The 144,179-nt window shown below is 34.4% G+C and overlaps 6 protein-coding genes and 3 long non-coding RNA genes across 21 annotated transcripts; 2 read left to right on the plus strand and 7 right to left on the minus strand.

Moving 5' to 3' along the window:
- The first annotated feature begins 209 nt into the window (after positions 1–209).
- LOC128163769 (carboxylesterase 1C-like) lies at positions 210–4,631 on the plus strand. 4 transcript variants are annotated; one of them, XM_052827423.1, is made up of 4 exons: positions 233–335; positions 590–680; positions 2,463–4,042; positions 4,307–4,631. In XM_052827423.1, exons 3-4 carry the CDS (start codon positions 2,496–2,498, stop codon positions 4,479–4,481), a joined length of 1,722 nt encoding a protein of 573 aa, XP_052683383.1. In that variant the 5' UTR covers positions 233–335; positions 590–680; positions 2,463–2,495; the 3' UTR covers positions 4,482–4,631. The 4 variants fall into 4 exon arrangements, with proteins under 4 accessions (XP_052683384.1, XP_052683383.1, XP_052683385.1 ...); XM_052827425.1 differs by having other exon boundaries at positions 590–676; XM_052827424.1 differs by lacking the exon at positions 590–680 and having other exon boundaries at positions 210–335.
- A 551-nt stretch (positions 4,632–5,182) lies between these two features.
- On the minus strand, positions 5,183–7,397 carry LOC128163770 (uncharacterized). The gene is made up of 2 exons (XR_008240860.1): positions 7,181–7,397; positions 5,183–5,741 (listed from the first exon to the last, which is right to left on the minus strand). It is a non-coding gene; the product is annotated as an uncharacterized LOC128163770 (long non-coding RNA).
- Positions 7,398–9,145: 1,748 nt separating this feature from the next.
- On the minus strand, positions 9,146–87,507 carry LOC128163727 (RNA-binding motif, single-stranded-interacting protein 3-like). 9 transcript variants are annotated; one of them, XM_052827371.1, is made up of 13 exons: positions 87,383–87,507; positions 84,640–84,819; positions 35,329–35,489; positions 30,046–30,104; positions 28,526–28,617; positions 24,736–24,955; positions 23,173–23,252; positions 22,284–22,352; positions 21,521–21,570; positions 19,826–19,994; positions 13,568–13,654; positions 12,913–12,980; positions 9,146–12,699 (listed from the first exon to the last, which is right to left on the minus strand). In XM_052827371.1, the coding sequence occupies exons 1-13, from the start codon at positions 87,479–87,481 to the stop codon at positions 12,690–12,692; spliced, it is 1,344 nt and encodes a 447-aa protein (XP_052683331.1). In that variant the 5' UTR covers positions 87,482–87,507; the 3' UTR covers positions 9,146–12,689. The 9 variants fall into 9 exon arrangements, with proteins under 9 accessions (XP_052683331.1, XP_052683338.1, XP_052683339.1 ...); XM_052827378.1 differs by lacking the exons at positions 84,640–84,819; positions 87,383–87,507 and adding exons at positions 54,482–54,504; positions 63,770–64,061; XM_052827379.1 differs by lacking the exons at positions 84,640–84,819; positions 87,383–87,507 and adding exons at positions 54,482–54,504; positions 62,566–62,845.
- Positions 87,508–94,297: 6,790 nt separating this feature from the next.
- LOC128163960 (uncharacterized) lies at positions 94,298–99,973 on the minus strand. Its single transcript, XM_052827658.1, has 2 exons — positions 99,837–99,973; positions 94,298–95,579 (listed from the first exon to the last, which is right to left on the minus strand). Exons 1-2 carry the CDS (start codon positions 99,873–99,875, stop codon positions 94,608–94,610), a joined length of 1,011 nt encoding a protein of 336 aa, XP_052683618.1. The 5' UTR covers positions 99,876–99,973; the 3' UTR covers positions 94,298–94,607.
- Positions 99,974–103,567: 3,594 nt separating this feature from the next.
- Positions 103,568–107,034, minus strand: LOC128163674 (uncharacterized). The gene is made up of 3 exons (XM_052827303.1): positions 105,096–107,034; positions 104,057–104,980; positions 103,568–103,830 (listed from the first exon to the last, which is right to left on the minus strand). Exons 2-3 carry the CDS (start codon positions 104,944–104,946, stop codon positions 103,674–103,676), a joined length of 1,047 nt encoding a protein of 348 aa, XP_052683263.1. The 5' UTR covers positions 104,947–104,980; positions 105,096–107,034; the 3' UTR covers positions 103,568–103,673.
- A 1,630-nt stretch (positions 107,035–108,664) lies between these two features.
- Positions 108,665–113,278, plus strand: LOC128164300 (uncharacterized). The gene is made up of 5 exons (XM_052828078.1): positions 108,665–108,871; positions 109,540–110,047; positions 110,463–110,559; positions 110,773–110,915; positions 112,435–113,278. Exons 2-5 carry the CDS (start codon positions 109,568–109,570, stop codon positions 112,552–112,554), a joined length of 840 nt encoding a protein of 279 aa, XP_052684038.1. The 5' UTR covers positions 108,665–108,871; positions 109,540–109,567; the 3' UTR covers positions 112,555–113,278.
- A 2,599-nt stretch (positions 113,279–115,877) lies between these two features.
- Positions 115,878–126,004, minus strand: LOC128163505 (calcitonin gene-related peptide type 1 receptor-like). Its single transcript, XM_052827120.1, has 11 exons — positions 125,600–126,004; positions 122,213–122,678; positions 120,832–120,908; positions 119,153–119,244; positions 118,866–119,019; positions 118,010–118,221; positions 117,620–117,686; positions 117,435–117,517; positions 117,178–117,313; positions 116,646–116,687; positions 115,878–116,505 (listed from the first exon to the last, which is right to left on the minus strand). Exons 1-11 carry the CDS (start codon positions 125,654–125,656, stop codon positions 116,260–116,262), a joined length of 1,632 nt encoding a protein of 543 aa, XP_052683080.1. The 5' UTR covers positions 125,657–126,004; the 3' UTR covers positions 115,878–116,259.
- A 3,646-nt stretch (positions 126,005–129,650) lies between these two features.
- LOC128163342 (uncharacterized) lies at positions 129,651–131,963 on the minus strand. 2 transcript variants are annotated; one of them, XR_008240779.1, is made up of 4 exons: positions 131,890–131,963; positions 130,419–130,510; positions 130,181–130,304; positions 129,651–129,860 (listed from the first exon to the last, which is right to left on the minus strand). It is a non-coding gene; the product is annotated as an uncharacterized LOC128163342 (long non-coding RNA). The 2 variants fall into 2 exon arrangements; XR_008240778.1 differs by having other exon boundaries at positions 129,651–130,304.
- A 734-nt stretch (positions 131,964–132,697) lies between these two features.
- On the minus strand, positions 132,698–134,359 carry LOC128163343 (uncharacterized). Its single transcript, XR_008240780.1, has 2 exons — positions 134,235–134,359; positions 132,698–133,568 (listed from the first exon to the last, which is right to left on the minus strand). It is a non-coding gene; the product is annotated as an uncharacterized LOC128163343 (long non-coding RNA).
- Positions 134,360–144,179: the final 9,820 nt, after the last annotated feature.

The raw sequence follows: 144,179 nt of genomic DNA on the forward strand, positions 1-144,179 counted from the left end.
ATAATTGAATTATTTAATATAATATTATTTCAAATTTTCAATATTCAAGCACAATTAAATCAAACGATTCATAAACAACGGAATTATGCAAATTATGGACAGTCATTGATGTGCAGGTATCAGTTGATTGACATTATTTATAAGGATGCAATATAGGTTCTATCAGTGTTAACAGGAAGGAAAAGCTAAAACTAAAAGTGCATGTTGAACACGTGTGATAATGGTTCAATATTTAGATCGCACTATGAAAGTTTGAACAGTGCTTTGTAAATACGGGTGAAGCGGCGTCCTACAATCACAACTTGTATTTCTTGTTTCACACAGGTAAATTCAAGGTAAGATCTGCTTTACTTTTGCTGACATAGAAGGGTATGATAAAAATGAATATAGTTTATAAGAACACAAATGTATTGTTTAATATCTAAAGCTCTGATTAATCTGATGCAGAAAATTATAGATCGCTGAAAATGCATTCAACAAAAAACAAAAAAAAATTGAACTTTGAACCCACATACTCAAAGATGATATGTACAAGATGATTCATATTTTCATAAATAGATATGTCTCAAAATTGTTTAATTGCATATAGATTGGTATATAAGGCAGACACGGTTTCAGAGTCTTTATTACATGTAGCTGCGTCGAGAAGGATTGAAGGATATATGTTCATATAATTGTAGGTACGAGTTTATACATGTTTTACATTTCTCATGTTGTTTGCATCTCAGTGCGCTCTATATATGAAAGACTGTACTTGCACTCAGCGTTTGTAAGGTGAACGTGGTTTAACAAAAATACTGTATACTGTAATTTTTTTTAATAATCAAATCATCGTAGCACTTTGTGTTGGCTCCTTCAAAAAACAGGATTTAATGAGACCTTAATTTTACGTGAAAAATATCATGGCAATGGGAAGGTCTTGTACCGCACATAAATGACTTAATTTAAAGCTTTTAACAGAAACCATAAGTTTGAAATGTTGACCAATAAATAATTTTATCTGTTGTTCAGTATTTGTTTACGGTGGACACATGGACTATTTATTATCTGGGTGCAAATTACTATAGACAAAAATGAATGTTACACCGTTTTATGTTTGGAAAGATGACAGTAAGTCAGTGTAAACAATTCCTTAATAGTATTAGTCAGCTCGATAAGATCATACAAACCGTCAAACTAAATTTTGTTTTTCTAGGGTTATTTCCGGTTATATATTTGTACAATCAAAAATGTAACATACGAGGCGACGGACCGGTAAAATGCTGTTAAAATTCATAGATCTTCACGGTGTCGGTGGTGTTGAAGGCTCACTGCAGCTTAGTCATGTATCAAATTTTGTGTACGCTTTTTAACGATGGTTATGTTAAGAATGTGTTAAATAATTATAAACATTGCATTTGTTTATCCGGTCAATTAAGCCAAAAATTTCAGTGCAAATTAATAATGTAAACATTATAAAGAGTATCACGTTAATTCGCCTCATGCTAAAATTCGCCCCTGGCTTGGACACCTGTATGCTTGTACTAACGACTTGCACATCGCTTTAAATAAAGTTCATTGATAATGTTCAGACGAATTGAAACTAAACCTGTGGACATTTTGTTTGCTGATTTTTAAGTTTACTTTGTTTACAATTGATGTATAAAATGCGGGGTGAATAAATTCAATCATTCGGGGACGACACCAAACGGTTTTCCCATTTTTAAACAATCATAAATGTAACATAAATGGCGAGGGAACGTTTTGTAGTTGTTAAAATTCATAGATCTACTTCACTGTGTCGGTGGTGTTGAAGGCTGCTTAGTACGTTTTTAAACGATGGTTATGCTAAGTGCATGTACGTGTTTAATATAATAATTATGCTAAAATTCCTGAAATTCCTAAATTCATGAAGCATTTTCGTTGGTATTTTCGTTGGCCCATAAAGGAATTATTTTTATTTACTTTGAGTATATCTAATTTTGAAATGATACTGATTCTGCTGATGTAAATAGTCCATAACTTTTGTCTTTTACTAATTAACAATTTTTTATTGTCAATGAGTCCATGACTCATTGACAATTAAAAAAATCGTTAATTAGTAAAAGACACTTTCTCAGATAATTAGTTTGTATGGAAATTATTTGAGACTGCCATAACCAAAAATTCGGACCGAGCAACTGTGAACAAAAATTGTTTTTATGCTTCATAAAGATTAGTTTTTTAAAACATAAATTTGCCGATGTTTTTCAATCAGGATGGACGACGAGAAGGGGAGGAGGCTACCTTGAAATATCTTGACAAATTATTATAAAAACCAAATAATTATGATTTTTACTGAGGCGATCAGGAAGCCTTTTAAATATTTAAGGCATCTCATTCTACCTGCCATGACTAAACAATTTTTGTCGAACCCTGTTAACATGCCGATTGGACTCTTTAGGTCTTTAATGTTCATAATTCTTGTTCTTCTTTTATTTCAGGTTCAGAAAAGTGTCTACCTTTGCAATAAAAATATGATAAAGTTCTACATTTTTACGATAATTTTGGTAGTATCTTTGGTGAAAGGAGATGACGTGGTTAATGCCGTTGAAGTCAAAACAACGTCAGGTTGGGTTAGAGGTTATGAGGAAAACTTTGACGATGGAAAAGTATTTAGATTTGTAAAAATACCGTTTGCCAAACCTCCAATCGGAGAGCTCCGTTTCAGGCCACCTCAGCCTATTGGAGAATGGGAAAAAGTTCAAGGAATTTCTGGAGCGAAATCACCGAGTTGTCCTCAGTGGTACTTTCCTTTTCCTGGATTTAATAGTTCACAGACAGAGGAAGATTGTCTGTATCTCAATATCTATGTTCCTGGTCAAATTTCGACAGCACGAAACCTTTCAGTGATGGTATGGATCCATGGGGGCGGCTTCATTTTTGGAGCTGCTAATCAGTACAAGCCACAACCAATGGTTTTAAAAGGGGACGTCATAGTCGTTACCATCAACTACAGACTTGGACTCTTAGGCTTCTTTACAATGCATGATCCTCTGTTGTCGGGAAATTACGGAATAATGGACCAAATCGAGGCTCTCCGTTGGATTCATAACAACATTGCTTCTTTCGGTGGAAATCCGAACTCAGTGACCATCTTTGGGGAGTCAGCAGGTGGTATGGCTGTTAGTTTGCTAACTCTGATTCCATCCAACGAAGGTTTGTTTCAACGAGCTATATCTCAAAGTGGGGTAGTGTCCACCGTTGCCGTTGCAAAGAAGGAATGGGAAATAAGAACAAAAGATCTTTTTTTAGAAAGAACACATTGCAACGACAAAGGAGATGTGGCAGAAACTCTACATTGTTTACAAGAACTACCCGTTGAAAATATAACAAATGCTATGACAATGCTCGATATAACGGATTCCCAAAATGCGACTTTTCAAGCTGGGGGACTATATCCAGCTGCAGATGGCAAGCTAATAGATGAACAGATGGCTTATCCGAAATCTCCTGAAGATAAAAGCTATACATTTTTCCGCTCCCTGGATTTTATGTCCGGTACTCTAGACGGTGAAGGCAATATGCTGTACATGGGCTTGTCACCTGAAGTTCAAGAAAAATATAACTTTAATGTCACAGAAAAAATACCAAAAAGTGTTTTATGTGAGATGACAGCTCCTGTCTTTATCAATAACGCAGTGGGAAATGTTCCAGAATTAGTTCAAGAAATCTGTGATTTCTACACCACCACTGAAAGTATAGATGCCCAAAGTAATAAAGTCTGCGAGTTTTCTGGCGATTCGACCTTCGTCGTGCCAAGCAACATAATGCTGTCAATTCACGCCAGAGACAATACACTGTCAAACACCTATCAATTTCTTGTAACCAAACCGAGTCCCTTGCCTTTTGGAGGAAATCCGCCATCTTGGTTTAAAGGAGCCGGACATGGAGATGACATACGTTTTTTCTTCGACTTTTCGGACATTCTGGAAATTCTGGAGGAAAAAAGGAAAGTAGTTGAGGAAGATCAAATCTTATCTGAAAAAATCATCCAATACTGGACTAACTTTGCAAAGTTTGGGTAAGATTTGTCTTCGTTTTAGATCTTTCAGATCCAAAAATTATTTTGCTTGTAGACCTTCGTTAACGAACATGGTTTACACATTTTTTTTCCATGTATCTATAATATTTTACCATAAAATATAAGATTTCTAATTCAGTCGGTAAAGATGAATGATAGAGGTTGACTTGCTTTTTTGGACGACCTTTAATTGTATCTAACTTTTAATTTATTATAGATATATTAGATTTATTATAGATTATTATTTTTTTCTCACTTTTTAAGTAATCCAAATGGAGAGAGCATTCCAAAGTGGCCATCATATGACGCCAATAGCAAGCAATACATTATCCTCGATGAACCAATTAGAACAGGGGAAAATCTAAAGTCCGGAGCAACTGCTCTTCTTAGTAGAATATTGGAAAATGGCCGTCGTCGCTTAATTCGGGATGAGTTATAAAAGTTGGATGGAGTAGTTATGGAGTGACCAACATGCAGTTCTAAAGAATTGCAGATATACATACAGTGCTTATTTTATGTTAGATTTGAATATAGATCAAAATTCTGTCCAATTTTTTTTTACTTTATAAATAAAATATAATTGTAACAACGCTGTTTTAGACCTCTCTTTTCTCAGTATTTTGTTTGCTAATACATCTAGTATGACATTTAACCCTTGAAGTATAGTGTATATTGTCAGTAACTGAGAAAAAATGGGTATACATTAAGGTGGTATGGGACACTTCCATGTTGTGACGTATTGTTTATCGAAATAAACAATAAAATTAAGTGCAGTTATATAAGAAGTTTCTTTCCCAATATTGTCATCTAACAGCGTAGTGCAATGAGTTAGAGGGTTTACTACGAATCTGTAAGTCATGAGTTCGAATCCCACTGTGGGTTTTACAATTTTTACCTTTCAAAATATTTTTAAAAGCAATTTTTTTTTTTTGGTTAGATATTTTTAAATTTGAAAATTCTAAACCGATGAAAGTATTTCAATTATAATGTACTTTAATCCACATTAATATCGACAGATGTCCCATACCACCTTTTTACAAAATAATCTAAGTGTAAAGAATAGCAAAGTGGTCAATACGAATAACTAAGTGTTTTATAACTAACATGTAGTTATTATTCATGTGGGTTTTTTAAATTCTATTTATTCTATGAATCTCTCTTTACTTGCTGTGTACTAAAGAACAAAAGATTTCTCCAAAACGTTTGACAATATTCAATCGTTCGTGTCGCATTTAAGTGAGATAAGTTAAAGTATCATATCGGAAGATGATTTATTTCACAAGACCAAATAAACACTCTTAATTTTTTTAAAAAATGATTTGTCTTTTTGCTGTTTACCTTTTTTGTGAATAAAAGTATAATTTAATTTAAGTTTACTTAGGTTATTATAGCTACTTTATATTATTATACACAAATTTTGTTTTAAAAGCAATTTTAATGCAAAATTCGTATAGTTTTATAAACATAGACTAAGTACCGATATCCGAACTCTAGGTAAATCCGATCACTGGTCCTGAACCTGCAGAACAGTCCTTCTAGTTTTACCGGTACAGGATCATTAATAAGACTCAATAACTACATTATCGGATGCTATCAATATCTTGTCAATCTTTATTCAATAAGTCTTTTTTCATACAGTTGAAGGCTTTTCTTTACAGGCGTACTTTGTCAGCTATAGAGCGTTTTTCGACATCTATGTCTACAACACAGTAAAACAAATATTAAAAAAAATATCATTAGCAAATGAAAATGAAAGATACTCAACATCAACATACATACAATGTACATATCAACAAAAGTGATGATAATTATACATATTTATCTTTCTATTTATCTATATTGTTGATTTTTTATCACTTCTAGGTTTGGTGATAATGGCTATTTTTAGATTACATGAACCTCCTAAAAAACAAAAAGCTCTCTATAAAGAAATAGTATTAAATACAAATGTCTAATCAAAATACTTTTATCTGAGGGGTTTACTGAATAGAAGTTTTATTCTAATGTACATCTAAGGGATAAATTGCTGTTTAAAATCATTTTTATATAAACCATATACCACTTTCAGTAACTCTCACGACAATCGTTTAATATTTGAACGAAATAAAGAAAGAAGATGGGGGAATAAGATGGCGCAAATGCCCATTCGGTTTAGTGGTGAAATACAATTTTGTATTTATTTTTCCCCAATTGAATCTAATCAAGTAAATTATAATACAACTTTGCAAAAGCAAAATTTCTAACTATAATCAGTTTTTAATATATTTAACCAATAAAAAGTAAAAAAAAATATTGTCGGAAATTTTGGTGGTATCGATCCCGTAACATAAAAACCCTAGATATATAAGGTTAGCTTATGCCAGGGACTCTAACCACCGAGCCATTTCAGACGTGTGACTAAAGCCACGAACTACCGGACTTGTATTATTTTTTCAAAACGTTCAATTGTTCGGATACAAAATGGTATTTTTAATGTATAGTGGGTCATCTCTCCACGTTTTTGTTGATTGAAATCGGTTTGTTTTCCAATAGACCTTAATTAGATTATAAGAAAAATATGGAGCACCGAACCACTCTATAAAAGAAAATGTCTTGAAGTTCTAAAAAATGACAGTATTTGCAGGTTTTGATACGTATACGCCTATTTGAGTCAACATATTCCAAGTATTGAACGTAATTGCAGGTTAAAAATCAATGATTCGTTAAATATATATTGTTTTAAATGATTTAAAAAAAAAAACCATCAGATTTATTGATAATTTAATTTTTCAGTAGCCTGTCGACCGCGTATGGGCATTTTACACGCCTTATCCACCCATCTTCTTTATTAAATGTCATATTAATGCAAAAAGTGTGTAATATATATATATATATATATATATATATATATATATATATATATATATATATATATATATATATATATATATATATATATATATATAATCGAAACAGAAAATTAACAGTTCCAAAGTTTCTACTAGCGCTTTCTAGATTATAACATCCTTCATCAGGTGAACGTACATATGTTATCTTATTATATGTATGTATGTATGTATGTATGTATGTATGTATGTATGTATGTATGTATGTATGTATGTATGTATGTATGTATGTATGTATGTATGCTAAACGTACCTTTGACTTTCTTTACAAAGTCCTTGGCTTCGTCCTTCATCTTCGAGCCCAGATCTTTGGCCATGTCTTTCACTTTCTTCACATTCTCATTGCTGAACAGCTTGGCTGCTGATGTGGTCATACACAGCTGACATAGCACCAATACAATCAGTAAGCATGTAATCGGTTTCATGGTTAGTAATGTAAAGAAGCTTCGAACTCGATCCGCTCTCTTTAAGATTTTCTTGATCCTATTTATACACATAGAGCAACTGCTGGTACAATATACATGTAGATTGCGATCATTCGCGTATAGATAAAATTCTTATTTCTGTCAACAGCTTTTGTTTTTGGCGCGCCCAAAAAAATGAGAAAAAAAATTCCATTGACTGAAGATTAATATCTATCCGTCCAGAATTCGGCACTTTAACATTTTCATTCTGACGTTTTCAAGGGTTTGGCTATATTTGAAATATATGATTTTTTTTCACAAAAATATATAATATATTGCCGAATCGCTACTATTACATGTACTTATTGGCTAGGTTTGTAACTGACCGTTTACGGAATATGTCGGGAGGTTAAATTTAGTCCAAACCTTCTATAAACACTAACGAACATACATATTTCCATTTATATAGACAGTCAAAAATAAACCTACACCGTAATACAGTGTAATTGTTTGAACAAGGTTTCCTTTGTATCAAAACACAGAAGGATTGGGTAGGTACTTTGCCTATCCAATTCCCCCTCTTCCATTTGAAATATCTGTGGCGTAGATTTCCATTCGCTAACCGTAGTTTTTTTACCATATGCATCTTTTAATATATATTATAAGTTTATACGTGTACACAGAATGTCAATGAACCTACACTGTATTAGTTGTAAAACATGTATAGTTGGGAGGTATCTTATAAGAAATACATTAAATTTGCTTAAAATAAATCTTTAAAAAAAAACATTTTGTGTTTTTTTTTTTACTCTTTTATTGCACCTTATTCTAATCAAATACTGTGGTTTCATTAATATTCAAGGGTATCAATTTTTGTGGATAAAGTGAAAATCACAGTTTCAAGGATAGGAAAATTCGTGGCCAATGACCTTATCAATACAAAATGTTAATAGAAATTGCACTTCGATGAACATTTAATTTCGTGGATCAACTAAACAACGAAATCCACGAAAATTGGTATTCAACGAATATTGATGAAACCACAGTAGTTTTCTAAATCTGTACTGAAAATAGTTGAAAGATGTTCATACAAAATAAACTTGTTTTACAAAATCAAATATACGAAAATTCAAAACATATTTAGGCTCACTGAAATCAATTAGTTTTTTTTTCATTTTTTTTAACCAACCTGCTGCCATTTAAGTCCTTAATATCTAACGGAGGATTTCATGCATTCGTTTTTGTTTCATATTAAAGATACCTACTGTGGAATCATCATTATTCGGGCGGGTCAATATCCGTTGGTAGCTAAAATTTTCTTGGTTCGTGGAGACGAAGTCTCGTTGGTAGCAAGTGAATATGAGACATATGCTTGCTTATACCTTCGTGGGGATGTAAATTCGTCGGCAAGGGTTATCAAATGAAAGAATGGTCCACCACGAACAATGATGATTCCGCAATTTAACTGGGAGGACCCAATCTAGTTTCTAAGGTGCCATGCTGTTATCAGGCGAGGATAAAAACCACCGTGAATGGAACTTCGCGTTAAGGTCCAATCATAATTAGATAATCATGGGATATAATGGTGTCTTTGTTCTCGTTAAAACAGTATATAGCTGGGTTAAATTTAAAAAAAAATTATCTTATATTTTTAAAATCATTGAACATTATTCATATTATCCCGAATTTTCCTTGTGGTTTTTTACCGATCCTTTGTGACTTTCTGTAAATTTTGACGGTAAATGTAGTTCTGAGATAAGGCAGCAAATTACTTTCCCCATGTTGTCTTCCCAAAGAAAATAAAAAACAATTGATTTAATCAACCAAGTGATTTTTTTTTATTTTCTAATGAATGATGACATGATTCGACATGAAATTAAAATTCTACCAATGAATGCAAATTAAAAAAAAAAAAAGACAAAAAATTTTGTGTATCAATACAAAAAACAGATTAATGACATTCTATATGATCACATGATCTCACAAGACTTTTCAAACTCCATACAAACACTAACGCTGCACTATGATCTACAAATCTACCTGTACATTAATTGATTTACTTCAGCCAATTTTTACTTCAGGTCAATTTTCAGATCTTTTTTTTTTTCGTTTATGAAATAATTCAATTCTGGTCCCAACCAATTTGAAAACCCATGATTTGACCTCTATTACAGTTAGCATGCACGCGAGTACTATGACCTTCAGTAAGAATTGACCCAAAACACGAAACACTTTTTTCCCTCTAGTGACAATAACCTTCATTAAAACAAGAATTATAAAAGACATACATATGAAACCATGATGAATTTTCTACACTCAAGTCCGTAACAACATATGTATGGACTGTAACAAAAAGCATTTGCATGGTTGTTGCACATATACAGTCTTGTACAAAAACAAAATGGAAGACTGTTGTTTTTTGGACCTTTTAATCGCGTTCTCCTCTCCACACAAACAGTGCTACTTCAGTGATGTGATTAAATATACAGACTTTTGTTGTAGTTATTGTTTGTTTGCTTTCTATTCCCTGAGAGTGGTTTTCAGTAACAATTTCTAATGGGTAAGCAGTCTAAATCATTGATGTTTTTCTGTTTACTACTGTTAAGTTATAAAACACTAGCCATTGCTAAAAATTAAAAATTCCTCAACATGTTAATATCATTAATGTACATATATCTTATCTTCCACTTATTTCAAGTGCCTTTCATATAGTATAGGTCTAAAAGATACGCATAACAAAATTAAAAAAAAAAACTAAGTCAAACTACAATATATCAATTACTTAATCATATGCTGTAATATTTTAAAATTCCTCAATACATGTAACAAGTTTATAAACAAAGTGATAAAATCTTTAATGCTCTTAGAACATTTGTAAATATTTTAAAAGGGATAAAAATGGATATTATAGATATATTTGTGTTTATAACAACAAGAAATGGCAAATTCAAATAAAAAAAATTGCTATGCATGTACAAAAAAAAATTTAAGGTGTAGTTTTAAAAGATTAAATGTAGATCAAAGTTTAAAAAAATACAATTAAAATTAATTGTGAAATATATACATATACTAAATGCCATTCAATGGAGGATTTTATGAAAATATTACACTTAATTGAATTTGTTCAACAAATCTATACACCTAAAATCCTTGCTTTTACAGTTAACAAACAACTCTATCTTAGTCCACTCTTTTTCCAGCAACTTTTCATTTATGGTTAATCTTTATTTAAACTTCATAAACGATCGTCCTTACTTACATCTATGGCAAATCTCCTACTAATGATTCAGTTATTGTAAAATGAAAAAATGCCTCCTTGAAAATGCACAATCTAAACAAAAAATGTGAATCCCATTCGAAAATACAAAAAGAATTATGTACAATTAAAATTCATGGTAACTAATGGGCAACTACATGAGCTAAAATGAACTAAAGCTTGCGGACATATATTTACAAAGCTACAGCACTAGTACAAAAAGGTCATCCATCACAGGTCTGGGAAATTCCCAAAAAGAAGCATCTAAAATGTTGCTTACCATAAGAAAAGGCCACATATATAACAAGTTTTTCGGCTGTGATCCAACTAACATACTCTGAAGTTTAACTTTTGCAAGGGAGAAAATGTACTTGTACATCCAATTCTTTTATCTCAGTCTACTGACTTTTCGTTTTCGATTCCCCTCCCCCTCCCCCAACCCTGACTTAATTAACAACACAAACAAAAATATCATTTCATATACATAATTTCCAAATTTCATTAATGTACAATAAACACTAGCATCTGTAAATTGCCTCCAAATTATATCCTTTAGAGAAGTGGACAGGCATAGCCTTCATCACATTGACATAATGAAGGTTATGCCTTCCACATCCAAAAAATGAGTAAAATCTTGCAACATATTCATACAATTTCTCCACTGTGCATAAATATGATAGTTGTTCTCCTTATTATATTACTAAATTTAATGATGCTACCAAAAGAATCAAAGAATAAAGCAACCATAGAACAAAAAAAAATACCAATTGATTGAAAATCACAAGTATTTCTTCTTTCACTCTCAAATGATTCAAGGCTCATTCCACATTAATGTTCGAAGAAATCATTTTTTTTTAAAAGTGTGTACAACTTCAAATGGAACAGAAATGAGATGGATGAAATTATCAATGATCAGAGAGAGAAATGGTGTGACAGGTTGTAACCAGTGTGATATATTATATACACATATCATGTATATGATAAACACTGTCCTTATGAATGAGTGGATCAGTCAGACAGAGTTCAAAACAAAAATGCAGTAAAATGTACGCTGTTAACTCTCCTAAATTCAGCTAGTATTCTCTTATCTGTCCTTATTTGTTCCACCATGCACATACTAAAATGAGCAATTATAGATGACCTGATTTTGTAGAGTTATTCATCAACAAAAAAAACTATTCTAGAAAAATTATTGTGTATATAAATCTAATCCATTCATTCCCTTATATTTTTTGTTCTTAAGCCTATCAATGTGGTTTTTCTTCCATAAACTTTAGCACGTGACATTCAATAAAAAATAAAACGTTAGCATCAATGACAACCATTGTAGTACAGAAATAGGTCTTAAATTTTATTTTTATTTTTTATTTTTTTTTTAAATCAATTTTTTTTTCTGGAACAAACTACCCATTCCCAGAGTTCATAAAATAAAAGGATGCTTCCAAGAAACGACCACATTGTCAGAGCACTCCATATATTACAAAAATAATCTCATTTCATCAACAACTATTCGGGACAAGGAAACAATAATCAACTACTAGGTAATAGCTATATTGTCAATCAGCGATTGTACTTCTAGGCGGTACATTTTGATTTGAACTGTTGAACTATACATATTCTTTACACAGTTAACAAACGGTCGAGGTAGAAATAACAGAATGAACTTTCAACACACACAGGAAAAAAAAAATTGGACATCATTGAGGAAGAGTTACCTATTGCATAACGTTAACAGTTTCAACATGATCCTTAACCTCATAGGCCGGTTATATTGATCATCATTTCCACAGCAATGTTCTTACAACTTGAAAATAAGATAAGTATTTAAAAAAATTCTTTTGGTTACAAGGAAAAAAAATGCTGCCGTAGGAAAAAAAAAGGAGCTACATTCTAAAGTCTCACTACACAGTGTTTGTGTAATGAAATTTTATACATTGTAAAAATTTTCCAAGGATTAAGAAGAAGCAGTGTTTTGAAATGATGAAAACTTGATCCATTCTGACGACAGCTGTACAGTAAGGGCATTGATGGCAATGGATACAAAACATAGCACCAATCAGTTGTCTTCTGAATCTAGCAGTCTGGTGCATGGCCGCCATGATTTAAGTGAAGCTAAAACAGGAAAAAATGGTATTTTTTAAATTCTGATTCAGTCATTTCAACTTTGAAGTGTATAAAACAAAATCCATATTTAGACCAAAATTTAAAACTGTAGCAAGTATGTAATTTACAATTAATACCTGGTTAAGGAATTACCAAGTTAATTATAGACAAGATTTTCAACAGATTAATACTTTAAGAAGTGAGTTCATTACATGGTGTTACCTGGACTGGGATGCATAAGCAGCTTGCAGGTTAGCCTGTAACTGTTCATCTCCACCAGCCTGGTCAGGCTATCAAAACAAGACGGATGGTAGACATGAAGACAGTAATTAACATACACAATATTTCTGTACAAGTGCTTGTTCATGATCAATTTGGCATTTAAAACCAGCATTTGAACAATTTTTTTCTCTTGAATTGTGAAAGAAAGCCTAAATGTAATTGACTAATCTTGCTTTTAAAAAAGTATTTTCTATAGGTTTCAGAGGTTACCAGGATCATTAGATGCAATTTGTTGACAAAAAGAAGCACGGACAAACACTACAAGTTTCAATTTTAAGTATAAAAATGTTTTCATCCTAACAAAAGTATCTCTATTTAAACAGCTGTCATTTCAAGACTTTTATTTCCAAACCTTATCATTATGAAAATACAAGGTCGAGCTTTGAACACACTTGTGAAAAATTGTGCAAAAATCCATACATTGGCAATAGCTGTCTCTTAAAACACAATTACGTTGACATTTCAATATACCCAGAAGAGTGAGATAACTGTATGATTGGGATAGAAACACCTTTAGTTACTGGGTAGGTGCACTAGAGCACAATTCATTAACAGCTATAAGACATAGAAATATTTATAACTGATCTGAACTCACATCAATCTGTAGGCCCTGAAACATAGCACCACCTTGGTATGGGATCTGTGAGTATGCTGTCTGGCCAAGTTGGGAGGATGCAAGGTACTGAAACAGAAAACAAACACATCAATCATAAAGCCTACCACAGAGTGTTTTAATATACAGTGTATTGACAATTATTTTGTTTAAAGGTCAAATCAATAATCTTTCATAATCACTTTTCTAAAACTTTTTCTTGTTTAAGTTAAACTTCAGTTAAATCAGTCTGACATGCCGAACTAGATATTTGGATTGGCTATATATTTAAATGATGTTACATCTTGGTGCATTTGGGCAGAAAGTGAAATCAGATATAATAAAAGCATCGACTATTGTCTGTTTCACCGGTGGTCTTGATTGTTTGTTGGGAATCTATTTACGTAAAAAAAAATGTTATCCAAAAAAAAATTTAATGATAAATAAAAGGGTTGCCAAGGTTATAGTTTTGAGAACACATCTATAGGGTCTATATATATGTAAAATCACACTGATTAATACCTCCTAAATGACACATTAGTCAAGCTTCACAGATTCACAATAGATATATATATATATATATCAAATCTAATATTCTAACACAACTACAAAGTATTGTTCTAATTACATGATAAATATGCAGAATTCTTACACATAGCTAAAGTTGTTGAAAAGTTTGGTTTGTTTTTCTTACTACAAGTGGAAAATGAAGTGGTAAAATACAAAGTTCCAACAAAACTGACCAGCCCTTCACAACTATCCTGTCTGACCAGTGGTTACCATGGTAACAGGGTTACTGTTGTTGTAACCTTAGGGGTCAACCAAGATCACCAGGAGGGTGAGAGACAGGTTACAAAGGTGCAAGCCGTGATCACCAATTATCACACTCGGTTTAATATCAAATTGAATGAGATTAAAACATTACAGTAAACTGGCCCTGATGATAATTGATGACTGCACAAGCTTATAGTCTGGTGAGGGCTTGACAGAGGTTACACAATCTGTGCGAATGTTATAAGCATTAGTTATGATTGAAGAGACTTGCTAAGTGAAACTGACCTTTGACCCTTTCCATTTACTTTATAATTCACAAAAGATTTGAAAGAGAGTATAGATGCAGTCTTAGTGAGCAAGTCTCTTCCATTTGACATCCAGATATATATATATTTAGAAATATATTAAAAAGACAGTTCTGGCTACGATAAAAACCATACATCTATGTATATATATGTAAAACAAAACAAATCAAGCCTCTGTGTAAAGGGAGGTAAATCATTGTATGGTTCACGTACAATATTGATCGCTACATGTTCTGATACTTGAACAATTATCAAAGGATGGTCGGTAGGCTAGAATTAATGTCAGAATAACAATGTTATCTAAAAACGGGAGATATTTTTAAAATTAAAATTTTAATTTTAATTCAAAATGAAAAAATGAAGACATTGTTACATTACAAGAAGATTATGGTTACTATGAATTCTATCAAAAAGATTAAGCAAATTTATCAGATACCATCCAATGATTTTATCCCCAAGCATCAAAACTCACAGGTTTAGAGTATAAATATATATATGTATATGAGTGTGTCATCTACATTTCATACAGAATACAGAAAATGAGTGTACAAATATTGATATATATATGTATATATATGGAAATTAAACACTGGAGCAATACAAAGAGAGACATGGTGTTTTAATGGCTATGAACTTTGTAACAGAGGATAATGTAAGAAGAATTTTAAACAGCCACTATAAACACAAAGTCTGCTCTTTTCAAGCATATATTTCACAACATGCACAAAAATAACTGGAGAATTAAATAAAAAGAAAGTGTTACAGGAAAAAAGCCTAGATATCATAAAAAAAAACCAACACCACACATTTACCCGCAGCAGTCATCTTCTGAGCTAATTTGCGCCTGGGCCTAGTCCGATAGAGCAATTGTTTCCTTTTGCTCTGGTGGTTCCAAGTAAAAAATCCTTCTAAAGCTTGATAATTGTCCACTTATGTCATATTTCTCTTCATTTGATTGTCTGCATTCCCTCTTGTGCTTAGTGTTTAGTTTCTCCACATATATTGTAAACCACGATAGTTTATATTTTAATTTGATTTATCCAGAAGTATATATACCCTGCTCTTTGAAAAGAGGCATTTAAAACTCTTTAGGCAGTTAATCCAGTATTCGTTATCGAATATTAAAAGAACAGAACTCACTTTATCAGTAACAAATGACTTTTATTGCAAGATTCCAGATGTGTTCCTTATATTGTCATTTGTTACAAATGAAGTACCAATCTTTTCCATCGTAACCCACAGTCAAAAGAAAAAGATAATCTTCATGCATCCAAAAAAATATTGACAAAAGACCAGGAAACTGCATGTTGCATAACTGCATCACAGCATAATGAGTAAAACAAAAAAAAATCATGTTAAACATCAATAAACTGTATCATGAAAAACCATTTCTCTATGAATTGCTAAAAAATAAAGGCTCTAAAAAAACAATCAATCTTAACAAAAGATACATGTACATTTTAACGTTATTTCACTTACATACAGATTAAAATTTGAATTTTGGTAATAAAGAATTTGTTAAGCCATAAAATAATTGCTATCTCATATTTACAGGCAGCAAAAAACCATCACCCTTTACAGAATGTTTGTTCATATTTTTTTCTCAGTTTTTCTACTAATCTAACATCTATGTACACAGCATGTTATTGCTTTTATCAAAACACTAAAACATGACGACTCCCTAATATGGTGAATTCGTGGATCTTTAAATGGTGATGAATGCAATTTTTTGGGGGTGAAATGAATGTTTTAGCACATATGTAAAAAAAAAAAATTTAAATGAAAAAACCTTAAATTGAAGTATCTGATTTTTACTTAATTTTAGAGGTAATCAGCCCCTCATCTGTTAATATAACCCATTACTATAGTTGAGATGCTTAATTGCTTAGGAGAAATTATAGATATGATATAAAGTCTTTTCTCTTATCTGGATTAAAGAGTTCAAGGGAACTTACTCTTTAGCTATGACCCAAAGTAGTTATCCCCCTTGTCTATGTTCTTAACTTATAGCACCAATATTTAATGCTCTAAGATTTCATCTGTATAACATGATTCCAAAATGTTTAATAATGTGATATATTTATATAATAGAATATTAATGATACTTAAATACAATTATTTCACTGGCAAGTCCATTTAATGGATTCTGGATTAAAAAAAATTAAATATATTAGAAAGATTTGACAAGAAAAACTTAATTCATCATATCATACACCCAAAAAGTCCTTAAAATGTAGGGCCTTAAAGGTTACACAAAAAAATACAATTGAGGTTTCAAAAAAAGGAAATAAAAAAGCTTAAAAACAATAAAAAGCTTTGATCACCTGACTTTTAATAGAATGTGGCTATAAACCCATCAGCTATTCATATTATGCCTTTGTAAGTTTGATAGGTCTCAGAATACAAGTTAATTTATACAAGGTGAATTTAGGCGGTGTATATGGTAGACTTCAACAACAGTTCCCTAAGAGGTAGTAGCACTTGTTTCTTAAACTCGTATCAACATTTATTTCTTTGTTTATATAATGCGTAATAAAAAAATGTTGGCAATAATAGGCACTGATATTGTGATCATATATTAGAGTTATCTCTCTTAGAATATATTTTTTTCTACAGAATACATATATATAAATGTTTAAAGCTTGGATAAAAGGCAAAATAACTGTATATACCACTAAGAAACAAGATTTTTTTTGGTGAATGAAACATAATTCCAATTTGAATTAAGTTCCACTACTTTTCTCCATCAAAAGTACTGATAATCATTCATTATATTGAGAATATTAAATTATTTTTTTCTTACAAAACATAACAAAAACTGGATTGAAGTTATAGGGCTACACATTAAACAATTGAATGTTATAGTTGTATATACAAACTGATATAACATGTACTACATGTTGACGAAACATCACAAATGTATATAGAGGGGAAATTGCGTAACAAGTTTTTGATGCTGCCCTGAGAAAACTTTTTTAAAAAAAATACAATTTTCACATGGTCCCACATAGGTATACTTTAACTGATAAACAAACCTTGTGCTAAAACACTCAATACTTCTGTGTGATGGATATATATAGTCATAGGGTTGTTCCAGATTGAGAGAAAATACTAACTTAGGATCCCAAAAAACTACAGTAACAAAAAAAATCTAAATAAGTTTTCAAGTGTACTTGTGTATAAAATCTATCATATTTTGATCTGAATAATCTGCCAAATATTCATTTATGAAGCAAAATATAAAGTCCTCTAGCTGGTATAGGAGCACCTCTTTTCTAAAAAAAAGTTCTAGAGTCAAAGGGTATTAAAAAAAAATTATGAATGACAATGATTATAAGAACTATTTACATATTTACATCACTTGCATAGAATACCTTTTCAATGTTCTTTTTGTAAGATTGACACGGACTTCACTTATATATATATATATATATATAGCCTCCCAATATCAAACCACTGTACACCTACTTTGCATCTGAATTCCCAACAATTACTCCTACATGGTTAACTTATATAATCAAAGATTATATTTCACCTAATTACAATGTCTCTTCTGCATGTAGCTCTTTTTAAAGTAGACATTCATCAGCTTTTAGAGCCTTATACCAAGAGGCTGGGTGGTACCAAAAAACATACCACTTAACTCTCAAACACATGTTGCTATATTTGGGTGGGCTGGTATATTAAACAGTAAATGCAGGCTTTAAAAAATGATACAAATTATACAGAATAAAAAATGTAAAAAAAAAAAAAAAAAAAAAAATTGTCAGAAAATTACTGGTTGTCAAGACGAAAACATGGTTACCATAACAACTGTCATGACAACATATTGATTAATGCCATTCACAAAAGAGTGAGTGGAGCACATGACAGGAGGTAAAATAGTCATGATGTACACAAAAGTAAGTAGGTTATTGTCGATTGAGTATTTTGGGTGGAAATTGAAGTTATCGTTACAGTCTCTGTATAAAAACATGGACTCCATATTTACATGATGAGGGCCCTATTTGTACCTATCCTCATTGCGCCAATAGGTTAAAACCTCAAAAACGTAAATTACTTCGTGTCATGTGACTATACTAGTAAAAGAATCAGGTGACTTATAAGTCCATCCAATCAGGTTTATTATAAAGTATCCTAGAATATTTAGCTCATTGTTGTTGCCAGAGGCCTACTGATCCATCAGAGAGAATGGTCGGGTAGGCGGCGGATATTGGGGTAAGAAGAGAGTTAGGGGTTGGTGAGGAGCTCTGGGGCAAAACGGGGGAGGTAGATAACACCTGCAAGAAAAATAATACAAGTAGTATATAAACTGGGTCTCCACTGAGTGAGTATTCTCAAGTCCCACCCACCCTCACTGTGTCTTCTCTCTCCCCTCCATCCTCCATCACAAAACAACTCCGTTTATAAAACACTTCACTTTCTTTACAGGGAACTATAGGGTCAAAAAGATGGGCTTGTCAATTAATTCTGCTTAACCATGTTTTTAATATAATTTACCTAGTATGTTGATGTGCATCTTTACAAAAAACTATGTTATAGAATTACTATCATGTACAAATACTGTACAATCTAAAAGATACAGTTGTTAAGGCATACTGGACTGGTACATGTTGTATCATTCTATTTAGTTTGCTACAGTTATATTATCTTTAAAGAGATTGTTGGCACATTTGAAATAGATTAGATGTTGTTTTGCAACCATGTTGTCCCTTATTTTGTACTAAGTTCACATTCAATCGTAAAAAAAAAAATAATCCTCATCACATGAAAACGATGACAACACCCTCAGTTAAATGTCTCGTAACACTACGTCTATACCCACAAAAATCTACCTCTTCTACAGTAAAATAGATTTCATTGACATGTAAAAACAATAATCACACGCAAGCAAAACATCATATAAAACACTATAAAAGATGAAAAAAAATGTTCAAAATGAGAAATAACTTTTCTAAATGGAGTTAAAGAAATCAATGTCATATTTAACATCTATGTGAGAAATCTTAAAAAAAAAGAAAATGAAAAATAGAGAGAAACCCATAACAGAGCGGATGTTTCCCCCTATTTTTATCTAAAACATTCTGCACATGGAATTGGCAATGTTTGTTTTAAAGAGTTAGGTCTCTTAGTTCTGATCAACTAAACCAGACTGTCCATGAAAGTAGGAATACGGACTCACATGGGCCATTGTTGGTGGCTGCATGATGTACCCGGGGTGGACCCAGCCTGTGGCGGCGGCAGCAGCGGCTGGGTTAGCCTGGGCCACTTGGTAGGTGTGGGGAGTGGTGGCCACTGTGTATCGGGGCAGGGTCAGACCAGCGGGGGTCATTAAGGCAGGGGTCCCAACACTGCAACAAAAACAATGTATAAGTATCAGATTATATACTTTAAACTACTAACAGTACATAAATAATGTTGTAAACAATGACAAATAATCTTACAGGATGTTGTTCACACACAAAATGAATAGGCAATTTTAATATTAACAAAGTTAATACAGTCCAACCTGATTACTTTGAGATAGACCAGGATCAGTGATAGTAAAGTAAAAAGTACATAGAGAAGAAGGAGTTGGGACGTTAAACTCACTGCGATATATGTATAATTTATATATTCATTGTTTTCAATTTACTGATGTTTGTTTAACAGTTTAACAGAACATTCTACTTTAAATCAAATAGAATCTACAAACAACTGCATTAAAATCAATTTAAGTCTAAACATTCTTGCACAATTTTGTTTTCACAATGCTTCAAAAACCTCATTTTTCTTGCTCTTTTGAAAAATTATCAAAAGCTAAAATTTTAGTAAAATTATTCCAAATACAGAGCTCTTTTCTACGCATGGTATATCTAATTAGGTCTGTATAAGACTGACTTTTAAAATTAATCCAATACCATTGGGCCAAAAGCTGCTGGAAAATGCCAGAGCGGAAAAGAAAAAAAAAGTAATTTGGTCTGATAGCATCAGCTAAGGAAGCTACTTCTCCTTAGGGAAGATTAATGGCAGGAGCATTATGTAGGAAAATGCATCAATAGCTGAAAGTTCCTCAGGATTATACTTTATTAAAACAATGAAGAAATATACTGTATCATATTGCTATGACCACAACTATTCAAGGATGTTGATAAAAGATGAACGAATAATATCTCTTTTAAATCATATGCAACATGTGCAAAAAGGTTCTGCAAGTTTTTTGTTATATACATGTAAATTAACTGTTTGAGTGAGCTTTCAACTGAAGTTGGGATTTGAACTTTTAAAAAAATTTACACCCTAAGAGACTTCTCCTAAACATGACTGTACAGAGGGCACCCAAGTCACAAGGACTATTGATTGGAGGATAAAAAGAAGTCTATCTGTTCACATTAAAAAAACAACCCAGCAGACAGAAAACTATAAAATATGTCAACTTTACAACAGTAATTAATCAGAAACTCAGCGGAGATTAACAGTCACGTGAGGGGACAGCGTGCCACACAGCTTCACTGAACACTATTTCACTGTCTAACTGTACTGCACATGGCATGTGACTTAAACAAATAGGTTTTTTCTTTCAGAGTGACTTCAGACAAATGCCAATTAGAGTCGTTTGTTACTAGAAAATACACTTTTAAGACCATCAAGATTGTAAACAAAAATTTATCAATTAATTATATTACTGATATTTTGAGAAATATTTAAGGTACAGCAGCTAATTACCGTACCTAATTTATTGGTTTATTTTTGTCTCCTTGTCCAACTGATCTGTCCTAAACTTTTAATCATCATCCCCGTTCGCCCCCTCCCCCCTCTCCCCACCCCCCCCCCCCCAAAATAAAACATTGACATGCATATTTTGCAAATAAACGTTTGTGTTTGTTGTGAAACTTACCCATTTGTTGCAAGAGCTTGGTCAGCATAGGCAGCTAAAGCTAAACTGGGCTGTAATGAAGAAATACATCAATCAAACTTAGGACTTTCTTGATTTATACATACACAAAAAATGAATATTTCACTCTTAGATTACTCAGATGTAACTTTAAACACAGCAATAAAATAGTTATATGCATAAAAACGTGAAATAAACAGAAAAAAAATCAACAGTTCCATGATAATAAGAATTCTGCTTTAATCATAAACATGGCATATTAATATATTATATCTGTACAAATACTCATAATCATGCTTATAATCTCAACCATATGCAAGGTTGATTCTAAAAGATATAAATTTACAGATTAAGACACTATTTTGTTAGTAAAACAATTAGCAAACAGACAGTCTAATAACAAAGGACAAAATACAGGTGTTAATTCACACAGACGGAAAACCAAACCACCGAGGAATGCATGCATGCAGCTCCATAAGAGAATAAATACCAAATTGCCCCCTTTTATTCTTATATAAAGCGGTTTTTGCATTGTATATACCCCTCCCCCATTTCCCTTTTAAGAATGAAGAATGATATGTTTTTTTTTCCTAAATATTTAAAACAAATATCTTCTAGAAGTACAATATCAGAAGCATGCCAAATATGAGCTGATTTCACATAAATGAAGAGAGCTAGCTGGGAGAAAAATTAAAGAAATTTGAAAAAAAAAAAATGAAATAGAGGGGGACAGTTATTAAGAGAACAAATTGAAAATGTTCATTACATCGCCCATTTGTTGGAAGTAGGCTTGGAGGGATCCGCTTTTGTCAAGACCGACCAAACTCTGGGCCAACTAAAGAAAAATCCGAAAAAAAAGTGCAGGTCAGTGAAAAGCCAGGATAATTAAATATGGCCTGGTTCCCAGTCCTTTGCAGGAAGGAGAACCAGTAAAAGATTAGTGGAAACCCAACTACATGACGTAATAACTCTTTATAATTTTTCCATTTAATTTTAATTGTGGTACTCAAGTTACAATTTCTGGGTCAGTGCATGCATAAATATATGTATTCTGTCATGATTCACATTTGTGTCAATTAATTTTTCTTTATGAATTATAAAATTCATTTACAATCCCTACAAATTCATCATGCTTAAAATCATATTCACTTGTACATATTGAGGCCATGCGGACATTATAAACAGGGTCTTAATACGTAACTTTTACAATTTCAATTTTTGTGCATTTTAATTGAATGTGAAATAGTTATGATCATGCTTAAAATATTGCTCTAGCTTTGCCTCATTTGAAAGTGCAAACTTTATATTTGATTTTCATTGGATTCTATGAAATCTGAATATAAATATAGAGTTAAGCTATCTAGTGAAAGTTCATTCAAGAACATGATACAATTTGATATGTTCCTTCTGAGTAAGATTAATGAATTTGAAAAAAAAAACTATCAAACAAAAATCTATGAGCTAGCTAATAAACTCATGTATGTATATAATCAAGTATATAATCCTAGGTAACGATACTGCAGATAACTGTCTAATATGCAGGTTAAATAAATTCAAATAAACACATTAGTTTTAATTTAGCAGGGTCCCATAAAACTCAAAACAGTGATAAATAGCTATCACCATGGCAACAGTTACCAGGGCTAATTGTTTACCTCGTTCCTGATCTGTGGTATGGCGGTCTTCTTCTTGTTTCCACCATCAGCAAACTTTACCAGGAGGGGCTCAGTGCAGCCTACATCAAATAATCACATCAACATATATAGCAATCAGGCTTTAATATCAAATGCAGAATTTTTTTTAAAAAATGCTTTTATTCTTACAACAAATTTCAAATATATGTAAAATACAGTGATTTTCAAGGTGAAGGATTTCTGAATGAATTTAAAGCATGAACCACATAAGTAAAATCATAATGACTGTAAATGTTCGTCTTTCAAAAGATCCTTGATATGATGCGAGGAACATATAAGGTTAAAGGTAAAGGATTGTGTTGATACCAGTAAAACAGTGGTTCATTTGCAATGTACTTATAATTTGTCAGAGGGAGCTGCCAGCCAGCATGACTCTTCTTCCTATTAACCTTCATACTGCCCATAAACAATAGGTCAATACCATATAAACTGCCATAAATGCAAAATAACCCGGACAGTCGAATGTCCATAACACAAAAATAGTATGGGTCCCACAGGTAGTAGTCCAAAGAACAAGTCCCCATGAATGGGGACGCTATGTCTGACTACGTGATGAGACCCCACAGTTAAACTATTAAGTGGAAGCATGAGGTGCCTTTTAAGAATGTACTAACTTTTCCATTCAGGGCCGTTCTTTCTATTCGATCTGTCTCCATTGTGGAGATCTAATTAACCGAATTAATATCTCTTTCATGACTTTTGACACTAGAAGATTTCTAACACAGGGAACTTTCTTCCAAGAACTTTACCAATGTGCACAGCATTGGCAGAGCTTTCTTTCAGTTGAATAATCATGCAACAGTTTGACAGTTCCACTACAGAGACTCACAAAGACCTAGAATTACTGTTCATAGTGTGCTCATAATTACTGCAAACAACAAGGCACCATTCATTCCTTACATGGGGAGTTGACATATTCCAACCAATCTCTAATCTAATACTGCCTGCATTCAAATATTGACTCTTTGTTCCTGAGCAAACTAAGTGCAACAAAAGATTTCTCCTTTTTAATGACATTTTCCTTACTTTTCATTCTCAACAAGGCCTTGTAAGAAAGACCTCATTTAATCAACTAGGTTCAAAAATGTTTTAAACCCCTTGCAATTAATGCTATCAAATTTCAATTACACACATTCGGTTCATGGAAGGTAAACATTCAGCTTCAATGGCCTGCCAAACACAATCAGAATTGAGACTTATAAATATCCAATCTCTTCATGCCAGTCCTTGTTAAATTCAACACAAATTTTCAATGATTTGAAAAAATTGTTCTATGGTCTGATACAATTGATACTTAACTACCGGTAATTGACATAATTAATGCATGTTTCAAAATCCAAGAACCACATGACCTATCTAGTTCAACTTAATTTTCATAAGAGAATGTCTAAGCGGTTTTGAATGGGAATTTGAGTGAGAATATCTGGGAGGGCTGCATGCTTGCAGTGCAATGCTTGTAAAAAACAAACACACAGATTGATCTAATTAAGACTCTCTGGCACCTATCTTTGAGTGGATTGTTACCTGGAAGAATTTTCCCATTGAACTGGTCAATGATCCGCTCACACTTTTCCTTGGATTCCATTCGGCTGAATCCAACTCCCCGGCTAATTCCATCCGGTTTTCGTAAAATTCTTGTAGAAATCACAGTCCCATAGTCTTTAAACATGTTCTCTAAATTGGTCTCAGCAAAGTAAATTGGGAGATTGGCAATGTACAAGTTTGTAGGGTCCTGCTCTTGTTGCTGAAATTAAACAAAAAATATGAATTCAAAAATTCCATAAGTTTTCTATACATCTGACTTTTAATTCATTCAATGTATGCATGTTGGAATGGGTATTGGGGAAAGGGGTTGGGGAAATAGCTGGTATTTTGAAATTCATTATAAATTCCATTTAGAAGCCATGTTATATTATCCATAATGAATCATTAATTACTTGAATCATTTTCAACATGAAATATATGTGACATCTGAGAGGTACTTGATCAATATCATCATAAAATGCATGATGTATACCCATGTTTATATAATGAAATTCATATTCATTTACTCCTATAAATACTCATGATTCATACACAAGTATCTACTTTATCAGTTTTACTCATTAATTAGATACTAGCTGCTTACATAGTACTCAACTCCAAGGCAACGACATGATACATATCATTACTGAGAGTGTTTGTAAAATATTTTAAGAAGCCCATCACATTTCTGTTGCCAAATATCCCTACTTTACATATTGCATAAATGATGTAGTGACTTAGATGTCAATGTTCTGGGTTATTTCATTTTTGTTTTTTTTTGCTATAAAACAGCTTGACTGAACATCCACTGGGCAAGAAGCACCAGGCATGTGGTTCCAGACCCTAGGCTTTAAATGGAGTACCCTGAAGCATAAAATCAGTGCACAAAAATGCTAATTTTATTCATGAGCTGAATACAAGAGATTTTCCCTCAAATGCCTCATCTCATTCACATGATGATACCATTAGAGATTTAAGGTCAACGAAAGAGGGGTCATACATCGCTGGCCCTTCGGTCATTATCTCTTAACCCTCTTAAAGTCACACATGTTGAAAGATAATTTTTACAGAAATCTTTCTCTAAAATTTTACCACATGTCAATTTATCACCCAACTTTATACATATGAGCGTTTATCCTCAGAATGATTTTTTTCATCTAATTTAAATAATGCAATTTTCATTCAGGTGTAAATGACAGGAAAAAGAATCATTACAGAGGCAAAATGAAATCAGATGCATGCTATATTGTAATATCTGGGACTGCATGACAGATGATTTAAAATGAAGTGGTTTGCACTAGCTCTGTTCTAACAGGTAAAGTGCCAAAAGTATGTAACAATAATTCCGCCCCTCCCCTCATTCTTCTGAGTGTAAACACTAAACACACACTGAAGAAAGGAATTTCTGGTGATAGTTTGACACTTAATATACAACTCATAAATATGTCGTGTTCATTCAGGTGTGGGCTACACTGAACAGTCAGGTAAAATATGTCAAAACATTGTGTGTTCCAACACACCTACATACATGCTTGTTTGTACATACACATTACATAAATATTTTTTTTTTTTCATATGCCATCTGCGCAGTATGAAATGAGCATTGCAAAAAAGGGTCCTTATCATATCCCCTGGAATGAATTCCCTGATAGCAGTGAAAATTAAAAATTTTTTGTGGTAATTTGCTTGGCATGAAATTACACTGATCCCACATTTTTACATCATTGCCTTATACAACAGAGCCAGGCTCAGAATTTTGTTATAAATTGTCCCAGTAGTTGGGACTGGCATTTTCACTGGAGAATGTCACACAAGTGTGATGTATTGTTCCATCTAATAGTGATTCATCAGGAAAATTGGAATCCATTTGTTGCTATGGAAATGAAAATACTGGAAGGACAACAGGTCAAAATAACATTATACACAACTACTAAATAAGCTGATAGTTAATGCATCTTATGAATAAAATTGTTGTGGCAGGTTGTATAATGACCTTGAATACTAAAAATACAATAAAGAAACTCTAGCCAAGACAACAGCTGTTGCATTGTTGGGTTTAGCCTCTTTAAATTTTCCAAATTGTGGAGAGAGAGAGAGAGAGAGAGAGAGAGACTAAATCAAAACTCTGAGTAATTAGCTACTGTCATGAACAATTTAGAGATAAGTTGCTAAATCAGTAGATTGCATGACATCTGCCGAACATTCTAAATTGACAAATCATTTCAGTCATGGACTCTATGCAAATAGTCATCTGATACCAGCAGCTTGTTAATCAATAGGACAGCTAGTAATCCTAAAACAAATGTCTGTTCCCAGTCCCTTTCATGTTCCATCTCCCTGACACATCACAAAAGGGAATATTAGGAAGTGCCATTAAGATAGAAAATGAATGGGAAATAAAGGTGACTTAATACCTACATATCAACCAAAAGCCATGCTTTTTTTTTAATTTGACCTTGACCTGCAAAGTTGACCATGACCACTTAAGCAAAAAATAAAAATGAAATTGGTAACACCTTGTGCTGTTTGAAATTTAACTTGGTGACTTCAAGATTTTCACCTCATTTTCCATTAAATGGAGGGGGGGGGGGGGGGGGATAGGAACTGTATGACATAGCATTAGCATAACACAGAATTATTTCCAAAGGGAACCTACTTAAGGATGATCTTTTCCTTTGGGATTATAATTTCCACTTTTTAGAGGGGTTGACATGAATCCCACAACAATCAGATTCAGATTAAAACCCTACTTCCATTAGAGAAATGGACTATGAACTTTTTAATGGTTCCTTACAAATATCGTTTTCAGCTTCTGTTGTGCAATCTAATAGCATCGTCAGCAGAAACAATACCAATTTCTTTGCTAAGTACCAACCAACCGAATTCCCTTGGCATCTGATGCTACAGCAAGATACAAGCTGTGTTTTAGGATCAGTGGGAAAAACAATCTTCCTAATCGTACATTGTTGAATTATTTGTGCTGTTTTGTTTTTTATTTCATTCGTGTCTCCAGGATGAGCTGTTTCTGATGACTGAGAACACATTTCTGTATCATCCCTGATCAGACAGTGCTGGAATCTTTTTTTTTTTTGATGCAAGCAATAAATGTATAAATATCTGATTTGGGAGAATGGAGAAGTACATTACTTACACAAAAAAAAAATCAACACATTTTTTTAATTCATCATGTTTATGGCAATCCAATCATCTCACAAAACTTCCTACATGGCATATAAAAGTAGTGTAACTACTTATGAGAGTTGATTTTTGTGAGATTAAGATGCTTTAGATGTGCATCACACTTCCTTATTGTATGGCTGCCATCCATCATTGCATGGTGCTCTGTACAATATCAGGACAAGTACCTCACAGAGGAATTAATCTTAGAGACAGGCAGATAAAATTCAGTGCAGATTAGAAATTTCATCTTGCAACTTCTAACAATCACCCTGATCATTACAGGATAATAGGAATGAAGGCACAGTTTTGAATCTCTTTGTGTACATCCCCTCCCAGTAACCACATAGAGAATATTGTTCCTGCAGTCCAATCCCAGAAACAAGCGAGGCCATCAAGATCTGCTACCAATAATTTTCTACCATTTTGTTATCAAGATTAACTACAAAATACATTTACTGGTACATGTATTTCATTGTTTATGAAATACATGTTTTCATGTACTTGTATTTTGTTTTGCTCTATGACTATATTACTTTACATTTAATTGTTACTGATTCTGGGACATGAATAAGGGTGGGAGAATGCATGTTGATGTGTTACTTTGACCTACTTTGGCCATCTGTGCCTGAATGCCCTGTGACTGTAAGGCTTGCACTGCAACCTCTGCAGCCGAAGGTGATTCAAAGTCCACAAATCCATATCCTGCAAACATACAAAAAAAAAAAATGTTTACAAATGCAATATGTTTGGTACTCAAAACCAAACATCAAAATACAAAGGGAAAGAGTCTTATCTTACAAAAGATTCACAAGATATTGATGTACTAAATGCAATAATATTTTCCAACAACTAGATAAATGCTGTTAGGATTCCATTAATGGGACCCCTATGTCTAAAGCTGAAGAGTTTAATGGACCACTGATATTTCATTATGGAATTATATACGGTCTCTCGAGGGACTGTGTATATAGATACACATCAGCTACTGCTGCTACTGCTGGAGATGATTATAACACTTCCAATATGTTGCTTCTGTGTACCAATATAATTCATGTGGGTATCCATTTTATAATAGGGATGAATTTTGACCTTTGAGTCCTGGAGACCAATTTAAAACCAAAAAATTGAAATCTGACTCTATACAAGTAAGCAATAGACGAATGGTCTGAAAAAGCAGTCCACTTCTCTATGTTTCAACTTTGACAATCATTTGTCATTTTCATTTGTTCACCATGTTTACATCATATAATGAAATCTAATCATCTTACACAATGACCTGAACTAATGAACTATTTTCAGTTACAGTACATGAAGTTAATCAGACTTTCACTTGTTGCTGAAACTACATTAAAAATTAAAGACTACAATTTCAATTTCAAATATAAAAATTTCTGAATAAACAGGGCTCTTCATTATGAGAGAAAAATCATATCTGCATGATTGTCCCTATTGATCTTCAGTACTGTCTGATCGTTATCATACTTCGCCCATAGACAGTATGGCGCAGCTCCCCAATCACATTTTTACTCCTAACTACGCGTAATAATAGCAGTTCTGATTGGTGCTTTTTACAATAATTGGTAATTTGGTGAATGCTAGTCATTTTCTATAGCCAACAAAATGCCAAGGCTGTGGTTCATCTAATACCAGGTTAAGTGAGGTCAACTTCGTTTCAGAGAATTTTGGGAGGGAGTTCACAGATCCGGATCTCCTTCACGCAAACATAAGACACATTTCTCTATGATTATGTATTTCTTATTTTTTTTTTGTAAATTTGATCAACATTCTGCCACCAATGATTCAACCTCTGATAAAATATCGCTCCTATGCCTCACTGGCTGGTGGTGGTGTGAACAATTTGTCAGACATGATGTATCATTAACTTCAAACCCGAGAAGCAATTCAACTGGAAATTAGAACACTTCAGATTCCATTGAATTTGTTAATATATGCATGTTTATAAAAATCAAGCCAGGATTTCACATTCAGTATTTTCAGCTTCATATTTTCAAATAATTTCTGAAGAGAACACTTGCATGTCTCTTTCCAACACTGCATGTCTGGAGTTGAGTTTTTGAGTAACACAGGTCAGACCTGAGGATGTAATTTATAGAGGTGACCTTTACTGACCTTTGCATTTATTTGTCTGTTGGTCTATGATTGCTTTGGTGGAAATGATTTTGCCATATCTACAAAAGTAAAAAAAAATACATTCAAACAAACAATTCCGTACAAAACATGTCAACATTCTGGTACTTAAAAAGCATGACAAATTAGTGTCAAGTAATCGTGTAAGCAAAATAAAAATTGGGTAAAGTATTGATTTTCCATTTTCTTTATTGATCAGAACAATGAACTGACAAAAGATAGACATATAAGTGTATGTGAAAACGGAACTTGATACACTGTTCAGTGCCCTCAATGAATAAGACATTTCTTTAAATCCCAAGTATAGTTTTTCTTACTGTAAATGTAACTGATTGAAGAATTAGAAATGTCAGTTACAAGTCCCGATAAGTTTTATCTTGTTTAGGGTTTTAAAGGTCTCTTTTTTCCCTAACAGATAAACACAGCTAGATAACTCTTAACAAAAAAAAAGAAGATCTAGACACTACTCATTAAAAGCAGAAAAAAGGATTATGTTTCTGCCTTTCTATAGATGATAACACCCCTAACAGCTCTTTCTAATAAATTCATCACTTTATTCTACAGAATCCTCTTCATGGTCCGCTGAGAAACATGAATAAATGTGTGTCTCCATTTGGCCTGGCAGCCAACACTTTGGACAGCTTGGGTGTTGCAGAGCTATCTCTGGTCAAAGTTCTCCAAGAATTCAATTAACAAAGAAAAGGACCTTGCAACTGAATATTTTTTTTAATAAAAGCAGATATCAAACACTGTGGCCCATGCATCTGTTACATGATATGTGTACAAACATTTATTTGCACTCCTTTCGTGTTATCAGCATTTATAGGGAATATATCTCTTTACTAGGTGATTACATAACTGTATAGGCAAAACCCAAGTAAAACAGTGAACGGACAGATTCTCCAGATTTTTTTCAATAGATAAGTCCTAGAAGAGACTAAACCCGTTTGACATTGATTTGAATTTTCTGTCTGGAAAAAAAAAAGCTTCTCCCCTCTATCAATCACAGGTTCTTGAATTAACAGCCACATAAAACTTGCATACCAAAATGCAAGGGAGAGAGATAATGTCAAAATGTATACAGCTGACATGAGCCTTCTCTGCATAGTAACCACCATTATGCAATGTTTAAATTGTCTAATTAACTTTCCTTAACCATAAAATTCCTTGTATCAAGATGATATATATTTTTCAATATTACCAGAGTACCTCCCAGTAATCTACAAATCTAAAAAAATAAATCTCATTTCTCAAGAGGTAGCCAGCTAGTCCATAGAATGGTGACACAATTGAAGAGAACTGGATACGACCGAATATGACACCCTGATAGGCGTTGGATGCTTAATCCTTCCTAAAGAATGTCATTGAAATGTCCTCTACCAAGTCTGAGCAAACAGAAGGATGTTTCAAGGTCCTTATTTTCCAAAACGTATATTCTTTTAATGTATTTATAGTACTTCCTAGAGAGTTTCTCCATCTTTTTAAATGTTTCAACAGCATTAAAGAGATATCTAATACTTGCTTTTTTTAATTACCCCACCACATTTGCATTTGTATGACTACATTTTACAAATGTGTTGTAATAAAAATAACAATCATTGTAATCTTTCATTCATTATTCCAGTAAATTGAAGAAAACTTCGAAAAATATACACTATTATAGAACGTTTCTTTCTCTGATAAGTGACTGAGTGACAACAAATGACATTATCTTTCAATCTCTCTTTCCAAACAGATCACTTGATCCTAGAATCATTGTGACATAATGAGCGTTTCCTGTCATAAAGTAGTAGTATTATTAATCACCAAATATTCTGCCACTTAAAAATTCATCATCATCTTCCATCATCTCCAGTGTCACATATTGAGAGAGAGAGAGAGAGAGAGAGAGAGAGAGAGAGAGAGAGAGCGCGAGCGAGCATCAGGTAGGCCCTGGAGAGTTGAAAATGGCGGGACAAACGGATATGCTGGTTAGTGTGTGTAAAGGATACGCTAGTTAGTCTGTGTGTAATCTGTTAACTAAGCTTGACTAATGCCAACTCATTTAACCAGCAGCACTTTGATGAGGGGGAAACCATCTGATAACCTTGACGACCTTCCCAATAACACTGCCGGCTCCAGACAGGCGCTGGTGCCAACACTGAACCTCTGTTCTCTCCAATATCCCCTCTGTGTGTGCTTCTTTATCAGACCTTGAACTCATTACAACAAATTTTAAGGATGATACATTTCAATGTCTCCACTGCTTTCATTTAAGTTAATTAGAATGTCCAAGTTCTTTGATTCCAATTGCTTTCTTGGATTTACAGAGACAGTAAGATATAACGAAAGCTATACTGACCATGTATTGTAATTCAAGTGTTGAATCATTAAGTCTAAATATTCATGCATTGTTTGTCGTAAGAAATAATTCAGATTAGTCGCCCTCCTCTCCTGTCTGAATCTCTGTTACTAAAGGAACTTTCATTTTTTTTATCCAACTCCTGCCCTTGAGAATGAAGCCAATAAAACTCTAAAGTTCCTACACCATGAGTTTTGTTCATTTAGAAAATGACATGGAATCCTACACCCAAACATTCGACAAAGTTTTCATGTGATAAGAACCAGATGTCAAATGTTTATGCTTTATATTTTTTTTCCTCCAAAATCTGAAAGTTACATAATATTGTGTGAATCATTTATTTGTTGATCTCAATGTGAAAAAGTTCTGGTGTGCTTCTTGGTGGGCATATTGGAGACCTTCACTTAGGAGAGAGAGAAAGGAGAGAGAGAGAGAGAGAGAGAGAGAGAGAGAGAGAGAGCATCCATATTCATCTTGTATCCAACTGTTCTTACAAGTTTTTCATTATTCACTGGATCACATCTTTGACATCTTCTCAAGCTGAGACAACCTCTTTCCCCCTCACCCTTTGCAGTGCACAAAATATGGAATTGCTTTAGAGTTCTCAAACATTTGAGAAACATTATTGTATAGTTACTCAGCAAAGGTTAATACAAAGCAGCTACAGCAATCTTCCTTTCCATGAATGCAACCAGAGAGACAGCACTAAAAAACAAGAAATCTATCTCCAACCTTTTGCCAGTCTTGTAACTCTTGAGAATTCTGTTTTGCAGGTGAATCTCATGCATATACATGCCTCATCATCTCTGTTGCCATACATCAAGATCATTTTGCAAGGCAAATAAGAAATCTGACATTCCTGTAGAAATATTTATACTCAGTGAATTAGTATCTAGTCTAAACAGAATATGTCTCCCATTCTGTCTTATTAATTGGCTAGATAGCTCATGGTTCCTTCCTACAATAAGTTTTCTTGTAGCTGGCTCTCGCAACCTGCAGAATGTGGGGATCTTCCTGGTGTTTAGTCCAAACAACACTAAGATCCTTCATTTTTTTTTTAACGAGATCTCTTCGCGGATGAATATGACAAAAAATAACCAATACCATTTACATAATAAAGCATCCATGAAGACAAAAACAGGTTGCAGGGTTGGCTTGCCTCTATGGTGATGCTTCAATCAGATAACAAACCCAATGCAAATTGCATAGAAAATCATTAACATGGTCTCATTCTGTTTTTGAGTACCAAGGGGCCAGAGTCAATATCTCTGTTTTAATGGCTGCATTCTCGAAAGTTCCTAAATCTTCCTCTCTTTATTTCAATGGCATCCAATATACATAAAAAAGAACTACTGCAGTCTTTTACAAAATCTTTTTCATTTGATGAACACTGTAACTGATGCACTAAGAAGGTCAAAAATAAACTTGTGTTCGTGCATTCTAAGAATACATGTACATAAGGAGGGTTTTGGGTCTTATCCAACAGTAATGTTTCATTTAACAAAAGGAGATGTCACATATGTACCTTTATCTATAAATATACTCTGCAAAATGTGACAGCCTTGATTTAGAACTATAGAATCTGGTTGAGTTTTGAAACTCTTGTAAAATCAATATGTTTGAAATTTTACACAAAAATCAATGTTTTGATATTACGTGTATATCATATGACATCAGCCATTAATTCATAATTAATAATCACAGAATAAAAGATGAAAACAAAAATATCAATAATTATTTCCTTTGTATTATGAAATTATATGAAATTAAAGATCAACATTATTTAATTCAAGTACTATGTGATTCATAAGTAACTTTTATCCTGTGTCAAGTTTCAAAACTCAAAAGAACCAGGCTTCAATAATAATTCAGAAAATAATTGCTTTTATAGTGGTACGCAAAGTGCAGCACTTGTAAAATCACAGTGCTCCCTTCCTTACTTATTAGAACAGCATGATGAATACCTTTGGCAGAATTTTGAGGTTGCCCTTGAAGTAGCTGTTCAGATCTTTTTACACCTCCCAGATATATAAACCTCTTGGGGGATCATATATTTTTATCTTGATCTAAAAACAGGGGTTCTTGGATCTCTATCCCCAAAATAAATCTGTGACTCATTTATTTAAATTCTATGTAATTGAAAAATCCCTAGTTAATTCAGCTTTTTTGTGAATGAACTTAAAGAAAACCATGAGCTTTGGTATTGGTAGATCTCGAAAAGATGTCCCATGAAACCAACTTAATATCCCAACACCTCATGTGCATCGATACTGTTAAACTTAATAAATTTCTCCCCAGTTCCAGTTCGTATTGCATGATTCACCAAGTCTTCAGAAGAAGAGTGAAATTAAATGATTGCAATGGCACTTTCCTGGCTTCTCCTCATGGAAATGGTGCACTGTACAGCTTCCCAGGCACCTTCGCCTTGACAAGTGAGTCACGTTGAGCAATACAAAAAGCAGGGAAGATTGAAGATTTCTGTAACTTTCTATCTTGGTTTGTCAGTTGTGTAAGATTGGGAAGTACAACCTCTGGCAGGTCTGTGTCAGATATATTTCACCCACTTTCCTCATCAAAAGTGAAAGTACAAGGAATGGAAAACTTAAAATGAGAAACCAGCTGTTGGTATATGATACCTCATAGACAATCAACTATTGGAGACGGGTCTTTAACTTCTATTAACAGTGAATTTACATTAAAAAGACGTCAACAGCAGGTACTGTGAAACAAAAGTAATTGCACCTCAGATTTCAGCTAATATCAAATGAACTGGTACTTTGGTTCTATTTTCTACTTGACCATTTCAAATAAGGTTGTTCAGTTTAAGCAAGAGTCATGTTGGAAGCATTAGATTACACTGAGTGCAAAAAGAGAGTGATGCCAAGTTCCCTAACAAATTGCTGTGGTTGTCCTGCAATACTTACGGCTGGCAGAGGTTGACCAAGTCTTTGTCTGTGGTGTTAGGGTTCAGGCCTCGTATATACAGGTTGGTGCGGCTGAGCTGTTCCCCAGACTGGCTTTGGTTGCTGGACTGGCTACTGGTGGTATTAGGACTGGCCGCAGGCATGCTGCGAGGTGTATAAGTCTGAAAAACACCAAAAACACAACAATTGTAGTCTAATGTACACAGGCATGTTTTGTGGTTAGTAAATCTGAAAAAAAAAACAATAATCATATACCCAATATAACCTTATATGCTACCGATTCTTTGTATGTGTATGGTACAACCAAATCTAAAACTCTCATACCAAATCAAGCTTGGTAAGTCAACTTATGATGATGACTTTATGATGACTCTTGTATGTTAACATTGATTTAATCATAACTTCTGACTTAAACACTTCTGCTTCCTTAGTATAACAAGTTAGAATTTCCTGTGGTTTAGTAAGGTGCATAGGACACATTATTCTTAATGGCAAATAAAGTAAACAACATGAAAACTTAAATCTAAAATGACTCAATTTTCCTGCAAGCACGCACAGTGGCAAATAAAACCATTCTGGCAAGCTGAGGTTTACAAATCTGTAAACTAAGAGTTCTCAAGTTTTCCAGAAAGACCATTTACAAAAAAGTTAAAGAGAATTAAATGTATTGACTTGATGTAATCCATGATGGGAAATTCAATATTTGTATCAGTTCTGCGGCGCAGCAGATTGCAAAGTAATACTGCACGAAAAACATTTGTTCCAAATTAACACTGTGCTTATTGATTTCATGATCACCTAAAAACACATAACAGTTTGAAACTTATGGATTTAGTCATAAAAATGCCATTCAGAGTATAGGCTTTTCCTGTAAACCACACTTTGCAGAATGACAACAATACACTGGGGAGAGCTCACTTCACATGCTGGTCCCATTGTGAATCATTATTTTTTGATGATGATCCTGATGGCAATGATGAGGGAAATTGCCTTACATTACCAGTTGCTCAGCTGATCAGATCTGAGATTTCTTCTCTAATGCCAGTCTGTCTCTTAATTCTGTTGTTGTTATTTTGTTGTTTTTCTTCAAATTTTGTTTCGTTTTATTTTAGGGGGTAGGGGGTTATTTTTGAAAAGGGAGGGACACCAATTTGCATTAAAAAAAACCAGATGGGATGGTATACTGATACATCAGCCTTTTGTTACAGTCAACAACTATTGTCATGTATCATATGAATCATGAAAAAAAAATTTTTTTTGGCATTACAGTAGTCTATATAGGTAGTGATAAACTTTTTGAATTTTAAACTGTTCTGGAAAACCAACATCAGCTTGTTGGTCTAACTTGCCAATTGGTCAAAAGCTTTTTCCCCAAAGAATGTGCCATTAAATTAAAATACCAAGAAGCAACAGAATAAACATTTTTGCCTAGGCCATTACTCTTTATACAAGAAGGATACAACTGTATTTTGGCATATTCATTCCACGAAATGACACAAGTTTGGCAGGTACAAAGGTAAACAAATGCACACATCTGTTCAGAAAATGTTTACTGCTTTTTACACTGTATGCCTCGAGCTCAATAGTTATTTTAGCTTGCTTTAATTTGAAGTTAAAAAGTTTGTCTTTATTCTAATAATATAAACATAGGAATTCATGCAGGTTAGGTAGCAGAGAGTACTTTTGTGATTGAATTAATAAGGCCCTGAACACTGCAGGAATAATAAAGAAACAATTTTTACTACTTAAAACACAGCTACTCTAAAATATACTCTTAAACATGCACATACATTATTATCAAAATGATGAATAATCAACTTCCCCAATTTTGTTCTATTTTACTATAAAGAACTTCCTATTTGAAATCTTCAGTTCTTCAGAAAAACTTCCAAAAGTCTAGTTTAGAAAAAAATAAACAAAGTAATTTCTGTGGAAAATTAGGAAATAAAAAAATAAATCAAAATCAGAACTTAAGTAGACATACCTTCAAATAGGAGGGAGATGGGTGTTCAAGTTAAGATACCTAGCGGCTGAATGATGGTTTACTCAACTCCACGGTCAGAGAAGCATGAAGTATCCAATTTAGGACGAAACAACATCCAGCAATATGGTAATTTTATTCAAAAAGAGCTCACATAATATCAGCCTTTAAGCTGAACCTACTAGAATTGCATGCGATGGGGTGATCAAATGCTCCAGTTCACAAACATACAAGAGTTGAGTTTAGAAAGCTGGGCAAAATGGAGTAAATATGTGTATAAACTCTCACATGAATTAATGACAGAGTCTTCATTCAGAACTGATACAGCCAGGTAGTATTTAATTGGATGCCCCCGGGGGGAACCACAATTTTCAAAAGTAGACTGGAATGTCACAACACTCAACAGGGTAATATACTTTTGTCTACGCTTCACCTACGCGTAAATATTTGATATTTCATTCAGCGGTGTCATGTGTGGCCATGCTTGTTCACAAGGTATTCAGCATAACCACGATACACACCTGTTCTTAAAAATCAGTGATTTTCACTTTAAAAATTAATGTAATCAATCGAAACTTCTAAGAAACACTCATTTTTAATGTAAGATTCAATTAAATAAAGAAATGTGATGCTTACTTTCTATATTTCAGACTTATACAAGAAAGAAGAGACAACTGTTAATTTTCTGGCTCTGAAGATGCCTCCGTGCACTATCTATCAAGTGGGAAATGTTTTATTTGCCACGTACCCACATATTTTAAGTTTTGTCTGTTCAAACAAAATTAGCCCTATTCAAACATAAATGCCAGGTAAATTCTAAATTTCTTATCACTCCTATGATATAAACATCTCATTTTTCTCCACAGATATCATACAATATTCTCATTGTTATGCCTTAAACTGGCAGGCTTTAAATTGCGACAGATACCATTTCACCTGTTGTGAAGCTGTTGATAGTCTTGGGTGCCTGCAATTAGGCCAACCTAGACATTCAGGTTTTATTTATGTGCTTCAAAAATTTAAATATCTGGACGAATTCCAAAGAAAGTCACTTTTAAATCTCCGAGTAGTCAATTCAAGTCCACTGGAAGGTTCTTCTAGGTAGGGCCATTAAAATTCCTTTCGAAAAGACGTGTAGATCTAATTGACTTAAAATCTACTCACAATGTTTGAAAAATTACAGCAATAATCAAATTTAAAACTCTTTTAAGAAATGTCTAATGTCAAAAAAAGACATATTAAATAAATTTCCGCCTTAATATCTTTACTTATTTAGTCACAGATTTCAAGGTGTGACACATATCTTTATTATTTTTTTGTTTTTGTAAGTTATTGATGATTAATCATCACATAAGATACTATACATTTTTCATATTCTTATTTAAATTACGCAGAAAACATAACATGCTAAATCCACCCACATTTATCAATTAAGGGCTGTTGCATCATATCACAATGGCTTTTATATTTTTCTTTAAAAATATCAATATTTAGGTAAGTCAATTTGAATGATTTTAACAAATAAAGATCAAATTACCTTTTAACGAAAATTCAAAACAATATTATGCTGATATTTTGAAGAAGAAGAAACAAAACCAGTGCTGTCAATATTTAAAACCTTTCTATAGTTTTGTTCTGCTGTAACAGTTCATTGCCCTATCAGTTGTTTCTCACAAACAAAAACTTGACCTGATCCAGTTGAAGGAAAATGACAGATAAAAGACACTATAATATAGCAAGTCCCCCAATCTGACTGATTACTCAACCCATCCACTGATACCATAATTTTGGTTCAAGTGAATTTGCTTGTCAATTAGAGTGTGAATTTATATTTTTTTGTGTCTTTTTTTCTCTCTCCCCACATTGCCAAAGATTGCAATCAGAGCCAATTCTGTGATAAGCACATCCTTCTTTATCAATCAAACAAACCAGTTGTCTGAAAAATTCCTCTCTCAAAACAAAGAAATTCATCAACAGGCAATCAGTCTTTCTGTCACTTAAAGTAAAACCCATTGTGTAAATCTAATCAGCTCACTTGTCTTGGAGACTATAGCAGGTCAAATACTGTTTAAATGCCCTGATTAAAGACACATTATACTGTCACTTATACTTTTCTCTATCTTCATAAAAAAAAGAACAGAAAAAGATCTCTTCTTTCAAGCCTGACTTTGCGACCCAATTCTTTAAATGTTTACATAGATTAACAGATTATGACTTTTCACTGATTAATTAATACATGAGAGATATCTTCAATGACCCACTGAATTATTGGCTTATGAAGTAATCGTACATTTGAGGTAGGATCACTACTTTCTCAACAACCCACATAAATCCTACCCTCTGATTCATTAAACTGTTATCTAAGTATCTGAAAAATTTACACAGCTAGATGACATCAAGGAAAGGGGTTAGATTTTTCACCTATGTAGTCCACTGTTAGCCCAATTATACTGAATCCAAAATATTAATACATGTAGTTAAAACATCAATTTTTACAATAAATGCTATCAACTTAAAGATCACTTGTGGTCATCCAGCAAACAAAGCCAAAAATTTAACTATGACCTATTTATATCCAATTCAAAAATGCTTTCAATTATTCCTTACCCCCCCCCCCCAAAAAAAGGCCCACTATTTACCAGTTCTTCTGTTAGGCTGTTCAGGCTAACTTCCAAATGTTAAAGTTGGCTTTTCCAGTGTCTACTAGTTCCAGTTTGTCACCACTTTCGACTTTCACACACCAGAGTTTTTACTACTGTCCTATCAGTGAGCTACAAAGGTCATTTACACCAGATTAACTTTTTGCCTCGGACAATTTACTGAGGGCTTTCACCGTCCCAACGTCACACAGAGTAATCCCACCAGTGACTGGGCCTCCGTACACTGCTTACAAAACCGGCGTGAGCAGATGATCCACACAGTACACCCCGTTACTTTCTAGCTGAGGGGTTTAAAAATCTCTAGTGGTCTACTCAAAGCCAACTGCTTTAGAAAAAATGGGAAGGGAATGCTAAATTAAAGTGCCTCGATTGACAGCCAGTCTATTGTTAAGTAAAAAGCTCAACTGAATTTACGCCACTTTTTAAAAAAAATTGAAATAAGTGCCTTTCAGCTTCGATGATTTTTAATTTGTTATGTAGATTTAAGACAAATTCAATATTGGTGGAATGCATATATATCGATCATTCATACAAATGGGCAGCTCTTAGTGTAAACACACTGTATCCTTGTCAATTTACACACAACTGAGCTCGGGCTGTGTAACAACAACTAATTGTGAAGAAAAAAATTGTGGACAAAAAACTTTCTTGTTTAAACAAGTGATTTCTTATTGAGGAAATCGGTGCGCTTTATGATGAACTTACAAATATACCAACACAATGCAGGAAGCCGTTTACTGAGCCATCTGTGCCTCAGTATCCAAATAAAATTTATCTAATTAATTACATACTATAATATATATTATGCTAATAATAATAAGGCTGATTGGCTTTTATACCAGAATTAAGTAGTTATTCATTACATAGGCTTCAATGGGATTTATTTCAGCTCCTGCCAAAAGTAAACACATAGTTTCAATTTTTTTCTCTTTTCATGAATAAAGATACAAGTATGAATAAATTTGCACATAGAATTAAGAAAATGATTATGTAACATGATTACTGGTATCTTGATTTAGCCTAGTTTCTATCATGACCTCACAAATGAGGAGAGAGAATATACAACACGTTTTAATATAAGCCTTCAGAACACCTCTGATCTTTTGATATACTTAATTAGCATACCCACAACAAGAACAGAGCTGGAGGTACCAGACAGCTGTACATGAATAACACTGAGCTGTTTGTATATCATTTACTTCTAGTGCAAAAAGTGCTGCCCAGCATAAGATCAAAAGGAAAATTTGTCCTAAATAAGGCTAACTATGGCTTTTAACTTTTAAGAAATGCATTAATAATTGATTCAGAAGTTTATATAAAATCATTTCACACTACAGGAGTATATTTAGGATGTAGAGGATTTAATATGTTGAGGTTTATATACTGTACTTTAGAAATGAAAATTGAAATAATATTAGGATCAACTTTCCCTCAATTTCAATAATGAAATTACCAAGCTGGTTTGGATTATGTGTACCTATATTGATAATAATATCTGAAAATTAGCATTTTGAGCTGAAATCTGAGTACAAGAGAGATGCAGACTGTGTTATCAGGAGTCCACACTGGGGCTATGTAGATAAAGAGCCCACTCATCTAGTACATTACCCAGTCTGTCCCTTCAAACCTGCAGTGTCACATATCTGGATATAAGATTACTGAGGGGCTCCCCACAGGGCAAGAAATGTTTGTACCCTGACAACTTTCAAAGTCATCATATCCTCCATTAAATTAAATGAAATATATGCAATTTCATTTTATAAGAGCTAGGATAGATGAGGACAGGGGCTTGGGAAAGGACCAAAATATTTTTAATTTAAGAAGCGAAGCTGCATGAGCAAGACTCTGCTATGACTACTGCACACATCTGTCTCTATAACAAATGTTATTGTTCAAAATCTGTTGCATTTGCCTTTGGGATCAAGTCAACCAGCGTTCCTGATGATATCCTGTCATATTGGCTGAAACATTGATTTCTGGCCCAAGTCAAGCTCTCCCTATTTCAGCTATTTGTCCAAAATCTATACGCAGACAATTACCTAATATCTGTCTACTAACAAGAGCTGCTGGAGATAGTTGATCTCTAAATAGGGACAGATAAGGAAAATGCACTCCAAGATCAGAATGTCTACAGGGCTAAACAGTACCTCATTCAGTTTCTTTGTGCTTGTCTGAACAAATAAATGAAACAACCAAAATCAAACTTGATCCATGCAACTATATTGCCTGAACTTTCTTGTCCTTCCATTGATTCTCAAGCTCCACGTAGCCATGCATTGCACCGCCATCCTGTATAGAGACTTTAATAGTATGCCATATTTCATTGATTCTGCTATCAAACATGACCACTCAATATCACTAAAACTTAACCACTCTCCATTTAAGAGAGTCTTTACCAAGTCTCCTCTGAGATTTAAGGTGGGTCGTAAAAGATAGAAGAAGCAAACATGCCCTTTTATGGGGTGACCATGCAGTAAAAGTCATGACCAAACTTGTGAATTCCAAGGTGCTCAGATGTGATTTGGAAAAGACAGTTTTTCTGGCAATCATTAAAAATGTCATTTGACTTTCCAGTGCACTAAGGGTCTAATCTAAACGTTTTATGACATGGGGTCTTTAATTTTCATCTTGGTGTTAGGAGTTATAAAAACTCCAGAAATCAAACGGTTTCCTGCCCTAAGCTCATGGTATCTAGCACCTGCCATTTGAAAATGATTGAAAAACAAACAGATAGATACACTTTGTTTATTTATAGACTTAGCAGCCGATAGAACAAGTTTTAACTGTTTAAACTTGGCACACATCTGGGTTAATTAGATGTTTCTCTCCTCTCCAATCAGTTTTCTTTTAAGTAGTTTAGGCAACAAAGGTGTTACATTACAAATGAAAATTTACAAACTCTTTGAAGAGCATGAATTATGCAGACACCTGTATGAACTTGGTAACAATGAAAAGAACAATGAAGTTTTATCTTTTCTAAATAAGAAAGGGTGCAGCCCTCTATATATTGACCAATTTCGATCGAAATGCTAGGAATCATTGAGAATTAGTAAAGGTAAAAATATATAGATCTATAAAAAAAAAACCTGGCATTTTCTTATAGTTTTCAAAGAGTCACTGAATACAGTAAATGAACTATTAATGGTGACTTATTATTAGGTATTGCTTTACAAAACAAACCTTACAAAAAACAATTAAAGCAGATACATCAATTATCTGTCAAAGATATGGTAATAAATGGTCATTTTTTTTCATTTCATGTCTTATTTGCATGAATACAGAACTTCAATACTGCATTGAGCCAAGCAAATCATAGCAAAGAAGTCTGCTTATCACCCCAACACAGGAAATGTGTTGAGTTAAACTGCACGCCTGCAGGATTTCAGCTAATTCATAAAAAATACCCAGGGCATCTGTTTCTACTAAAATGAAAGAGGTCAATTTCTAGATTTGAAGCAACCAAATGGATTCGAGCCTGGTGAGAATCATGAATTTGTGGAAACAGGGTTTTAATGTTTCCATGACTGACGGAAACAAAGTACCATTATATATAGTGTATATATTATATATAAAGAAGTTGTTTCCAGGTGATTGTTGGGGGAGGGGGGAGTAAATGAGATAAGAAGATGACATCTTATCGGGAGGGTTACAGATACTGTAGATAACCAAACTGATTAATATGAACAAGATGAACTCGAAATAAACATGACATAAAAAACAAGGTCTGTGAATATCCGCATCCTCTGAGTTGAATGATAAGTAACCTACTCTGTGATGTGGTGATAACATCAGTTCTCCAGCACTCGAAGCATCCTCTATGAGAAATATCCTCTCCTAGATAAAGTCATTGAATGAAGAAATACTCCACTCACCCTAATAAAACATCATGTAATTTGTTTCTATTTAAAAAATGGTCGTTAAGGCCACTTGCCAGCAGAAAAAATGATGGGGTGGTTAACCTTAGACATCCTGTTTAGAATTGAAGTTTGGTTTCAAGGTTATTGGGTCATTTTTCTGAATTCTTATAAACTTGTCCAGGTGTGAATCATCTAAAAAAACAACTCAAGTCAAGATATGAAACAAATCAAAGATTAGATCTTTGCAATTTGAATTTACTCCTTCTGGTGCACCATCATTGCAAAATGCAATCACTGCTTCTTTTTGACGTGACATAATCCAAACCACACCCCTCTAACAATCCCACACATTTTATGAGACATTCCTTATAAAATTGTATTTTGTACTTACTTCTGAATCGGAGGGGATTTTCTCCTCAACAACCGGGGACTCCAGCTTGCTACTTGTTACACTTCCCAACAGTAAAAAAAATTGAAAGTGGAGATGCAGTCCACTTGAAATGAAAGTTGAAAATCCCACACAAGTTCAACTCACTGTTGACTGATCAAAAGCCGCTTCTAATGATATATGGCAATAAAAAGAAAATAGATATGCAGTAAGACTTGAAAAAAAAAACGCACACAAAAGTCTAAAGTCACAACACGTGAATTTTACACCCTCTTTATCATAAGTTATTCCAAGTACTGAACTAGCAGAACAGGGTAAAATGAAACTGCTATACCTTTGTAAAGAATAGGATATGACATGTATGCAGAAACCATACAGGAAGTCAAGTCAGAGGAGACTTCTGATTACAAGAAGTGCTCAGTGTATACAGCGACGGAGTGGTTTCCTGGGACAATTTCCTACCCAAAGTCAACGCCGAGATCCACAAATTAATTGAAGCATCCGGTAAAGTTACACTAGACCAAAAGCTAATCCTAGCTTATTTCATGGACCTCTTTATCCGGAATCGTGTTGCAATCAAATAGAGGCTAAAGGACACTGGTCAGAATTCACCAAGAAGGATCTAGAGCAGGACCTTATAAGTCAAGTCACACGGAACCTCCGAGAACAAGACCACACTACCGAAACATGTGAACATAAGATGGCACACACAACCTTGGGTTTCTAAGTTCCTTGCCACAAAGTAACGAGTGCCTCTGGTACTGAAGCAGGATTTGTGAAGTTCTTGAGAAGGACGTCTATAGTTAAGAGTAAGGATGTCATTGTTAAGCATCCTGTCCCAGCGTAGACTCGTTTAGGATATCAACACTTTAATTTGTATCCTGTAACTACTTTAGATGGCAGTGACAAGAGTTATTCCCCCTTTGTAATCTCTTCCAATGCTTTTTTACCTAAGTTTAATGGGTTTGATCTGAGATTGTTTTTATCTTATGACATAACTTTACATCCTGATTGTTTATTGAGAATGGCTACTCATAATTTACAGTTCTCAATGCAGATCTGCAATGTTGAAGAGACAGTTACAGAACATTTTTTTACTGCTCTTGATTGTGTGCTCAGATTTTAAAAATATATACAATATGTACCTCTTGCCTTTGGCAAAAATATGTTTCTAAAACAGATCACGTTAAAAAGGTGTAAAAAAGGAAAGTTTTTAACAACAGATACATTAATGCAGTTTCTTTTCCTTCCAAGCTTTATTTATTCCCATAACCACCTTGTCTAGGAAAACAAGTGTTTTATCATCGTTATCTATAAACAAAACAATGAATTATGCAAGAGCCGAGCATTGTGAAAACATCACCACTATCAGATGAAACAGAAAAGCTATTAGCAACATTGCTGTGTGTATAAATGCTTAGGGAAATGGGCCTTAAAGCAAAGCAAGACACCATCATGGTCATGGGAGCATTCTTAAGTAAGTTTACATTAGAGTCAAGCTTTGCAAGAGAGTTCCTGCTTTCAATCAGGCCTTGCCATCAGTCATAGCTTTCATGATTCAAACGGCAAAATGGAATGCACAATCTCCCGCTCTTTCTAATGGTCCTTCAAGAAGAGAGTAGGAGTTATAAATATAGCCAGATAATTACTTGATTAAACCAGGCAGTGTTCACTACAACACTACAAAAGGGTTATTCATTTATAATCCACAATTTCATTGATTAGAAAATTGTTAAATCTTGTGGGGCCTTGTAATAATCAATTTACAATACCTGCAATAGCTAGAACAATTAGCTTTTATACTAAATGCACAACAGCTAGGGCATCTTATATCAATAAAAAGATAATTAGCAAAGCTGAAATGCTGATTTCACTCAAGAAAAACAATAAACTTTTTAATACATTTACGCTATCATTCAAACTAGAAAATACTTCTGTGCACAGTTTTTAAAAGCTGTATTAATCTGATGGGTACTCTGAGGAGGTGTGTAAGAAAATCTACACCAAACACTGAAAGGGCCGATTCCCACAAGTGTGTGTTCCCTCCACACTGACAGATGAGGTGACATGAAGCACATGATTGTATTTCTGTAACTGTCGACTTGACTCAGCCTCTAGACAGTGAGAGGCATTCCCAACAACACTCAAGAATGTGCATCCAGATTTTCTCTCAATTCATTTCATACACACTCTCTCTCTTCTCACACACACATACTCAAACAGCAGACTGAAGTGTACCATGTTTTTACACACTCTCATGTGGGGCTAAACATATTTAAATTCAGGGACTCTCCTTAAAAAAAAAACAAAAAATGAAAGACCTATAATATGTTTGAAAAATAAGAAACTCATATTGTGTTAAAAGCCAGTGTAGAAAATAGCAGTAATGCTTATTATACAGTGTGGACATTTTTATAATGTACGTCACCAAATTTATAAAGAGTACGAGCACTAAACAATTTGAACCACTTCATGAACTAAAGTACACCTCTCCCTATCACAGCAATAATTGGCCGGTAGTACTTTCCTTAACATTCAGTCATAATTCAGAGGGAGAAAAGGGGTTCGGTTATTAATTGGATCCATACAATGAAAAGATTCAAAACAAATTTGTCATCTAATGATCAATGGAATTTAAAAAGCCTCAAAATCGCAGAACACAATAATGACAAATTTTCTCATGTGAGAAAAAAACCCAACAAAAATCGAAACAAAAGGTCTAGAATATTTACACAAGAGCTTCTTGTTCCGTACAACAGAGAAGAAGTTATTTCTAAGCAATAACAACAAAACAACATGTCCTAAGAAACGTGTGAATGACACCAATTCTTGTTGACAATCAGGAGACGATACCTAATCGAACTTTTATGTTGGTGTGTGTCCAACCAGTCACTTGTCAGGTAAAGGAGAGTACGACCACGTAAACATGGACATACCTTTCTGATTTAGCCCACCTACTACTATAGGGACCCTATAGTAGGGGCCCAGGCATGGGGGATTACATTATCTCACTTATATATGTGACATTATCTCACTTATATATATATATGGGACAGCAGACAGAGTAATCACTTGTTTTATTAAAAGATTTATCAGTGCTTCGATGCCCCACCCAATTGAACATTTATTTCATCAAATCTTTGCCAAAAAATCTTAATGTTAGGTGCTATCTGCAACACACAAATCCTAAAAACCTGTACCTAAAATTACTCAAACATTAAAAAAAAAATTCCATACTGTCAAGCAAAAGAAGATTTCAGGAAAATCCAGAGTATAAAAAAAGTGGTAATTGCACATGGAATAGACCAACATTCTCCCGAGTGCATGAAGAACACAGACAATTGGAATACAAATGGGAAGGCTCTGACTGAGCCATTATTTTGCTGTATTGAATTCGCTGTTCATAGAGGCCAAGATGGTTAGATAGGGGTTCTTGTTGATTGAGCGATACAGTGTGGAACAACATGCTTCATACCTCTGTAATCTTGAGATAACTGATAGTAATCGCTTGTTAAACAGGTTATATTTAAAGTCTAGGGATACATATAAATATACTACACTCTGACCCCTCCCTGTCCCATGTCACAGTCTACACTGCCGGCCCTTATCTTTCTTGCATTCTGTTGTCTCTATTTAAACAATTTGCTGAACAATTTTTCTTTTCTTTTCACAGTATTTTAGATATTTCATTTAGAATGTTTTTTCACTGAAAGTAATCGCACACTAAACCCTGTCTTAAATCTAATTACTTAATCCTTAATTTCATGAAACATGAATTTTATATCAACAAAACTTAATTGCATAATTTGAAATGCTACCTGGGTTTGTTTCTTCCAAATACCTGTACTATCATTATACATGTCACAAAGGTCATGGTATATATAATTTTATGAGAAGATTCATTAATAAATCCTAGTATTTATCTGTTGTGGTAAAATGTCACATTCTTGAACTAGCACCATTTGAATTCCTCGCATTAACATTTTCAACAAGTCAATACTCCCTTTTTAACATACCTGACACGGACAAACAACCGAAATCCCCTTGGACAATGACCCAGATCTACCAGATTTTAACCAATAGGATAATCCACAGATTAAACACACTGACCATGCAATAACTCAAAATATACAACTTTTTAAAAAAATCTACATAACAAATGAAAAAAAAAAGTTTACAAACTTACCATAATATGTAAAGGCTAAAAATTGAGAGAGCGTATTTATATTAAAATCCCCCTGCAGTATATAAAGATGAGTGCCTACTCTCTACTCCGAGCGACTGCTGATCATTCACTGCTATACCATGTGTTGTGCTATCAGAGAGGGCACACTCAATGAGTAACTCTAGATCATGTGACTTCACATATTTTCTCTGTATCCTGTTTGTAGGTCACAGGGAGTAGTCATTGCAGAGTTGTGGGGTGGAAATTTAGAGATAAAAAATTACTCCTTTAATCCCTGATCTCTTGATAATAAGGTTTGAAAGGTAAATTTAATGCTTTACAGGTTAAATTAGAAAAAAAAGTTTAAAATTTTTTTTTTACACATGCACCAATTCATTCTGTAGAGGCCATGTTTGTATGGCCATTTTCCCTGATAAATTGGTATTTGATCATTTGATAACTGCAAAGGGGTTATTTGTGGTCAGTGATTGAAGAATGGGGCACCCCACAGGGCACCAACAAAGGGATAAAATTCTTGTTAGAGTAAATACAAACAGCTTGAGCTCTGTTGGGCAAAAGAATGACTCTCCTCTAAGTCAACATTGGGCTGTATGCTAAGACCTATAAAGAACATAGAATAAATATTGAACAACCAACAAAATAAACCTAAACATGTTATTAAGATGGTTAGTGATATACATTTCTTGTCAATTAGCCTATAGTCAACTCATTAATTTGACCATATGCCTAGCTAATTGAATAGTTATGTGGAAAAGATTGGTTTTTTAAACAATCAATTAATAGTAACTTGAACTGATTTTTTTTTTAACATGCACATGATTTTTAGCGCAATTTAAATATGGTCCAATTATATGGCATTATTATTTTTTAAAAGAAATAAATTCCATTTATGTAAAAGTTTGGGTTGGGTCAGGATTACAAGGTAGGGAAAGAATGTCTCACGTTTTCCAATTCTACCCAATGTCAAAATATTTTGCTTTGCAGGAGGCCTCAAATTGCTTCCATTTAGACCCTCTCTGCACCCAGGTTCTTGCTTTATTGTACCTACAGATCTGGTAAATGTGTCCACAGACTGTTTATCTAGGTATGCCAAATACTTTGTGAACCTCTGAAAAGGTCGTAACTGCACTAAATCAATGTTTTTAAAGCATGTTATAAACCATCATTCACATGTCCCAAAGGTATTTGCCTTTTAAGGGTGTTTCAATCACTTGTCTAAGGAGATTTTAAGTGAGAGTTAAGACCCCATTGAAAAGGTACCCACATATGTGATAGGTTGGTTAAGACCAACAGTTGAATACTGAAAGTGATCACTGTATAATTTTGCAGTTGCATCTCCAATTAAATCATTACAATAATCATCATCCCAAAACACCTCTCTCTCTCTCTCTCTCTCTCATATAAATTGATAACTTCTGGAGAAAAATTCAACAACTATAAGCAACTAGGTGTGAGTTGCTATTTCTATAACTTTTCCCTTCAGATACGATCAGCACATGCAGTGGATTAATCCCCCAAAGAACAAGTGGTTTGGACAGGATATGCTACAAGATAATCATGTACTGGTTCAAGAGAGCTGAGCACCTAAGATAGCTCAAGGCCTGCAGATGTGGACCAGGGCACACCTGCTGGTATCAAAGCTGTGTATTTACCTCCTGCACTTCCTCCCCCTGGCTGTGCATAGTTTAATAAGGCTTATAAATTGTTGAAAAGCAGAAAGAGAGAGAGAGAGAGAGAGAGAGAGAGAGAGAGAGAGAGAGAGAGAATGAATAATCAAAGGGACACACATGAGGTTTGATTTCAATAGGTGTGTATTCAAGCATTCAAATAAATGACTGTGGGGGTCTTCCAATTGAAATCTTTTTAAATGAACAGCAAAACTGAGTATTTCACTTCCAAGTCAAAGTTTTATGTTTTCAATGAAATTGAAACCAGAGCTTATAGACCACTTGATTAACCTTGGGAGGTTCACATCCAAATGAAAAAGTACAGCATCCTTACCGTGTGTGTAAGGGCCGCTGTATGATTCTTTACTATTAAGCCCTGTTCTGCTTGAACCCTCACGAAGAAATACGCACCATCAACAGTCATTTATTTGAGTTATAGTCCAGTCTTTATTGATTTCATGTTGGGACACTGCTTGACTGTAAGCTCTGTGATTTAATTGTGGAGGAACAGAATAAGATAGCCATTAAACTGTGCATTGGGTTACAGCTACATATGAAAGCTTTCTGAAGTTTCCAATAGCTGTTGCGCCTAAGGAGTGCTTTGACCCTAAGGCAGGCAGTATAGCCCCTAACAATGGCTTGTGACAATACGCAATAATTAAAAGATGGCATCCAGGGGAAGAAAATTAAAGCAGTCTGATCCAGCCGGTCAATAAACGGTAGATCAAATAGCTCTCTGTCCGTGTACCTGTGTATGACCTTGACAGGTGAAATGTTCATCTACTGATGGACTCACATACATTTTGTTAAAAGAGAGGTTGCCAGTAAAAGGAAAACTATTCATCATTTCACATCTGAACAGTATTGTAGTTTTATTGTAAGTTTATGATGAACTACATGTACCATACACTCGAGGTACAACAATGAAGATTAATGAATGGATCTCTGATTGTATGATCAATCCCCACTCCACCCAACCCCATCCCAAATTAAAAAAAAAATGAGGAGATACTCGAGTAACTACTGGTATTTAATTATATATTGCAGCTGATTTTCCTTTCCAAGCCAAAATGTATTCGGTGATAAAAAAGCTTAAACCTACCTGACTAGAGAAAATGGAATTGGTCTAAAGGCCCTGCTAAGCTTGGTAATTGATATATCTACCCTGTTAAGCCTTAAATTTATATTGAATGAACTTCAACAGCGTCTTGTTTTACTTGTCAACTCGACTATGCCAATGTGTAAAAGGTTCTTCGATGACTTGACTCCTGGAAAATTTCCTTGCTGATATGGAGTGCTTGCATTTGTAGCGTAGGCACAATAGAAGTACTCGAGGTTTACCAAAATCTCCCCTATCTTGGCTTTATCATGACTTGACACAGATCTCTCGTCTTTTTTATTTTCAAGGTATCAAAAAATCTTCACCAAAAATTTAACTTTGGGTGTAATTGATTTCGAGCTTTAGGGCCTGGATTAGATTGATCTGAAATGAAAATATTTCCTGACTTGTATCGCTCTCCACCAAACGCTCAATGAATGTTTGTACAAAAAGGTACCTTTAAGTCGCTGTTTGGGGGGCGAGTATTTTGCCTCAGTGTTCATGAAACGTTTTAAAAATCTGGACGGACATGTTGGTGCACATTTCCACCTGTTTGATCCTCTTCCCTGTCTGTCCATGTAGATGCGAGGACGTAGACGTGCGAATGCAGGGCTGTTTGCTTCGGAATATATAAATAATTTGTCTTTTGACAGCATGATAACATACCATTTTAAAACCCACAGAATGTTTACTGAATTCTACCCCAAATCTCCTTTCAGAGGAAGTATTTAACATGCAGGGGCTAAATTTGGTCAGAGCAAACACTGAAGACTCTTCAGTTCTGTTAAGTGATGACCCATGTGAAATTCCTTCACACAAAATCTGATTTAATTTTCAAAAGAAAGCAATTAAGCTAGAAAATAAAGTAAGTTTCAATGCTCTATTTCTTGAAGTTATATTTATAAGTATGCAGGGTTTTTTTTTATGAGCCTGATATTCTATGTCATTATAGAGACTGTCAACATTTCAAAGGATTATAAATAAATAATCAGATGTTATGTTTAGTTGTCTCTCTCTAGGGACATGTCGGGTATCCTTTTATGGAGTATAATTTCCACCATAGGATATCAGGAACCATTAAAATTCAAAGCTTGAGGGAATCTTTTCTCATATCTACTTTCAGTGAAATTGAAAAAAAAATCTGAAGCAATTTGATCTTCTGATTGAAGATAATCAAAAAGACCCATTCTTATGCAGGTACATTGTACGCTGTTATGTAAATTTTAAGTTTGAATTCCATCATACATGCAAACACCCCTTCTCCAGATGTTAAAGTTTTTACATATGAATACTTAAATTTGTTGGCAAAATGTATCAATATTTGGCAATATAGATGCAGTATGATTTTATATCCCACACTTTTGCCTTAGCTTTTTACTAGAACCTTCAAACATGGACTTTAAACTTTGAAACTTAAAATCCTAGTATATCTACTGAATTAGAAGCTTGAATGTTAATCAGTGAAAATTGACCCCACAATCATTTTTTCTTGCAAACTATCGAATTCTTGATCACGTCTTACAAGTCTGGGCTGTGTTCTGGACTAAGGTAGATAACAGAGGGTGAATTCTCCTTAATCTGAGGCCTCCTAAACAGTGGGTATAGGATACCACAGGCAAACCCTGGCAATCTTCAGGGGAGAGTTTTATATCTCATTGAAAGGTGTACACAAATGACATATAAGTAACATACTAAAAATGAGAACACATAAATTAAAAGGGAGTGGCCAAGCAATTAAGAAATGTCACAGCTTTACTGAAACTCATTGCTAAAGAGAGGCATCAGATCTGATTAGAATCATGTGAGTTAATTTAGAGTTCAATGGAAAACAAAAAGGTTTCGTCAAAACAAAATCATTGGAGAATTTTAAAGCATCAAATATTTGAAAGTCAGTGAGCAATGATTATATTTTCAGAATTCAAGGTCAAGTAAATGACTAGAATATGTGTGACAACTAGCATTGTTATTTTCCTTAAAGTGAAAAAAAATGAGAAATTTATATGACTTAAATAATCAGATTTCTTACATAGTTTACCTTATTCCGTTTCCATTGGAAGGGTATATTAATCAGGGATATGCAATATTGATCAGACCTATAAAATGGTTCTGGATTGTTCATTTCAAGATTACTAATTATTGGAAATGATTTTTTTTTGTTATTTGGCTGTCAATTAATTAAGTAAACATCCCATCCAATTTCTTGGGACAATGTTTTTTGGATCGATTATCTTTTAGGCTGACAAGACAGAAATTCAATTACCCTGATTTCCACATAATGATTTCAAGCGCCAACCCCTTCATCTCTTGTTCATGATCTCCTCACCCTGTGCTTTTGTGTTTTATTTTTCTAACAGCAAGGAAATTATTGATGGCTATCAAATTTTGATATTTTTCAAACAAGGATTTCCCATTTCCATAAATTATATCAAAAGTAACTAACTCAACCTTTGAAAAAGCAATATTGAAAAATACGACCTTATAATATCAATGCCATTGTGATATCAAATCCCACATCTTCTATTGCTAGGTCATATATTTTCATACAAAGGAAAACATTTTATCTAATTAAAAAATGAAGTACAGAAAAAATTGCTAATGTGAATTTATACAGTAAGTCTTGGATATAGTGATACACAGAACAACCAATAATGGCAGCTAAGCTATAACAAACAAACTCCTTTTAAAGTTGATTATAATGCAAGTGATTATATATACACTAATTAGAAATGCCACACTGTATATAAAATTACTAACTATATGTAGTAAGACGTTTGATTGGGATTTATATTTAAAATTATTAGATTAAATTGTTAATAGATGTGTTTATTTCCCTTTCAGTAAATCTGATCTTCATGCCTCTTTATTTGAAATCTACCTCTTTAAAAAAAAAAAATACTTTGGCAGTTGATTGTGCGAATCGTTCTCTTATCAGAAATATTTTCAGTATTAATGCATTTTTTTCTTTACAAGCACACAAAATATCTTTTGATGATAGTGTTTTGGGTGCTTTAATTAAATCCACTTGTAATTCCTATCATTTTGACAAATGGCTGCTGAAAGAAATTTTTTCTGCAACATGCCATATTATATATATTGTTGTATTGTATAAAATCTATAAAACTGAGATAGGTACAAGTTCAATCGCAACAACAAAACGTTACACCATAGATAGATACAATATACTGAATATATACTGGTCTCACCTATCCGAGATACACAATAGATCAGTATATATACATGTAGTAATATACACTATTATATCATACAATAGGTATATTTACAAGCTCTTAGTCTGGAGTTTTCTTTGGTACTTACCACAAACTGCATGATGTGCTATCCTGGAATTAGAATGATAAATTTTTGCAGTGTTCCAAAAAGTGACAAAATGTGGACAGAGGCTTGCTGAGGACTGTACGGGGAGTTTGAGGGGTCAGGAATTATGTAACTATGACAACATCCTGTAGCTGGTCCATCTAGCAGGACATAGTGAAGGGTGACATCCTACTTTTGACAGACGTCATTACTGCATTAACTTGGGGTCTAATATCCCCTTGTACATGTATCTGTATAGACATCAGATGGTCACTTAATCAGCTTGTTGATAAAACAATATCCTGATTAACTAAAACTATTGATTCAAGAGTGTTTTATCACCAATTTCCACCTTTAATTTGACAATTACTTTAAAAGATTACATTTTTTAAGTTAAAGGAAAACTTTCTTACGGTATAATAAGCTTTGAAAAATGTTTAACAGAATAAGGCCATTCCACCCACCATTAGACATACGTGGATCAAGGAGGGGGGGCCGGGTTGGTCAAGACCCCAACCACCACCCCCGGAAAAATCTAATTTCTTAAAGTTACATAGTAAAATTACTAAAAATATGCCTTGGACCCCCTCCCCCTTGCAAACTTAATTATCTCTCGGATCCCACTGGAAAAAACTTCCAGATCCCTACATGCTTTTATGCAAGTAAATTTTTCATTACATCAGAAATAGATTACAAATATATTCTTACAAAAACTAGTGTATATAAAAACAGTACTAGAAAAACAAGGGTTTGGTTTTGATATTTGATACAAACAAGTGGAGTGGCAGCAATATCAGAGGATTCCCCATTGAGGTAGTTTAGATTCATACAAAGCCCTTTTCTACTTGTTTGTCAAAATATCATTTGAGGGTTAAAAAAAAAGAAGAAAGAGGGATGATGATATAGCAGGACAACTGGTGGGTATAATAAAACACTGATCTTCATTGCCAACAGAACGACTCCCAATCTGGCAAACAGATCTAATAATGCCCTAATCTCCCAACAAAATGCATGTGTCAGTGACGATCAAAGCTTCTGCCCTCGTGCCATGTTCAAACAGATTCCCTTTTACCTGGCTACCATTCAGAGTTGAGGAGTTTAAGATATTTCTCACCTCTCCTTCTTTCATATCTTTGACAAGTAAAGGGAAACAACTTTCAATCACTTTTTTTTTTTCATGCTTTATTTTTTTTTTTTACCAAACTTTATAAAATCTTATCAATTTTGTCCATATTTTATATTCTTCTTTTAATAAACTATGTATGTATATGAAAACTAGTGGGCTTACGTCTTGTTTTACATAAATGAAGAATAATCAATAGACTCCGAGAAACTGCATACACCAAATCTTGGACCCTATAGACAGGTATGAAATATTGCGGCAATTTAAATTCCAATAACCTAGCCAGATATCGAGTATCATATTTGGAGCCTGAGATATTTGACCTGTTGAATTCTGTCGTCACCATAGCCTGGTGTAAATTCTACCCAGTAAATAAGCCGGGGGTATACAGAAGGTAATGTAAGCCTTCCCACTAAAGATAACATCAGATAGGACCAGATTTATATCGGGATAACTCCTCAACGCAAGACAACACACACAATACTTCACCCAGAACTGTAGTCTGTCTATTGCCACAATAGTACTCAAAGCCTGTATCACGAAAATCTTAAGAAAACTGAAAATTTGGTTAGGACAATAACTGTTCTCAGAGTATACAGCCAAGCCGCTTTAAACCGAATTGTTTGGGGTATTGTGCAGAGTTTGTTCCCTTTGGCAGTTCTCATGACAACTCTTAATCACAAACTATGTACCATCAGCGTTTCAGATCTAAAAGAATTGTATGTTATGGATTGTAATACTCTGGAGATGGGTCACTTTATATTAGAACTGGATGAACTTTAAGATTATGTACTAAAAAAATACAGCTATAGATATTAACCTTGTGGGTCAATTTTAAATGTAAATACAATGCACACCTTATAGTTAAAATAATATGCAAGCTTGCATCTCTCATGCATGTAGTTCAGTCAACACCTGCAGAATCCACTATATCAAGCTTTAACAAAAACTTCAGCCATAAGCAGCTCCAATGAACTCTGCACATCCAATATTTTTTTTAAAGGGATGTTACCGATTTGTAAATCACATGCAGAACAGACATGGCTGGTAAACTTTCATAAGCACAAAATTTGCAGCTAAAATACAATCAGACTGGAAATATCAATCAAGGGATGCAAACCGGAGCTGACTACTCTTTTGATTATTTAATGGAGGAAGGGAAACCTGCAAACATTAAAAAAAATACTGGCAATTTATTAGAAAATGCACCAATTAAGTACCAGGAATCTGTTTCCACTGCTAAAGATTTATATCCAATTTTTAATAAAGCTTCCATACACCAGAGTTCTATCGGGGGAAAATGATACCTTAGCATGTGGTCAAAGCAGCCATAAAACGACCATGAATAAAAGGAAATGCAGCCTCTCCCTCTCACCTGCAGAAACTCATTGTACTGCAAGGGTGGCAGGGGGACTCCTGATCATTGATCGCGTATTGTAAAAACTATAAAACAGCACTTGCTGCAAACCACTATAGCGGAAGGAAAAAACCTCGGATATTGATCGTCACATCTCCCATCATCTGTCCTGACAGGAGCCGAGTCCCACTGATCTCCCAGTCAGACCGCTTACTGCCCAGATTGATAGACACCATAATATGGTCCATCAATTCCTCTTGTCCAAACTCTACTTTCTTAGAATTAATTCGTCTTGAAAAACGGGCATATACAGTTATAGAGATTGCAAAATACGTTACATGTATCATTTTATTGAACGATAAAGTGATTTCATTGATGGTTCATGTGAGTATGAAGGTAGCGAGAATCGGGTGGTATTACATGAAAAATCTGTGAACATAGTGATGATTTAAAGCCTAGATTGAATGGAAATTTTGTTCAAAACAATTAAAATAAATTGATATATATTACATGTACTTATTTAACATTTCTGTCATTGCAATTATTTATCTTCTGTATATTTTTTTCCTATAGTAAGTTGTAAGTTTTAATTTCATTTCCAACAAATACTTAGCTACACATAATTATGTAAATACACCAAGAGAATATATTGGTTTTGAATTTGATGGGCTGAAGGAAAAAGATGGAAGTATATATTTTTTTTTCAAATTATCATAATTTGATAAATGGTCTGATGAAGTTGATAATAACTTTACCTCAAAAACTATCAAAAAGAGGTTAGATTTTAGAGTTAATAATAACCAGATTGCTGAGGAGAAGAGATGAAGAGGGGAAACAGGCCATCAATCAGACGTCCAGGATAGGCAATATCATGGACAATCTCAACTTTAGAATTTTCTCTGTTCAACTTCAGAGTCTAAAACCTAAAATTGGTCTCTAAAGTATGATATGTTTGTGAAAAATAGAATCTGACATTTCATTATCACATCGAGCACCTGCATTCCTGAAATGCTATATTCTCATTACGCCTAGACCATGTGCATTTTGAATAAGTTAGCTAGCTAGGTTGCAGGCCAGGTTGCATAATTTATGTGTCCACATATTTTTCTCCAAATCTAGAACTGCTCTTGATATAAAATATCAAGTTACTTTCCACATAAATTTAAAAGATACAATGTTTTGATAAGAGAAAATTCATCAGCTTGTTAAGGGCATGAAGTAAAAAAAATTCATGTATACAAACGATCAAAACTATCTATTAAATAACTAAACAGGGTAAATTGTTCCAATGAGTAATTTTTCAATACAATAGTTTCAAAACAAAGCAAAAAAAAAAAAATTCATTGCATCACAAATCTCTTATTCTTGATTTGTTAAACACGCACAACTGAATGGAATTCAAAAGCACAGTTCATTTATCATGCTTGCTTTCCAGAATATGATATGACACGCTCTATAAACCTCAATGCAAGATTAACCATGGAATATTTATACAGAAAATAGTCTAACAGACACAGAAAAAACCCAGAATACTGGGAATCAAAACTCTGCTTTCTTATATCAGATGCAAAAAACTCCCGAAAACATGGAGATTAAAGCTAAGACCACTTAGAGTTTCTAAACAAAATAATTGGACAGTCATGCATGCATAATTGTCATGAAGTTTGTTATCATGATCCAGACAGTAACATTGTGTGAAATATTATAAGAATAGATAAGAAACACATTTTTAAGGCATGGGGTGTTCTAAATTCATACTTTTTTTCAAATAAATCTCTGTGAAAAATCTTTCATTTCTGAATGAATCATATTATATTAAAAAGTCTGAAAAAAATAACCATTTGCAACAATATCACTGAGATAAAAGTAATGGCCATGAATTAATTCATTTGAATTCTGTGTTGAACTTTTTATATTCTTTATAATAAATTTTTGTTTTGATTTCAAGCCCTATCCACCTATGCACCCTTCCTGACTTCACAAACTACCTCTTTACCCCCCCCCCCCCCCAGAATCCTATCAATTACAATGAAAGCATCGAGATACATGTAACTCAGTCTGAGGACTAGAGCTTTCTTCTTCATTTTTTGCAGCACATGACAAAATTCAACTCTTTAGCTTCAGGGAGGGACGAAACATCAGGTGTGACAACTCTAGAGCCAGCTGACACCTTAATTAATGAGCAAACATGTTGCAATCTATTACCCCAGCTACTAGCTGTCTGGGTTCACATTTGCACACTGCTTGTGGCGTATTCTATACAGCCCTCATACAGTCTTTGCTAACTACCTATGAAATATCAGGAGCTTAAATCATTCTGTTTTTTAAATGTATTTGAAATGCCATCATAATGGGTTCAATTTGAATCAGTAAAGTGCATTTGCATAGATTTCAATTTAGACAAAAATTATAAAGCAGTTATAAATCACAGTATAAACATAGCACCTCTTTCTCATGTAAAACAGATCAGGTGTACTAGCAATTAAAAATATTTATTGCAACTCAAATTCCACTCCATTAGAATTCTTCTCTGATAGAATATCAAAGCATAATTTGAATCATGCTCCTTTATGGCTACCAAATTTCAAAATGTATCTATAGTATTATCAAATGAAAAACTTCAACAGATTGACAGTGTTTGTACAGGCATATACTCTATTAAGTTCATGTAATCATGTTCCATTATGTCTGACAATATTCATATTTAACTGTCCCCATGCATATTATACAAACTACTCCTGCATAGAAATAAAAACCATTAAGATCAAGACTCTTTCCAGACATATAGCATTAGTCTGCAAGCTAGGTCAAAACAAACAACTTCAACATCAGTTACGTAGTAAAAGGTTGCATAATAATATATGAATGAAACTGTTGACATGAGTAAAATGGAGTAAGTCTGTCATAAATTTTACAATGCAGCTATCATTTATAAATGTTCATATATTTGTGTGCGTAACATAAGATAACCGTACACAGGAAATTTATGGAGCGATCTGCATCAATATTGAGATATCCTATAAAATCATCTAATGCATTGCTCTATTTGCAGAGATTGTTTAAGTAGAGTTGTTGAGTTAGAGCATTATAACAAGCACATAGATCAAAACTTACTTGTAGCATTTTATGAACTACAAGAGAGAGAGAGAGAGAGAGAGAGAGAGAGAGAGAGAGAGAGAGAGAGAGCAGTTATTGTTAGATATTTGGGAGAACACAGAATGTTGTGGTACTGGTACCCATGCAATGAGGTTGAAAAGGCATATTTAACAGTTAGTTCCTTTCTGTTAAATTGTCCCTTGGCCAGGATAAAAAATCATTCTTACAAGTGTCAAAGACACCAGCACATGTACCAAAATACATGAGAAAGTCATAAATGTGACTGTGAAATTCAATTTCTTTTCTATACTGTGAAATTCAATTTCTTTTCTATTTAACCATGTAAAATTTAAAATTTTATTCAAAATACAGTTAGTTGTTAAAACCTTTCTATACCCTGTACAGTATACATACAGTACATGCATGTATATAGTACAGGTTACATAGTTACAGTCAAGCGACAGAGATCGAGGTATCAGGTTTTGTTTCCATGCAATATGCGGTCAGTTATATTGAACCTGCAAAATCCCCAAATGAGGCTATCAAAAGCAAGAATTAAATGGCCGCTAAATTTCGATTGTGTGTCCAGGATAATCAGTGGAGTTTTATCTCATCATTTACATATTTTATAGCGATTTTGTGGACCGTTTCTATTCTGAGATTTTCAGTGACCAGTTGTAGCCTGGTTACCGACGAGTGAAACATAGCCGGTCATTTTTGTATTCGCCAGCCAATAAATAAAACCATCATCTTTCATATTGAACTATTGATCTTATCCTTTGATCTATTAATTCATTAAACATGCTTAACTACACATAGGCCAGTGGTTGAGAGGAAATGCAAGAAGAGACAAATATGTTGTAAGAATGCATCAAAGAATGCTTTATACTAAGGTACATTCCAAGAAGAACGATACTGAAATAATCTGGAGTTGAAGGTTTAACTGACTATTTTCCCTGACTATAACCATAATTAAAACAAAATTCCATTTGCTACTGATATTTGAAAATTTATCTTAAGAATTAATTTCAAATAAACAAGAATTAAGTAACCTGTTAAACATTCATAATCAGTAATTTAAGTCTTACGTAATTGCAAAGTACAAGTAAATGCACAAAAAATATTTTCTTTTGTACTACCAATATTTGTATATCTTTTTTCCCAGCAAAAACAAAGAGGAGAATAGGATAAATATATATGTGTGTGTTTTACTTTAAATATATTTCATAAACAAGTTTCTATATCTTCTTGCAACATGAACTATTCAAGGAAAAGAATCTGGACTGGATTTGTTTTGATAGTGTTTTGTTTAACTTTTATTCCTGAAGATTAGGCAAGGTGGATTTAAGCCTGGCAAATCAGCAGATTACCTCTATACAAAGTATAAAAACTTTGCATAACCTAAGAGGATTTAGTGCTCATACATCCTTGAGGCACAGGAAGAGTCCAGTATAAAGGAGATACTCTGGGAGAAAAGGGTGTCATCCCCGAGGGATTACTAAAACCATTATCAACAACCAACTACAGAACTTATTTCACTAATGAGAACTTGTGCTTCAATATCACTGTTCTTATTTTAAAGGGTTTTTTTTTAACACAATAATCCATGCCTTTTATAGTATATGTAAACAACTCACCAAAAAAATTTAATTCATTCATTCATGGTCATCGACACTCCCTTTTATTCATTTCGTTGATCAACCAAGAATGCTTAATATTAAATTAACCCACAAAATAAAAAAAATAAAAAATTAACTAAATATATAAAAGCTACAGTAATCTGTTTCTCACAGATATTGAAATTGTGGTTCTTTGCAGTATGTGTTCATGTCCTAATCCGCGGACCAATGGAACAATAACTTGCAGTTACGTTACCAACTATTTTTCTTATTTAACTGATTCCTAAATAGTACAACTTTTGCATCAATTAGCATAAATTAACTTGGTTCTTAACTAAATCTACAGTATACTATTAAGAGATTTCATATTTCGAAAGTGCCAAAAATAGAGAACTTTTCATGTTATCAAGGACTGTTTTTTTTACAAACCAGTGTGTGTTCTAGGGATCTGATTTGCCCCTTTTGATTGTCAACAGATGCTTGTTGCTGCAGCTTGACTTCTGGAGCGTGTGAAAATAAACTCTTTGCTAAACATACAGTCAGCTAAATGATACAGACCTCTTTAAGAAGCTGTTATTTTAAAACAATGTGATAAAAGCGGAAAAGAAAATTGTAAATTTCAATTTATAGATATGAGCATTTCTAAAGGAGAGAATTTTACAACTGCATGCAGGGAAAGAATTTCCATTAAAAACATTAAATAAGAAATGCAAATTATCATATACTATAATTATGGTGCATTCTATACAGTTAAAACTGCACTGCAATTCCTTTTTCTGACATTCCTCTCAATCTCAATTGACAGCTGATAGTAAGTGTTAGACAAATGTTTTTACACAGATTTTTTTCATCTTATTTAAAAAAATGAAAGAGTAAAAGTAAAAATAACTACCTGTTGTAACCACTGAAGCGTAGCTAGATCAACGACAGTGCTCATGGCCCCGCGAAAAATATCAACAAACGCCCCTTAATTAATTTAAAACTCGCAAAAAGGCACTCGAATCCAAATCCAATGCAGTCCAAAAGAATACCAAAAGATGTGTTTTTCCAATGAGTAGGACTCAAGAGCTGTCAATGGGCACCAAATTCAGAATTAGGGCTCAAAGATGAAGGATTTCTACACAGGTGATGATGACAGTTTTTAAATGCTCATACCGTGTCGTATAATGCTTGCCCTGATAGACTGTGAATGGAGAACAAGATACCGCCCTTTATTTAGATGAGGCTTTATTCGTATACAATAGAGAAGTAGATGTTGGACACAAAAAATCTCGTCTTGTCTTGAATTAAGAAAACAAAACACATCGCTGCCTCCTCCAGGGCACCTGTTTTAAAATTCCACCCCCTGGGTACTGTCACCGACTAGAGACAGTACACAGTTACTAATACACTACACTCTACTAAACAAAGTTTAATCCCGGCTTCAGGGAATGAAGAGCTTATTGAAAAAGACACTTCCATTAATTGAAGAAATAAAAACAACTGCAGGTTGAATTATCTTATAAATAAAAAAAATACATTTTCTATTTATTAATTTTAAAGTTATCTGTTATGATACCAGGGAAATTGTAAATCTACATTTGAAATGTCACGTATCAAATGAATGCAATTATGTTACGAGAGAGAGAGAGAGAGAGAGAGAGAGAGAGAGAGAGAGAGAGAGAGAGAGAGAGAGAGAGTAAAAAAAACCTAAATCTTACGTAACACAAAAGCATAAAAACTAGTCAAAAATTCTGAAAAGATCTTGAAATTAGGTTTTAAATGTCACAACATTCTACATGACCTTGAAAAGGTCCATTTTTAAATACTTATGCTGAATAAAAAAAATTACATCATATCCCTCTGCCTGCATGCATATATGCATGTCTGAAAGCTGACATACGTTAGCTGAAGAATTTCAATTGCCATTCATCAAACTGTTACAGTAAGTGAAAAACATTTCCCATCACTCATGAAGAATGTTTATCTATTGTTTAATCTACAGTGCTACCACTACAACCTGCCACAGATGACATCAGCAGCCAAAAATGAAGAGGCTATTTTATATATTTTTCTCTTCAAGTGGGGGGTGAATTTTTTTCCCATCCACTACTTACCATACTTGGAGTAACAGAGGAGAGAGGAACGAGTTGATATGAATCCAAAAGCATCATGTCCATGATGAGCTTGACACAGAAGCGGGTGAAGCTGGTATGGTCTGCAGATCTTATCACGGGCTTGTTAGACCACCATCAATTCAAATTGTCACGCCCGAGTAACACTGGAATGTGATGTCCTCAAATATATCAAAAAACTTTATCCCTTGGTACTGTTTAAAAATTCAGCCTAGTCTCCAAGCATAGAATTTCTTTTTAAAAGGATGTCCTGCGCTGAACAGAACAGCTTCAAGAGATGTTTTTCAGTTGACAGTATATCTGAATAGGCTGTAATATGCTTATCCCAATATTTAAATGGTTAAATCTCTCTAAAGTGTAGCTGGCTCGACAACAGACATTGAGGTTTCAGCAAAGGATAGAAAAGAAACCCAAGTATCAAGGGCTAAATGACTGTGGGGATTGCAGACCAGTGTTATGGTCCAAAGACTTTATTTTTGTGACAAACTGATTGTCTCAGCCCTTTTCAGGTTGATTTAATCATAGAGTAATGAAGAAACCAAGTGCCGACCTTTACTACACACATGCCTGGGGTGGGGTAGAGAGACAGAGATAAATAAACCTGACCCCTCACTCTTCATTCACCTGATATTTCATACCTTGGTGCTAATACACCTGTGTCACCAACCAAATCTAGGTCAATTAATTACATGGTCCCTTCTAATATACCTGGGACCATACATGAAGATAAAAATTAATCTTTATGGTCGTACTAGACCAAAAACCGTTACTGGCAGAAAAAATAACTTGAGAAATTTGAGTTTGGAGCCATTCTTCATGACAGCTGCTTAATACCAAACTCTGAAGTAATTCCATACTGGAAGTTTTACGCTACTTGCACAGGTGAAATTTGGGGGTTTGTAAGTGGAGCAGGGAAGGGATGGATAAATATTTCAATAGTGTTTCACCTTTCCCTATATCTGTGGTATACCAAGCATATAATTGTCATTTAATGAAGTATGCAAAAATTTTAATTTGACACTGGAACGAGAGAACTTATCTAAGTGTGTCAGGTCTATCTAATTTCTTGGACACGACTGAGATATCACTTGTTTATTAATGACATACAAAATATGCAGCACCTGCATTTTTTGTAGTCTTTAGGAAAATGCATTTCGATGCAAATCGACTCTTGGTATATATCTCGGCTTTCAAATCACCAAAAACCACTTCAACCTTCTTACAAAACAAGACCTGTCAAATCACTATCGATTCTTCTTAAGAACAAACCTGCTTAGGAAAATTGCTGAGAATTGAAAACTAATTTAGAGAGAGGATCAAGGGAGAAAGAGTTCTTCGATTGGGGGATCTTACCTGTATTTCTAACATGGTATCAGCTAGTGGTGGTGAAGTTGACGAGGTGGCTTTAATTCCTGACGACTGACGAAAGAGAAAATAACGAGATTACTATACCCTCCAGCAAAACTCCAGCCGAAAATGTAGACCCTCACTCTTCAGTCTAGAGTATGTACTTATAGCAAGAGAGTAAATTACAGGCGCACAAGGACATCAAACACAGCAGAGGGGGCTCACATAGAATGACAAATAGATCTCGGTGCAGAGCGGGGTCTGATAATGTGGGAGCAAGCTTCTAAATAACTTGCATGTAATTTGCTTGTGTGCAGGGTCTCTAAAACTTGTTATAAGGGACACTTAAGGGCATGTGTCTATACTGTGGAAGAGCTTTACAAACAAGATAGCCACATACTGCCACAGGGGGCCTTTGGACAAGTTACAGGGTCCACCCAAAAGGAGAGAGTTGGCCGTGGTCTCATTCAATGGTCGCCCTGATTCTATTTAAATTGGGCATTACTACAAACACATTAAATCAATGCTCCTGTCTCGACCAGTGGACAATCACTTCTTCACACATTAAATAATATTAGTACACCATTAAAAGACTCAGCAGACAGACTAAACAGCATGGGGTATCCTATGTACAGCACAGAGAACTATGCATACTCCTTCCTTGGCCCCCTCTCAGTGTTCAGACTCTTGATTGCCTACTTAGTAAAGCTGTTGTAAAATTCTGTTATCTTTTCAATTATGGAGGTAGCTTTGTAAACTGACTTAATTTGCTGTGGTTAAGATACTTTCATCACTTCTACAGCTACTACTGTTACAAACACTGCGCAGCGCTCAAGATTATTCAGGCGACTACAGAGAGTCAGAAAATTAGCCTGTAATTGCAGCATTTTATTTTATTAATGCAAGTTATTATTGTAAAAAGGCTGAGAAAATTGGGCCACATCATTAGATCATCTTGATATCCTGTACTTTAATATGCTCCGTGCAGGTTTCTACATGAAGGGACGTACTGCATGCACATTAACATTCAGTAAATTTTCTCATTTTTTTTTTAACAGTTTTTCTTGAAGGGGGTTGGGGGTCTTGTACACAGTAAAACGACTTATTTCAATTAATTTAGAAGCGATTTGATTATAAAAAGTCTTAAATGATCATACTTTAATTTTGAAGGTATACATGTACATGTGTACCAATACATAATATATTTTATGCTTCATATCAGCTGACATGAAAACTCTATATCCCAGTCACATACAATTTATTTTTATTTTTGGATGGTAACGAACTAGATATTAGACAGTATAACTCATTATCCTGTTTTATTGGTCAAACATGTGTGTTACATTTCACCTTTTTGATACCAGTAAACTATAATTTTAAATTCTACCGATATACATCATCTAATCTTATGTTCATAATTTATAGCTTATTTATAGACTTGAAATGTATCAACAATATTGACAGCAGAAACTAATTGAAATTTAATATACAGTTTCAATAATGAATGAATTCTGCATTCAATCAATTATTCATTCCCAAACAATATGCAATTTAAATGCCAATGACGACTTTTTTCTAATAGCAAATGTGCTTTGGTTTCCTAAGCTTTGCTTGCACTAGCTGCAGATCAGTCAGATCTACAGGAAGATTCCAGTTGATGTACCAGAGAGCTAAAGTGCCTCACATACAAATAACTTGCAATATATTTAATGCAAACAATTTTGCCATAGTTCTGGACCGACTAGCACATCTAACACAAATTTTTGACATATTTTTGCACCAGAAATTTTAAGTTTTTGTATAAATGGCACTATAGCACTATAGGATGTCACCTCAAATCTGCAGCTATGCTAGAACCTAAAACAAACAGTGGTAGTTTTCATGGCTGAGTATCACACATGTGGTATGTTTTAAATACAATAATTCTAAAGTTATATGATTTCTACAGTGTTTTTGAGGTTGTACATGTAATTGCTCTTGGCACATCTTATAAAATCTACACGTAGTCATGATATCTGATATAATAGTTAATGGGGTATTAAAAGGTGGTGCTATTTTACAATAGATATCTTAAACTGAATGATAAAACTGGGTGTAGTTTGATTCAGATATCTTGTGTTCCTGTGTGGTGTTCTTTAATGAAATAAGATATCTTCAGGGTGTAAGTGGTGGTGTAGTTTAAGTCAGATATCAAGTGTGTTTGTGTGGTGTGGTGGTGTAGTTTAAGTCAGATATCTTGTGTGTTTGTGTGGTGTGGTGGTGTAGTTTAAGTCAGATATCTTGTGTGTTTGTGTCATGTTATGGTGTAGTTTAAGGTCAAACGACACGTTCCTCAAAAATCTTTTTTGTATCTCCTCGTAAAAAGAGTTCCAAAAAAAAAATTAATTTTATAATTACTTTAAAAATGATCAAAATTTACTTGACTTTGGTTATATGTCTAGATGGTCGAGTGGTTAGAATCGTGGCCAATAGCGTATAGGCTCTCGAGGTCGTGAGTTCAAAGCCCCGACCCGGCGGAGATTTTGTTCTATTATAGTGAATTTTGCTGTGTTGTAGATGTATTTATCTTTATATCAACATTCCAAGTGTATTTTCAAGAAGATCAATAGGATATTGCATACTCTAGTATTTTGCAGAAATGCCTGGAAAGGTACCCTAATTTTTTACAAGAAAGCTTATCAAAGTAACAGTAAACCATTAACAAATTCCTGGAAAAAGTTATCTAAAATTGAGGAACGTGTCGTCTGACCTTAAGTCAGATATTTTGTGTGTTTGTGTCATGTTATGGTGTAGTTTAAGTCAGATATCTTGTGTGTTTGTGTGGTGTTATGGTGTAGTTTAAGTCAGATATTTTGTGTGTTTGTGTGGTGTGGTGGTGTAGTTTAAGTTAGATATCTTGTGTGTTTGTGTCATGTTATTGTGTAGTATAAGTCAGATATCTTGTGTGTTTGTGTGGTGTGGTGGTGTAGTTTAAGTCAGATATTTTGTGTGTTTGTGTGGTGTGGTGGTGTAGTTTAAGTCAGATATCTTGTGTGTTTGTGTCATGTTATTGTGAAGTATAAGTCAGATATCTTGTGTGTTTGTGTGGTGTGGTGGTGTAGTTTAAGTCAGATATCTTGTGTGTTTGTGTGGTGTGGTGGTGTAGTTTAAGTCAGATATCTTGTGTGTTTGTGTCATGTTATGGTGTAGTTTAACAAAGATATCTTGTGTGTTTGTGTGGTGGTGTAGTTTAAGTCAGATACCTTGTGTGTTTGTGTCATGTTATGGTGTAGTATAAGTCAGATATCTTGTGTGTTTGTTTGGTGTGGTGGTGTAGTTTAAGTCAGATATCTTGTGTATTTGTGTCATGTTATGGTGTAGTTTAAGTCAGATATCTTGTGTTTGTGTGGTGTGGTGGTGTAGTTTAAGTCAGATATCTTGTGTGTTTGTGTCATGTTATGGTGTAGTTTAAGTCAGATATCTTGTGTGTTTGTGTCATGTTATGGTGTAGTTTAAGTCAGATATTTTGTGTGTTTGTGTGGTGTGGTGGTGTAGTTTAAGTCAGATATTTTGTGTGTTTGTGTGGTGTGGTGGTGTAGTTTAAGTCAGATATCTTGTGTGTTTGTGTCATGTTATTGTGAAGTATAAGTCAGATATCTTGTGTGTTTGTGTGGTGTGGTGGTGTAGTTTAAGTCAGATATCTTGTGTGTTTGTGTGGTGTGGTGGTGTAGTTTAAGTCAGATATCTTGTGTGTTTGTGTCATGTTATGGTGTAGTTTAACAAAGATATCTTGTGTGTTTGTGTGGTGGTGTAGTTTAAGTCAGATATCAAGTGTGTTTGTGTCATGTTATGGTGTAGTATAAGTCAGATATCTTGTGTGTTTGTGTGGTGTGGTGGTGTAGTTTAAGTCAGATATCTTGTGTGTTTGTGTCATGTTATGGTGTAGTTTAAGGTCAAACGACACGTTCCTCAAAAATCTTTTTTGTATCTCCTCGTAAAAAAGAGTTCCAAAAAAAAAATTAATTTTATAATTACTTTAAAAATGATCAAAATTTACTTGACTTTGGTTATATGTCTAGATGGTCGAGTGGTTAGAATCGTGGCCAATAGCGTATAGGCTCTCGAGGTCGTGAGTTCAAAGCCCCGACCCGGCGGAGATTTTGTTCTACTATGGTGAATTTTGCTGTGTTGTAGATGTATTTATCTTTATATCAACATTCCAAGTGTATTTTCAAGAAGATCAATAGGATATTGCATACTCTAGTATTTTGCAGAAATGCCTGGAAAGGTACCCTAATTTTTTGCAAGAAAGCTTATCAAAGTAACAGTAAACCATTAACAAATTCCTGGAAAAAGTTATCTAAAATTGGGAAACGTGTCATCTGACCTTAAGTCAGATATTTTGTGTGTTTGTGTCATGTTATGGTGTAGTTAAAGTCAGATATTTTGTGTGTTTGTGTGGTGTGGTGGTGTAGTTTAAGTCAGATATTTTGTGTGTTTGTGTCATGTAATGGTGTAGTTTAAGTCAGATATCTTGTGTGTTTGTGTGGTGTTATGGTGTAGTTTAAGTCAGATATTTTGTGTGTTTGTGTGGTGTGGTGGTGTAGTTTAAGTCAGATATTTTGTGTGTTTGTGTGGTGTGATGGTGTAGTTTAAGTCAGATATCTTGTGTGTTTGTGTCATGTTATTGTGTAGTATAAGTCAGATATCTTGTGTGTTTGTGTGGTGTGGTGGTGTAGTTTAAGTCAGATATTTTGTGTGTTTGTGTCATGTATTGGTGTAGTTTAAGTCAGATATCTTGTGTGATTGTGTGGTGTTATGGTGTAGTTTAAGTCAGATATTTTGTGTGTTTGTGTGGTGTGGTGGTGTAGTTTAAGTCAGATATCTTGTGTGTTTGTGTCATGTTATTGTGTAGTATAAGTCAGATATCTTGTGTGTTTGTGTGGTGTGGTGGTGTAGTTTAAGTCAGATATTTTGTGTGTTTGTGTCATGTAATGGTGTAGTTTAAGTCAGATATCTTGTGTGTTTGTGTGGTGTTATGGTGTAGTTTAAGTCAGATATTTTGTGTGTTTGTGTGGTGTGGTGGTGTAGTTTAAGTCAGATATTTTGTGTGTTTGTGTGGTGTGGTGGTGTAGTTTAAGTCAGATATCTTGTGTGTTTGTGTCATGTTATTGTGTAGTATAAGTCAGATATCTTGTGTGTTTGTGTGGTGTGGTGGTGTAGTTTATGTCAGATATTTTGTGTGTTTGTGTGGTGTGGTGGTGTAGTTTAAGTCAGATATCTTGTGTGTTTGTGTCATGTTATTGTGTAGTATAAGTCAGATATCTTGTGTGTTTGTGTGGTGTGGTGGTGTAGTTTAAGTCAGATATTTTGTGTGTTTGTGTCATGTAATGGTGTAGTTTAAGTCAGATATCTTGTGTGTTTGTGTGGTGTTATGGTGTAGTTTAAGTCAGATATTTTGTGTGTTTGTGTGGTGTGGTGGTGTAGTTTAAGTCAGATATTTTGTGTGTTTGTGTGGTGTGGTGGTGTAGTTTAAGTCAGATATCTTGTGTGTTTGTGTCATGTTATTGTGTAGTATAAGTCAGATATCTTGTGTGTTTGTGTGGTGTGGTGGTGTAGTTTATGTCAGATATTTTGTGTGTTTGTGTGGTGTGGTGGTGTAGTTTAAGTCAGATATCTTGTGTGTTTGTGTCATGTTATTGTGAAGTATAAGTCAGATATCTTGTGTGTTTGTGTGGTGTGGTGGTGTAGTTTAAGTCAGATATCTTGTGTGTTTGTGTGGTGTGGTGGTGTAGTTTAAGTCAGATATCTTGTGTGTTTGTGTCATGTTATGGTGTAGTTTAACAAAGATATCTTGTGTGTTTGTGTGGTGGTGTAGTTTAAGTCAGATACCTTGTGTGTTTGTGTCATGTTATGGTGTAGTATAAGTCAGATATTTTGTGTGTTTGTGTGGTGTTATGGTGTAGTTTAAGTCAGATATTTTGTGTGTTTGTGTATTGTGGTGGTGTAGTTTAAGTCAGATATCTTGTGTATTTGTGTGGTGTGGTGGTGTAGTTTAAGTCAGATATCTTTTGTGTTTGTGTGATGTGGTGGTTTAGTTTAAGTCAGATATCTTGTGTGTTTGTGTGGTGTGGTGGTGTAGTTTAAGTCAGATATTTTGTGTTTGTGTGGTGTGGTGGTGTAGTTTAAGTCAGTTATCTTGTGTGTTTGTGTCATGTTATGGTGTAGTTTAAGTCAGATATTTTGTGTGTTTGTGTCATGTTATGGTGTAGTTTAAGTCAGATATTTTGTGTGTTTGTGTGGTGTTATGGTGTAGTTTAAGTCAGATATTTTGTGTGTTTGTGTGGTGTGGTGGTGTAGTTCAAGTCAGATATCTTGTGTGTTTGTGTCATGTTATTGTGAAGTATAAGTCAGATATCTTGTGTGTTTGTGTGGTGTGGTGGTGTAGTTTAAGTCAGATATCTTGTGTGTTTGTGTGGTGTGGTGGTGTAGTTTAAGTCAGATATCTTGTGTGTTTGTGTCATGTTATGGTGTAGTTTAACAAAGATATCTTGTGTGTTTGTGTGGTGGTGTAGTTTAAGTCAGATATCAAGTGTGTTTGTGTCATGTTATGGTGTAGTATAAGTCAGATATCTTGTGTGTTTGTGTGGTGTGGTGGTGTAGTTTAAGTCAGATATCTTGTGTGTTTGTGTCATGTTATGGTGTAGTTTAAGTCAGATATTTTGTGTGTTTGTGTGGTGTTATGGTGTAGTTTAAGTCAGATATTTTGTGTGTTTGTGTGGTGTGGTGGTGTAGTTTAAGTCAGATATCTTGTGTGTTTGTGTCATGTTATGGTGTAGTTTAAGTCAGATATTTTGTGTGTTTGTGTCATGTTATGGTGTAGTTTAAGTCAGATATCTTGTGTGTTTGTGTGGTGTTATGGTGTAGTTTAAGTCAGATATTTTGTGTGTTTGTGTGGTGTGGTGGTGTAGTTTAAGTCAGATATCAAGTGTGTTTGTGTCATGTTATGGTGTAGTATGTCAGATATCTTGTGTGTTTGTGTGGTGTGGTGGTGTAGTTTAAGTCAGATATCTTGTGTGTTTGTGTCATGTTATGGTGTAGTTTAAGGTCAAACGACACGTTCCTCAAAAATCTTTTTTGTATCTCCTCGTAAAAAAGAGTTCCAAAAAAAAAATTAATTTTATAATTACTTTAAAAATGATCAAAATTTACTTGACTTTGGTTATATGTCTAGATGGTCGAGTGGTTAGAATCGTGGCCAATAGCGTATAGGCTCTCGAGGTCGTGAGTTCAAAGCCCCGACCCGGCGGAGATTTTGTTCTACTATAGTGAATTTTGCTGTGTTGTAGATGTATTTATCTTTATATCAACATTCCAAGTGTATTTTCAAGAAGATCAATAGGATATTGCATACTCTAGTATTTTGCAGAAATGCCTGGAAAGGTACCCTAATTTTTTGCAAGAAAGCTTATCAAAGTAACAGTAAACCATTAACAAATTCCTGGAAAAAGTTATCTAAAATTGAGGAACGTGTCATCTGACCTTAAGTCAGATATTTTGTGTGTTTGTGTCATGTTATGGTGTAGTTAAAGTCAGATATTTTGTGTGTTTGTGTGGTGTGGTGGTGTAGTTTAAGTCAGATATTTTGTGTGTTTGTGTCATGTAATGGTGTAGTTTAAGTCAGATATCTTGTGTGTTTGTGTGGTGTTATGGTGTAGTTTAAGTCAGATATCTTGTGTGTTTGTGTGGTGTGGTGGTGTAGTTTAAGTCAGATATCTTGTGTGTTTGTGTGGTGTGGTGGTGTAGTTTAAGTCAGATATTTTGTGTGTTTGTGTGCTGTTATGGTATAGTTTAAGTCAGATATTTTGTGTGTTTGTGTCATGTTATGGTGTAGTTTAAGTCAGATATTTTGTGTGTTTGTGTGGTGTTATGGTGTAGTTTAAGTCAGATATTTTGTGTGTTTGTGTGGTGTGGTGGTGTAGTTTAAGTCAGATATCTTGTGTGTTTGTGTCATGTTATTGTGAAGTATAAGTCAGATATCTTGTGTGTTTGTGTGGTGTGGTGGTGTAGTTTAAGTCAGATATCTTGTGTGTTTGTGTCATGTTATGGTGTAGTTTAACAAAGATATCTTGTGTGTTTGTGTGGTGGTGTAGTTTAAGTCAGATATCTTGTGTGTTTGTGTCATGTTATTGTGAAGTATAAGTCAGATATCTTGTGTGTTTGTGTGGTGTGGTGGTGTAGTTTAAGTCAGATATCTTGTGTGTTTGTGTCATGTTATGGTGTAGTAAAAGTCAGATATCTTGTGTGTTTGTGTGGTGTGGTGGTGTAGTTTAAGTCAGATATCTTGTGTGTTTGTGTCATGTTATGGTGTAGTTTAAGTCAGATATCTTGTGTATTTGTGTGGTGTGGTGGTGTAGTTTAAGTCAGATATCTTGTGTGTTTGTGTGATGTGGTGGTGTAGTTTAAGTCAGATATCTTGTGTGTTTGTGTGGTGTGGTGGTGTAGTTTAAGTCAGATATTTTGTGTGTTTGTGTCATGTAATGGTGTAGTAAAAGTCAGATATCTTGTGTGTTTGTGTGGTGTGGTGGTGTAGTTTAAGTCAGATATCTTGTGTGTTTGTGTGGTGTGGTGGTGTAGTTTAAGTCAGATATCTTGTGTGTTTGTGTCATGTTATGGTGTAGTTTAAGTCAGATATGTTGTGTATTTGTGTGGTGTGGTGGTGTAGTTTAAGTCAGATATCTTGTGTGTTTGTGTGATGTGGTGGTTTAGTTTAAGTCAGATATCTTGTGTGTTTGTGTGGTGTGGTGGTGTAGTTTAAGTCAGATATTTTGTGTTTGTGTGGTGTGGTGGTGTAGTTTAAGTCAGATATCTTGTGTGTTTGTGTCATGTTATGGTGTAGTTTAAATCAGATATCTTGTATGGTTGTGTCGTGTTATGGTGTAGTTTAACTATTTTGTCTTGTGTGTTGTATTGGTGTAGTTTGACTAGGATATATTGTGTGTTTGTTTAAGATATATTCTCTTTTTGTGTGGTGTGTTGGTGTACTTGAACTAAGATATCTTGAGTGTGTGTGTGTGTGTGGTGTATTAGTGCATCTTCGCTAGCCAAGGGTTTCCGATACACTACGCTTCTCATTTCATGAGAAGCGTAGTGTATCGGAAACCCTTGGCTAGCGAAGATGGTATTAGTGTAGTTTGACTAATATGTATTGTGTGTTTGTGTTGTGTAGTGGTGTAGTTTAACAAAGATATCTTGTGTGTTTGTGTGGTATGGTGAGTACTTGAACAAAGATATCATGGGTGTGTATGATATAGTGTACATTTGGTTAAACTAAGATATCTTAAGTGTTTAGTGTTGTGTGGTGTTGGGTGTTTAGTGTTTAGTGTTGTGTGGTGATGTAGTTGATATAAGATACCTAATGTGTATGTGAATAATGATATCTGCAGATGCAATTTCAGAATAATGTGTATTTTTTAACCAAATGCATATTCACAAATACATGTACAAAAAAACTGTATTTGAAGCTACATGAAATTATACTGATAATTTAAGTGTAAGCATGCAATGATCTAAATAAAAAGTGTGTGTGTGGGGGGGGGGGGGGGGGGGGGGTCTGGGCTCCAACCTGTGAAAATTTCAATTTTTTAAAAGTTACATAGTACAATCAATAAAAATATGCTTTTGACTTGACCCCCCCCCCCCCCCCCCCCCCCCCCCCGAAAAGTTTTCTGGGTCTATACGCATGATCATATTTTGATATTGATATATCCCCGATCATGGTACGAAAATCAAAAATACATAGGTGTCAAATCTAACAAAAAAATAATTTAATTCAGGAGATGCAGGGACTGTTCAATATACTAAGACATCAATGAAGCACAGAGCCAATTTTTATTGATATCGTCGATTAATACTTAATGGGTTGATGTATTAAATACCCTGATTTCCATACACCGGCTGTAAATTAGTAAGCAGTTTATTTGAATTTCATTTAATGGTGATGATAGAATTAAGGATGTATAACAAGTAGGCATTGTCATCAAGGTGCTTGCTCATACATGACTTTAAACATTAATTCACCCAATTCAGTCCGGTAATATACAACACTTCGTCTTGTGGATAAATCTAGATCTACATGAAATCAATTACCATAAGTCATAAAGTTTTTGAATCTGAACACAAGTTAAATTGAATGGGATTGTATTCATTGATTTTCATTTCTTTTTATTTTAATATATAAAAAAAAGTGTCTTTTAATACTTGTCAAAATGAACATGGGCATATAGGCATATTTTTTGAGAAATAATCATTGTACATGTATGAAAACCATGCTTTCCAAAAACATTTTATGGATTTAAATGAAACGAATACCAATCATTATAATACTTGTTTAAAATTTCCCTCACTCTTTGGCCTTCATTGAAAAATTTTCTATTCATGAATGGTAATACATGTATTCAAATTGATCAAAGCATTTGGTCACCTGAGCATTTGAAAGAAAAGAGAAGAAAACCATCATCTTTGATTTGCACTAAAAGTAATGCTCATTTTATTTATTCTTATGCAGCTTTTTGATTTATATCAGCATTAGTACATGTATATTTGGAGACCCAATGAATAAACTAAGAAACTCTTTAACATTTAATCAGGCCAAAGAAAACTGACGTGTGACAAATTCATACACCCCCCCCATTCCCCCTTCAAAAAGTTCCCCCATCTGAAGAGAAGCATTCCAAAACTTCTTTGATAGATATATTTTGCAAACCACTAGGTTGATACATTATTTACAAATTACATTGAATTTTTTTTAAAGTGAATGAAACTTTCAGATATTGAGTTGAAAAAGCTAGGATATCTTGTTTGTGAGGTAGTTCTGTAGATGTACAAACATTTATAAAATTTCACATTTCTAGTGTAAAAAATTATTAGAATAAAAAATGAGATAATTTTTGATTTCTGTAAAAAAAAAAAAAAAAAGGTTTCAATTTGTTGATGCAAATCATGACTTCACAGAAATATTTAGAATTTAGAAGTTGCAATTAAGGGAGGCAATCCAATGATCTACACACTGCATACCAAACTTAATATAATGACGAGTATGGTGACATCACATTGTAAGAAGATGAAGGAATACTAAACACAGAACAAGTACATGTCAAATTCCAGCTGACATATAAAGTTTTGATCATGAACAAATATTCAAAATACCAAAGCATGCATGCAGCCCGAATAATAATATTTTAAGGATATATTAAAATTAATATAGCCATTGAAACTAGATTTAAAGCTCAATCATACTCATCAATCATTTAATATGAAACTTTATACACCTTTTCAAAAAAAGTTATAATTCATTTGATAACGATCAATCCTTTAGGGGGATATTAACCTAGAATTTCTTCTTTTCTATGTGTGTGCATTTGTGTTTCATTTCAGGTTAACCATACCGTATGTTTATATGAACCACATGTTAGTCAAAAACATGAAACTTCACTTAAACTGAAACTTTCTTAAATACCTTTTTTAATAGAAATGTTCTTTAAGCTAGAATGGTAATAAAGAAAGTGATAATATTTTAACAAAGCATATCCTAAGATCATAATATCATTAAAGGTTTGCAGCCTTCAGCCTTGATACTGCAGACCAGCTATAGTCCCTGCTGAATTGTTTTGAGGTTCGCGCCTTATCAAGATGTCTATTTGATATATATGCATCTGTAACAAAAGCTGGCATTCCGTAATGAGATCTCGGGACAATACCAGACGATTGCACCCCACTGATCTACCTGTTCCAGAACATGGCCACCATTTAAAACTTGTCATCACCCTAGGATTTTATCTCCTTGCATCACGGTTGTGTAGATTGGTATATCCGACATGTTGGCTTATTTGAGGGACTGTATTTCATTTTAAGACCTTTGGGGTTTTAAAGTAGTCAACAGATCAGTTTAAATGATATGTGCAACAATATTTTTCAAGAGTGCCTTACAGATTACCGGTAAAACAAAAAATCACTTTAAGGAGGATAAGTTTTGAGCTAGCTTAATATGTGTTACTGATGGAACACAACCCAACATTAGAGCATGCCATCCCAAAAGTGGAGCCTAGGGTTGCATATACAAGTACTAATGACACCTGTTTTGTAAATTTGCTATTTGCTCAGAGTGTCATCTGTATCACCTCTTAGTTTAAAGATGGTCAAGGGGGTGCAGGTGTACATGTATATAATTATGCCCCTCCCTTTTTCTGAATGCCTTTCTTGTGAAGAAGACAAAATAGTTTAATGCTGTTTAATGACAATCATAATGTCCAATAACAATCAACTTTGCATGGATATAAATTTGCTCATACGTTTCACCAGTAGGAAGTGTAGAAAAAAATCACAATAAAAACATAGGATGATCATGGACAGTTTTCTGCATTATGGAAATAGAAGGCAAACATATGGTTTGGTTAGATGGTTAGCTATTTTTTAGGTTGTGTCTGGTGTGTACCATAAGTTGTGTCTAGTAAGTACTCCAGATTACATAAAAGAAATTTTTTTTAACCAAATCAGCGAAATGACAGATTATTTTTGTAACATGATGGAAGAAATAACGATGGACCAGTCAGTATTCAAACCCGAGTCCCCTGAATTTTTAGTCAGATTCTCTACCAACTGACCTTGGTATTCAAAACTGGTCAGACCATCACATTCCTCCCCCTTTAAATGATCTACACCTTCAAAGATCACCTCAGGCTCTTTCCCCTGGTATGAGTAAACCTGTTAGTTCTAGGGATTGGCACAGCACCAGATGTAACAGGTTGGAAGAAATGATATGGACCTATCTAAGGTTCAAACCCAGGCCCCCTCAATTTCTAGTCAGGTGGTCTATTAATTAACTGAGTTATTTGGCACCGGTATAAAAACCAGTCTGACCATTGTGTCTTATTTAAAACTCGAAATTGATATATAAACTTAAGGATATGGAATATTTCAAGCATTTAAGGCACAATTTGATTTTCACTTTACACAAACATTGGAAAAATGTTTCACCCTCTCTCTATATGTTGACCCATTCTCTCTCTCTCTCTCTCTCTCTTTCTCTCTCTCTCTCTCTCCCCTTTCAGCAGGTTATATCAAAATAATGTACCACGAATCAAAATATCGAAACCTTACCCAGACAACAACACCTTGGCTTGGTCCCTGATCAACATACATTATTCCCAAAGACAAATACACTGTAATATAACAACATACAGTGGCACCTTCAGCTAATGGGGGTCAAGAACACTGGTTCAGGACCTATAGGGAACAGTAAACACACAGCGGAACTCGGACTCTTCGACACTGACCATTCTTGGCGACGGGGTTATCAGGGGTAACCACCCCTCTAATCTGACCAATTCTGATAAAGCCTGGTAGCACTATTATGAGACGTATGTTTGATCTACCCGCCTACGGAACAACTTTCCCTACTATAGCCAACCATGTTACTGTAATACTACAGAAGTAGAATTTCTACTTGTAATGTTACTACCGTTGAACTTCCGTATCTCGAACACTGATATCTCGAATACTATGGATATCTCAAAGTGATTTGTAAGTTCTCACCACTTAAACTTTAAGTATTTTACCCTTGATATCTTGAACACTTGGGTATCTCGAAGTTTTTAACCAGTCCCATCTAGTTTGAAATAAAGTGGTTTGACTGTACTGTATAGTACGTCTTTATTTTGTGCAAGTACTTAATTCATTGATTTGCCAGTTTTGTATCAATCAATTTGCAAGAATATAAAATTTCACATGCCTAACTCTTTAGGTATAATTTCATATGATTCATGATTTACAAAAATAATAATCTTAAAATCTGTAAGAAGTGCTTCTCATGATTTTATGCAGATAATAATTCATAATGTTAATTAGGGAATCTACATCTCTGGTAGTTCGTAATTACTTAAACAATTGTACCTCTTGGATACTTAAAATCTGAGTATATAGGAACTACTTAAAGACTATATACGTGTCATAGTGAATTAGTTTGAGGAATGCAACATACACTTTCTAACTAATTAACCTACAAAACTGGATTTCTCGCATCCTTAATCTCACCTTGACACCATTCAAATTTGGACCACATTCTTAAAATAGTAGTGCCGCATAATTTGCTATGCAAAACATATCCCAATTTTGCCCCATAAACGTTTTAATTTACAATCAAAACATCTTTCATCGTGACACTTTTGTGATGTTGTTTGTCTAAGATAAGGCTGCAGACTCGGAGATCTGAATGACATCAATTGATAGATAATGGGAATTTCTCAGGCTTTATAAATACCTCCTGATTTCTTTTCAGAGAATCTGATTGTCAGTCACTATTCCTGTATTTGATTATACAGCTGTCAGGGCAATGCTTGTGCAGAAATAAATTTATAATACACCTGTACTTCATATCTTTATGCAGGTATGCAATTCCTTGCATAATTAGAATAATACATCTTCTGCCATATGTTTCTTATTTCAGTTTTCTGCATTTTCAAATCTTCATAAAATGCTTTAAAAAATAATTACATGAAGCTGAAAATTAGCCTCATACATTTCATTCCACATCCAAAATAAAAGTTCAAATCAACTTACCTAACTAAGAATACATTGACAATTATCCTCACAAACAATGCAAATCATTCTCTGAAGTGTTGAAAAGGAGTGCATGCATTTAATGTTGGATTTTTTTAATTCCTATGTGTTTCTAGGGGGTCTATACGTGTCAATTAAATTTATCACTCAGATCTATTCTAGATTAATCAGTCGAATCTGTTCTAATTTTAAAACTGGGATACCTTTGTTAAATACATGTATGCTTAATTCTGACTGTGACAAAGCTATCAGATGTTTAGCACAGATAACATGATCGAAGTATGTGTATACACACCACTAATGTTCAAATAGTGTTTATATACTTAATGGCATAATACTACGGTAATTTGATTACCCAAGCTTACAAGAGTATTCAGAATTATCTCCCTTTTTTCAGATTTTAATGAATGAATGGATATAAACACACTCAAAGAGTCCTTTCTCTAAAGAATTTTAAATAACATTTTCTATTTAAATATTTTGTGATAATATCCTTTTCAAATTACCAGTACACATATAGAGACTTCTACTAGATATCATAATCTTTATTCTATAAAAAGATGAGCCAAAAATAAAGGCAGCTTGCATCACAGTCTGGATTGGCACCAGTATGTAGGATATACAGTCAAACTTCGTTATCTCAAACTAGATGGGACTGTTTAAATACTTTGAGATATCGGAGTATTCAAGATATATCAGTGTTAAGATATCGTAGTTCAACTGTACCAGTATACATGTTCTTTTTTTTCAACCATCTATAATATGGGTTGATGCTATATTGATTATAACCTTATTTATAAAGTACCGGTAAGCATCTTTCATTTATATTCAATATTTCATAAGGAAGTGTTACAGACTGGCTTTAATTTGAGTATTTGATTCAGACACGCCTTTTCAAAGAGCCCTTAACTTCCTTTTAAACAAAATGCACTTTAAGACAGATCTTTAAACTATGATTTCCAATTTCAAGAGCTATCAACACCAGAATCAATAGCTGGCAAGAAACTATATACCCATTGAGGAGACACAGAATTTGAATATTCAACACCTTTAAGGTTCAAAGTCAGATTGACTCCAGATAGTTTGGGTCAAAGTTCAAGAGAGTAAAGTGATAATAAAAAATACCAATACTACCAGGTTTTTAAAATATTAAAACACAAAAAACTTATCTTTGTTTTTGTTTTAAACTTTTAATTCACATGAAGTCTATACATGTAGTTGTCTAGTTATGTGAACCTTTCGAGATTTTTCTTCGATTCAGTAGCTTTGGATTATAAAAAAGTGTGTTAATCTATCAAAATCTGAATTGCAATGATCAGGTTTTGACAGGTTTCCAAGAAGTTGTATTACAATGTATATATATTGATTTGATTTGAAATGAAAAAATTACCCCAAAACTGCATCCTGTTTATTGATGCTTTGGTTGACTTGTTCTTATGAAAAGATAAATTTACGGGGAAAACACCAAAGCCAGCTACCACGGCAAAGGACCTTAATCTAGATTTTTTTTTTCAAGAATAATCAAAAATCAACATCCAAATTGAAAACTGTAGGAGGATAATAGGGGTAATAGGAATATAAGCAATATATTCTGCAAAAAATGACTAAGTTTAACAGCTGGTATTTTTGCAATTATTATCAAAAATCAAAATCCAAGTAATTTGCACATCTATGATATATATGTTCAATTGATCTGCAAAATAAAAATGTTCCTATATATCTTGAAAACTGTAGGAGGAGTTTCCCATGAAATAGGGGTACCCTTTTGGCAGCCCCTCACCTGCTCGCCATTTTCACCATTTTAAAAAACCAGATTTTTCCTATAAAAAACCTGGCTAATAAATATCAAAAAATTACTTTTAATGCATTGTTATACCTTGAACAATATCCAATAAAGTGTAGTATATAATTTAGGACACCAAGCAATAATAGTCAGAGCACACCACTGTAATCTAAAAAAGGTTTAAACACTTTTGGATGAGACATTTTTAACATATTTGAGTTCATTTTTCACAGCTTAAAGTACCTTAAGAATTAAACCAGAAATAAATAATGTGGTCTTTATATGCAGTGATAAATTTATCACAGCTCCTGAGTTCTAAGTTTCACCTATTTACATAGGTGTGACGGAGAAGACTTGCTGATATAGGAACTAATCATATTCCATCGTCCAAACAGATAACTTATTTGTAACCATGCACACAAGTCATTAACCGACAACATACCCTGATAGCATAAACCACTGTCTCCCCATAAGTCTCCAGTCAAAACCGCCTATGTCCACTGTACAGCAAACAAAAAGATTCTGTTATCTTCACTCGGAAATAAAACAAACAACACATCCGGCAAATTGTCTGTGGAACCATTTCATAAATTCTACCTTCTCAAATATTAATCATGTTCATATACACCGTAAATTATTTTCTTGTCAATATGATACTGTCAATTTAAGTATGTAAATAACAAGGACTTTCAGTGGGATCTTCTTTACCATAAATCTTATTTTCAAATCGTTTTCTATTAATATACAGTGTTTACATTTTATACATATCAACTTGTTTCCATAGCTGCATATCATCATGCAATGTTCTGAATTGACATAACTTCTTTTGCATCAAAAGCAGTGATTTTCTACAGTCAATTTAGGTCCAAAATTTGCCCCTTTCCCTTGCAATCATTACACGTTTTTTTCCTATTGGAACCAGCACCTCGCCCCCATAATTTTTAATACCCCCCTCCCCCCCCAAAAAAAAACATGCATTTTTTGATTTTATAAAGTAAAAGAGAACATTAAATGATAATACAGCCGAGTGCACAACAGATGTAATTAGAACAAATCAGTCTTTTTACTACATAGTTTATCTATAATTACAATAGTAATATATAATACACGTACTTTCCCTAATTCCAGAAGCCAAAGATCCCTTTAAAAAAACAGTGAAAAATCACAGAGAAGTTTATTTGAATTATAATTAATTGTGTTTAATTAATAATTAATTTGTTTCATATGATTAATAGAAAAAAGAAATTACAAATATGAGTTAAAAGGTTTATCATAGAGATGATAGAGTAAAATAAACATGAATTCTACATAAGTTTACCAAGTCAAAATATATATTTCCTACATTCCCGTTTGGATATCATCCTAGTATATAAGACACAAAGAGACATAACTCCTGTGTGATAACTTAACATCAACAAACTTTTGCTTGAAAGCAAATACATTTTTCTTATCACTCTTACAGACATTTAATTACTGCAAATATTTACATAATAAAATTTCATAGAATGAAGTTTTTTTTTCCTCCAATACAAATGGGACTTGCAGCTATGCAGAATTCCCATATATTTCCCATACTCATTCTGGTCCTCTATGCCTGCATGGCTTTTAATCAAATCAGTTCCCAAATATACGCAGTGTAAACTAAAAGCCAGGCCTTATTTGGCTTGCAAGTTTCTTATATAGCTAGAACATAAATTGCATTCATAGAAAACAATTTCTGCAAAATACATGCATCAGCAAAACATGGACAGAAGATACATTATCTTAATTTTCTTTGCAATTTTTTAATTAAAAATTGGTTATATGTAACATCAGTGGTATACACTTTTCCAGCTTTTATGCTTTGAATGAGGATTTGAATTAAAGTTGTTTTTTTTTAGCAGTATAGTTTTCCTTTCATTACATGTATCAAGTTAATGATGTTTTAGCTAGGTTAGAGTTAAGAGCATCAATGCATCAAAACTCAATGAACTTATTAAATGACATTCATATACATGTATCAGACACATTAGGGAGATTTAATTAATGATAGTGGACAACCAGTAGTTCAAACAATACTGGAGAATTTAATGCAGATCTCTGCAGATTTCATACTGGCATTCAAATATTCTCGTCTGCAAGTTGATAATAACACTTATGAAAGTATGGATGAATTACATTTTCTCAATTGACAACTATTAAAACAATCTGTCATTTAAAGAAATGTTATCCTATAATTTTTAAACCTGGTGCATGTTCTAGCATAATTATGTAAGAATGTACAGAATGGATCCATGCTAAGTACAGTGTTGTATGAAAAAAAATAAGATAGCTTGAGACCTGTTTGGTATAATCAATGGCCGGGAAACTGTCCTATAATTTTTCGTACAGAAGTGTATGAAACAAATATAGTAAGTATATAAATCTACATGTAACAGCCTTTGCAGTCTATTTACAGAAATATAAATTTTGAATATACCTAAGTGACAAACTTGAAAGTCTAAGTAAAGTGGATTAATACATTTTTTAAGCAAGTCTGTATGATATAAGCGAAATAAATGAAAAAAGTAAAATTCAAATCACAATCTTTCCTCCCAGATAACACATCGAATGAATATTTAGATTATTAGTATCAGTCCAGTAAAATGCAGATCTTGTATTTTGGCTTCAAGCAACATGAAATTGATTCATCATTTTACATTAATTCTATATGAAGCACCAGTGCATTTATGGTATGGCCATTTTTAACTGAATAGTGAATATATTCCATATGAATAAGAAGATGCATTTTTCTATTTAACAAACTAGGGATTGACCACAAATAAGCTCTAAGACTTATACTCAAGATTTTTTGGTTTTTAATAGAAGAGGAGAAATAACCACAACTAGGTTTGAACTCATGACACTTCAGTTTGAAACCAACGCTCTACCGACTGAGCTAAAGGGTTAACCCAATAGCTAGTGCTAGTAGGAGCCTGGCAGTACGTCTCAGCCTATTATATACCTATAATACTCACTATTACATGTTTAACAAAATAAAGCTCTACCATTGAACTGAGCAAAAAGAATTAACCCAAATAGCCAGTGCTACACTCTATAACATTATCAAACCTTTGGCACAAGGAATTCAGATTAACTGTTGACCCACCAAGTTCTGGGAGTAGCTGCCATAGGCTGCAGGGTGAGGCTGGCCCTGATTGACCGCTCCAGGGGTCCCGTAACTATGGGTAACCAGGTCCTGGGGGAGGTACTCTTCCACACCGTACATCGCTGGTCGAGCAGACTGGGAGAACGCCGCATATCTATCGTGTCTGAAGAGAGACCTTCCCTGTATAAAAATTCATAAGCATGCTCATCATGGGGAGACAGAAGGGTAGCCTTGTACACAGTGAAAAATGGTAGCTGAATTTAGTTGTTCTGAATTAAGTTGCTAAAAGTCAGATAAGACATTCAGTTCAACACCAGTTTGATATATTCATTTAAAATTGTTATTTTTCCAAAAGAACATATAACGTTACTGTACTGCAGCACGTGATAACTCAGCTTATCTGACAATTTGTCATGTTTGCGAAGTCGCACATGTATTTGGAATTAAATTAATCAGTGTATGCATTTAAATTTAAAAAATACAATATTGCTTCACGCTTAGCCTTGACTTGTCTGTAAGCTTGATTTCGGCGATTCTAAGCTCAATGTCGTCTGATGTTGGTTGATCAGCGTCTAAAAAGCGCTTAAAAACAAATATGTACACACAGCGTTTAAAAACGCATTTCAGACTTTGTTTTAAAACTACGGCAGCCCAAACGTACACGTTATACGTATACGTACACAAGACATATGCCATGTGTCAAATCAAACGATACATCATGTACAATTTTAATGGTCTTTATTCTTCTGTGATAAACATTTTATGGAAATTTGAACTTATTTGAAATTACTTAGCATAATTACAAACCAAAGAGTATCATTTTATGATTTGTTTTATATGACAAAGTGCGACCGTTTGAGCTCAATTTTTACATTTTTTTTGCCAAACATTAACAACTATATTTCAATTATCCTACATGCAGGTACGTACATGTAGCATCATTTGGAAATTAAGTGGAAGGCTGCCACATGATTAACAAACCCATCCGTGGAGAATGGGGATTGGGCCGTTCAGCATGTTTCTGATCCACAGAAACCCTTGGCTAGCGAAGGCAGTCCAGCAGCATGTCTTATAGGTTTTTTAAAAACTTAAAAACCTTTGATTTTATGATTTATATGTGGTAAAGTCAGGTATATAATGGCATTCCTACTAACTCTTGCCAGTGGGTTAACCATTTAGCTCGATCGGTTGATCGATCGGACTGGCATTGCCAGAGGACCCGGATTCAAACTCCAGCAGAGGCAAAAAGTATCTCTGTTGAAATGAGAAAAATATTGGTTGATGCCACCACCAACTCAGCGCCCCTCCCCCTCTTGCTAGATATGGTGGCATGCATTTACTTGACGTATACATGTACATGTATGTTCTTCTGTCTGATGATTAAATTGACTTGTTTAAAAGATCTTCAGAAAATGATCATCAATTTGTCAATTAATCACACGTTTTAAAAAAACCGCCAAACTATGGTGTTCCGATGGGGCCATTTCGACCTTCGCACTTTCGCCTTTAGGTCGAAGATGCGAGAGTGCGAAGTTGCGAAGGCGAAAGTGCGAGAGTGCGACGGCGAAGGAGCGAAAGTGCGAAGATGCGACGGCGAAGCGCGAAGATGCGAAGGCGAAAGTGCGAAGGTGCGAAGGTGAAGGAGCGATACTACTATCGCTCCCTCGCCTTCGCAACTTCGCACTCTCGCCTTCGCACTTTCGCCTTCGCCTTTTTTGATAGCATTCAGAAAGTCTCGGTCTATTACATAGAATTTGATGCAGGCACCGTACTCGCAAAGGTTTTCCGATTAATCCATGATATCATTGGTACGCATGCGCTAAGCCATTGTGCTTACTATGAATGTTTATAAATAATTGTTATATACTCCATATAAAATGTAAGGTCCGCCATAATGTATACATATGCACTTCCAGACTCCTGTCACTTACCAGCTGTCTGTTTACCGTAGATCAAACACAGTAACATTCTAATTTCATTATGCGACACTCCTTGCTGATGTATGGATCTAGAGGTGGAGAGCCCCCCCCCCCCCCCCCCCCCCCCCCCCCCCCCGGAAAATTCAATACTAATAACTTCACACATGCAGTAAAGGGAGAGAGAAGGTCCGGATCTCATCCCCCCGGAAAATTTAATTTTATTAATTATATATAATAAAATCTCCAAAATATGTCTCGGAACCCTCCCCCACCCCCGACAAATATAATTATTTATCCACCCCACCCCCTAGAAAAAGTTATGGATCTGCACAGGCTGTTGAAAATAATTTCTAAAAAGTCCATCGTCTGCCTAAGATGTCCTTTAATACAGTTAAAATTGTCTGTAAACGATAGAGAGCTCCATAATTATAAAAAGGCGAAGGCGAAAGTGCGAAGATGCGAAGGTGAGAGTGCGAAGTTGCGATGGCGAGAGTGCGATAGTAGTATCGCTTCTTCGCCGTCGCAACTTCGCACTCTCGCCGTCGCAACTTCGCGCTTCGCCGTCGCATCTTCGCACTTTCGCTCCTTCGCCGTCGCACTCTCGCACTTTCGCCGTCGCAACTTCGCACTCTCGTACCTCGACCTAAAGGCGAAAGTGCGAAGGTCGAAGTGGCCCCATCGGAACACCATACCAAACACTAACCATGTAATACACATGTAGGTTATCACCCATATAAGAATCAGATACCCGTACCACAAGTCATGTTATATACAAAAAGTGCATGCATACTTATTTTAAAATAACCTGTTTTTATTTTACAAACCTTATAAATACTTGTCTGCGGACCCTTTGAAGTCTGATGGTGGGTCGGGTACCGTCTTTTCAGTCCGGCCCCCGGTCCGATGACTTCTGGGGTGCTCATTCCTCTCCGGGACGATCCCCTTTTTAAGCAGGGACTCTATAACAGGTGCACTGTCGAATATCGATATTCGGGTAAAAAAAAAGTTGTACCGATTAACACATTGCATAATCTCTACATTGCAGGGGTCCTAATTATCTTTGCCCTAGCGTCTCTTTGACCTCAGATGTAGAATGTTATCAGTTTATGTTTCCAAGGTACAAAACGCATGCAAGTTAAAAATACATGTACCCGTGGCATATGGTGGACATTTTACTTGTCAAGAACCTGTAAACATCTTGGTGGTTAGATGCGTGATGATCCCGTCATCAGGTGGATCCTCCTTCCTTGGTTGTTTCAGCGCTGTCCACGACAACCTCCAGAGGTGCGCCGACTGGGGTGATCAGCTCCCAGCCCGGGACCATCCAGCTATCCGCTTGTGTACCAATCTTACATTCACAATTGTCTCTCACTGTTTCCCCACTGTCCCTCTCAAGTTGCTCTGCAGTGTTCTTGTGTCAAAGACTGTCTCCTCTTGATGAATAAAGGGTTCATTTTCACATTGGTAAAAAATTAAATTCAAACATCAATTTTCTTTATATATATCAGGCACGTAGCATCGTTTTTGAAAGTGGGGGGGGGGGGGGAGGGGCAGACCCATCCAAAAAATCTTCACAAGCAAAAAAAAAAAAAAAAAAAAAAAGGAAATTTAAAGTTTCCAAAAATCTTCCAAATCCTAATCCGTGGGGGGGGGGGGGGGGGGGGGGGGGTTAAACTATACTTCCAAAAAAAAATTCTTCTCTACCAAATTTCCTTCCCCTCCAAATCATGAATCATGAAATACCTAATCCGTGGGGGGGGGGGGGGGGGAGGTAACTTCAATTTGACTCCTCATTTCCTTATTTTCATATCCATTTTTTACTTGCTTCCAAAAAAGTGGGGGGGCAACTCCATTACAATTCATTTTTTTATATGTAAATTTTAAAAAATTTGTTGCTGCGAGAAAAAGTGGGGGGGGGGGGGGGCAGCCCCCCCCTGGCCCCCCTGATGCTACGTCCCTGTATATACAAGTACATAATATGTGTTTATATGTATCAAATGTATGCCCCCCTCCCCCTCTCGGCCTCTTTTGGCGTCTTGTATTTTAAAAAGTATCCTCAAAATGGACTCAATCTTTCAGTAATAACGTTTTTAAAATGTCCTCTCGGTAAATCCTTTTTTTCTGTATATCTAAAATACTTACAATAAAAATATTTCATTGTGTTATAAGCAATTGATATCAAATCAAAAATGTACGTGTATAGAATTATGCGTATTGAGAATTATTAAAAATTACATGACTGTACATTGTATTGCTTATAAGATATTTTAAAGTAATGTCTTGGAAATTGAAGCGACAAATTTCTCTATTTTTGTATTCAGTTTTTAATTGCTATTATAGTTTTAATTTATTTACAGTAAAGTTTACACTTATTTCGTTCTTTTACGATTGCTCCAGTTTTGCTGAATATCATATGTTTGGGAATTAAAGATGAGGAAAGGGTACCTTTTTCTCTCATCAATGTACAAGTAACTGGACTGTTTCTTTGGTTGACACCTCCCCAATATTCGTTAGTGTTTACAGTCATACTATCAACTAATTAAAAATTGAATTCCAGATTTTGTGATTTATACATATTTTTTTAAAGTGAGTGAAGTGTCTCGATAATAAATACAAAATTGTCGATATATACAGGTTTAATAACGGACTTTTTTGAAGTGCGTTGCCACAACTCTACAAAATTGAATTGTCTTTCTTAATAGAAGCATGCACCGCTTCCCTAGCACTACATTATATTTATTGTTTTATACTCTCTTGTTACCGCACTTTGTTGTTATATATTGTATATATATTTCACTTTATTCTCTGGTGATAAAACATAGTATTTTCTGAAAAGTTTGTGATCTCTATCTTCTACATATATACATGTAACATGGTTATGTTTATCGTCAAATTTTGAGAAAACGATAACTGCGCGAGATATATTAAAGTACGATGTGCATCATTTTTATATCACAAGGTAAAATGTTTTATGAAAATGTTTATAAAAGATTACTAAAATAATTTGACGTATTTTGTATTAATTTAGATCGTTATTTGTCCCCTACCGTTGAAACCGGAGGGGCGTCTATATATACATGTAAGTCTCAGTCATTCTGTCTTCTCTTTGTTTTTTCGATGTGATATGGCAAATTAATTTTAAACTTCTTGTGTAGCTTCATAATGATATCTAATGATAAAGTATGAATATCTTTACTTTTAATCAATGGGTATTTACGTAATTAATTTTATATGTGACTTTCACGTACGATCGAGTTAGTTCCAATAAAAGAAGGTGAGCAAAAAGAAGACGGGACTTCATCGTTCCTGAATGCCCTACTGTGCCGCTGCATATCATCCACATCTGTTCGACTTCCGTTACTTTTCATCAACAGGATTAATTAAAAGGTAACCCGTAAACGCTTGATCGATGAGCACTAGTCACTAGGTTAGGAACACCCCTATCGGTGAACACTAATCATTTGGCCATACTCAATCAATCGGTGATACACTACTCATTAGTTTATCTCTTCACATGACAAATATACTCAATTTACCGTATATGTATGATTTATTCACATTGTGCTGAATTATTACCAATCAATTTTCTTGTTTTCCATAACTGACCTCCTTTATATTTCAATATTTACATTTTCCAGTGTCTTTGCCTGTGATAACACTACGTATTGATTTTGTACTATAAAACCCATAACTTCAAATGAAGCTAAATTGAGGCGCCAGCTGGGTTTGCTTATTTATATTCAAATATTTAATCATACGATGGATTAAAATTATATAAATGTAAGTAATAATATTCTTTGAATATTATGAGGTGATAATTTCGGTCGTGAATCAATTGCCCAAAAACTTTTAGAACTTTAAGTGCAAAGTCTCTTATGGAGACACAAATTGAGGAGTAATCTTTATATGCATTATTTACAGAACAGTTAAAAGTTGAAAACTATCACTGCAATTACGTGCGATTTTTTATACATACTGAAAAATTACACATTTAAGAAAAATGTATGACAAAAAAACTAAATGAAGCTACTCTAAATAGCTTAATAAAGCAATTTAGCTTATTCATGCTATATAGCTAAATCTGGAGATTGTACTTGACCTGATATATGCATATACTGTATTTTGACCATTTCTTGCTGTGCAGAAACTAAAAACATACATTTAAATAATTGTCTCAATTCCTGTCATCATACTTATACATGCAAGATGTGTTACTCTATAACAGAATGGTACGCTGTAATACATGTTATGATGTTATGAAATTGGACAGTATTTTTTGATTAATATGGTAAATATCTAGTAAGTTTTAAGAACTTGTGTTCGAATCATTTGTATATGATAATACACTATAAAATACATGTGTATGTTCAAACTCCAAAAATGGTTAAAATACATCGCATATATTAAGTAGGTCATTAACAATCTCTATATTTTGCTATACAGCTTGAATTTTAGCTACATGGCTTAATTAATTGCGACTACTCATGTTAAAGGTTTAAAATTGTCAAAAAGCTATTCAAATAAGATTTAAGCTTTGGAACCCTTTAAGGGAACAATTTCATTTAATCCCTATATGTGCATTGAGGCATGGATAAATATGATTTCTTTATAACAGGCTGAATTATTACATATCAATTATCGTGTTTAATAGAATTTACATTTAGTACTATTAATAATCTTATTCAAGAAGTGACTGTGTTGTAAATGATAAGTTCAGAGGTCAACGAGCCGGTAAGTCGCTCAAACGTAAGCTCCGGTCACATCTGAGATTTGATAAGAGGACTAAATGGTTGTGACCAATATCAATCATAATGTTTCTATCTATTAGGGAGATATTATGAACAATGGCAATTATTATCAGTGAAAACAAGTATTCCTTTTAAAGGAATGATTGGCAATAATGATATATCGATAGCAAGAAGCAATCAACTTGATCATATAGATGTAAAATAATTCTAAAAGTATTGTATTTTTAAAAAAATATAGAATATTTTGAATCTGTACACCATAATTTCATCATTGTAAACCGTCAACAAATTTAATTTTGAAATAAATTTGGGGAGAGCCGTTCGTAAACTCCTTGTCTAGTTTAATATTTTTAACGTAATTATTAAATGTTAACGTATCTTCTTCTTCAGAATACTGAGTAGGGCTCTAAAAGAGCATTAACACGTACACAAAGAAAGAGTTGTATTAAAATAATTTAATGCGACTGGAAAACATTGAATGCCATCATAACTTGCTATTGAGGTCGCATTATAACGTAACCTTGTTTACAAATCAAGCCGTCTTCCTAGCTACTATTATGCAACATCAATAGATCGAGGTCAGTTCATGGAGCATCTTCTTATGATTGAGGTCAGTTCATCGAGGTCAACTGCATTACGGAATGAATCTTTTGATCGAAATTCTTACGCGTGAGACAAAATGTGCATTCTTGAAGTAACGGGTCGAACTGTATTTTATGTATGTTTGCATCTCTTAAGGTAAATGAATTGAAATAAAACTGAGTAAAATGTTATATAAATACTAAACCAAACTTCAAGTTTTTATAAGAACTACTTATGTAAGCGGAATGTGTGCGCACGTGGAAGCATTTGCCGGATGCCTCTTATGGACACAATAGTGATCGGCCGAAGCCGATCACAAAAAGTTTAATTTGAGGATGATCCAGCCGTATACGACTGAAAAGCTATGAAAGGTTCAAATTGAGATTTAATTTGTTCATTCTCCCGTGCGTGTTTGTGTGTGTGTGGGGTTTTTTTTTTAGGGGGGGGGGGGGTAGGGGGATGGGGCGGGACAGGTTGTGCGTTTGTGTGGGTTTTTCGTGTACAATTTAAACTGTGTCTAGATAATGGGGTTAAAAAACTGCGACTTAATTCTCTTCTATTATTTATGAGAATATGAAAATTCGTCAAAATAAGGTGAGGTTACTGTGTACGTTTGAAATACAAAACGGTCATTGTAAACTAAGTTTAGTTGTCATTAGTTGACTGCGTGGTTTTTATAGTCTGTCCCAAGTTATTGCTTCCATTAATTTTTGATGATTTTTAATAAAAAATGCACATACCTGTAAAAGAAATACAATTGAAATCTATGAAAGGGAATATATCCAAGATATCTTCATTGAACAATTATCCCTTTTCACTCATAAAATCAATTTGACAGGAACAATAACAATTTTCTTACGGAGATTGATAATGGAAAATGTTTACATCTTTTCTCCATTCGGAAGTACTCGGGATACCTCGCGCAATTTTTTAACGTTATCATCCGGGCTTATTAATGGCTGATGCAATGCAGAATCTCCGTAGACTTTCAATTTTGGGATGTGTATTGAAACCTGAAGCGGTAGAGGGGACGTTTCAAAACAGATAATCTGGACATTTTACATATTAGTGGATGAACGTAGTTTGAGCACAAAGGTATTTTCTATTATTGAAATATCAAGCAAAAAGTGGTGGAAGCAAAAACTCGGGACAGAGTTTTTTTTTTATAGCAAAGATGCTGAACTGCCCAATCTCCATTTTCTCCGGATGGGTTTGTTAATCATGTGGCAGCCTTCCACCTAATTTCCAAATGATGCTACATGTACATACCTGCATTTGGGATAATTGAAATATAGTTTTTGGAAGCAAAAAACTCGGGACAGAGTATAGACAAAGTGACGGACTGAGATTCATATCGATCCCGAATTAAAACCAACGTAGGATTCATTTTCTATTTTATTACAGGGATGACGTAACATCAAAAACATTAGATAATACCCAACCCTGTGGGGAAACAAACCAAATTTAGCAGCGCCATCGATGTGTTGTTAGCCTTGAGAAAGTAACTGTATACATGTACATCTATACTACTATATTAGAATAATAGACTCGAATTTTCGGTCTTTGATACCGATAAATCGGAACAATACTGTCTATTGTTTTATACATGTATATTCTAAACGTCATTGGTACTTGAAGATTACCAATTTATTTTTATTTTTTCTCAGTTAAGCTTCGCTTATTAATAATCAACGAAAATTCCTCAAAAAATTCCGGAAATCATCTGGATTTTTGGGATTTTACAATCTTGCGCTTGCGCAATACATTCACACTAACGGGATCTTTGGTTTTTGTTTCCACAACATCATATTGCATGAATAAACTCAGAAATGATAATACAAATACTGGTAAATTTTCATTGGAAATTTGCTATATATTCAATCTGACAGGCAAGAACCAATAGTTTTACAACACAAGTCATTGCTCCCATCACTTTTTGATGAGTTTAATAGTTAAACATACCTGTGAAAGAAATTCAGTTGAACCGATAAAAGGGAAAATATCCAAGATAACTTAAAGCAATATGAGCTGTATTTTTTAGAATTTATTTCGCGGTAAATAACTGCTAGCATGATAAAATTGCATGTAACTTAAACATTTATGATAAACGAGATTTGAAAAAACCAATACTTTTTGTCAGAAGAAAGACTTCTCTTCTAAGGAATATATAGCAGATCAATTTTTGTACAGGACGACAATAATTCAATTTTGCTCCAATTAAGGCTTCTAAACGGCTTTCCTAACAAAAATATTGCTGAAAGAAATTTAAAAACCATATTAAGTAGAAAATAACAATTTTCTTAAAAAAAATTGAAATGAAAATGCAGCTCATATTGCTTTAAGGAATTATACTGATTCATTCTTTGAGTATTGTGAAATGATCAAATACGGCGGAACGTGATCAAATTATCAAAATATAATACTTAAGCCCGAACAGCTTTATTATATATTTGATCACCCCATCCATATCAAGATATTCGATCACCTCATAATATTCAAAGAATAATTCCATATTACTTATATTTATATAATTTTCAGCAATTGTGCATTTGATATTAAAATAGTCATTGATGATCTGTATTAGACTATATATTACGAAATCACTGTGTATAGTGTTGTCATAGAAAAAGACACTGGAAATATGTAAATATTTACAATTGCATGCGGCAAATTTAATTATCACTCGAATCTCCCTCTGGAAAAGATTAATACAATCATTCTAACATATTCTGGTCATGGATAGCGTCCTATTGCTCGATCGCTCAAGAGTCGTCTGCTGAACTGACTTACGACGCAAAATCAGCGAGACGCGTTGTCTGACTTTTGGACTGTATATGAAGTAAATGAGAGGGTTAGCCGAGAGATTTGTCAGCCAAAGAGTTCTTGCGATTACATGTATCGATTTACTCTCATGCAACTTCAGTACTCTGTAATAGTATAACGAAAATGCGATAGGGAAAAAGGTTGCGGAAAGGATGTAAATGGACATGATCACCAAAATCATTGCCGACATCTGTCGAACTTGTCTACTGATTCGACAGTAATTCAAAGAGTTCCTTAAACTGTTAATTTTTCTGCAGTGGAACACGCCCATAAAGATGCAAGGAACACAAAGAAGGTATCCACGGAAGAAAAGAACAACTGTTCCTACATCTTTCGTTTGGACGTTAAATCTCACGGCGTAGTAAATTACCCCAAAAATCACACTGAACACCCACAAAAGACTTGACGCAACATTTACAACACGTGATCTCTTGGTACGGGCGCGGAGGGGCGTGACCACGAAATAGTAACGCAATCCTATGAGTAAAACTACGTGGGAGGCCGACGCATGCGCTGTGGTAAATATCAACGTCATGAACAATTGATTATATTGGTCATGTATTTCTTTGTCCAATTTGACGACTATAAGCTCACTGAGATACTGAAATAACGAAACCAGATCGGCTAAAGCAAGTGTCCCTATAACCATGAACGGAGGTTTATGAAAATATTTTGCACAAATGATAATTCCAAGTGTTGAAGCGTTTCCCAGTATTCCAAGTGTTGAAAATGTCACGAGAAACAAAAATATCACAGGGTCTTCTGACTCTAAATGAATCGGAAGGGTGAAAGACTTCTCTTCTACTTTGTCTACACTGCTAATGGTTGTCAGAGTATTACAGACACTAGGAAGCCCGCCGTATTTCTCCTGCAAGTGTAAAAGAATTTCTTTATTACAAGAAAGAACAGAAAATGTGGTTTAAAGACTTCGGACAGCTTTGTTGAAAACAAACTTTAAAGTTGGATATCCAATTTTTATCTTAAAATTTCCAACATTTAAGTAGGCTGGAAATTGCATCTTTAATGTTTGTAATTCAACCCATACTTTTGGAAGTTTTAACTTTAAAGATTGAATTTCCAACTCCAGAGTTGAAATATAATTCATCTTTAACATTGAAAAATTCATGGTCTCTAAAGTTGAAATTTCCAAATCCAAAATTGGAATTCATATTTTTAATCTTTAAATTTCTAACATAACAGCTGGAACTTTTGTCTTAGATATTTTTTTTCTATTAAAATCAAATTTGTCTATAATGAAAATTTAAAAATATCCCAGCAGCTGTATTACATATAATTATGAAGTATGTTATTCCACTGAAAAGGAAATCTAAGTGTGTCCATGTAGCTACTGAAAACAAAAATGTTCTCAGTAATAGGTTTCGCTTGTTATGAGATGCGACTTACGAAAAGTTTCATACGAATTTCTTCAAATAAATTATCTTGTTTTACCTATTTTCAGGATCAAAGTATACAAACTGCACGGCTTTGTTTTGATTTTGTTTCTTCATGTGCTTCTTTCTAACACTACATATTATTAAAGGGCAAACAACTCCCTCTCTCGATTTACATATCTAGGTTTCGCTGATTACGCTTATCTTTCCAAGATTAGAGTTGAAGTTGGAAATTCCAACGTTAAATAAAGTATGTCGGAGAAAAAATATCACAACATTTCAGTTGTTTGCTTCAGTCTTTAAAGATCAACTTGCAGTGTAATTCACTGTAGTTCTTGCGTTGAGAAGACTTTAAAGAGGCTGAGTGATCAACAAATTACCAATCAAATCTACCTTAAATGTTAATGATTTGTTACGCTATAAACTATTATTTAGTAAAGAAAACATAACATATTTTTCTTATTTCTTTATAGAGAGCTCTTCTTCAATAGGAGATCAAGACAGTCTTATAATAGCCACGACCATTCAGCCCTCTTAACAGATATTCCTATTTATAGATTTTTTTAGCACCCTTCTTGTTATTTGCCCAATGTCATGATTTGAGCAAATTTGAATTTAGACAATGGTCCTACCAGGTTTTTGCTTGATAGTCATATCATAAATTGTAGTAATTTAGTTCTTAAAGAAAACTTTATAGGTTTTGCCAAAAAAATAATTCAATGTATAATTTTCCATCCATCTTATCTTGCTTTTGTCCATGTTCATATGCATGTTTCATACACGATAGAATCTACTCTACATTCATATAAGGAATGCAATTCTAACATTATTTATGCAATGCAACTTTAAAAAAGATATTATTTTCATATACCCATCTTAAAGATAAAGATATGTTTTACCTATCATATTTTTTACTTTGTTCCAGATTTGATTGGACGAGACGGTACTTCTTGAGAAGAAGACAAAATTGACAACTTTTATGTCCTCAACAGCAGCATGTGATACTTCTAACCAAAGATCAATTGACCTTTTTTGGCTCAGATGAGCCGACAGTGAGCTGGGTGTTGGAGTCGTTTTATGGACTAGAAAGGCAGTTTGTAAATGAATTACTGCATGATTCATTTGTACATGACGTCAATGATATTTATGGCAGTATCCTGACGTAAAATACAAGGGCGGATTACAAAGATGGGGATTTCCCTGTCTGTTGGCATTTCCCTTTGCTAATGCTCCATGATTGATCTTTGAAGCACTCTGATTTTGAAACAATTTCTGATTTATAACGTCATTTCATATTTGATTTAAAATGGTCCCAAATGTACTGATTTACAAGAAATCTGGTGAGAGCGATATTTTGAACGCTAAAGGGAATTAATATGCAGCACAAACTGTTTGATAGAAATTCTTTTCAGTCACACATTATTTGTGTATAGTAATGCATTAATTGAATGTACGCTTATGAAAACTTGCAATTTGGCTATTATATATGATTTGAATTAAAGAAAAATAATGCTGTTGCACGACAAAAAGGTATTTAGAATGATGACCGTTACAAAAATATTAGGATGGCCGTTATGTTTTTATATTTACATTCTACTGTGTTTTTCCATTAAATTCCGTGATGTTTAAATGCCTCTAAATGCAACACCTATTCACTGTGTATGAATTTACGAGTAATTTACATAAGTAGTTCTCAAACAGTGATTTCTATGTTATCGGTTAAAAAATGCATTTCATGAATGTTGTCAAAACACCACGTTTTATAATTATTCAACAAAAAAGTTGACTTTATTGTTAAAAGCAACATTTCAAGAGTTATTTATCATGGATTATATTTTCATGCTCGTCAATTTCATCTCAACGGTCTATGTGAAAACCAGTTTAAACCGGTTTTACAAAACAGCCGTTCTTGCTGTTACTTATTCACTCCCTCCGTGATCTGCACTTTATATCAATTTATTTAAGTAAACAATTGATTTCTTCAGTAAGGGAATGTAAATATAAGCATTAAATGATTTATTTTTGACGTCGTCGTGTCAATAACTGCCGTCAGGTGAGCAGACAAATTATCATAACGCGCTAACGCGCGTTATTCAATTTGTCTGCTCACCTGACGGCAGTTATTGACACGACGACGTCAAAAATAAATCATTCAATGCTATAATAATATCGTGGTACAATACTGTAGGTGTGCTTGTTACGCTCAGCGTTCTCAAAATCTTCAATGTCGTACAACAGCTTTATTTTCTTAATTTCAAGTAAGTTGTGTTAGCCAATAGCAAGTTTTTATTAGTGAACATTCAATTTTTATTGGAAGTTACTAGTACACAGATACATGTATGCTAACAAATGAAAGAAATTGTGAATGAAAAATTCCTACTGATCAGCTCGGCTGACATGTTTTAATGGCCGTAATATATATTACTGTCATCGGCTTTCCTTCAGAGTGTACAATGTACTGTTTAACGATAGTATGTACATGTAATGCTAAGTATGGTTCAACGTTTGATGCATTGCTGGTCAAGTGATCGACTTTCTGATCGCAATGTAAATAGTTCTCAGTTCAAAACACTACGGTAATTATCCATTTTTGTGTTGTTAAAGCCTTAATGTGTCAATTTAATGTTTTCCTATATAGATATCAATATTGCTTTTTTTAAAGGAATCTGCACTCAGATGCCAAACGTATGTCAATTTTTTTCTTTATCAATTTTTATATTTTTAATAAAAACATGTATTTTAATGAGAACGAACATTTGTCAAAGAACTGTTCCAGAGTCACTTAAAGGGATCTACATGTACACATGTACTCGTATATTGATAAATACGGAATTTCTCTTAAGACTTATTTGACATAATATTAAAATACTTTTCTAGCCCTCCATATCCCAGACTTAATGTTGACAATTCAAAATCAGTTTTTGCTACTGAAAAGGACAGTAGATTAATTTAATTTTATTGTTGTGTCTGAAATTCATGCATCAAGTCGATGAAATATTTTTTCAATAATATGTCAAGAAGTGCATATCTTTAAAGCACATGGTTTGTTTTTTTTTCATGAAATTTATTTTAAAAAGAAAAATCAAAAGTTAAATATTTTTGGCATATTCTAGCTAGTTACTGTACTATTTATGATATGTGTCCGTAATTTTTGACCTCATGCATAAATCAGCCAATTCATTCGTTTCAAGTTCAGTAGAGTACATGCTTGTTTTTAACATTGTATCTTATTTTCTCACTAATTATCACTCACAACATTTAATCATGCAGAATTACGCCATTACTGCTTTACAATACGAATGAGTTATAGTATCATCATTCGATGATTTTCCCACGAGAATACATTGAACCACCAAATCACCAGCTTTGGACTAGCAATATTTCTCTAAAAGTTATCAGAGAATGAATTTAACTGCTACCGAACCGATAACCTCTCTGAGTGAAGTTTTAATTACAAAGTTTATGATTAAATGACATACTTTTCAGCCCAATTCACCTTCAAAGAAAAAAGCAATGTAAAAAAAAATCATACACAATTTTTGGCAACGTCATATTTTAGGCGTAGTTTATTGTGACGAAGTGGGATTTTTCTTTCGTTAAAAAAAAACCCATACATACACAATAGTTCTGAATAAACTTTTGACCGAAAAACTTATAACTGAGAATTGGGCAGGTATTTTGTCGTTTTAAATGATTTTGTTTTAAATAAGGATCAGTAGACAAACAAAACTTACGCTGCAGTGAACAAAATCCGTGACTGACATAATGGTCATCGTCCACCGATGTGTAGTGTTATTACTAAACCATACTATTCTCCAGATATCATACAACTCGAACAGATTAATATGTTATTTCGTCGGAGAGAATCGCGTAGTGGATGAATTATTAACTGCAATGACATACATTAAAGAGGCAAGATTGAAAAAATCAATGCAAAATTAAATGAGCCAAACATGGTGGACCACCAGCTGTAAAAAAATTTTCCTTCTTTCACTCAAGCTCTCCTCTACTCATACGTTTAATCACGGGCTCAATCATGGGTTTACTTATGTGCTCAATCAACTTAACAGTTGATCACTCCTGACAGTTGCTCACTCGCCCTCACAGTTGATCATCCACCCTCACAGTTGCTCAACCACCAAGTTGCTCAACCACCCTCACAGTTGCTCAACCACCCTCACAGTTGATTACCCAGCCTCAGAGTTGATCACCCACCCTAATAGTTGCTCAACCACCCTCACAGTTGATCACCCACCCTCACAGTTGCTCAACCACCCTCACAGTTGCTCAACCCCCCTCAGAGTTGATCACCCACCCTAGTAGTTGATCACCCACCCTCACAGTTGCTCAACCACCCTCACAGTTGATCACCCACCCTCACAGTTGCTCAACCACCCTCACAGTTGCTCAACCACCCTCACAGTTGCTCAACCACCCTCACAGTTGCTCAACCACCCTCACAGTTGATCACCCACCCTCACAGTTGCTCAACCACCCTCACAGTTGCTCACCCACCCTCACAGTTGCTCAACCACCCTCACAGTTGATCACCCACCCTCACAGTTGCTCAACCACCCTCACAGTTGATCGCCCACCCTCACAGTTGCTCAACCACTCTCACAGTTGATCACCCACCCTCACAGTTGCTCAACCACCCTCACAGTTGATCACCCACCCTCACAGTTGCTCAACCACTCTCACAGTCGCTCAACCACCCTCACAGTTGATCGCCCACCCTCACAGTTGCTCAACCACTCTCACAGTTGCTCAACCACTCTCACAGTCGCTCAACCACCCTCACAGTTGATCACCCACCCTCACAGTTGCTCAACCACCCTCACAGTTGATCACCCACCCTCACAGTTGCTCAACCACTCTCACAGTCGCTCAACCACCCTCACAGTTGATCGCCCACCCTCACAGTTGATCAACCACCCTCACAGTTGATCGCCCACCCTCACAGTCGCTCAACCACCCTCACAGTTGATCGCCCACCCTCACAGTTGATCGCCCACCCTCACAGTTGCTCAACCACCCTCACAGTTGCTCAACCACACTCACAGTTGCTCAACCACCTTTACAGTGTCTCACTCGTCCTCACTGTTAACCACTACTTACAGTTGCTCTCTCAACCTCACATTTACTCACTCACCCTCACTTTTGATCGTATGCGCTCACAGTTAATCACTTCTTACAGTTGCTCACTCACCCTCACAGTTGGCTAATCCCACTTTCACAGTTTCTCACTCGCCCTCACGTACAGTTTATCACTACTCACAGCTGATCAATCTTCACAGTTGCTCACCCAACCTGATTGTTGATCACTCACCTTCACATGCATTTGTTCACTCCTGACAGTTGCTCACCTTCACCTGACAGTTGCTCACCTGCCCTCACAGTTATCATCCTACCTCGCAGGTGCTCATCCATCTTCACAGCCTCTCACTCGCCCTCACAGTTAATCACTAATCACAGTTGCTCACTCGCCCTCACAGTTAATTAAAACAAATGACATATGTACTCACTCTTAAGTTGATAACTAACTCCCCAAACCCTCGTAGTTGCGTACTTAATTACACTCCGGTGAATTACTCACCCACAGCTTACCTTACAGTCGCTCACTCACTATTGTAGTTTTTTAATCGCTCTCACCGTTGCTCATTACCGTATTCGGCATAGATAAAACAAACAGAAAAAACTCTTTGAAAATGTGACCCTAGAGCCTTTTTGTTTTATTTCAAACTTTCGGTTTGATAGATTATGTTATGATCAGAATCGATTTCTTCCTAATTCTACCTTCAAAGTTTTCAGAAGTTAACACATCTTCTGTTTCCCACATCATGCAGTGTAGCTTTTTATATACACTAGAAACAGAACCGTTCAATCCGTTACTTATTATTTAAATGTACATCAAAATGTACTTCTATTATTTCTCTTAGATGGTAAACAATGTTTAATTAATTGGCCTATTGGTAATTAAGTAAGTCTCTTTTTATTCATTTTGACGAAAATGGTAGGCACCAACGAAAAGAAAATAAATAGAATAATCATACATGAATGTTTTGTTTTTAATTTGTTAACATGCATTTTCCAGATGCTTTTATTGAATATTAATGGTGCAAAAAAGTCCCAAAACAGTTTTATCTTCAGGACTGCAGGGCAACAGAAATATAGGAAGCATATTAAATGTCGACGCCTGGAATTATGCAAAGTGTGGGGTATATATTCCCAATAGGAATTCAAACTTACTGTTAACTCCCAGTTCATAAATGAGTGAACAGATGACTTTGCAAAGCATCGCTGAAACAATCTGACAAATCGATGCCATATCAATATTGAGTTTTGAAACTGAAGAGAGAAAATTTAAGTTAATGCTCGCTCCAACAGAACAGCAATATTCTTTGTTTACGCCAATACAGTAGTGTTGGTCCCACTGGATGCATAAAATTTCATGATGGAGACATTATTGTAAATTGCACCTTTTTTTAACAGTCTCATATAACAGAATGTTAGTAAATAAACATTAACAACACTAGCGGAACTGCAATATCTCGTGTAGTTTTAACTCTGCGCTCTAATTAATAGAACATGGTTATAAGACATCCCATGAGTACATTATAAGCACTTGTGTGTTCGTATTTGGAGCAAAATGGTCTTATTTATCTTCATTTATACAAAGTTAAAGAAATGTCAAAAAAATTAAAACTAGTTGTCTGTCTCTCGTGACATAATTGCTGTGCTTTTCGTAATTCTATGTGGTCCATGTTATACCATTAATATACACTGGGGAATCCGAAACGATAGATAAAAGAGCAGTACTGTTGTTTTATTGAATTCTTTTTTTTTTCTTTTTTCGGTGGCCCCTTAATCACATCACATGTGTAGTTTTGCTTCGTTCAATAATTTAGAACATTCCTACAACAAACAATTAAGCTGCATCTTCCAACTTTTTGGCTATTACAGTATCAAATAAATTTCCCTACAAATCAACTTTTTTAGACAAGTATAGACTTTCACTTATAAACACCAGCAGGATCGGGACAAAAAATTCAATTCTTAACATTTCATAATAACCTCTCTGTAATACACCTCGTACGAAAACTCAAAGCATACTACAGTATGCGTTATGAGTGTGGTAACAAAAGGGGACCAGTTGTTTTCGATCGTCCACATTATTGCGTCAATTGTAAACAAGACATTAACTTAGGGTCACCGTGGCAATGTGTATTAAGTGTTGTTAATCCTTTTCTTTTGATTTAAAATTTTATGATCAGTATTGCAATTGTTAAACGTATCATGGGAGTATGCATGATAAAAACACCTCTCATGTCGGTGCCATCTTTTGGGAGCGTCATATTATAAAAAGTGTTCCGAAAAAAATACATGCTGTGATATTTTTTCTCAAGAAATTGAAGAAAAACATCTTTTTTTCTTAATTCAAAAATTATTATTGTCCGCCAAATGGTAATGTTATGACATAAAAAGTAAAATTTATTCGAAATCTACGTAATCTAGAATGCCCCCTTTACAAACAATGTAATGAAGATGTACATGTAAATTATGGACTCTTCTCAGTCAATGCAAAGTCCGCAGCAGAGAACGTAATAACACATGTGCTCGCGCACTTCCTCTAACGTGATTGGTTCCTCCGTCTCACAACCGGAACTCGATGTTGTCCAGTCAGAAGATGAGCTGCCATTATCGTAAAAGCCAACCTTCTTGTCATTCCTGTAATATTATAATAATTATTAAAATAGCAGTAATAATGTAGGAAGTTTTGACGAAACACGATTCGTCGTAAAACTTATTTTTTAAGCACACGATAAATTCCCTCCTGGCCACGTAAAAAAAGCACCAAAACAACTAAACAGTTGCAATAACGTTGTTTCTATAATTTATTCATGTCATTAATGTCAGGTTATGAATAAAATGAATTCAGTACTTTGATTCTTACCATTCTGGGTTTGCCACGGGCTGGGTAAAACAAACAGTCTCGTTTTTCTCCCGCGTGTTCGCTGTTGGTTGCCATGTATCCTTCTCTTCATAAACTTCCGGTTTCACTTTCGGTTTTTCTGTGACGGATATCCTACCCGTGTAGATGTCGGTCAAAGATATCCCGGTTTTGTCCGAGGCGTATCGTGCCATTAGCTTTGCCTGTTCACACTGCTGAATCCTCTGGGCGTTCACCGGATCACGAGTGACCGACACCCTGTGAGAGGGGACTCTGGCCTCACTGCTATCAACCCCCACTGTATGGTTGTCTTGTTCTAGATGTTGGGGTTGTTTCTGATTATTTTGCGGGCAAATCTTACCTTTTTCCATTTGGTGTTCTTCATTTTCATTTGATTTGTATTCAGAAGTAACAGTTACTGCATTTTTACTGCCAGAATTTAAGCCAATATTAAGATGATCTTGAAGTTCCTTGATGAGTTCATTTCTGCTTGTTTCTGACGGCTTATAGGCATCTATGAGGCTACGATTTCGATTCTTGTTGATGGCCAACCGCGGCGAGTTTAAACATTCCTCCACGATCTTTTCCGTTCGTGAAGGGTGAGCGCTTTGATCTTGAGACTTGGAGATATAAAACTGATCCCCCTCAAGCTGGCCATTGACCTCTGGGATATTCTTTTTCGCCTTTTTATTCTTTTTCTTTCCTTTCCTGTTCTGAGTAACGGGGACACAGCTTTGGTCATTGTTACCCACGTTGTTGTCTGCACCAAAGTTGACATGATCATGGACATTTGTTTCGCAGTAACCTATAACTTTGTTATAATTAAACCACGCTCCATCTCTGTTCAGGCCGCCGTAGTAATTGACGTGAAATTGCGGCCGCGGCAGAAACATTACGTTAGGCGCAATATTCGCCGTGATTGAAGAGCTGTAAAAAAAAAAACCCCAAACGAATATGCAGTTTATATCATATTCCGAAAACAAAAGAAAATTAAAAATAGATTAGAATCAGTTTTTCGTCAAATGAAAATACAATTCTGTACCTTTAGATGTTTCTTGTGTTTGGTTACAATGGTGTTTGCTTAGTTTCCATGCAGTAGTGATTAAACAAATAATTTAGTTCCGTCGGGATGGTCACGGATCATTGGTTTTACATTTGTCTCGACATGCTTGACAGGTTTATAATGATTATCTCATATAAAATCAATAAACAATAATAGATCAATAGTTGGTTACAGTAAAACACCAATTAGAACATGGATATGGACACTTAGATTAATGCAAGTCAGGAATATCGGCATTTCGAGCCGTCCCATTTTTGCAACTATTGATAAACATTGGTCGGTTTGAACATATTTCATTGTATATACATAATACACAAAGGGTTCGAGCACAAGTTCTTGCAACTTACTAGGATCTCACCCTAATACAGGTAATTTGCAATTGTCATAAAACATGGTATATACATATATATTGAAAAAAAAATGGTAAAGAACAAAATAGTATACTTATATAAATGTGCGAGAATTGGTTTTAAAACTCTGCACAGCAGTGAAAATTCTAACATTGTTTAATCATTAGCCACTGTGTAGTTTTCCCTTTGTAAGTAGATTGATAGATTTATTTGACATCATGTCTCTCGTAGGCTGATGATGAAGAATTATGAGGTCAATGAGTAAACTGAACGCATATTTTTTTTTATAAAAAAAATTCCCAAGGTTATATTTAGTCTAGTACCTGTTCAATGAACTGAAATATGAAAACATAATAATATTTATGCAAAAGTCGACAGCGATCAACACGACGAATGATATGTGATATTATACACGAAATGGAAGAGAGACCATCAAGGGAATTTACATTCATTTATCATTTATCATGACAGTTTCGATCAAAAAACCCCAGGTGGATATGTATTTGAAAATATCGGTGTTTCAAATATATGAATATCAAGTATGGTGTTGCTTGTATCTAACAGAATGGAAAAGTATAAGTGTGGGAGACCAAGATTGGTTTTAAAAATGAATTAATCTTTATTATTTTATAAACGCAGAGTGGGGGTGGGTGGCACGGAGATATTTTATTGTTTATATTTAATATTAAGTGGTGCTTCTCTGTTTCAGTTGCACATGAAGTAAAGAAAGCTATTGTTTTGGTGTTACTGTTATTTCAAAGTCTCGACTTCAAAAGTGCACGACTTTGACTGAGTGATAATTAAAAAAAACATCATTATGTACATGTATTTACCGATATTCGATATGTAATTAAATGGAAACGTTAGAGTAAGTGTATAACTTTGATAAAATAGGTTTACTGGCAATTAAGAATTTTGAATTATTGACTATACGATGTATATACTCCAATATGTGGGCGTGAATTGCGTGTAGGGCTATGTAAGTAATGATTTACAGTACATGTCACATGTGCAATATATGCACCAGAGTGTCAACAAATCAATGAAATAAATAATCAAGTCCATGTTTTGCAGGGACTACAGCCTGCGGCACCGGCAGATGACGTCACAGATAAAATTATTTAGGTATAAAAAAGTGTTAATTTATAATATATAGATCTATAATTCTTATCTTTGAGGTTCGTCTGTGATAATAAACTTAGACAAATGTCTAGTTTTAAAGTTTAAATGAATGGTATACGTGTATTGTGTATGTATACATTCATACACACACAGGCGTGTGTTATGGGGAATAACTCGTACCATCGTACTACGAACACGCCACCATTACTTTTCGCTTTCATTGTAATATTTTATGTTGTGTTACTTTGTTTATATTGTGATATCAATCTCTTGTTCTTATTGAATATCAGGTAAAGAAAATGGCATTTATTTACAACAAGAGACTTTTAGGCTATATTGATCTCTTAAGGAAAAAAAGAGCTATGTATGAACTATGAAGATATAAGATATATGTATAATATTGAAAATTTCTTTAGAATATAAAAGTTTATAACTTCCACAAAAAAAAAAAACAAAAAAATAAAAAAAAAATAAAAAAGATATAAGAATTCGATAGATCTGATGATTAACTTGTTGACTACCAAGCCTCTTTGACGAAGATTTAATCAAAACCATTTCTCTTTTGGATTTTGAAGAAGAAAGAGGCGGGGGGGGGGGGGGGGGGGGTCTTAGAGATTTCACATGGTAGTAAAAAATCAAACATGACAATATATAAAACAGAAAAAAATCTTCTTTTGAAACATGTAGGGGGACGTGTTTAAGCAGAATTCAATATTTTCAAGTATATTTTCTAAATATCACCCATGACGAGCACAAAATCGCAGGGTCATTCAGATTGGGTTCAAAATGGGATTCAAAGTACATACATATACACAGCGTAATCTTAAGGTACATGTAGGTGTACTAGATAAAAAGATCCGCTTTGCGTCTTCACTTCTGATTAACATAAGTAAGCTACACACGCTAAGCTACTTGGATTAAATCAAATTTAGAGCATTTTTGCTCTAGGGTGCGATGCATCCTCTAGCTGTTCACACTTTTAAAATGCCTAATGCTACCTACTTTACTGCGATAGTAGATAAATTTATTTTTTGAGATTTTTTTTTCATTGAATGCATCTTAACGGGAACAAACTTGTGAACGAAATATTTAAAATGATGCCCCTTGAAGCAGACAGTATAGTCAGCGATTGGTGGTAAGTACATGTACCTGGAGTCGGTACATAATTATGTTCACACATAATCATGTTACAAACGGGCTCAAAATACTCTAACATGGCCAGCTTTTAAAGTGCATATCTGAAAGAAGTGTGCTTTTTTGATAAAAATTAGTTTGACTAAGTGCATGCTGAAAGAAAACAATACAAATCCTCGGGTAAAGATCGCCTCTCTTCGAGCTATCCTTTAGGAATTCACCAGGAGAGAAAGTTTTGACCACCATTATCGTTACTAGGATGACGATCTGCATACAATTACGCTTAAAGAAGCACCTACAATGTCGCGATGTGATCCTCTAAAATCCACTGGGATTTTCTTGTCTGTACTATTGTATTTACATACACAATGAATACGTTATCACCTACATTAAAAAGTATTGAGAGAGTTGCAATGACATAAAAAAATATCTCTCTCTCTCTCTCTCTCTCTCTCTTTCTCTCCCTCTCAATCAGTCTCTCTCTCTCTCTCTCTCTCTCTCTCTCTCTGAGAATTGATTTCTTTACATGCCATTACAACCATTGAAAACAAAAAATAGCTTTTAACATTTCCGTGAATCGATTCCGAATCACGAATCGTAGCTGAAGTTTCTCTGGACCCCACGTAGCTCCGATAGCTGTCCACATAATCCTGTACATATTTGTACACTGCACACTGCGTCAACGGATTAATATACAGGAATCCAATAAAACTACTTCGTTATCATTGATTGGAGAGAACAAGTTTTAAATCTATTAATTTTCTTTCCAATACCCGTCACTCCATTCCCGTCGGCGCTGCCATTTTAAAGGTTCACAACGCAGATTTTTAAAACACTCATAAGATATCGATAGAGGGCTCACGGTTAAACCCGGCTTTTCAATTAACGCTATTGAAATGATATTGAGACACGGGGTATTTAAATACCCCGTAAATGAAATATAAATTGAGGAAAAAAGAATCGCACTGCTTTGGCAATTCTTTAAAATCCGCGCATGACAGATCTACATTTAAAGAACTCGAATTACTTAGCAACAGGTGACTTCCGTTTGAAACTGAAATGGAAGTTTTGAAAGATTTTAATCCACGTGGATAAGTTTACTTTAGAATTACTCGACATTTGCTGTCGGATACACACATAATACTACAGGTAGGTGCCTGGTTTATTTTTGAGAGGTCCTTTATCGTCCTCTTCCCTTCCGACTTCCGAATCAACTTGTTTATATTTTTTTCAGGGACCAAACCTTTAATCCCTTAAGTCGATGTAAATATAGGGTAACAATTTTTCATAATGATTAAGTAAAATTTCAAACAATGCATTGCATATCTTCTATACGGTATATGTATATCAAAGGGTTGACTAAAGTTACGTAAAGTTTCATTATCGCAGACTAAATAAAATCCCAGACATATTACGTGTTGAAGATTAAGACAACTTTTAGATAACAAATTTATTTTACCTGTCTTATTTTACTTATCTTTCAAACCTTTATTGCAAGACTTTATCACATATATTAACCATGAAATTAAACGTTTCTTTATGTTCTACCGACCGGCAGTAAAATGCAAGTTTAAGTCTAACTTAGTCTGTTGTTTTATTATCAACTGATGCTGTAATAAGAAGTGAAGAACCATTCTTTGACTATTACATGTATAAGGTGATCATTACGTAATGATATTCAAGGAACGATTTCTTTTTACTGATAATTATATAATTATCAGATATTGCAGGGTTAAATATTGAATTATCGACATTTTTACAAAGACATTGAAAATGTAAATCAATATAATCACATTTTCCCCTCTAACTTTCATCAGATCGGGGATTCCCCTCCCTTTGCCACACATGATGAGTGACAGTGACGTCATGTCACGCAGTGACGGGCGAATGGCGAGCGCGACCAGCTCCTTCATGTATGTCCCTTTTGGTTTCACGTCCAAGACCCAGTATGATGCCAACGAATCCCTCATCCAGATCAGGAGTGAGAATTTTTCGAAGCTCGTGCCCGAGAAAGACAATGATATTTGGAAACGCCCACCTCCTGACTTTCGACCACAGGTGTTTGCACCAAAACCACCAAAGAGGAACTCCCGGGACGCCATGAGGCCAGAAAACTACGGAACGTTTCCCGGTAAACACGTGACGGTCAAGAGACCCGTTCGAAATGTAATTCCCCATATGCTGCGACCGGCAAAGCCCGATGAGGGCCGAATGTCCCTAAGGTTCCATATCGATAGACCATTCACCGCAAAGAAAAAGTTCGTCCGCGAAGGAATGTACAAAGCTGGACAATTCAAGAACCCGCAGCCACACGATTTTAGAGGTGTAAGTGTTATTCTTTCTCATTTATAACTATGAAAGCTCCACCATAATATAATATATAATATGACATCCATGTAACTAACTTCTTGAAAATGTTTGTGTCCAGTTTGGTTGTGTTTTGCAAAAACTCTGATTCTCTTTTAATTCATTGAAAATTTTTAATAATTAAAAGAAAACCATATCGCTAGTAAAATCAATTCAATTTTCTCCATACAAAGTGTAATAAAAAACGGTCAAGTTTTAAGGTATCATTAAATTTTCCATGTTTTATAATCTTCAATCTTTATTACAAAACTTACATGACAAATACCAGCACGTGCACATGTACTTTGCGGTTTCATTGATTATGCTTAACCATCAGTCTGTAACAGCCATGTTAAATCTAATATAGATACTGTATGTTTTATTTACTGTATAGTACCCACCAATTAAAAAACTTGGACTGGATGAATTTATGACAGAGTACGAGAAAGACCCATACAGCATTCATTTCCATACAGGCAGACTGAACATAAGTAAGTGACACTCCAGGCCTGCAGTGAGCTGGAAAAAATTTTGATCGCAGTTTTACTTCTTCACCATTATTCCTGTTGTAGATCTAAGCCAGAGTTCGTCTTAGTTTTCTGATTCAATGACAAATGGTAGCGTAATTAATGTTTTTTGATTTCATAAATGCTTTGCTCATGCTGCTACAGTTATAAGTGAAATGTCATTTTCAATGTCTGCAGTTCACGGACTTCCACTTGAGAAGGCCACGGATCGAGACACTCGTGGCCGACAGATGGCGCCACCTAGAACCCCGGATAAAAAGTACGACGCTGATTTGATATTATCCAAGGGTGCTTGGCCAACGAAACCAGGCGAGCTAAACGTGAGTTATTCAGACCATGTGCATCATCTTTTGTCAAACTAAACAAACTCAAGGCCCAGGTTTTGCGACCCATCAAAATTCAAATGAAATGCAGATACCTATATATCCAAATTATTAAGTAAAATGCATTACTATAAACATGTAAATTTAAGCTATTTATAACAAGTTATTCTCTATATACATACACGTTTTAAACTTTTAAAACAAAAATCACTTCTTGAGTGTGAAACGACGCTCGATAGATATAGACATTAACAATAACAGCAGAGCGGCCGTACATATATGTACTTGTTGAGGAGATTACGCAGACCAGACAGCTCCCCTTTATTTGCATTTACCGTGTCTGTTTGTCTTGTTGATTTGACTTCAAACAACCAATAAAGGACTCCGTACTTGTTCTTATATCTGCAGGTCTATCCAAATAAAAAACACCTCATTGACAAACTTATTGCTCGTATGAAAATTTTGAATTGAATTCATGTCAGAACTTTTGTATATATTTTGTATATATTTAGCAAGTTTTTAGTTAAACATTAGGACCAACCGTTGTTTTAAATACATGTACATGTATGTATACCTACTTAAAAAAAGTTTTGTTCAAAATGTCATTTTTTTTAACCAGAAAGGATTTCGAACGAAATGCTGAAAAACTTTTTTTTACTAATTTAAAAAAAAAAAACGATGAATAATCAAAGCGTAGAGATTACTTATATAGCTTTAAGATCTATGCACCTATACACGTGTCTTCACTAACCAATAATAAATCTTGAACTCATTGACAATCAAAACTTGTTAATAAGTAAAAGACCCACATAATATTTACATGTTTATACGAAGAGAGATCGATTAACGGATGCTATACAGTAACTGTTGTATATGTAAACTTTGTTATCTCGAACAAGATAGGACTGTTTAAAAACTAAGGTAAAATACTAAAATCAAAGTACTGAAGTACTGAAAGCCAGGCTCTTTTTATGTGTCTTTATGCATATCATATTGTGTAGTAAAGACCCCCCTCTCTCTCTCTTTCTTTCTCTCTCTCTCTCAGAGTCTCTCTCTCTCATGCTTTTGATGTCGGCAAAGCGTCAGAGAGCGACCAAATTCTGTAAGCGGCTATAAACAAAAATATGTCTGTCTAGTAGAAAAAAGTTCATTAGTTGCTGCCTTGAATTTTTCAACAAGCGTTACATACTTCAACGCGCAGCAAAGTAGTTCATGGAAATTCATGCGCATTGTATGTGTCCAAAATGCATAGTCTTGTTTTTAAAACACGTTATTCATAAGAAAACTAAAAAAGATAGACATTTCTCTCGAAATTAAAAAAAAAAGAAACAAAATGCCAACACTTTTGACAAAACGTGACTCTTTGTGTAACTATTTGGTATAGCAGAGCCTGGCTAAAAATAAGTGGTTGGGACTTAAAAAGCAGATCAAAATATCCATTGTATTCGATATATCAGTGTTAGAAATATCAAAGTTCAACTGTTGTATATCGACGCTGGTTGATCCTCCATTACAGAGACACCGCCCCCGCCATAGACCTGCACACTCAGCCTTCATGGACCGAGTGGACCGCACCCTACAGCATCAGTGGGCCAGAGAGAAAATGGACGAGAGCCTCCAAAACACAGTCACGTGATACAGATGACCCGGACAATTGAGGGTCACTAAAGATGTGATGTCACCAATTATTGCTCAAGCAGACGATAAAATTTATGTTCAATCACCCCACGTCTGTTGAATGATGTGAAATATTATCCTCTCTGTGGGGGAAATATCCCATATCAGTGTGCATTAATGCATGTTTATGCATGCAAAGTCCTGTCCAGTAATATTTCAGGGTATATACAAAACATTCAGTTCAGTGTAAGTCACTGTGTCATATTGGGTTTGTATGCACGTGTATTTCATTGAAACCGCCGGCGTTCTGTGATAAACTAGCTCTCTGTGATGTGCACGAATATTATGATTATTTCTGTGATACGTATGCTGTTTTTATTTCTTGTTTTTTTTGCTTTATGAAAAAGTATACATGAAATTTGATTATTCAAATTTTATTGGCATTTACAAAGTGTGTAATTATATTCGTACATTTGTTTGGTTTGTACTTATTTTGCTTACTGTGTTTTATATTGCAATTTACTTTGGTTTTTACTTATTTAATAATCTAAAACAATCTGGATTCGTTCTTTCCCTAAGAACAATAAGTAAACATCTAATAACGCATACAAAAAATGTTTTGAGTAAACATTAGGGTATCAACATTTACAGGTTTCATTTATCATGAGCAGAATGTAATGAATACATTTGCTCAAAAAACATTTTTGATTTTACATCATGCATATAATAAAATTGTTAATGTTGAGATTTGTTTTGATTTCACAATGTACATGTAATGAAACTGTTATAATAGTTTCATAGTTAAGTTTTACAATTTCCTAATACACGCTTGAGAATGACTGGAGACAGATTATAGGCTACAGTCCGATTAACTGGGCTGTACTAGAGGTGTGCGGGATTGAGGGGGGGGGGGGGGGGGGGGGGGGGGGAGGGGAGAGTTATATCTTAAAAGATATTAGAAATCATAATTAAAAAATGATATAAGAATTTTATTTGATTTATTGCTTCTAGTTTCTGATTTAACTATGCAGGTTTGCTCAATATGCACATACTATGGAATCCCCATTGTTCGTGGGGGACCAATCTTCGTGGCTTTCGCGGGTAACAATTGCCCACGAATTAACATCCTCACGAACGTATATACAAGCATTTGTTAAATAATTATAAATTATCCCGAACTTGCTATCAACGAAATTGCGTCCCCACGAACCAGGAAAAGCACGGCTATCCACGAACATTGACGAATAAAAATGATTCCACAGTATTGTATGCTAGAATTACTGGTCCTTAATTCTTGGAACGTTTAGAAGAAAAACCACGTATCAAACTAATGCATGTATACATGCATTAGTTTGATACGTGGTTTTTTTTGACAAAAATTAATGATTTTTTTCAAATCTTATTTATCATAAAAGTTAAAGTTAACTGCAGACATCAGCAGGTTTTTGCAGCAAAATTAAATTCTAAAAAATACAGCTCATATTGCTTTCAAATATATTATTTCCTATTAAAGCTATGGTACTCTTAAAGATTTTTTATGAACTTAAAGAAAAAATAAGGAATAATAGAAAGTCCGGTATTGCCGAAAATGGGTGTTCTCATCTGTTTATTTAATCGATACAATCGTTTTCTGTAGACAGGCCCCAGGCGATACAAATTGTCAATCAAATTATTTCGATAATACAAGCTATATTTTTTCTAATTAATATAAAAACAACATTTATCCGACATATTGATAGAACTAGAGGCGTACTGCTGCCCAATTCCTATGTTTGCTTATGTGCTGTTACAGAAGTACTTCGTTTTAAAGAGAAAATAATGTTCACACATTCTGCAAAAATAAATACATGTAATATGAAAGAATGTCAATGAATCTATTCTTTGAATCACAATACATGCCATTTGTTTCTCTCCCCTCTGTTAACTCAGAATACCGATTCTCATAATAAATATACTATAAGAAATGCACAAACGAAAATAATTTTACTGAATTTTTCTAAGGGAGGTAAATGCTGACTACATAGATACGTATCGTTTACTCTGTTAAAAAAATTAACCAGACAGCAAAGACCTTGTGGAGGGGATTTCACACACAGGCTAATAAGAAAGAAAGAAAGAAACTAAATCAAAAAACAGTTATTGTTTAAATAAAGTTATTGTTCTTGACCTTTCCGTAAATCAAGAGGAATTATGTAAGTGCCTACAAATTATGGTTCTGTTGAAGATTTGATAATTCAATAAATTAATGTATTCAGCAAATTCACGAGATAATAAAACTGTGTACTACCTGCATGATCTACTTGTAACAGATCGATGGAGTCGACCTTATACCCATGAATATTTTCAAGTCCATAGTGGCAAAATATTGATAGAGAAGTAATAATGCCTTTTCTAGTTAGAGATGCAGTTTACTTTAAAAGCATCATAACTCAGCAAGTATAAATATATTAAAAACATAGGCGTCGGAACCGGGGGGGCTAGGGGGGGCTTAGCCCCCCCACTTTTTTTGCAAAGTTATACCTAACCATTAGAAACATAGCTTGATAGAGGGTTCAGCCCCCCCACTTTTTCTAGTAGGAAAGATTATTGTTCCTAAATTTACCTTGAAAGATTGAGAAGTTAGTTTCAGAAGCATACTAGCCCCCCCCCCCCCCCCCCCCCCCCCCCCCCCCCCCCGGATTAGGATTTCCATGATTTTGGGAATTACTTTTTTCTCAATATTTCTGAGGATTAGTCTAGCCCCCCCACTTTCAATTTGCTTCCGACGCCTATGAAAAACGAATTGTACGTATATAACATCATTGGTCACAGATTTTAATCGTATATGTAGAGTCTACACTAGGCATTTTCTCTTGAAATCTAATCTTGAAATATATTTCTTGCTTTATATATCAAATTTGAGATGTAAAAGTACTCCAGAAAGTAATCAAAGAGTTTGATGCAGATGCGGTCACTCATGTTAAATGAAGATTAGTCGCTCCCAATAAACTCTGTAAATGTCAACTAACATACTCTCCGCGAAATCCCGCCAATTAATGCTGCTCACAATCATCATAATACGGATCACGATGTCGGCAAACGAACTGATGACAATTCAGATTAACTCGGAAGGCCTTGGTAGTGATCACTTGATTCAATAAACAATCGTCGCTTGTCATTTCAGACTGCTTCGGGATTGATCAGTAATCCCCGCTCTCCTGACTCGAACTCTCTCGAGACCAGATTAAAGTAATCCTTCCGGCCCTTGATCTGGCCCTGGACTTTTTTATCATCAACAGTCTGTCGGACGTTGAGCATTCTACAAAGAGCGTGAGTGACAAGGAAATGGCGAACGTTAACGGGCCCCGCATGTCAGGCCTCACTCGTAGCAAGTGATTTGGATAAGGAAAATACTCCGCCGTGACCTTTTTCTAATCGAACAGTCTTTCAGATCCCGGTTTCATTGCAAATGAAACGTTAAACGTCAATATCGAAGTCCAAATTCTTGATTTCTTTTTTTTATCCTTTTCCTGGATAATTGAATATTACAGTTTTCCTTCTACCATTATTACAATCACACTGTCATATATTATCTTGTTAAGGATTTAATTCTTGTGAAATAAATTGTATCATGTTATAAGAATGGTGGTTCATGTATATATACGTAAATTCCTTAATTGTAAAAAAAAAGTAAATGTATTTAATCGACAAAAAAATCGACTTTTAGAAGAAGAAGTCTTTAAAATCATTCATAAAATTCAGATTTGGCCGTCGGTGGTCCGTTCAGTAGAGAGGTTTCCTTAAGCTCGATTTCCTCTGTTTCTTGACCAGTCTCTAGAAACGAGTGATTGGACTGGTGGTAGTCTTTTGCACCATCACATTCTGATCTGACAGATAACGTATGGTGAGTTGTGTGATTTAAACGTTTAGACATTGAAAATGACGTATCTCGTATTTGATGACGTAAACTTCTTCGAAGGTTAGAGATCACCTAAAATTTAAAATGTTATTACAACTGTAATGCTGGAAGTAAGAAATTTTCTTTCATTTGAAGAGAGAACGAAAAGAAACATAGCAGAAAACCGAAGTGTTTAGTTAATATTAATTTTAAATATATTAAATATGTATTACCTCTGCATTCAGAAAGCAAAATACCATGGCCACGAAAAAGCCCTGCATATAAAGTACATTTAACAGATATTACTTCATAGTTTTATGATATTCCAAAAAAGCATTTATTTTTTATTGTTATGAATTCCATTAGAAAATATATTAGAAGAAAAAAGATTACCAAAAAATTAATATTACACCATCCTTTAACACACTGCAAACACGACAAAATGTTCTCGTTCATGTAACTAACTAACAAGCTTGGGGTGGGGGTGGGGTGGGGGGTAGTTACCTTTGTATGGTTGATGATCACCGTGGTCGGGGGGGGGGGGGGGGGGTAATTACATGTACCTGTGTATTGTTGATGATTACTGTGTGTGGGCGGGGATGGAAGGTGAGGGTAGTTACCTGTGTATGGTTAATGATAACCGTGGTGAGGGGGGGGGGGTGTGTTAGATACCTATGTATGTTGATGTGACCATGGGCGAGGGGGGGGGTAGTTACTTCTTGTGTATGGTTGATGATGAGTGTGGGCGGGGGAGGGGGTAGTTACCTGTGTGTGGTTGATGATGACTGTGACTCGCTCGTATTCCAGAGCACCCTCCTTACTGATGGGGACTCTGTATATCGTCACAAACAGCTGGATCCCAAACAACGGGATCAAAATAAACGTGGCCTTCACTGCTTTCCTGACAACGACCAGACATGAATGTAACATCATAGTTGTATTTTCTCTCATTATTTAGATTCTCACACGATAAGGATCAAGGATTCTTTTTGCATTGTTCATAAGATGCAGAATATATGTACCTAAAGTTCCCTGGCTCGTTTGGATGAGACTGTAGTTGAGTCATCAGGATGCGTAGAATGTTTGACAGAAAAATCAAGTTGAGCTAAAATAGTCATAACATCAAAATTGATAAGTATTAAATGCGCGCAGAGTGCGTATTCCAACTGCAAGAATTATGGTGAAGAATTTTTCAGGAAATATTTACCACCAGGAAAATTACGTTTGGTGCGTCAAATATCCACTCCAGATTGTAAAATCCATAGGCCCAACAACTATGTCAAAATAAATCATTGTACAATTAGAATGTTCATATTCTGGACCCTATTTAAGTCATATACAAGAAAAAAAACATTACATGTACTTCTAGATATTCATAAATGCTACATTCTTTTATAGGGATTTAATTTGGTGAGGCTCCTTCTTCTGAAGTCCAAACTACAATTTTGACATATCTAATAAAATATATCATTTAAAAAAAACATGCGGAACAAAATATAAAGACTTATACAGTTTCATTAAAAAAAAATAAAAATTCCCTTTTTAGAGAAGGAAATTATGTCAAGTATTAAAGAACTAAATGCATTATTAAAGACACCTTTCGTTGCTATAGACGCCTCTTAGAATTCCATATATAGACGAGGACAGGAGGGGCACGGTCCAGCCCAGTATGTACACGGGGGTCAGGGAGCGCGGGGGAGAGAAGGCGTTGGACATCAGACGGTGGAGGTAGAAGCCCTCGGCGAACATCCAGGTGAAACAACAGCACTTAAAGTAGATCTTCAGGAAAGACAGCAGCTTACAGCCCACCTGTTAGATTTAATCATCACGATGTACATGTATTTATTAATATTTGCAGCATACACATGATTTTTGGTCAATCAGAATCATTATACTGTTCGACGAGTCTAAAGTGACGCTATGTTTACAACTTACAGTATTTAACTTCTATTCTATCCCGTTTCCAGCATCTTGCATTCTGCATCATGCATTCTACACCCATCGAAACACCCATTCTATCACATCTATCCTATTCACTCTATCTTACACGTATCAGATCAAATTTAAAAGAATGAACTCTTGAAAAAGCGAAAATTTTGCATATTTTTCTGTTAACCTACTTTTAAGGAGTTTCTTTGAAAAATTGTTCATCTCGTCTTTGTTTAGATAGCATGTGTTTGCAAACTTGTAGTAGAAATTTTAAACGAGTTTTCAATCTGTTAAACACGACAAATTCGTTTTGTGAAACAATTCTAGAAACTGATTAAACTCAAGCTTGGTTTACATGTAGATAATAATGATAAGTTTGTTTTATAAATAGCAAGTAACTGTTATCGTGCATCTGCATCCTGACCCAGCATCCTATTCTATTCTTGCCTATTCTATTCTATTCAGCGTAAACTTTACGGATATAGCGGCAATACACCTAACTGATTGCTGTAAGTTTTACTGACCCTGTTCTTCATCAGCGTGGTCTCAAACACCTCGGTACTCGTGACCTTGTCGTAAGTGACCAGCATGTCCCATAATATCTCCATGACCTCTTTGAAGGTCAAGGACAAAAACAAGTTCACGTGGAGTCGGATTCGATGTTGCTTTCTGAGAAGCCTGCAAAATTTGTTTTAAATGTTGCATCAATATCATTTAAATGTTGCACCAATACCATTCTGTGTGAACAAGTTATTTAAATAATTATTTTACTGATTGCGGCCTTTACGTCGAATATATTATTGTTACTTACTTGTATTGTAATAAAATGATAATGGAAGGTATCAAAAACACTACACTGGTCACACTGCAGCCAAGTCCAATAAATATCGTCGTCTCCAATTCCTAAATGAAATGGCAACACTCCATTCTTATTTGGATTTTTTTTAAAAAAAAGTTGAATTGATATAACTGTCACACTCATATTTTCACTGTTTACATGTTTTTACATATTTTCATTCAGTTTCATATAAAGCGTTTTATTTCATTAATTCAAATGAACAGGAAGAGAATTTTAAAACTCTTAATTTTCTAAAATTTATAAATCTGTGTGAAATTGTGGAATATAAGAATATGTTATGTTTTTCAATCATTCTGTTTATTTCTAAAAGCAATGGTTTTAAAAGTGTGAAATTCCTTAACTATTTTAATGGCCAAGACCCAGGTACTAAGCTAATTCTTTTTATTCTAACATTTGGCATTGTTTATTTAGGAAAAGTCATTTTGTGTCTTCTTATACTCATTTTTCTTTGATGTCACTAATTTCTTTGTTATCCAATATGTGTGAAGCAATTTACTGTCTAAACACCAGGTGTCATACATAGACTCTTATTTACTCAAGTTGAGCCCCTTTAGCAAAAATGTAGTTCTTACTTAGTGTGAATTATTATTACGCGTTAATCGTCTTTTTACTTACATTTCTCTAAACATACGCAATTGTCACTAATTTCATTGGTCAGTTTTGCAAGAACTAAATTTTTACGACAGGCGAGAGTTGGGCTATGCGCACCACTTACTCGATTGCGCTCTTTGAATAAACACCTTTACTTACTGCCCACTCTCTGCCTCTTTTTCAAGCTTCACGGATCCAACCTCTTTAGGATTGTCTAACGAAGTAGATATTGTCTCAGAAAGGATAAGGCAAAGATTTATATATCTACCCAAACCGTTGAGACACAATCAAATCAACCAAAACATACAAAACAGTCTAAACCCTCACAAAGCGGTTCAGACAAGTGATATCGGTTGAGACATAACCGTAAACGCATATACATTAGGTAGACTTTAGGTGAATTTTTTAAAGTACAGCACGGTTAAAGCGAACACGCTTTTAATGAATTGCAGCAAAGTGATTTTCATTCCCCATGACTTAATTACATGTTGTAAACTTGACGGATATAATGAATAAAGCTTAAAACGAAGCAAAAAACCCCGATTCCCTAGCACCTCGTTATTAGCATGTTTTACTGTAAATTTATTTTTAAATGGTTTTCGATTGTTAAAGTGTATCGTTATTGTACATTCAGTTTACAGCTACTTGAGTCAAACTCCTCTTTAACCGGAAGTAGGTAAATTTATGTAAAAATGACCACAATTTTGATCTTCTGTTAGCTTATTATCAATTTTTCGAATCAAATGTCTTTCCTTCGAACGTGAATTAATTTACATAGTGGATCCTTAAGTTCACGCTAAGATGCAGATCATTTGTAATTTACAAAAATAAACAGCAATATTTTGTTAAGGATTAAACGTCTGTTTATACCATGTTAGTGACTTCATGGATGTTTAAGCTGGTATATTTGGAGGCATCAATTAATCGATTCAAAACAAATTGTCGATAATTATGACACCAATTGCTGTGGGGACAAATTAATGCGACATCTTGACTGAATTTAGCCAATTGAAAGCTAGAATTAGTATTATAATAGTAACCTCTTTCTGTAGACAGGGGCTGTAGACCGTTTTCTGTATCCACTGACCGTCTTTTCCGCATCTTTTAATTGCCTCTCCTAAAATCAAAACAACAGAGTTTTTTTTAATGTAATATGCTTCATGAATTATTGGCTAAAATGATTGATGCACATGTGTTTCAATCAAAGTTCAGCTTCTCATGTTTAACGTTTTAATATGGAAAATTGTAGCAAGCAATGTTAAACCTAAAAGTTTTAACATCGATATCTATATAATTTTTTTTTGTGTCAAGGTAAGTCTCATTAACTGAGATACAGGCAGATCGACGGAATCAATTGAAAAATAATCCCAACCTGTTACACCGCTAAAATAAAATCATACCTTTAGGATATAATAAAACTATCATATCCCACAAAAGAGACAAAAAATTGATGTCATCAAAAAATCTTTTATGGGTGTAGTTTTTGCTGCACGATATTGTTTCAGCGCTTCGTTTAGCTGTGTTTAACAACTAAAGGTGTTTAAAGGTGTTGTAAAATATCTTAAGATCAAAATTAGGTGTATGTTTGTAAGAGGAAGTTAAAGAATTTATTCGTTGAATACTTGATTTGAGGTTCAATATTTTTACGAATCTCTTTCATATTCAAGCAAACGGCATGTGTGGAACTAAGTACAGTGTTTTTCACTCCTCAGCAGTCTTTTCTTCTATTTTTGGGTATGCCTAAGAAATCAGTATAATTAAATAAAATTTTAAAAGAACCAGAAAAAGGATTTACGCAAATGGAATTGAGCAAATGACATAATGAAAACTAACTAAAAGATGATGCCTCATAGTTGTTACCGATTTATTTTTCATGTTTGATATTCCGAAAGTATAAAGTAACATATTGTTAAGTTCCGTACTATGAAATGATAAATCATTGTTGTCTTCTCTGGATTATCTGAGCATTTTTAACTTACATTCTTATATATCTGTAGTATTTATAGCCGATTTTAGCGAAGCATCAGAAATTGAGGATATGTTGATATGACCATAGATGCTTAGGGTATATGGGTCAAAATAAATCGTTTATTAGGAACTAAACACACTGTATCGATTATGATTTTAACATTTTCCTCATATCTTAGAATGTTTTGAATATTTATTACATCTAGTATATTAATTTATTTTTTTCGATTGGAGTTGTTAGCAGTCATGTCCAAGTACCGATGTAAGTCTTTTGCAGTAAGTTTTCCAACATAATTATCAGGGACCTGGTGCCTAAACAAGCGTTTGTTCAAAAGAGCTGGTTACATCCATAATAGTTATGTTCTAGAGCCTGGTAAAGCCCCTGTGGCCATGAACGCTCTCAGTAAACTTTGCATTTGTTCATAATACAAATAGCTGTTACTGTATACTTACGCGACTGAGTAAAGAATGGTACAAATAGAGGGCAGGAATTGTAGTTGTGTGAACCGGATGCAGCGTCATTCCAACAAAGCCATCCGTCCCAGATCCGTCCACACGTGTTGTTAACTTCCGCCGGAAGTGACAGCTGTCGCTCACAACATGAATCTGCTGATTGACAACATGATAGCCAGCGCTGACATTCGTCGTTTGACAAGTACGAACAAACACTGTTCTGGACTGAGTGATTTCTGAAGTCCCAGGACTTTAGATTGATGAGGTTACCGTTGTAAATAAAAGCTAACTGTGGGTCATCGTTGGATGTATTTAGTCTAGGGTTCAAGAAGTAGAACAGGAAATTAAAACAAGATGCGCACGCATGTAACCGGAAGTTGTCCGCAGTATTGTGAAAACGGACATGGGATCTACAGTACAATGCACGGGTCACTTTGTGCCTTTCAGCTGAACATCGTATACAAATCTGCAAAGAAAATTATAGAAATTTATGATATAAAACTTTAATTTTGACAACTTTTTTTGTTGTTGATGTTTATATTTTAATCATCTGAACGTTGTGACCAACTATTATCTTAATTCTGCTTGATTGGAACCGGAAAAGCGATTTATGCGTTTGGATTAGTTTGCTGTAACATGTGACATGTTCATCAATTTCAATTAAACAGAGCTCGTGAATGCAACATTTGCTCTGGACAGCAAGATAAATCAATTTGTTTGCCGTAAAGTGTTTTTCCTGCAGAGAACCCGAACAATGGCTAGAGTATTATCACTCATAACCGTTTTTCATCGATGATTTATTTTGTCGTTGATTTTCGAAATTAAAAATAATCATTTTGATTTAGATTTATATAATGTATATTGCCATCCAATGTCACGGAAACCATATGCACGTGTAGAAAATCGGCTGTGACTTGTCAGATTTCTGCACACAACACAATTCGCCAACTGGAAAGGCATTTGTAAAAATTATCATTATATCAGTTGTAATTTAAGACTTTTTCCAAAGATATACCATGTAAAACTTAATATCTAATTCTAAATAAGTGTATTCTAGTAAAAAAAGTTAATATGCTCCTTAACAGCTTGGAAATTTTTTTATATGCTTTGATTAATAAATGTTATCCGTGATGTCATTATTTTCCTTGTTGCGGTTATAAAATCACGACTTTGCAAAAGTTGCTTCCCTTCGCGAGGTCATCCCAGAGGTCAAAAGGGAAAATCAAAATTTCCCATTCATTAAGCAACTAAATATTTGGGCGTCCTGTGATGAAATCTCTTTGAATTTAGTTTATTCCTTCAACGTGTGGGTTGCCCATCCTGGAGCAATCAAAATACACACCGAAAACGTATTTTAATTTTAAATAACAAAGTTACAAACCTCTTAACTGCAAGGGCTACTGTGAGAAATATATAGGGTTTTCCCCAAAGATGGCAGCCAATGGACATAACTTTTGTAAAGTGTGGACTTAGTCTAGTCTATTGTTTTTATTTGAGACTATGAACGCCATAAAATTAATGATGTTTTACGGTGAATCTGACGTTCAACTACGTTATGTTGGTTAAAATATATTGTAAAGGGCCTCGTCATCATTTGATTTATTAAGAAAAATCTACGGAGGGTCTCGTATTGGCTTTTAGATGTTTATTTCTGTGGTACGGATGCAATACATGTATTGCAGAACACAGCTGCGTCCATTTGTCCATTCTCTTATTTTCGTCCATTCTCTTATTTTAAAACGTCAGTATGCACGGCAGCACAGTTTGATGTATATCCCCTCTTCAGGGAGAGCTTCCATTAGATAAATCTGTCTTTTTACTTAGTGAAATGTATTTTTAAAGTCGTTTTGAATCCAAGACATTTTCACCTTGGTGCTAATTGATGCATTACGGTCTTGGCTTTCTTTGTATATTACATTATGCGAATTTGCGGTATGAACCTCCTGCGATTTCGATAAGAGGGTCACAAATGCACGTTGTTTCCAGAACAGGATATTAGAAGCTAAAAAACATTAAAGAAACAATATTGGTCACTCTGAAACCATTTAAAAAAAGATCGGTCGATCACATACTGACATAATGTGAACTTAAGAAGCGATTACACGTTTATCTATTATGTACTTTTGTCGCTTTCTGCTGACCTTTTCGCCGGTAAAAGAGTTCTGGGTTTTATTGCCGACTTCTCTGGTCACCCTTGAGAGATGGACAGCCAGGCTTATTGAATAATGCCTCCGTGTAATTGACAGAAATGTCGATACAAATTGGGAGAGGAGACAAATTTCAAAACTTCAATGACTGTTGTGTCCTAACCGTCTAAAATTATCCTGATGGATCATTTGTGTCGGGAGAAAAAAACCTGTTTAACACTGGGTCGGATAATAATACCAGTGCCAAAGTGGCATTTTTGCACCCGTCTAAGGTGCACGTCATAGGATACATCGCTGCGTTAAAAAAAGTATATAACTAGCATTGATATTGATGTACATGTACATCACCTTAAAGGTGTAATATTTACCTTTGAAAATTGAATTCATACGGGGAAATAAAAGAGAGTTTTTTTTTCCAGAATAAAAGAACTAAAATAAAAGGCATCTAAAATTAGAATTTAAAATAGGATAAGATTTGATTCACTCTTTAAGCCCGGTTCAAATGTAACGTCAACAAACCCAACCTTGATATTTTGAAGAAAAAAAAACCCCTGAAAGGTTGATCTATGCGTTAAGATTTTATCAAACCAATCTCCTTTTATTTCAAGCCCTTGCATTTTTCATGGCGATATATTCAAAAGAATACATTTACATTGATGCCTTAAACAGATAATATGAAACAATTCATGATTAAGAATGTTAAAAATATTTTGAATTTCAGTTTGTATGAAATTGAAATATGAAATGTTTAAATAAAGAAAAAATGTTCGAATTCTAACGCTAAAATGTTTTTACTTTTTCTTTACTGAATAATACAGTAACTAATACTGAAAAGTAATGATAATAATACTAAACAGTTTATGGCCAAAGATATCATTATACAGTCGTGTAAATGTCTTAAGATTGCAACGATTCTTATTTCTATCGAAAAATAAATCATTGTTGAATCAAATTTTTTTGGACATCGAGCGCCTTACTTACCCCTCGTCACTAAACAAGCCTTATTTACATACTTAATAACCTTTATTAATCACCTATCCCGCTTAAAAGAAGTGATAAACAGTAACTGTACTTCATAATTATCGAATTTTAGATGTACTTGCAGATGAACATGTATATCATTTGGTTGATTTTTTTTTTAACACAAATTTTGATTACTTTTTCGTCACATTAAGTTTAGTAACTCAAAAAAATTCTGAAAAAAAAAGTTTGTAGCTTTTGAAAAGCATAAACAACTCACCTGTATTAAAAGGACCCAGACACAAACAAGATGCATGACTACTAAATGACGCTGCATCGGGCTCTACGCTCCAATCATATCGGGATCGATGTTCTGTAGCCTCCAGGAATGACAGTGAAATGGAGGAGTTGCAGTACAACAACTCGATAGATAATTGAGAGAAAGGGCTTTATCACAAAGTAAATAATGCATGATTGTCACAAACGCTGTATCTACACATGCGTAACCATACCAAACCACATGTTCCATTTTTTATCAATTATATATATATGGACGACTACAATTTTTTTTCTCTTTAAAAGACTGGATGGTCGTTTTATTTTTACTATATATGATATTAATCTCGTTTTGATAAAAAAGCTCTTATTGTATTAACATCTGAAATATTTGGATTTTTTCTTGACTCTATGATATAGTTTATGCCAAAAATATCGTATATAAAATACTGGTAGGTAATTTTTCGACGATCAAGCGCTCGAAATGTCGATAATCGTGCATTTAACAATATTAAAATAATTAGTCAAATAGTCTTTGAAGGAAGACTGAGATGAAAGCTTAACTCGAGGTGAATATATTTATATCTGAAAACAGATATATTTCATATTCTACATATTTAAATTAGCCCAAGAATGACACCTAACAAGAAGTAACCCGGCAATGATGTAACCTATGGCTGAATCCAGTCAATTCATTTGATTTCACTATTTGCAAAGTGTGAATTGTTTTATTGTAAATTATGTCTGGGTGGGACTATTCCCTACAGTTGTAATTTGGTCAAGTGTGAATGAAATGATAACTTGAATAAATGGAGGATCAAATAAATTATACACTTAAATTCTCCGGAAAAAATGACATGTTTGAATTTTCCTAGTAAAAGTAACAATAACAAGAGGCCCATGGGCCACATCGCTCACCTGAGGAACAATAGGTATGATAAAATAAGCTCAATGGAGTCATAATACAAACTATCTGGACAATGTACAATAATAAATGTAGATCCTGTATAAATAAAATCCATTTTCCCCTGGATATTCTTATGTTTATAATCATTAGTCCCTTTTCTAACAGGATGATTTTATAGTCATATCATATGTTGAGTATTGCAGTTCTCAAAAAGATCCCTAACAATAGTTTATATATGGGATATAAACGTACATCAAACTCTGAACCTTCTCGTGAGCCTGGGGCTAAAGTCTTAACAATTATAAAGAATCATCTGGCTGATAAGTTTCTGAGAAGATTTTTAAAGATTTACCCTATATATTCCTTTGTTAAACTTTGACCCCCCCATTGTGGCCCCACCCTACCTCTGGGGATCATTATTTTCAAAACTTTGAATCTACACTACCTGAGGATGCTTTCACACAAGTTTCAGCTTTCCTGGCTCATTAGTTTCTGAGAGGAAGATTTTTAAAGATTTACTCTGTTTATTCCTATGTAAAACATCGACCTCCCATTGTGGCCCAAACCTACCCCCAGGGGTCATGATTTTCACAAATTTGAATCTACACTACCTGAGGATGCTTCCACACAAGTCTCAGCTTTCCTGGCCGATTAGTTTCTGAGAAGAAGATTTTTAAAGATTTACTTTTTATATTCATATGTTAAACTTCGACCCCCCCCCCCCCATTGTGGCCCCACCCTACCCCCGGGGGTCATGATTTTCACAACTTTGAATCTACACTACCTGAGGATGCTTCCACACAAGTTTCAGCTTTCCTGGCCAATTAGTTTCTGAGTAGAAGATTTTTAAAGATTTACTCTATATATTCATTTGTTAAACTTCGATCCCCCATTGTGGCCCCACCCTCAGGTGAGCTAAAAGGTTAAGTTTAGAATTCAATAAGTTGGTTTCTGGAAGAACAGACTTTGAAATTTTCGTAATAAATATTGACAAATTTTTTACTTTTTTAATCTTTAGCTTTTAAGATCTGTGTACAAACATAGAATTGTGAGCAAATCTCTGTATCTTGCTTAAAATTCGAAGCTTTACACTCAAATATGGTTAGTAAATAGATAGTGTAGGGTAACAATTAAACACAAGAAACATGCACTACATGTATAACAAATAATTTAAAGAACACAATTTATCTTTTCGAAATGAATAATATATATACATGTATATACCTACATATTTCCGTCAGCGATATCAAACTCAATTTAAACTGAATAAACTCGAGAAAATGCCGAGCATCTCAACAAAACCTATTGCATTAATTTACCATTACGCAAAAGATAATGCCAAATTACCGATAGAATGAATTGTATTTCAGTACCCCTACATCAGATTTTGCTTAATTTGCGCAGGTAAACAGTTAACTGTTTGATTTACCGAAGTCTCTGTTTGATTTGATACGTAAAAATCACGAAATACAGACGATAGTTCCCAGGTTACAAAGCATAAATAATGAAAACGAAACGAAAATCAGAACTAGCTAACACCAACGTCATGTGTGAAAACGGTCAACGCATTGAAATATTTAGCCTTAATTTACTTCACAAAATCGGCACCAATATATTTTGCATGTTTCAAAAATTTCCCTTCATACGCGAACGGTTGCATAGCAAGCAAATTCATCATAGTCAGATCGACCCTTTTTCGTATAATGTCATGGCTGCTTTAAACAAAGAGCCTCGTTTTAGAAGTATAGAATACGAGTCTTGGTAAAATGGGTATGCAAACCCGGGCCGTGGCAAAATAAAAGCCGGGGCAGATCGGCAATCGTCAATTTCAAATACGCATTATTTTGCAGCAATATTTACAGCGAATACAAATATACTGGTCCATCAAATATCCCGAAATTTTAATGAGATTGGCAGATTAATACCTGCCAATCTTTTGTTTTGCTCAGGCCAAGTCTTGCCTACCCATTTTATCGTATGCCGAGCCCGAAGCTATTAAACTGATTGAAACACGCCTTTCCTTTATTATTATTTTCGTAATTACTCAGATTTGAAACAGAATTAGCACTTAATTTTTGCAATTTATATTTTCCCATAAGGATACTTTATGCTAAACTACGTTGAATTGAACTCGGTAGTTCTTGAGAAGAAGATTTTTAAAAATGCACCCCCCTTTTTCTACAGTTTCAATGTTTTCTCCGCTTTGAATACAGATCGGACTTTTATTTCTGCAATTTATATTCGCCCTCCCATAAGGAAGCTTTGTGCCAAATTTGGTTGAAATTGGATAAGCGGTTTTAGAGAAGAAGTTCAAAATGTAAAAAGTTTATAGACGGACAGACGGACAGACAGACAGACAGACAGACGGACGGACGACGGACAAAATGTGATCAGAATAGCTCACTTGAGCTTTAAGCTCAGGTGAGCTAAAAACCGAAAACTTATTGAACGACGCCTCGATCTAGATACTGGTAGTATTACTTTTAATCAACGTATTTCATGTAAAATCTTCGAACGATATTGCATGACCGTTGTCAATCTATGGAGCCAAATTCTTAAATCAAGTCTGATTGACCACATTGTTACATCTTTAGCTGATGAAAATCGAGCTCAATTTACTTTTTTTCGAGAGAAATTATCCGCAATAGCTAGCGACAGTAAATCATCGATCAGTGCACACAGTCCCGTCGTCCGTCGTGTCCGGACTATGGGGGCGTGACCTTTCTTTAGCAGCTAGATAAAACAAAAGGGGAATACATTGCCACCTCCATGAGATATTGGTGACCACCACTATACAATCCGAATCACGGAATTCTCCTCGCTGTGTTCTTTGTTCTAAAGCTGTAACTGTTCTTTACTTCTAGAATCCTGAACATGCACGCAAAGGGTTGTAAACAATTGGGATTACATTATCAGACATGCGATAGATATAATGACAAACACATCTCTCTCTCTCTCTCTCTCTCTCTCTCTCTCTCTCTCTCTCTCTCTCTCTCTCTCTCTCTCTCTCTCCAGGTACAGCTGAATTTCGATATCTCGAACACTGATATCTCGAATACAATGGATGTGTCTTAATGTGTCTACAATGAATAAGTCTTAACCACTTATTTTTCAAATATTTTACCCTCGAATACTCGGATATCTCGAAGTTTTTAAACAGAACCATCCAGTTCGAGATACCGAAGTTTGACTGTATATCGATATCCATCATTTTTTATATTATACACAGTTATCAAACATCAGTTAAAAATTTTGTCTTATTAATTATGCTAAGCATAGAAATTTAAAATCATGGTAAAAGTATGCGTCCAACAGATCCTTAGAAAGAAAGGCAGTGCCTGGATATAAACGAAATTGCCTGAAAGAGACATAAAATAACAAATAAATCCAATGACATACAAAACGCTGTCTTAATAGCGCAGTACACTAAATTGTAAATCTATGCACAAATGCAGGTTGATTTAAACGTAAATGTATCAATCATTTCAATTAATATAATTGGATTATGAAGATGGTATAATATTTGCCTTAAAAGACTGTAATTAATTTGTTAACAGTTCTATAACATTGTAGAATATTCTGTTCGTTGAATTGTAAAAGAGAGAAGGAAAGAGGCCATAAATATAATGTATAGACAACCCTGACAGATGTAGCAAAGGTTGGAGAAATAAATGATACTTTTTCCCTCGGTTTTGATGGATGACAGCTGTCACGTGATGTACACAGTCAGTGGACTGGAGCGCCGGGGAACAATCGGCCCGTCATTGCTGGAGATGTCCGTCCGTTCATCAGATTTGTCTCGCTAGTGATAGTACAGAACTCGATAAATGATGACACTCAGCAATTCCAAGAAGACGGAACGCATCCATTCTTCTCCAAATTTGCTTCTTTTCTATCAGAATTGACTAATACAGACCTTTGTCTCTGTCAGCCATGATGAACAGAAAACAGCGAGAAGATTGCCATGTTTTGTCAGAAGAACAAAATTATAATTGATCATTTCTTTGTCTGAAACAATGCAAGCAATATTATAAAATCATCCTTGTACGTTAATTTATAAGTAAAATTATATTTTATGAACTACATAAACGGTTTTTTTTATAAACTTTGCGATAATCATTGCTCATCTTTTACGCTCTCTCTCTCTCTCTCTCTCTCTCTCTCTCTCTCTCTCTCTCTCTCTCTCTCTCTCTCTCTCTCTCTCTCGTTTCGTTGAAAAAACAAAAAAGTAGAGTAAAGGGACAATTATTATTTCAATCATTCGCTTAATTTTCCAATATAAAAGAACTGTGCCCGAGATTTATTCAATCATGTTGTGTCTTGCTATTGTATATTCCATTCACTTCTCACACAGAGAAGTTCGTTCTAAATAATCATTTTATTGGCGAATTGGCGAAGATTAAATTTCCTATGAGAGAGAAAGAGAGAGAGAGAGAGAGAGAGAGAGAGAGAGAGAGAGAGAGAGAGAGAGAGAGAGAGAGAGAGAGAGAGAGAGAGATCTTAACAGTATTGGAGCAATCATGGAGAGAGAGAGAGAGAACGAACATGAATATATACAACATGTACCCAAAAGATCAAAATACAGACTATACTAAATAAGTATGAGATCTACTCAAGAGTATTGTTATTATAGTCGTTTCGTCTAGAAGGGAATATTAAATGTTAAACTAAAACTATGAATTCATTAATTTCAAGATATTTGTTAATAACATGTAAAGTGAAATTCGCATGGTAAACAGATACCATCTTTAGAAGAACTGTTTCTTTTCAAATACGAGAATATAACTTTAGTGTCAAAAAAAATTCTAGAACCATTTTAACAAGAGCTTGGACTTTGGTTAGTTGTGTCAAACTGCATTGTGACGTAGGCCTGTCTATTTCATTGCTGGCATTACAGCTATGGCTCTTTGAAGTCGACAAGATTTGTCTAGCCTTTGAGCTAAGACTGCGCAATCGGTGTGTATTTCGCTTCAAACCAGCGTCATTTTAACTTGTTGTGACACAAGAAATGGATGGTTACATCGTACAGAAAGTCCAAAGTCGTGTTTAAATGGTTCTAATATCAAAATTATATGCGATGTATGAAATAATATGTCACATTCGATAAGTTATGCTACCTGTGTATATATTGTAGATGTACTTCTGGCAATAATTTGCTTGCAATGTCCATTCTACAAATAAGTTTTGTAGTAATCATATACTTTGTCCTTTTGAACGAACAATGAACTCAAACTTCTTTAAAAGATTCATACTATTTAGTTGTTTGTTTCATTTTGTCAACAACATCATTGTACATACATACATCTATCTTATTTATTGATAACTAGTGTGACTTTTACGTTCCTTGTCCTTTGAATATAAGTATAAATAAAAAATTGTACTTAAACCAGATATCCGTCAATGCGGCTCTCATCAGGAAGGTTGAAAAGGTGCAAGGAGTAATGTTGAAGATGTCAGTTGGAGGTGGCCATTCAAAAGAATTGGAAGTGCTTCCAGATCATGTGTAGTACTGTACAAGAAACCAATTATACTCTTGTCAATTAAGCATTTAAACTCACTCAGCATTTTAAACATTTACCATCTACAAAGTGAGTTACTCAGGGTTTGCAATAAGATCTATAACCCTGAAGTCTCTTATAGAGGATGTGGTTTGAAAATGTTGGCACGTGTCACGTGTCCGGGCGGCCCCTTTAGCTTCTAGTAAGTTGCGTTAAACAAGAGATCTAATTAATCATGTATCTCTTAGATGAAGCCTTTCTTTTGTTTAAAATGTTTAAAATAATTAAGTAAATATAAAACTTCAAGAGTGGTGCTATATATACAATCATATCTAAATGGACAAGAGCGTACAAATTAAGCTGCACAGGGTTTTTTACCTAAATCTTCGATCATTCACTGTTCTTAATTGCAAAATTAGGTATTTTGTCTTTATTGCTCCGAGTGGTGGATATGCAACGCCTTGTACGCCCCTGTTCTTTCAACAATTATCACGTACCTCGCAGTGTAAAAAAAAATCCACATTTCACTACTTGTAGATTTGCCTTGAATCTTTGTACGTTTGACAGATTTCTTTCCAATCTTTACATGTGTCATTTTATTCTATGAACTGGTTGGCTGTATAAACACAATATGACAAATCGCCCTTTTTGTTGACCAAACAGATAAAGTAAATGATAGACAATGTACATGTAATTGTTATAGCATATAATTTATTGACAGAGTTTATTTCAACAAATCTCATATGTCAACGAATTTAACGTCTCTATATCTTCCCATTGATTTCAGAAATAATTCAAGGTCATCGAAAGAAATTCTGGTCGTAAATCGGCCGTCTAGAGGATGAAAGTTTATAGAAGTTTCTTGAAGTAAACTCTTGGCTACAACAATTTGGACATTCGCCGTCGACAAATAAACTAAGGAAAACGGGGTGACACAATTGACTTTCATTATAGTTTTCAGTTCTGCGTGGCTTGCAAACGAAAAATTACGATAAGCCTTAACTTGTTTCTTCAACAGTTTTAGATCCAGTATTGAATCTTCTTTGTAAATTACCAAATAAAAAGTTCCTTTTCTATCCTTCAGAAATAAATTTTTGCAGTATGTTGTGGGTAAGTCGTCCTCTCGCTCTGACTTCTCGCGATATCTCACAGTTTCCATGGTGATTTCGAGAGCTGTCAGCATTCGAAGAAGACCGACAGCGTAGAAGTTTCTGACTCTGGACGCCAGTGTGAAACGCCCGTCTCTAACCAGAAAGGACAGGGGTGTAAGCCCGGGCAACAGGGCCCGGGCATACGCCATTAGGATCGGGGTCGCCATTTTGAAAGGTGGTGATCTTCAGGCGTGCAGCCGGCTCCATACTCATGGCGCGGCTTGCACATCATACATGTAGTTCCGCCGTCCCCCTTTATGCACTACATTTATAGTAGTTCACTCGGATTATCCCCATAATATCTCTATTGCTTCTGCTAATCCCCAGGAGGCCTCCATTGGCCTCATGTCTCTCATTTGGAGACAAATTATGATTTCTTATTAGAATTTTAGCACATTGCGATGTCGTCTGATGTTTCTGTCAAATATAAAAAAAAATGGCAAAGAATTAGTTGCTTGAATCAATATTTAATTTAGATGTATATGTCTTACCGATCGGAAAAGAAGGAGATATTCTTTTGTCATCATACCCTCTCCCTACATTTTGTTTATAGTTGAAAATATTGGTTGAAACTACGGTGCGAAATCTCATAGTTCCTAATCAACTGACACATTCGATGAAAATAATTGTTTGACATTGGGTAAAACTTTAAATAAAGGAATGTTAAACTACAGTAACTTTGTTTTTAGAGTCTTTAAAAAATTCAAATAAACGTATGTATATAATGAAATCAAGATTTATCAGATTGCTTAATACTAGGAATCAGGATATGTTAGCGAAAATGTACTGTGACTATCTGTAATTGATTTATCATGCGCATATCTAGATAAGGGGTTTGTTTAGAGTCCCCCCCCCCCCCCACCCTGAAAATACTCACATACTAAAAATTAAAAAAAAAAAAAAGGCCTTGGACGTCAAACCCCCTCGTAAACAAAATTTTCCTTTTGGAATACACCCCCCCCCTTGGAAAATTTTTCTGGATTCGCGCATATTTTTCTGTTGCATTATATTCATCGCAAAGGTATTATACATATAACTTCAATGTCATGTTCGTGTGCATTGTAAATTACTTGTCAAGCTTACCTGTCTTACAATCTGTCCATGTTTCGTGAATAAATGAATTGAACTGTGTAACTTCTCAATTTAAATAGCCATTGCTAACGTTATAATCTATTTTTAGATCGATTTCAAGACATTGCATCAGAAAGTTGTGTGAATCAGGAAAGACAACTCGTTGTATGTTCTTCGCTTAACAACATGGGCGTTAACTGTGTATGTGATTGATACACCAACATTTTATTTGATATATCATTAATGTACCATTTCTGAAACATATTCAAAGAACAATATATATGCTGTCAATTATTTTATACGATTGACTTTTTTTGTATTTTCATGAAAAAAAAATGGAAAATCTGATTTGGTTGCAAGTTACACGCTGAAGAGTTTAAAATACTGTTGATAAATTCATAAAACTACTAGTACAAATTACGAAATTCTACCAGAACGCCAAAGATCCAAAAATGACTTCGCTAGCGTGCGGCGACTAGCCTTGCTTCACGCTCTACAAAATAAATTATCTTCAGAAATACTTATCATAAAGTATTGAAATTTTCAGATTTGAATTGAAATAGATAGATATCCCAAAGCAAAAGTTTTTGTCTTTTTACGCAGATTTTTTACGATTTAATCGTATCTGTGACATTACTTTTGGATCAACCCTCGTATATTTGATATATTAAAAATAAGGGATAAAAATGATACTTTAACCATATTGATAAAATAAAGTTGTGATGTAGCATTTAAACTTAAATATGTGCTTGATCCGTTTTCAATTTGCTTAATATAATCAATGTTATATTTTTGTCTCTAATGAAAGGTTGAATTATGTGAATCCTTGGATGTCAAGCAACAAGAACCTGAATCTTGTTACTAAATGTTATGCAGGTTCAATATTGATTTTGAAATTATTTTTGAGTGATATTACGTTTCAACTTAAAACACAAAATTAATACTGAGTTGGTTAAAAGCGAAATCAATCAATTAAAACCAATTAGCGCTGGGTCTGACTTCGTTCGACTGAATCCATTCAACAATTATATATCTATGAATGCATAAAGGCTCATATATATCAAATTAGTGTCGACGAGAAACCTCGACCGATAAAAACGAAACAGAATGGCTTACATAGCTAATATTAGTGATTTATTAATTTTAATTGCCAGTGTGAAATTAACGTAGCATTTGAAGCTTGAAATTAATTGTTGATCAGTCGCCATAAAATTCGAACTCGATATATAGTTTCTCAAAATAAGACTACAGTGCAAATTTTAAATCACTCCTCCATATCATGACAAAGAAGTTGGAAGAGAATGAAAGGTAGCGATACAAACTTACATGTATCCCCTACGGTATTAAAGGTCGGGGAGTAAATTTTTCTTTATATCTACAATTTCCAGTGTGTTTGTCTGTAATAACACTTCGAAACGATTTTGTATTGATTAGTCCAATACATTTACTCAATAAATATTGTAATATTTAATCGTATTAAAGTTGAAAATTATATAAGTAATAAAAATTCATTTTTTTAAGGTATTGTGAGGAGATCAAATACGGTCGGGGTGATAAATCTATAAAAAAGTAGCTCGAGCTTTCTTGAATTTGATCACCCCTGTTGATCACCCCGTAATACTTATAAAAACGATTCCTTATTCCTTAAATTAGATAGCCTTTGAAATAAAAAAAAATTATCTCTACTTCTAAATTTTAATTTTAAATTATGTAAATCAATAATCAGGTACATTTAGAAAACATAAAATTTTAAAACTTTTCCAGTTATTATAAATAAAACAAAATCAAATGAAATTATAATACTGTTGCTGATCTAACTAATCTTTAAAAAATGCCATGTTAATTAAATATCGTGAAACATCAGGAAAATAAAACGCTAAAATTTCAATTGTCGTATTGTTTTGTAACCTAACCAATTTATAGGAGAAACAATTATTGCTAATATTATACATCTTAAATCAATATTGTAAATGCATCCACACTTTTACCCGCGCCAACTGATTTTAAAGCTATACTTTTCGCATTGGCAATTATATTAAATTTAATGAGTTGATGAATGACTGTGAAATGATGCTTTAAAGTCTCTCCGAATATCTGTGTAATAAATCGCTCATTTTCAAAAACATTGTTATAGTTCAATATTATTGTTAGTTGTGTTTGATTGTTTACTATGCAGCGCAATTAATCTAAAAAGTATTCCAAATATGAGGGTTGTTCGAGAACTATTGAGACAACCAAAATATTTTCCTTTCTTAGTGACGGATTTTAGTGAAAATTGGCATAAATATCGAACAAATTAAACCCCAGCAATTCATTATACAAATAAACAGTAAAACATGTTTCATATTTTGTTTACGGCGGTAAATAAACAAGTCGATGGTCGCACAGTAGTATGCGGCGCAGACATAAATACGAAGAATGTAAAAATTTAAAGTCTACTTGTTGGTAGACGCACAGTTATTAATAAAAGATATCAAATTATACAAGCTTATGTTGATTTTTATTATGACTTACACTTTAGTGCAAGTTTTATTAATGTAACTTTAGTAAAATATCGAAAGACCATTTAAGCAGAGACATTTCATAGTACATTGACTTTCGGGAAGCAATAACCCAATTTTGTTCACAAAAAACAACAACAACAACAACAAAACAGAGAGAGATTATGTAAATGCTTGCCTTTAAACATGAAGAGAAAAAATGATAATAAATAAATAATTATTTATTTTTTCCGTTCGTTTCTGAGTTGCTAAGAATACAGAGACAACAAGACTCCTATTAATTAACGTTAGATGTAAGTTTGTCAGCTTATATGTAACATATAAAAAAAAACCCATAAATTATCAAACTGATGTCAGAAATAAATCATATCTAAAGGCTGCACGTCAGTCTCAATACTCATTTTATTTCATTCCTTTCAACCTAAAATTAACGTGCGAAATGCTCCATAGGTATTGGACATTTTGATCGGGTACGGTGTACATGTAACTTTGTAACAAAGGATGTGTTAGCTATAAGGACACAGACCACAATTATTTTTCCCTCTTATTCCTTTATACAAAAATAAATCATATAAAAAATTCCACCGGCTCAAATGAGTTCAAATACAGCATACCTATAGAATGACACTAGTCCAACAACATATCCAAACTACAGGAAAATCAATCGAGAGGGGACTGAGATATGGCCCCTAAAATAACCCCTACCATGAAAAATTCACTTTCACTTTGGAATTTGTGTAAACATTGGCCTCCTCACACCCTTTCTATTGCGCCTGTAAAGATAATTTTTCTAAATTTTTTCCTGTCTGTATTTTTTTTCAAACCTTCTTCTTTCCATCCATGCCATAAAAGGAACCAAATTCGACCATTTAGTTACCCCTAGGAATTTTTGAAATAATACATACATTTTTAGAATGGAACTACTTGCGTGGTCAATGAGCACGGGGTAAAAATAGTGGTATGTGACCTATAAAACGTCACCAACAAGCATTCTGAGAGTTTTGCATAAGCAATACACGTCCCCTACCGGTTTGTAGAAATTTGTGAAAACCAAATCTACAATGCACTATTATGCAGAATATCATTTCTTACCGTCTCAACAGACCAATTCGATAACGAACCCGATTGTAACAAGCATTCTGAGAGTATTGCATAAGCAATACACGTCCCCTACCGGTTTGTATTATTCTATGAAAGCTTCCAAGCATACAACTATTTCAGAGCTATTGTAAACGAGATGTCATGCTTTAATCAGAGATAAAAGAACAGAGGAAATTAAAACTATATACGGTTGATATAAAAATTAAATACAAAATAGGTAAAATCATCTCCATTAATTTCGCCAAGTCTATTCTGTATTCGCTGGTAAAAATTTGTGAAAACAATGCACTGTTATGCAGAATATCATTTCTTACCGTCTTCTGTACCCCGAATCAAACCAAACAGGTAAACAGCCTAACCCGACAACGAAACCGATTGTAATAATACAAAAAAACCCTGCCGATTAAATTTACAACACAATGCTTGACACTATTTTTGAGAATTTATTTGTTTGTTAAATATGATAAAAGGAATGGTACAAGTAACGCACGATATTGTTACTGACTACATACTGGCCTCGTTTATTCAATACACATCGAACCCGATAACGAACCCGAACATTAAAAAATTGGAATATAAAAAAATAATTTTCTCGAAAATATGTCAATCAGACGCTACAAAAGTGTAAACTTGATCTGTAATTTTACATTTTGAAGCTGTTCAGCAAGTTTCATATTATTCCTCAATTGCATAAAGAAAAAAGTGTGGAAAACTGAAGTGGGACAGACAGACGGACGGACTGACGGACGCAGAGGAAAGCTATAGTCCCCTCCGGTGAAACCGGTAGGGGACTAAAGGAAAGCTATAGTCCCCTATCTATATATAGGGGACTATATATATATATATATATATATATATATATATATATATATATATATATATATATATATATATATATATATATATTTGTTCTTAATAATTACAAAAAAGATGGGTGGGTAAGCTGGTCAACAGAGGATGCTCACTCCTCCTAGGCACCTGATCCGACCTCTATCTTTTTAGAGGTCCTTGTTGCTCTGCTTTGAATTTGTATTTCGTTCTATGGATTTTTGCTACGCGCATTGATGAAGTTTTCCGGTCAATTTTTTCTTTGATACGTCGATCAATAGAAAAATTATTATCTTCATTTCTTAAATCAACAAATCTTATAAATTTTTAACAATTCATACAAAGCAATCATGAATATTTCATATAACATTGATTTGTAGGCCTTAAATATGTTTAATACATGGAATATATTGCTTTAAACCGGCGTATACGTATCAATGCCTCGAAATGGTGTCAATTTTTGAACTTCAATGCCTTTTCTTTTATAGAGTGGGTATGTGCTCATTATATTTGTCATAGCTTAAATTTCAGTCAACAAAAACGGGGAGAGATGACCCACTGTGCATTAAAATATTATATTGTGTCTCAACATTTGAACGTTTTAATTAAATGGTAAAGTCCGTATATTCGTGGCCAAAGAAGCATACATTGCATTTAAACAAAGCATTTTGTTGTGACTGAAATGGTTTAGTGGTTAGAGAACTATATTTTAGGCAGCCTTGTAGAACTATTTTGTTCTTGCAAACTTTTATTATAACACTATCAAATAGACTGAATTGAAAAAAAAAATGTGAAGTTGTTTTTTTTCATTTACGACTTAACCAAATTGGCATTTGGCCATTTGCGCTATCTTATCGCCCCATCTTAAAAAACAGAAACAAATTAAAACAACTCACGCCCACAAAAAACATGACAAAGAACGAAAAACAAGTTAAGCAGAATCACACAAAGAATTTATATTTTTCCCCGACCCGAATTGGAAATAATTAAATAAACAGCGGCCCAATATCGATTGGCTACTTTTACAATAGGTATATGAAGTTCACAGACAATTGTATGTCAAGTTATTTGTCAAATTCACGTGAATTGTACGTAATACTTTTCGTGGAATTCACGTAAAGCTCTTTCCATGCTTATTTCACAGGAGGCATCACTGGCTGTATAAAGCATATTCCAAATTTTGCTCATGGAAATATACACCATATTATCTTTAAACACACTAGGTTTTTTTTTCAAGAAATTCATCGACCTGGCGTTTAAATGGAAGCCCCTTTACCGACAATTACAAAAGTGCTTTTAAATTTTAATAATTCTGACTAGACAGAATGTTAAATTTGAATTTCGTTTGAAGCAAGCAAACTTGCAGACCTAAAGCGATGGTTGTTAAGGAATATAATTCAAATGACAATTTGTTTTGATAACATTAATGGAATTTTTTTTATTAACACCACAAGTGAACATCTCTGAGAGAGAGAGAGAGAGAGAGAGAGAGAGAGAGAGAGAGAGAGAGAGAGAGAGAGAGAGAGAGAGAGAGAGAGAGAGAGAGAAATTAAATTATATCATCATACATGTACATGCATACGCGTGCACCCCACTCAAAGGTCATTACACTAAATTGAAGTGTGTGTTTCTATTCATAATAAGAGGCAAATACCTATAATACTGTTTAAAGTATGATATAATATGATGCAAATGGCAAAGGTAACCTGACAAGTGAGATATTACGTTAAAATAAAAAGGATTATATACTCAATAGACAATGGTCTATCATATGGCATATAGATATTTTTTTAAACCTTAGACGGGTGCATAAATGTTTAATTAGGACAGGTATAATTATCTGGCCGTGTTGTTTGTTGCATTTCACAATAATCGAAATATTAAACGACTGCGCTATTTACAATTTTATGACATCATCACTATGATCGCAATGCAAGAAAACAATACAGTTTATGGGTTTTTGGGAAATACTAACAGACTTTAGACATAGACACAATTTTAAAAAAAAAACCTATTACAATTGTATTGTCGATGTTAGGCAACTGGGGGAAATTTACAGTTATTAAGATAACTTAATAGGCATCGGACACCCCACGAGAAAAAAATTCTGGATCCGCGCATAGAAATTTTAACAACGATTGGATTTAAAGTTTTGCATATTTTATGGACGCAATGGAAATTACAGCTATAAATCATTTTAAAAGAGTTACGTGTATGCAATAATGTACTAATTTCAGATCGTTTGGTATGATGTAAATGGTTGCAGATTGTGTTAATAATCAACCTGGGTTGGACAATTTACATTTTATAGACCGCGAAGCGGAACACTGTTCCAACTCAGTTCATCCACTGAATAATTTAGGAATCAGTCTTTACATCAACACTGGTCAATCATGTGATCAAATTCATTGTAAGGTAAACAAAAAAAACCAAACAACCAAAAAAAAAAACGATAATTCAATCACAAACATTTTCATCCACGGGGAAAAAAGTTCATTTTTTCCGTTTTATTTTCGTTGTTAAAAAACAATGTTTGGAAAAGATTGAATGCTTATTTTTGGATGTCGCCGGTCCAATATTGTATAACACATCAAGCGGTGCAGACAAATTGAATACCGCGCGTATGGTATGATAATTTGCCTGCACCGCTTGGTGTGTCATAGGACCGATGACATCCAAAAATAAGCTTTCAATGCTTATATTTATACTCATAGTAATGCCTTATTTGTGTATCGTTGTTTTAAAGCCATTATGCACGCTCTTAGCACACAGGCATTTCATTTAATTTTACAATATATAAATATAATGAATATACTCAAAACACGGGATGACGTTTAAAGTGTTGATGGCGCGTGCACTCTGTATTCACAGGAAATTGAACGTCGCAGATTTCCAATGTAATAGTATAATGGGAAATATACACGGAATGTAAATATTGCTGGGTATAAACTGTTTAAGATAACCCTTTTTTTTTATCACGATAAACAGTATCTATAATTGACAGCATTAACTGACCCGTCTATAATATTGGACGAGAATGTTCGAGGATGGGAAATGGTGGTTTTTAATGGGTTTTTTTCTGTTTTGCTTTGTGTGTGTATTAATTTTTTGACTTTCCATGCCGTGTGTATGTTGAACCATACATTTCAGGAACTTACCAAATGAATGTAGATTTACAATGTCACATGTACCTACCTTTCGTTTATTTTATCTGCAATTTCAATGAGCAAAGTCAACGCAACAGTCATAGCAGCAAGTTTCGCATTTTACTGATGATTTTTATGTACTTGACCGGTTAATGGAAGGTGTTAGCCTGTTTCCCTGACCTCCCCAGAATGCTCTGCAAATAATCACTATAAGTCAATCGCAACTTCTCGGGCCTTTCCGGCAGGCTCGGAAAAACAGTGTTTTTCCGAGCTTGCCGGAAAGGCCCGAGAAGTTGCGATTGCACTATAAGTAGGACAGGAAACAGACAACGGTAGGTGCTGGCACGATAAAAGACCCTGAATGCAGATTGGCGTGGCTCCGTTTTAATTCAGTTCTCAACACAATTTGTTGTTCATGAATTAGATACCAAATAAGTTACGATGGTTTAGATGAGGAAAATTACTGCCGCTGATGTCCCTGATGAAAGATGTTCCTACTTGTCGATGATCAAGACTTAACAACTTACTCTAATTACTTAGTCTAATTAACAGTGATTCTAATTCCAATTTTTACGTTATAATAATATCTATGAACTCAAGTCGTAAAAGGTTAATGACCGCGAAGTTCAATCATCATTAAAGTCTGTGTAATGTACAGCCTCCCACGTGTCTACAACATCTGATCTCTTAAGCATCGATGTTTAAACTTCATTCGCTTTGTTTCAAGGCTTATCGACAAATTAATTAGTTAGAACTCGTTTAGTACATTTATTTTTAAATTCAGTAGACTTTAATTGTTTAAAAAATATACTGTAAAATTGTGAAAACATGTTCATTGTTAATCTGAGAGAGAGAGAGAGAGAGAGAGAGAGAGAGAGAGAGAGAGAGAGAGAGAGAGAGAGAGATCTTAATTTAAGAGAAATCTACTCAATCTTTTAAACAAGAGGCCCATGGGCCACATCATTCACCTGATGAACAATAGGTAAGATAAAATCAGCTTAATGGAGTCATAATACAAACTATCTGGACAAAATATCTACAGTAATACATGTAGATCCTGTATAAATAAAATCCATTTTCCCCCTGGATATTCTTATGTTTATAATCATTAGTCCTTTTTCTAACAGAATGATTTTATAGTCATATCATATGTTGAGTATTGCAGTTCTCAAAAAGATCCTTTAACAATAGTTTATATATGTGATATAAACCTACATCAAACTCTGAACCTTCTTGTGATGCCGAAGAATTGTCCTGGGGACAAAATCTTAACAATTATAAAGAATCATCTGGCTGATGATTTACCCTATTTATTCATTTGTTAAACTTTGACCCCCCCCCATTGTGGCCGCACCCTACCCCTGGGGATCATGATTTTCACAACTTTGAATCTACACTACCTGAGGATGCTTTCACACAAGTTTCAGCTTTGCTGGCTGATTAGTTTCTGAGAAGAAGATTTTTAAAGATTTACCCTATATATTCATTTATTAAACTTTGACCCCCCCATTGTGGCCCTACCCTACCCCCGGGGGTCATGATTTTCACAACTTTGAATCTACACTACCTGAGGATGCTTCCACACAAGTGTCAGCTTTGCTGGCTGATTAGTTTCTGAAAAGAAGATTTTTAAAGATTTACTCTATATATTCCTATGTAAAACTTCGATCTCCCATTGTGGCCCCACCCTACCCCCGGGGGTTATGAATTTCACAACTTTGTATCTACTCTACCTGAGGATGCTTCAACACAAGTGTCAGCTTTGCTGGCTGATTAGTTTCTGAGAAGAAGATATTTAAAGATTTACTCTATATATTCCTATGTAAAACTCCGACCCCCCATTTTGGCCCAACCCTACCCGCGGAGGTCATGATTTTCACAACTTTTTATTAACACTACCTGAGGATGCTTTCACACAAGTTTCAGCTTTCCTGGTTTTATGGTTCATGAGAAGAAGATTTTTAAAGTTTACTCTGTATATTCCTATCTAAAATTTCGACCCCCTATTGTGGCCCCACCCTACCCCCGGGGGTCATGATTTTCAGAACTTTGTATCTACACTACCTGAGGATGCTTTCACACAAGTGTCAGCTTTGCTGGCTGATTAGTTTCTGAGAAGAAGATTTTTTAAAGATTTACTCCATATATTCATATGTTAAACTTCGACCTCCCATTGTGGCCCCAACCTACCCTCGGGGGTCATGATTTTCACAACTTTGAATTTACACTATCTGAGGATGCTTCCACACAAGTGTCAGCTTTGCTGGCTGATTAGTTTCTGAAAAGAAGATTTTTAAAGATTTACTCTATATATTCCTATGTAAAACTCCGACTCCCCATTTTGGCCCCACCCTACCCTCGGGGTTGTTGATTTTCACAAC

The sequence above is a fragment of the Crassostrea angulata genome, chromosome 9, assembly GCF_025612915.1.
Source record: "Crassostrea angulata isolate pt1a10 chromosome 9, ASM2561291v2, whole genome shotgun sequence".
Taxonomy (NCBI): Eukaryota; Metazoa; Mollusca; class Bivalvia; order Ostreida; family Ostreidae; genus Magallana; species Magallana angulata.

Coding starts and splice junctions, on each gene's coding strand:
- LOC128163769 (XM_052827422.1), top strand. Junction 4,043..4,306: donor ACTAACTTTGCAAAGTTTGG/GTAAGATTTGTC, acceptor TCACTTTTTAAG/TAATCCAAATGGAGAGAGCA.
- LOC128163727 (XM_052827371.1), bottom strand. CDS start 87,481: ATGAGCACCCCAGAAGTCATCGGACCGGGGGCCGGACTGAAAAGACGG. Junction 23,253..24,735: donor CAATGGGAAAATTCTTCCAG/GTAACAATCCAC, acceptor TATTTGATGTAG/GCTGCACTGAGCCCCTCCTG. Junction 13,655..19,825: donor AGCCACCAACAATGGCCCAT/GTGAGTCCGTAT, acceptor TTTCTGTTTCAG/TACCTTGCATCCTCCCAACT.
- LOC128163960 (XM_052827658.1), bottom strand. CDS start 99,875: ATGACCATTATGTCAGTCACGGATTTTGTTCACTGCAGC. Junction 95,580..99,836: donor CGGATTTTGTTCACTGCAGC/GTAAGTTTTGTT, acceptor TTACACTTGCAG/GAGAAATACGGCGGGCTTCC.
- LOC128163674 (XM_052827303.1), bottom strand. CDS start 104,946: ATGTTTCTGCCGCGGCCGCAATTTCACGTCAATTACTACGGCGGCCTG. Junction 103,831..104,056: donor CCCGTGGCAAACCCAGAATG/GTAAGAATCAAA, acceptor ATAATATTACAG/GAATGACAAGAAGGTTGGCT.
- LOC128164300 (XM_052828078.1), top strand. CDS start 109,568: ATGATGAGTGACAGTGACGTCATGTCACGCAGTGACGGGCGAATGGCG. Junction 110,560..110,772: donor TACAGGCAGACTGAACATAA/GTAAGTGACACT, acceptor CAATGTCTGCAG/TTCACGGACTTCCACTTGAG. Junction 110,916..112,434: donor CGAAACCAGGCGAGCTAAAC/GTGAGTTATTCA, acceptor CCTCCATTACAG/AGACACCGCCCCCGCCATAG.
- LOC128163505 (XM_052827120.1), bottom strand. CDS start 125,656: ATGCAGCGTCATTTAGTAGTCATGCATCTTGTTTGTGTCTGGGTCCTT. Junction 117,687..118,009: donor GGCGTCTATAGCAACGAAAG/GTGTCTTTAATA, acceptor ATTTTGACATAG/TTGTTGGGCCTATGGATTTT. Junction 116,506..116,645: donor TTTGCTTTCTGAATGCAGAG/GTAATACATATT, acceptor TTTAAATTTTAG/GTGATCTCTAACCTTCGAAG.